We start from the raw sequence: 144,179 nt of genomic DNA, 5'->3' as shown, positions 1-144,179 counted from the left end.
TGTCATTGCGATTCTGTCATCTGAAGTATGGAGTTCAGAGGGGGGGAAACCCAATAGTCAGTTTGGGTTCTTTTTAGTTTACAGGGATTTGATCCAGGGTCTATAAGAACTCATGTGGTGATCTCATGAGAGTCACGTGAATGTGGCAAAGAGGTCTTTTGAAAACTTTTGTCACCCTTACAGATTGCTTTTCAGTATGTGATAAAGTGAGTTCATTTTTCCACTCACCTCATTATGCACTAAACAATGATTTTAGTAGAAAACGGAGCAATCAGTGGTGAAAGTGGCAGAAACATCCAGGTATAAAGTATTGGCAAGACATGAGAGACTTCTGGCAAAACATTCATCACTGAGCATCTGGTACAACATAATGGGACTTCCAGGAAAACATACATCTAATCCACTTTTGTCATTAGAGACAATCAAATAAATAGCTTTGTTACACAATTTAGTACAATGATCATTTACTTCCTATGAGTTTACCACATGCTGATGGACACATTTTGCTCTTCTGCACAGCCCTGAGGCTGCTAATCTTGTCACTGTTATTTTCCTCACAACTACTAAGTACCAACTTCTTAATGCGGCATTCATAGAGGGGGGGGGGAGGGATAGGGGAAGGTATTGCTGGGGCACACTGGCTGTGATCACACACACAAAAATAATGCACTTTCAATGCACTTTCCAACTGAATTTTGCCAGTTCACACAGGATAATCCAGTTGGAAAGTGTACTGGCACTAGTGGATTGAAAGTGCATTATTTAATGTGTCTGATCACAGCCACTGTTTTTCAGCCCCAGTTTCATGACGTCCAGCAACTTTACTGCAGCTTTACAACATGGAGGGTCAGCAATTGACATACCCATCAGGCTGTAGCTGCTGCTTCAAGGACACAGGAGGGGCCAGGCACCCACACAAGAGGAGAAATTTTGTTGCAGTCATTTGCCTTTACCCTGAATCTTCTAGGCACCTTTTGAAAAGAAATTGTTATGCTCAAACCTGTCTCAGACTGATCTCAGAGCACAAGGTGATTTGCAAATGGGGTATGTTTGAATGTCAGTGCTACTCAAAACTGAAGGAAAACTTTCAGCAAGGGAGCTTACAGCAATCCTTAAGGCTGACACAATTTAATACAATGAACATTTACTTCTTATGAGTTTACCATATGCTGATGAACACATTTTGCTCTTTTGCATAGCCCTGAGGCTGATAATCTTGTCACCGTTGTTTGAGTTTATTATCTTTTCCTCACAACTACCAAGTACCAGCTTCTTAATGCAACATTCATGGGTGGGGGGGGGTGGGATAGGGGAAAGTCTTGCTTGGACACACTTTTTCAGCCCCAGTTTTTCCTGGGGGGGGGGCGGGCTGTGATAATAGTGCTTTGAAAAGAGAGAAAGAGAGAGAGAGAGAGAGGCTGTAGATAGGATTTTTTGTGACTAATCTGACTGTGTTTCTAGAACTCATATGTCTGAGTTCTTCATATATCAAATGGTGGAGAAAGATGTTATCTCATCTTCATGGCTGCAATGCAGTGGTTAGTGTTGGCCTTTCTCCCTCAGTGTTGAGGGAGAAGGTACACTTCAGCAATGCAGAATAAAATGTGTCTGTGAAGCTGTGTCTGGGTTTCCATCTTGTACACTACTACAGATGAGTATCTTTCCATTGAGATGCCATGCACAGAATGACAGGTGAGAAAACATTATTTTTTTCACAGCATAGGGTCATGAAAAGAAATTGTTTCCTTAATCCTGCTTTGGTTGACCTTTTTGCACCTTTCAATGTCAGACTATACCATGACTCCTTGATATCTTGGCTCTAATTCTGCAACAACTCTAAGTAGTTGCTTAGAAGGAAAACTTTTATCTGAATTCAGCTGTACAGGTGTGTCTTAGATCTTACGCAATCTGTTTCCAAGCTCCCTGAGCAGTTGATGTCAACTCTCTGCTGCTGGAAGATTGTAATATTTTGTCTTCACCAACAGACTCTTGTCTGGTTTGGACTGTGGACATGCAGTCACAGGAGTGACTCCAGTGGCTTTGAAAAACCTCAAATGTTTTTATCAGTCATGGAGGGTCAAACAAGATGAAATGTGGAAGCTCAGTGGGTTGGATCTTGACTAGCATTTATGTGGGCACAAGGATTTCTGCTTGTGAATTGCAATTTTCCTGCATCGCCCTCCTGTCCCAACCCAAAATACCCCTTGAAATCCTGTTCTTGGGTGTCCCCCGCCCATGATTCAGGAGACATTTTGGGATGCCACAGAAAGAGGGAGACAGGACAATTGCACTTTGCAAGCCAAAGCCCTTGTGTCCATGGAAACATCTAGCTGGGATCTAGGCCTGTGATTGAATCTCTGACATAATTATAATTCACACAGAGCAGCTAGGGTTACCAATCCCTTGGTGGGGGCAGGGGATCCCCCGGTTTGGAGGCCCTCTCCCCACTTCAGGGATCAGAAAGTGTGTGGAGGGGGAGGGAACTGTCTGCTGGACACTCCATTATACCCTATGGAGACCAGTTCCCATAGGATATAATGGAGAATTGAACCATGAGTATCTGGCTCTGGGGACTGTTTTTTGAGATAGAGGCACCACAATTTCAGCATAGCATCTGGTACTTCTCCTCAATAAACCTCACATGTTTAAAAAAGATTGGACCAAGGGGTAAAATTCTATGAGCCCCAAAAGAAGGTACTCCTATCCTTCATTATTTCCAAATGGAAGAAAGGCATTTAAAAGGAGAGCTGTCCTTTGGAGTTCAATCATACTTGTCACACCCTTGAATCTGGCTCCACCCCCAAATTCCCCAGATATTTCTTGAGTCAGACCTGGCAATCTTAAAAGCAGTCCAGGGCAGAAGGACAATTCAGATTGGGATTATGGTGTGGGGGTAGGAGGTTAAAACATCTCCTTCACCTCCACTGTTTTCCTGGCTTCAAAAGGGTCTCCAGAGCCACTATTTGCTCCACTAATGGAAATAGGTTGCCTGGATGGAGCCTATCTGTTCCTCTGCATACAGCAAATAGCAGCTCTGGCAGCTGTTTGAGGCCAGGGAAATTATGTGGAAGCAAGAGAAGAACCTCCTTCTTCTGCGCGGCAGTCCCAGTCTGAGTCTTGTCTACCTTTGGCTGCTAGTTGCAAAGGAAAAATGCACTGAAGATCTGATCATAGTTCTTTTGGCATTTTGTCTAATCTTAAGCCAGAAGCAAAATTCATCCTCCATCTTAAACGATTGAGGAATATGTTTAGAAAAATAGCCTAAATTGTATCAGACAAGCGAATAGCTATATATGGAGGTTAGTGGAACAAAGAAAATCAACACTAGATGGCAAAGAGGGAAGATTTCATATTTTTCATCCTGCAAATTTCTCCCTGGATTTGGGAGATGTAAACTAACCAGTTTTGTTTTTGGAGGGGAATGCCTGCATCATCCCTTGTTCCATTTTAATTTCTGAATTTTGTACTGTGCTGAATGTGTATAGATTTCTATCTCAACAATTCATTCATATTTTCTCTCCCTTTTATCTAACCAGTGCAAACTGAAAAATATTAACTCTAATGTAACTGGTTAAGGTAACACATCAGGATTCTTTTTGTGGGGTGTTTTAGCAATACTCAGAAGAACTTTTGTGCAGAGTGTTGAATATGTACAGATTTCTATCACTATAATTCTTTTCCCCCTCTCCTCTTTATGTAACCAGTGCACATGTGTGTAATTGATAAACACTGCAAAAAATTGTATAATGTAACGATTACATCAGGATTCTTTTTGCGGCAATATTCAACCTCTTTCACACATATTGTGTGGCTTATGGAGGCTGAGGCTTTCTCTCGAATAACTGCATAGCATCAGGACCTCAGTTTCTGAGCGCTGACTCCATAGGTAGGCAACTATTTCTACCATGTGTGAAGAGGGGTCAGAGGAGGAAATAGGTAGGCTTGCAAGGTCTTCTCCACCATAGAGGACACCCAGACACTGAGAGCGGGAAAGAGAGCAGGGAAAGGGAGTGTAAGAACCCATGGAGAAAAGCAAGCATGTAGGTGAGGAGGTTGCCAGCTGTGCCACTGAGTCCAATATTAAGAGTTTTAATAAAAATTGTATGTAGTATTTGTTCATATCTTGTGGCTCTCAAACATCTGACATTTATTCTTTGCGGCTCTTACATTAAGCAAGTTTGGCCACCTCTGCTTAGGGTTGCCAATCCCCAGGTGGGGGCAGGGGATCCCCCGGTTTGGAGGCCCTCCTTCCGCTTCAGGGTCGTCAGAAAGCGGGGGGAGGGGAGGGAAATGTCTGCTGGGAACTCTATTATTCCCTATGGAGATTTATTCCCATAGAAAATCATGGAGAATTGATCCGTGAGTATCTGGGGTTCTGGGGGAGCTGTTTTTTGGGGTAGAGGCACCAAATTTTCTAGTGCCTCTCCCCAAAATACCCCCCAAGTTTCAAAAAGATTGGACCAGGGGGTCCAATTCTATGAACCCCAAAAGAAGGTGCCCCTATCCTTCATTATTTCCTATGGAAGGAAGGCATTGAAAAGGTGTGCCGTCCCTTTAAATGTGATGGCCAGAACTCCCTTTGGAGTTCAATTATGCTTGTCACAGCCTTGATCCTGGCTCCACCCCCAAAGTCTCCTGGCTCCACCCCCAAAGTTCCCAGATATTTCTTGAATTGGACTTGGCAACCCTACCTCTGCTCTAAGCTGTGGGGTCTTGTGAGCTGAGCAAAAATTCTACTTTGTGAAGTTGTGAATGAGTGATTTGGCTACTACATAAATTAGTTTGCTCTGGGGCCATGCTTTCTGAGCGAAGACAAAAATCTGTTGAGCTGGAGGCTGAAAAACTGTGAGCTAGCTCACACTAACTCAGCTTAGAGGGAACATTGCATTAGGCTGCTTTTGCCTTTATTCAACTAGAAGTGAACAGGCAGTGCTGTAGATGCGGGTAGTTCTGGTTTTATGCCCAAGGCAGGCTAATGGGCCCTTCTGTTTCTATCCAGGTAGATCATAGCTGACCACCACCTTTACTTATTGACAATACATGTAAAGTCTGCTATTTGCATGTGCCAGGCAACATATACCCAAAAACTCTTTTGTGTGCATTCTGCTGTGCATTCTAAGTTACTCTAAGTCATCTTACATCTCTTTGCTGCTCGGATAGTATCCAGACACTTTACATTGTTATCACCTAACTGTCTTAATTCAGTTGTGAAAATTCTTTATTTTTGGAACATAGAAGTTGGGCCCTAATTGTCAGGTGTTAGTTATTACTTGTAGAGCTTTGGAAAGGCTGTGAAAGCTGGCTGCTCCTCACTTTCTCTCTCCCCCTCTTCCTGGCTGGGATCGGATTTAAGGTTGACTTTCATAAGAGTGAGTCCAACAAACAGCTAAGAAAGCTTACATTGTGGCACATTTTATTTAGATTTATGAACACAGCAGCTCTATTTACATGTGAGTATGTGTCTAGAATATGCATATGACAATCAGGATTGTCCTTGTAAAGTTCTCAGTTCATATCAGTTTGCATGACACAACAGTGTTGCTACATTACAGCTTCCAGATGTGCCGAAACAATAAAATCACACGTCATGTAAGTGTATTTAGTTTCAATTTGCAAGCTGTTCAAATGCCAACCATGATTTTCAAGAAGAAGAAAAACACACACAACAATCCCAATATAGATTGACCTGATCCTTTTCACATTGTATGGCATTTTCTTGAAGACCAACAATCCTCCAAATAAACAATTTAAAGAAAACATCTCATTATCTAAGACTTTCTCCGTTGTACTTTGGCAATTAGCACATGGTGGAATCCAGCCTAGTGCCTGATCACAGCCAAGAGAAAAAAAAGATTTCTGATCCATCTGGATAGCCAGTTTTCACAGCCTTTGCTTACCAAAGTAGTAAATTATGCCTGACCATTGACTGGCAAAGAGGTGCTGTCTCTTAGAGCTTCATTAGTTTGACTGCAGTGTGCAAAGATTTAAGATCTGGATATGCTGACATTAGTTTTCTTGAGAAAGGCTACTAACTCTCTTAGTTTCGATTAGAGCTGTGATATTGCATGGGATTTTGGCACATGTGCATTGTCTTAAAATGTCACCAAAGCATTTTACTTTCACAAGATTGGGTTGGATCTCTTGGTTTGCTCTGCTGAGGCAGCAGCTCCTAGGGCCAGCTGCTGGAATTGAATGATGTCCCCAACACCAGTACAGCAGCAGATCCTGGCCGACCCATTTTGCAGTCTTAGAGTTTCTTGAGGGTTGATCCATTCAGTTTTGGCTGAAGGTTCTGTATCCCCTGTGGCAGGACAGTGCCCCCCCCGCGCCCCGCCTTCAGGATCCAGAAGAGATCACACTCTTCACTTTTTCACACTCAACTCTCTTTAAAAACAGTGCACATATCTTTGTAATGTTTCTTGAACCCTCCCAAGATGGCTTCCTGTTGTAAGAGTTTGGGCACCATTTTGGTTGTACTTGCAACAGGAAATGGTGGCTGAACTCTTGTGAGAAGAAGGAAACTTGAGATTGTTTGGAAAATGGCAAACTGGGCATGCTATGCTAATTTAAATGTGCTTAGGGAAGCAAGGATGTAATGAAGGGAGGAGGAGGATGATTTTCTCCTCCATCTTCTCCTCCAGGAGGGATAAGAAGACATCTTTGATGACTGGGAGTGATGCTTTCAGGAACAGATTACAAGGAGGCTTTAGCCAATTTTGGGTCACATAGTGAACACAAGGGCAATTGAGGCCTCTTGAGGGTAATGCTTCCTGGAGCAGGTGAATGCTTCCTTTTACACCAGTGCCTCCTAAATTGCTCATGAAAATGGTCAGTGTTGATGAAAACAGACATGAAAAGCTCCCCCTTCCCTCTGAGCTCTGCTTAAAGTCAATGAAAAAAGAAAGGATTTACTTATGTTTTTCTATTTAAGTATGGATTTAAATCATATGTGATTTTAAGACATTAAGATCTCTCCTCAGCATTTTGGGTTGGGAAAGATTTAAAATTAAAACGAATAAGCACGCAAAAGAGAACTCTCACAAATATTTCTTCATTGGCTGATTGAAGATCAAATCAGAGACGCTTGTACACATGAAGATATAGGTGAAAAGGCCAGAATCCTGATCCTTTGTGCCAGGCTAAACATGGAGGTCTTTGGATCAAAAGGAACTGGCTAACAGAGCAATGTTTATATCCCGCCTAACCTCAGATTACTCAGTTGCTGCTGTTGCCAACCACAACAGCTCAGCCTCCTCTTTCCTAAATCACCAGCTGTCACTCAACTCTGCGTTCCTAAACACATCCATGCTCAAGTCTTATTGGCTTCAGTGGGTTTTGCTCCAGAATCCATATGCATTTGTTGCAGAGGGTTGGGTGCACACAACTAACCTTATTGTTGTGGCTTGCTTGTTATGCTTGGCTCCATTCTTGGTTAACAGGCAATCATGGAGCCGGCATGGTGTAGTGGTTAGAGCGTCGGACTAGGATCTGGGAGAGCCAGGTTTGAATCCTTGCTCTGCCATGGAAGCCTGCTGGGTGGCCTTGGGTCAGTCACGCCCTCTCCGTTAATGCTGTGAGCAGGGAGAACACTGTCGTAAGCCACTCTGGGTCTCCACTGGGGAGAAAACATAGCGTAAATAAATATACTTTGCATGCCAGGTTCTCAGGGTGGGATGCAAAGTACAAATTCAGCTTCTGGCAAATAGATAGATGACCTGTTCTGCAAGAGCAGAGAGCAGCAGCCACGGGTGCCAAATAGTGAACAGCTGATGTTATTTTGCATCCCGCAGCACAGCCAAGAGACCTTTTATGGCTCCTTGTTTTGAATGGGTGGCTGTTTTCAAACTGAATAAACAGGATAATGCAGAAATGGTCTGATGAATATCTACTCGAAATGGGGTTTGGCTGGAAATCTGTAGTGTGTGTTAACTTCTTTGTGATGTACCATCTATTTCTACCTTTATACTGTTTATAAAAGGGGGAACCACAAGGGCTTGCAGGTGGGCATCTCAGTTTCCCCTCCCCCACAATTTTCTCTTTCCCTTCCCTGGCAGCTCCCATTGACTCTCCCTTCTTCCTGCTTTCTTCTGTCCTTGAGAGCCAGTTTGGTGTAGTGATTAAGTGCACAGATTTTTATCTGGGAGAACCGGGTTTGATTCCCCACTCCTCCACTTGCACCTGCTGGAATGGCCTTGGGTCAGCCATAGCTTTGGCAGAGGTTGTCCTTGAAAGGGGAGCTGCTGTGAGAGCTCTCTCAGCCCCACCCACCTCACAGGGTGTCTGTTGTGCGGGGGGGGGGGGAGTAAAGGAGATTGTGACCGCTCTGAGACTCTGAGATTCTGAGAGTATAGAGACTCTGAGAGTATAGGGTGGAATATAAATCCAATATCATCATCATCATCCTTCTCACCCACCAGCCAACCTACCTTTATCTGCCCCCGTTTTCAGCTCTCCCTCCTTTCCTCTTCATGGCAGCAAGGAAAACTCTGGCTGAGTTGTGTGGTGCCAGCCACTGCCAGACCCAGTTGTGTGGCACAAGCCCCCAGGCCTGGATGTACTGTGGTGCAGCAGCCACAAGGACTTGTGGGAGCACCTCACTTCCCCATCTTCCCCTCCCCACATTATTTCCTAAGTTCCCTCTAAACTGGAGTTTTGTGAGCTACTGGCATTAAAGTTGTGAGCTACTGCATAAACTAGCTTGCTCTGGGACCATTTTTCCTGAGCTGAGAGAAAAATGTGTGAGCCCAGGGCTAAAAAATTGTGAGCTAGCTCACACTAACTCAGCTTAGATGGAGCACTGATTATTTCGTCTTTCGTTTCTCCTGGCAACCCTCTTAATTCTCACCCTTTCCCTGATTCCTTCTTAACTTTCCATTTCAGCAATCAAACAGCCTACCTATCTTTTATTTGCTCCCCCTCTTCAGCTATATTTATTATTTATTTACTTCATTTAAACAACACCTTTCTTCACAATGGGGGACCAGAGCAGCTTACATCATTATCCTCCACTGTATCTTCACATCAACCATGTAAGGTAGGTTAGGCTGGGAGAGAGGGATTGGCCCAGCAAGCTGCCATGGCTGAGTGGGCATTTGAACTTGGTTCTCTCAGATCTTAGTCTGAAACTCTAATCTCTATACCTCACGAGCTTTCTGGTGGGGTCTACTATTGAACTGCAGTGAGCAGCAGGACAGGGTAAGTCATGTAAGTTACATGTAGCAAGTCACCTGGTGGTTGCCTGGCCACAATAAGTTCTTCTTCAAAGGCCCAAACAGGCTTTGAAAACGCCCTTTTCCTGATAAAAACTAAGGCCACAAGGCTGGTAATATCGTTGTGGGAAGGTAGGGGTGACGTCACTTCTGGTGACATCACTTCCGGTGACGTCATACCACCGCCGGAAACAGGAAGTGACATCACTTCCTGTGACATCATTTTCCCCACGCCACCTGCCGAAAACAGGAAGTGACATCACTTCCTGTGACATCATTTCCCCCAAATGACATCATTTCCCCCAAATGCCACTGCCGGAAACAGGAAGTGACTTCACAGCACTTCCTGTGACGTCCCCAAAAATCCCCCAAATATCACCGCCGGAAACACCAAGAGTATTTATAGAGAGGGAAAGGGGGAAGTAAAGTTAAATGAAACTCTTTTTTTACTTTTTTCAAAGTGAGAAGACTAGAGAGAACGGGTTCCACGCTGAGAAGCCAGTCAGATTCCAGTGAGACTGTGCTGCATAATGCAGCCTATTTATTTTGTCCTGTTTGCTCTGTTGGCTCTATCTGCGCCACCTTCATCACTTTCGGGGCGTGGATCCCCCAGTGGGGTGGTCTCCCGACTCCCTCCGCCGGCTGTTTCTGATAGCCCTGCGCCCTCTCTTTCATTTGATATGTGTCCCGTGCGGGTGCCACCCTCCCGCCGGGAGATGCCGCAAAATGAGCCCCCTTGAGGCTTATGGCGGCAGGGCTCGGGGGAAGCAAGCTAGACTGCTGTTCTTTTGAGGGGTTATAGAGTGTTTCGAGCCCGTCCCTGTGGCATCGGTCCCATCGTTGTGGGACCCAGGGGGCCGTCGCAGCGGCACGCCGAAGCAGCCTGTCACTAATAACACAGGTCAAGATGCAGGACAGGAACCCGGAAGTGACCGACAGGCTGCTTCAGTGCGCACCCCTACCTTCCCCCCCCCAAAGGTGTCCCTGGCTGGCCTTCAGACATTATGGCCACCCTAGCCTCCAGCGACCAGCGACGGGCCAGCAGAGGCCGCGGAGAGGCCGGCGCTGGTCCCTGGAGGCCCTCCAGAGTCTCTGGAGGGCCTCCAGGGACCAGCGCCGGCCTCTCCGCGGCCTCCCCGGCCTCCGCCACCGCCGCCGGGCCCCGCGCACGGGCGGGGAAGGCGGCGACTGAGGGAGGGAGCGTCCCTGCGCATGCACAGGGTCCCTGCGCACGCGCAGGGACGCTCCCTCCCTCACTCGCCGCCTTCCCCGCCGGCGCACGCGGCCCACCGCCTCCGGGGCTGGCTAAACCGGGACCTCTAATGGTCCTGGTATAGCCAGCCCGGGAGGCGGGAATAGGGGGCCAGAACCGGGACATTCCCGGGTGCCCGGGACGGTCTGGCCACCCTACGTTGTGGTTACCTAGTAAGGCATTTATTTCTTAAAGCTACAGGTGCTCATTCTATTATTTGGGGAAAAGGAAAGGTCCTCTGTGCAAGCACCAGTCATTTCCGACTCTGGGGTGATGTTGCTTTCACAACGTTTTCACAGCAGACTTTTTACGGGGTGGTTTGCCATTGCCTTCCCCAGTCATCTACACTCCCCCCCCCAGCAAACTGGGTACTCATTTTACTGACCTTGGAAGGATGGAAAGCTGAGTCAACCTCGAGCCGGCTACCTGAAAAACCAGCTACCGCCAGGGATTGAACTCAGGTCGTGAGCAGAGTTTAGGACTGCAGTACTGCAGCTCTGCACCACGGGGCTCTGATTATTTGGGAGGGTTCTTTAAAAGCTATAGGCACTCCTTCTATTATTTGGGAGGGTTCTTTAAAAGCTATAGGCACTCCTATTATTTGGGAGGGTTCTTTAAAAACTATAGGCACTCCTTCTATTATTTGGGAGGGTTTAACCCCCAAGTTAAAAAAAAAATCCAGATTTTTCTGCAAGTCTGGGGCTTTTCTCAGGCTTGTAGAAAGCTCTATCTTGTCTGTTCATAGCTTCAGTCTTCAGATTTAAGTAGCCACAAATTGCACAATGCTGATAATTAGACATTTTTTTTCTGTGTCTTTGCACATTTGTTATTTGTAAATTGAATATTGTTTACAGTTGTAAGCTTGTCACATTTTTTCATATTTTTGGGGTTTGATATACTTTGCTTTTATGCTGCCAGGCACTGAACACCATCAAGTAGAATTTACAGCCACTCTCTATATGCGTGAAGCTTTCTAGAAATAATCATACTATTCTTCCTCTTGCCTTGCCTTGCACTTTGACAGGCCTGTTCTGTCATCGAATATTTGGAATACGCCCTGCCTTTTGCAATGCCACAAAGCTACAGGCTGCAATGAAGAAAAGAGACAAGAAATAGATTGGCTGTGGAATAAAAGTGCTGTTAAGGTGTTGCTATTGAGTTTATTGACTTTTATTGAAATATTATGTGTCCTTCAATCCATGCTACAAGACGCCTTGAGAATGTAAGCAAAACTGATTGGATACCATTCTTAACAGTTGCCAGTTACCGATAACCCTATTTGATTTTTCATTGTCATTCTGTGTTTCTGTGAAATGTATCTAAAGCCCACCACCACCAACTATCTTTCCAATGTTAATAAATAGCTTATGTTCAAATAGCAAATGCTCTGCTTTTTGGAGAATGTGCAAGAATTTTTTTTAAGAAAAAATCCTGAAATCAGCAGTTGCTTAGCATGGAAACAATATAGCCCTAGTTATTACAATACAGACAAAAATATTAGTTTCACAACATCAAAATCAGCCCCAGATTGGCCCAGTGCAAAATCTCTCTGAAGCCAGCTATGTGTTATGTGTCACCTACTTGACAGAATGGTGACCAAATGAAAGGCACATTATATCCAGATTTTTTGAGTAACCACCTCCTAGACACTTCCAGCACCCAAGCATCCTTTTCTATTCATTCTCTGCACATATGATATGAAATGGATCACAGTGTGATGTTTGTTGGTACTGAACCAGGGCAGTTTTTGAATGTTGTTGACATCTTAGTAGGGTTTTACTTGTTTTAAAGAAAAACTAATGCAGTCTGGATATTGTTGTGTAGAAAATGTTGCTATGAGTTTTCTGATGGAAATTACCCAGAGATCTGTCAAGAATCACAATAGCAAGCTGTTCAGATGGATACCCATAGGCAAACAGAAAAGGAAAGTGTTAGCAGGAGGGAAGGAATAAGGCTGTATCCTTCAAAACTGCCAGCGAAATGTGCTCGAGGGCATGCATATCCCTCATGTTCCAGTTACTCCAGAAGCCCCTTTTTGACTCCCAGAAAAACAAATGCAGGAATTCATGGGATCCACAGGGACAAAAAGGCACACACTTCAGTGACTGCAGTGAAGAGGAGCCCCAGAGGCTCCATAGGCAGAACTAGGAAATGAGAGATTTCATCATCCTCAGTGCAGCCCCTGATCTTCGTGGCCTTTCCCAATCCACATCTTGTGATTTCTAGTATTTGCTATTCAGGGGGCAATACGAGCTACCGTGGGAAGGAGCATATGAGGAAGATCCATGTCTAGTGGTTGATGGGATACAACTCACTGTGAAGACACTTGATGAAGAGCCAGAATACATATTCCAAACACCTTGTACAGTTTATTAAAATAAGCCTCTGCACTTGCCCACTTGACATCACTGGTTGATGCCACATGGAGATTTTTCTCCAGTTCAGCAAGCTCTAGTTGTGTGTGCCTTTTCCACATGATATTACCCTCCATTCCCATTCAAATTGTGAGCAGCCTTAGTGGGGCTGGTGGATCCCTCCCCCTGACTTCTACTGACGACAGGAGAATTAAAAACAACAACAATGCTCTGCCTCATTACTTCCAATAAAAACAGGAAATAACATAGGGTAGTCTCTAGGAATTGATGAAAACTTTATGGCTTTAGCATTTGAAATGTTGTTGAAGTGCTCTCTTCCCTCCCCCAAGCACAAAATCTTTTCAATGAAGACGACAGCACTGGGACACTCATTACCTTCCAGATATAAGCATCACGACTCACCTACTACGTTATTCTGGAGCAGAGCTATGTGAATACGTTTTTTTAAAAAGATGTAGTATTCAGGACCACTATGAATAGTGCTTCACATGCACCAAGGATTTTTTTATTTTTAAATTTGGGCAGAGGATCACAAGGGCAGCATGACAATATCTGTTGGGGGGAAGTGAGTGATACAGTCAGCATCTGGTGTAAAATGGAGATCAGAGTTAACTAGAGTAAAAAAAAATGGATGAAGAACATAAGAGTAGCCATGTTGGATCAGGCCAATGGCCCATCCAGTCCAACACTCTGTGTCACACAATGGCCAAAAAAAAAAACCCCAGGTGCCATCAGAAGGTCCATCAGTGGGGCCAGGACACTAGAAGCCCTCACACTGTTGCCCCCCCCCCCCAAGCACCAACATTACAGAGCATCACTGCCCCAGACAGGGAGTTCCATCTATACCTTGTGGCTAATAGCCACTGATGGGCCTCTGCTTCATATGTTTATCCAATCCCCTCTTGAAGCTGCCACCACCTCCTGTGGCAGTGAATTCCATGTGCCTGAGACCTGGAGAGCCACTTTCAGTCTTCACCTTTGGGTGAAGAAGTACTTCCTTTTATCCATTCTAACCTGACTGCTCAGCAATTTCATTGATTGCCCATGCTAGTACCAGCACTTTGGGGAGGCATCTGACACAGTATCAAAACTCTTCGGGGTTTCTGAAGGATTGGATAGTTACTGCTACATGTTATGACCATGGCAAGGGTAAACATGTGAGGCCATTTCCCATAACATCCACATGATGTTGCTACTGTATGCCCTGTCTTTAAATATACATAATGATAGTAAATATGAAGATTCTACTACCTCTAGCACAAATAAGTGGATGGTTATAATTATTTTAATCTTCATTTCTTCATCTTCATTATTGTCTTTTCTCACTGGGATTACAAACTGCAAGAAGCAATTCAATCAGACAGCGAAGACCTCCAAGAAGCAATGCAGGAGAATTAGGACTACAGACCTGGAAAAGCCATACAAAGATCAGGCTAAAACAAGAGGTACCATCAGGGGTGGAATTCTAGCAGGAGCTCCTTTGCATATCAGGCCACACACCCCTGATGTAGCCAGTCCTCCAAGAGCTTACAAAAAAGAGCCCTGTAAGCTCTTGGAGGATTGGCTACATCAGGGGTGTGTGGCCTAATATGCAAAGGAGCTCCTGCTAGAATTCCACCCCAGGGTACCATAATGAAGAGAGGGGGTTTACAAAGGTTGATGACATTGCAATAAAAAGGGAGGTGATAGGTACAATAGACAGTGCAATAGACTGCATTACCCATCCTTACAGAAATGACTTCCTGTGCTGTTCCATTCTATTACTATTCTAATCCCTTTGTAAAAATGCCCTCCTGAACACACACACTATAAAAAGTTTAAAGGCTTGACTGCTCAGAAAATCTGCAGTAAACTGTGGATGCGTAATAGGCCTGTGTTGAAAACGGCAGATCCTGGGGCAATTCTTCTCTGCCTGAGACCTGGAGAGCCACTTTCAGTCTGAATAGGCAATACCGAGTTATGTGGACAAGGGCCTGACTTTCAGGAAGGCAGAAAGTCATAATTCTTATAAGCCTTCTGGCAGCCATCACACATTCCTTTTGTCCCCTACCCATCACTTAACAGGACCATTCTGCCATTAAATCTTTGGATTTTTTGTTTCATTTGACCTGGTTTGCAGCAGTGTAAGTTCCAGCGCTGCATGCCACATGAGGCAATGAGGTAAGAAATTAACCCAACACTCAGCTGGGAGGCCACCAGTGGTAAGGAGACGCTCCAATGGAGAAAAGTTGGGTGACATCTTCAAGCAACCTGCTGCAAATATGAAATCTTAAAAAAATGCAAGATATGACCAGAGGTCTGATGGCTTTCCAAAAGTTATCCTGCTTCAAATATGTGGCAGAATTCTATTGTCTTAGCTTGCATCGCTATTCATAACTTGGAAATCGAAATGAAATCCTCTTAATCCTTCCTTGGACTAAACCAAGCATCTGAGTAGCCAAACTGGTAGTCTCACAGCATCGTAATGGCGTTCAGGCTTGCAGAATTCCTACCCTTTTTTCCCCTTCTTGGATCACGGATGGCCTAAGTCAATTTCTATTAGCTCAGCAAAGCACAGAAAATCATAACAATAAAAAAAAAATGTTAAATGTACTGTGGAATTTCATTCTGCTTCTATAATGAGCTTAGCAAACCCCTAAAGCAGAAAACGCATAATCTCAACCAGATTTTAAATAGCATTTTTGCCTGCTTTCTTGGAAGAAGAGCAAGTCCGACTGACCAGACTCTTTTCTTCAGAAGCAAAAGCAGCGGTTTTATTGGGCTGATGCAACCTGACCCTGAGAGCCTCTTGATTCCCATTAAAGGTACATACAGTCAACATCATGCACAACTGTGTCCAAGAAAAGTAAAGTTAACAAACCACATGTGCACCGTTAGCCCTCAGATATAATGTAATAGTCTGGATTTGGGTGGCAGCAAATGGAGCTCTTGTTGTTCAGCTACGGAGAGGGAGAACTGGGTTTTGTAACAGTGCTGAATCCTATCTTTTTATTGGAGTTCCATAATATACAGCCCATCAGTAACTCTTAATTTTGGTAATGGCTGCACCAACTTTCTTTTGAATCCTCAGTTGATGAACACTTCTCCATTCCCCATGTTGATGGAGGCTGGAAAAAGAAGATAGGAGATTTTTCTTCTTGAGAGTGTTGGAAGTGGCACAATGGAACTACCATTAGGCAAGGATTTGTCATATTCTGCTGTCATCTCTGAGACATATTTTGGAAGTCCTTTAATATTGCAAAATCAATCTGAACAAAGATAGAAAGACAAAAGAAAACCCTGTGTTCCTCATTGATACCAATGGATCTAGCACATCAAGGCACATCATATTTAGTGTTACAGAGTTAAAGGTCAGTACTCCCCTCATTATAGAAGAGCATTTATGCTCACTTGGTTCAGTTCTTTCCCCTCGGCCATACTGGAAGGCCAATTCATAGGTATAGTGTATTTGGACAGATTTCGTAGATGTGGATCTGGTCAGCTTGAAACCTTAGAACATATTTTGTTGGAGTGAGAAATCTGGTCTGATTTGAGAGAAAGCTATTTGTCTTCCCTTGTAACAGGTTATATGAATTTATCATCTCAAACAATTGCGCAGTTTTTATTTGTAGATGACGACTGGACAACTACCTTAGCAGTTGCTAAATATTTAGCTATGGTGATTGCCTGTAAGAGAGTTGGATTTCAATTTCAATCCGTTCAAGACCTTTGAGTCAGAAGAGCAGTAAGATAAACAGAAGTAAGAAGGTCAGTACCCCCAAATAACAATGAAGGAGCTGAACTAATTTCTGAACTTTACCCATTCAAACTGCGGATGGGGAATCACATGACAGAATCATCAACACCAATGCAAGGATGTTGCTATGCTTGCATTATATTTTATGCCAGTCATGTTCTCCCAGTCCAGAAGAAGAGGAGGAGGAGATTGAATTTATACCCTGCCCTTCACTACCTGAAGGATTCTCAGAGCAGCTTACAATTTCCTTTCCCTTCCCCTCCCCACAACAGACATGCTGTGAGGTAGGTGGAGCTGAGAGAGCTCTGACAGAAACTGCTTTTGTGGGGAACAGCTTTGTGAGAACTTGTGACTGACTCAAGGTCACATCAGTAGATGCATGTGGAGGAGTGGGGAATCAAACCCGGCTCTCCCAGATAAATGTCTGTGCACTTAACCACTACACCAAACTGGCATATGGGTCTAATGATCCTGGCTAGCAGGCATAACTAGATGACAGAACCACATTTTTAGAAGATATCGCAAAGTATGAGCTGTGAGGCGACTCAGACATAGAGTTTGGCAAGTTGTTTAACAGTACAATCTGTCCCCGTTGACAGTGTTCCAGTTTCAGCCTTGGAGAATCACGTTAGCTCTCCACCACTCATCAAGTTCTATATAGATGACTATCCAAGCAGGAGAAAGTGACCTGCTGTGGTGATTGCCCATTAGTAACTATTATCCTTCCTCAGTGACCAAAGCATGCCAAGCTATCTCAGTTTTGTCCAACATCTCACCTTCCTAGACAAGCCATCTGAATCAAGTCACTTGGGTGGCCCTTCTGAGAGCTCCCTCATTGTATTTCATCAACCTTCAGTCTATTTATCTTGCCTCGCTTCGTCACTTTGATGCTCAATGTCATGGAAGGTCCTTCTGAGTCTTGGTTCTCTCTGAAAACAAGAAACAGACGGCACCAGAAATGAGTTGCTTCTTTTTTGTATGGAGTCAAGTAGTGAAAGAAACACATGAAACCAGTAGTCTGCTTTGTGTGAAAAACTTCAGTTTGAAGAGAACCTTTCCACTGCTGCTATTCTGTATAAGGCTGACAGATTAATCTCCCTCCCTCCCTTTCCCCATTCACAGTGATGCTGTGCAAATGGCATCATGTTGATGGATACAGCTATAAATATACTGTGGCTGCAGTATCAATGCATTAATCACCCAAATTTAGTAGTTTTCAGATGATCGAATGCCATGCATTAACTGCAAAGCTGACAGGTTGTAACAAACCAGAGGGCAGGTCTCATCTTTCCTCTTTTGGGCCATCTATTTCTCTCCCAGAAGAAACATCTGGTCATTTCAAAACTGTAATTTGCAAACACTTTAGATCACAGTGGAATGTAAAAAAAAAAGCTGTTCTGAAGAAAAAAACACACACCCTTAGCTCTTTTCTTGTGCCAAGCCAGTTGGCCAAGAGTGAGCAACTGTTGTTAGAAATTGGCCTGTTGCTTTTCCAGCCTTTTTACAAATGATGAAATCAAATGCTCCACAAGGCCTTGTTAGCAACTGGCACAGGGTATGAACGCAGTGGTGGCTAGAATGCTGAACCATTGCCTCATGCACAGAAAAATCAAAAGGAGGGATGACAAGATACCCATGATATTTGCTGTGATTTAAAAAAAAAGGGGGGGAGGGAGAACTAGATTTGAAGGGCTTCTGCAGTATTAAAAAATGGCTTTTGGCAACATCATTCAGATAACAAATAAGAAGAGTTAATCTTGTGAACATCTAGGGCATCATCTAGCTTGAACCAAAAGTTTTTCAACAAGGCACAAGTCTTCTTGGGGAACAAGGAACAATGTTCTTGGATCAAGCACTGCCCCTGAGGTCATGGCATTTCACTGTCTTAGCGCAAGAATTGTAGGTCAGTTTAAGCTTCTGTTTTCCCCACACAACCTCTCCTTGGATTGCAGTTTGCATGGAACAATGAATGAAGTGGACCAACTGTATTGATTGGCTAGTGGCATTCTGTGATGACCGATGTTACAGGGACTTCCTTCTTCCAGGTGCTCCTCCCCCCTGTTCTCTTATTTATTGAAACATTTATTTGTCACTTTATGCTTCAGTCCCAAAGAAACACCATTCTCCAAAGCACATATAAATTTTAAAACCTAGAGAATATATAAACAACAGAGATGGAAGGAACATTTAAAACCAGAAAGCCAACAGAGAAACATAACCACAACCAGCAGTTAATTTGCAAAACAAACGTTCTCCAGAACCATACTGACCAGCTGCCACAATAATAATAATAATAATAATCTTGCTCTGCCCGCCGAAGCAGGCTCAGTGTGGCTCACAGCATAAAAATATTTCAACAATAAAACAGTACATATAATAGGTCATACATACATGTTATAAATCAACATTAAAACCATCTAAATTGGTTTAGAGCTAGATCTTGATGTTTTACAGTTTTTCTGTACCGACGGTATTCTTTCTACAGGAGATTCCTTCTTAAGTATAGACCAGCTGGAAAAGAGTAGTCTTGCAGGCCCCACAGAACTGGGCAAGGCTCTGCAAGGCCCGCACCTCCTCTGACAATTGGCTCCACCAGTGGGGGGCTACAATCGAGAAGGCCCTTTCTCTGGTGGCTTTCAGTTTGGCCTCCCTCAGCCCGGGGGTTATCAATAGATTTTGCGAGCCAGATTGCAGTACCCTCTGGGGAATATATGGGAAGAGACGGTCCCTAAGGTAGGCAGGTCCTTGGCCATATAGAGCTTTAAAGGTAATAACCAGCACCTTGTAATGAATCGGGTACGCTATTGGCAGCCAGTGCAGTTCCCGCAGCCCCGGCTGTATGTGCTCCCATCTAGGGAGTCCCAATAACAGCCTAGCCTCTGCGTTCTGCACTAGCTGTAGTTTACGGATTCAGCACAGGGGCAGCCCCATGTAGAGGGCATTACAGTAGTCCAACCTTGAGGTGACCATTGCATGGACCACTGTTGCCAGGTCATCGCGGTCCAGGAAGGGAAGAAATGATACAGCCTATCATAGCCCTGAATGTATTAGAAAAGACTATGTGGCTCTGCGTCAGAAGATGAAGGAGCCGGGTGTACAGGTTGTGTTCTCGTCAGTGCTTCATGTTGAAGGCCGTGGCTTAGGACGAGAAAGAAGAATACTTCAAATAAATGACTGGCTACGTCGATGGTGTCGTCAGGAAAGATTCGGATTTCTGGACCATGGCTTACACTTTTGAGATGGTGGTCTTCTAATGGGAGATGGTTTGCACCTTACGGTGGTAGGGAAAAGGGTGTTTGGTAACAGCCTTGCTAACCTAATAAGGAGGGCTTTAAACTAAATTGTATGGGGGAGCTGTTACACCTCAAACAACTTTTTATTGGGGAATATTAATATTTCTTAGCTCAAAATGGTAGGCCTACGAGAGGTGAGGTGAATGGGATCTATGTCTTTGTCTACGGAGATAGACCACTGAAAATCCTTTGGTTAATAGTGGATTTTATTATAGCATAAGTTTTCAAATAGTTACATCCCAATCAAACAATTTCAAGCATACAAGAGGAATACAAGAGTTTAGCTGAATAAGCAGGATGGGGGAAGGTGATACAATACCTATATCTTGCAGGGTAGACTCAGTCAGAGGAAATGCAAGCCCTCTGGAGGGAGATTTCTCTTGAGAGGAAGGGGGGGAGGTTGCGGGTAGGAAGGGGGTGGGGGAAGGAGAGGATGAAGGGATTCCCTTTTTCCTTCTTTTTTTCTTCTTCTGCTCTCAGGACCCTCTGAACCCGCTCCCCTAACCTGACAGGTTGGGTTGTCTGTTTTCTAGGGTAAATTACGTCACATCACTCAATTAACCTACCCAATGAGGGGGCAGAGTGTCACACCAATGGAAAATTGGGGTGTCATATGTGTAATATCCAATCAGAGACCATTCGTATCATACATCCATACCCCAACATAGGAATTTTAATTACATTGACCAAATGACTTTATGGCCTTATTTTTCCCAAAACTGGTTCCTTTGAAGCTCCCCAAAAGTGATAGATTTCTCTCTTAGTGTCAAACATGGATGGGCATCCATCAAGTGGTCAGGGGGCTGGTTGACTTTGATGGCTTTAGCAATTAATTAAAGAAAAAGAAAAACTTTGTTAAAAGTCAAAATTGTGATATCAGTTTACAGGTTATACCACACATTCACAACAAGAGGAGTACTTAGCGTCTAACCTTTGTGTTCCTGCCGTCTTGCCCTGAAGAATACCAGACACAAGCCATTTATTTGTGTTGCAGGGTCCTTGGTAATATGCTTTGATAACAGGACTTTTAAAGGTTGCCAAAAGAGTGAAGGAATTTTTTTTATGGCACTGCCCACCAGTCTCTCTGGGCCTGGAACAGAAAGATGGACGCTTCTCAACCTTTCAGCTGGCCACATGTTGTTCTGGCTTGTGGACCAGAACCACATTACAGACCTGCTTTGGGTCAAGAAGGAACTGGATTTGTCTCCCTTATGTGCAAGAAAGACCATTCCAATTCAAATGGGCATTGCTGTATCCAATTAATATTCTAGGGTTACATTGCAATATCACATTCCAGGGGTGTATGGCTTGGGAATAAGTACAGGGGTGTCTTCCTGGGTGTCAGAGAGATGATAGAGATGCACCACTACAGAGATGATAGAGATGCACCACTACTATGAGGAAGTACTTATACTCCAGATATTTATTCAGGAGACGGCAGGTCTTGAAGTGTTTTGAGCCCAGGCAGTTCAGGACTTCAAAAGTCAAGAAGCAGCACTATGAATTGGGCCCAGAACCCAAGTGCTAGCCAGTCTAGATACTGTAACACTGCCATTATATGATCCAGGTAACCAATTATGATGACTGATTTGGCGGCAGCACTTTTGATTTGCCAATTCTCAACGCTTCTCAAAGTAAGCCTCATACAGAGCTCAGACAGGAATGCTGTTACTGAATTTTATGGCTATGCAGTTTTGAGCTGAAAACTCCTGTTTCTTATAATTGCTCCCTCATGGCAGCCATTTTGTAGGGGTACTTGTTACTACTTCTTAAAAGTCCAAACATGCCCACAGGGCAGGCTCAGCAAATTGGGGAATTCCTTAAAAAAAAAAAAAGAGGAGGGCTTTATTTGTGTTGGTGCTCTTGAAATGGAATTCTGTCTTCTGGAACACCCACCAAGTTTAGTTTGATCCTTTTTAGCCTTCCAGAAACTGACAAAAGATCAAATTATTTCAGAAGGCCCTGGGTCCTGGGAGTACTAAGCTGTTATGGCTGAAGCAATTTTTTACTGGGCTGCCTGTGCTTTTGCTTTGCTCTGTCTGATTGCAATAATTTTTATTTTATTTTATGTTCATTTCTCTAGTTAAAAATAACATGCATTTGTTGTAGAAACAGAACTGTAAGAAGCCCCTTCCCCAAGAACTGTCAGAGCTTAAAACTGGATTCGTAAACTGGGAAGAAACAGTTTGCTGTTTGATGTAAGAAATACAGTTCGTTTGGTTTTTCCACTGGTCATAAACAATATTTCATTTCAGGCACATCTCTGCTCTAAAAGCAGCGCACTCTGCTACTGGCTTGGAGTGAAGGGTCCTAGCCTTCATTCCACTGGAAAAATATGTAATTTTCAAAGCCAAGACATACGTTCCGCCCATCACACTGCATTACAAAAAGCCTACATGTGTTGCTAGACTTGAGAAATGAACAAATTACATTTCTGACTGTCTTAAAAGTCGGCTGCTTTATTTCACTAACAGAAAAGATACTCTGGCATGCTCCCCAGTCATTCGCAGGGCAAAACTTTATTAATCCATGCTGTGCAGACGCTTGTGTCATCCTATGAGCAAATCTCAGATATTTCACCTTTTTCAGCATGTCTCTGGATGTGCAGTCATTTCCACTGACAGACCCCAAGAAAGGCAACAGTTTTGCCATGGAATGTGACAGCATACATGTGCGCACGTGCACCCACACATGAGGAGTATGAAGAAATAAGGGCCATAGCAAAAATATCGAGTGTGCAGCTTGGGCTCTCCTCTTGGCACTAACAACAGTAAATTGTGGCCATAACAAACAGTGCTGGTGCTTGCCTTTGAAGCTTTGCATCGTCTGGAAGCAGAGTTGCGAACTGGTCTGGGGGGGAAGTCCTTCCCTTTAAGAGAGACTGAATATGATGTTATTTACCTGATGATGTTATCTAGCTATATGCCATGAAAAACTTCAGTTGCCCTTTTCCACACATTAAGCTTCCATTATTTTTCTTTCTCTAGGCAGCTGGCAACTGTGCCTGGGAAATCAATACTTTAAGGACTACCTGAGTCAAATGCCAGGATCCCTTCCAGTGATGCAGCTTAGGACTGACAGCCATCATCACAACCACCTTTGGGCTGCTGGACTTGGCACTGGATTGGGGAGAGAGCAGTCAGAAGATGGAGTAATCTGACACTACTTCTTTATTAATATATCTAATTCTCAACATGGCCAATTTTGTGATTGGAGCAATGGACAGACAAGGTAGATTGTTCTACAAATCAGGGGAGGGGGGAAAGCCACAGCTTTGCAGAAAAATCTGAAAAAGTACTTTGGTGGGTTAACATTCCCCCACACACCAATAATCAAAGCAAGGCCTGTAGCTTTAAGAAGTGAATGCTCTTAGTGGCTGTTGCACAGCTAGCCCCAGCAGCAACTGCCCGACAACATGTTGCTACCCAACTTGCATGAGTCACCCAGAGCCAGCTGCTTGCTACTGTTCAGCAGCAGCCACCTGATCAAAGCCAGTGTGGTTTCTTGGCTAGACGAGGATTTGGGAAATCCAGGTTCAAATCCCAACTCAGCCATGGAAGCCAGCTGAGGCACCCTGACCCAGCTACTCTCTCTCTTAGCCGAATCCATCTCATGGGGCTCCTATCAGGATGAAATGGAGGATAGGAGACTGATCAAGGGTGCTTTGGGTCCCAAGTGAGGAGAGAAGTGACATATATAAATAAAAGTGAAGATGAGCAGACAGATAAAAGAAAGTTTGTTTGGTGAGTAGGAAGGAAAGAAGTAAGCTGGGAAGGGGATATGAAGAAAAATGAAGTGACCCCCACTTAGGTTTACCAGGTCTCCCTGGGCCACTGGAGGGGAGTGGGGAGTAGAGTTGCGGGGAAAGTCCTGGAAGTTTGGGGATGGAGTCTGGGGAGGACAGGGACCTCAATGCCATAGAATTCACGATCCAAAGAGCTCATCTTTCTCCAGGGGAATTGACCCCTGTAGTCTGGAGATGAGCTGTAATTCCAGGGGATCCCCAGGTCCCACCTGGAGACTGGCATCCCTTTCACTCCTTCTTGTGGCCTAATCTCTACTTGGCATACCAAAGAGTGTCTAACAGACTGAACTGTGACTAGGGAAGTTTTCAGTCAGATCTCAACTCAATGAGAAATTCATTAGGTGGCCTCCAACAATACTGGAGAAACAACAGTGGTCTATAGTGTTATCAACTGGCCAGGAGAAATATGATTTGTCCCTTTAATAAATACTTATTATGAAGAAATGGGCAGCTGAAGCCTTCCATGGTGTGGAGGTAAATAACAGCTCCTAGTATTTGCCACAAACTAAAGTGGTATTAAAAGGGGCTGCTGCAGGGACTAGTTTAAAAGTTGGTAACCCTTATCTTCCAAACAAGATTGTTGTCAGGATTATTATGCTAGTGTATGTAATTGAAAACAGTACACAGATACTGGGAATCAGGGGTGGAATTCTAGCAGGAGCTCCTTTGTATTTTAGGCCACACACCCCTGATGTAGCCAATCCACCTGGAGCTTATAAGGGGTGTGTGGCCTAATATGCAAAGCAGTTCCTGCTAGAATTCCACCCCTGCTGGGAATTATTATTAGTTAGCTAGATTCTTGTCAAAGCACTGGCAATGTACTGTTGGTATAAGGGAACAAAGGCACTTGACAGAATGGCTCTTAAGTACCCCATCCCATGGACAAAAGTTTATTCATTCCTGATAGAATATGATCAGGACCTGTATGTTTGCCCTAATGGTTCATTTGGGGTTGGAGTTGGAGGAAAAGGGATACAAAAATATACCTAATTTGAGCAGAAGATTTGGTGTATTTTCAGAATTTGTGTGTGGAGTATAAGACAAATGCAAGTGTGTGTATCTTGATCCCATGGCAGTACAAGAATCTTGAGAAATTGTTGGATCTTTGCAAGTTCCCTCCCTGAAGTCATGAGATAATCGTTTTTTATGCATGTTGATGTCTTAGCTAGCTTAAGGTTAAAGACCAATAGAATAGCCTGCACATATTTGCTGCCAGAGCTAGGTGAAAATATGCATAATTAGGTTGTTGTGGGATGGTTCAATTGGGTAATCAATACATTGGGGTTGTGCTGGAGATTAAGGACTGAGTTTCATTTTATGGCCCTTTGTTTGAGAATCCCTAGTCTTTCCTCACATGAGTTTTAAAAGTCTCTGAGTAAACAGAGCAGTAGAGGAAAGCAAGATAGCTCTAAGTCTCCCTGTTGCTCTTTCTAGCCTGTGAGAATCGTGTAAGAACTTAAGAGAAGCCATGTTGGATCAGGCCAGTGGCCCATCCAGTCCAACACAGTGGCAAAACCCCCCAACAAAACTCAGGTGCCATCAAGGGGTCTTCAGAGGGGCCAGGACACTAGAAGCCCTCCCTGTTGCCCCCCAAGCACCAAGAGTACAGAGCATCACTGCCCCAGACAGAGAGTTCCGTCTACCTTGTGGCTAATAGCCACTGATGGACCTCTGCTCCATATGTTTATCCAATCCCCTCTTGAAGCTGTCTGTGCTTGCAGCTGCCACCACCTCCTGTGGCAGTGAATTCCATGTGTTAGTCACCCTTAGGATGAAGAAGTACTTCCTTTTATCCATTCTAACCCAATTGTTCAGCAATTTCATTGAGTGCCCACGAGTTCTTGTATTGTGAGAAAGGGAGAAAAGTACTTCTTTCTCTACCTTTTCTATCCCATGCATAATCATGTCACCTCTCAGCCGACGTTTCTCCAAGTGAAAGAGCCCCAAGCGTTTTAACCTTTCTTCATATGAAAAGTGTTCCAACCCTTTAAACGTTCTAGTTGTTCTTTTCTGCACTTTCTCCAGTGCTATATCTTTTTTGAGGTGCAGTGACCAGAATTGTACACAATATTCTGTCATGCTCTCACTCCAAGAGCGAAGAAGGAGCATAGCAACAAGGACACAGGGCTGATGTTTCACATGTTGGAAAAAGTATCACAGCTGACAGGACAGAACTGAGGATCAGTAAAGCAAGATAGTGGGACTAGCAGGCAGGAAACAGAAGAAAGAGGTGTAAAGAAAGATGAAAGCAGAGAGCAAATGACGGGAAGGACTGAATGCTAAAGCTTTTACTTCTTACAGATTCTGTTCTAGTCCCTATGGCCTGGCACACAGAAATTTAACAGGTGAAGTTTTTTCATCACTTTCCATGCAACCCCCGCCACCCCCTTAATTTGTATGTGTCCACCTGCTGCTAAAGACACAATAGCAGGGCCAATCCAAACAGTGACAACTTTAGTGAGCACCTACTGAATAATTATTTGCCAGGTTGAGATGGATGAAGAAATGTAGTTCATGCATCAGAGAAAGTCGCAAGCCCCTTTCATTGGCTTGACTTCAACAGCCACAAGGGTTCAGTAGCCACCACAATGGCTATTACTCTTATTTCGCAGCGACATTAATAAAAAGTGGTCTTTTCAAAAACTGCCGCTCCTCATGCAGAATTGTGGATGGGAAGCGCAAGTGCAAACAGATGTGGCCAGATGGGCAAGTGGAGAACCAGATGTGCGGATTTTCTTTCAAACAAGGGGAAAATTCACCCATCCATAAATTTTCACATAGTCATTGCAAAAGGAACAAAGTGAAAACTATCAGGTGCATTTTGTGTTGATTCAGACATGCATTTAAGCCACCAGTTAAGCTTATTTTCTCATTTTAGGCCTTACAAAGTGGAATGTAGCTTATATTAAACCCCCCTTGATCAGATCAGTTCAAAAAGTGGCCACCTGTCTAAAGAAAATGGCCTTGTGAACAGCCAAGGCAAGAAATTCCTCTGGCCAAACAAAGCAGCTTGAAATATAGAGCAAACTTTCCCCAATCTTCATCACTTTGGTAATCATATACTTTGGGATGCATCCAGCGTGCTTTAATGAAGTGAGTGAGCCAATGTAAAGTTTTCTCTTAGGTGCTTCTAATGGTGGCTTGTCCGGTTGCCAACAGGCCTGGAGAAAATGCCCCATTCCTATAATTGAGACTTAATATAGGGAAATGGGTAGCTGAAGCCACCAACTGGTCCAGGGCAGGCCAGCAGGCAGAGCCCTTTTCCAGGACCATTCCCTCCTCCCAGTCTGCCCCCAATTGGATGGAGGTGTCAGCCTAGATGGGCCCAATCGTGAGGTGGGGAATCTGTAAGGATATGCAGGGGTGTGTCATGTTCCCATGTATCCCTTCCCCATGCTACTTCCTCTTTCCCACTTTCTGGCAGCCACCATATTCTTATATTTCTCTTCTTCCTTGTCTCCTTCCCAGTCAACCTGGCTACCCTCTCCTCTCCTCACACGGTGGTGATCCTGATCAGAATTCAGCCCAGCTGAACTGCTTAAAGGAGTACAAAATAGAGGCAAGGCTCTGCAACAGACTTAGGGAAGCCATTTTGTCTAGTTTGGCCCTCAACATTTTAAGGTGTACCTGTGTGGTTTAACGATCGTGAGGTACACTTAATTATTCCTTGTCATGAGCAAACCATGTGACAATTTCTCTTTGTTTAATGTCTCAGGTGCCTGAGGTGAAGCCCTCTCTCTGGTTTAGAGTAGGGCTATCCTTGCCCCATGCTAATAGAGGCAGGTGAAGTTCCAGCCATGAATAACGCTTTTTTTTGTTTCTGTGGGGAATCCTTGCTTTTCTTAGCACCTCAGCAGTCAAAAAAGCAAACACAATGTTGACGACTGTTTGGAAAGCATTCTGATATATGGTAAATATCAAATGACTTATAATGGCTTACCATGACTCCTGTTCTAACAGAATAAAAACACAGGTTATATTATCAAGTGCAGTAAATTCATGCTTTACTGCACAGAAACTCCAGTAGCTTAGGAAAACAATTTTCCCCCCTAGATGTACTTCCTGTCATTACTAATGCTGCAGTCAGGGTCAGAGACAGGGTGGAGGGGGGGGAGGGAATTGCCACTTTCCAGATGTATAAATTAGATGAATGAGTTTAAGCAGACCCCCCTCCCCTTTTATAGTGCTGAAGCTAAATAAATCTTCCAGCTTAGCCTAATGCTTCACCAGATCAACGCTTCCCCATTTTTCAACATGACTCTGTGCTAATTATTGCCCCTGACCTGTTGGTTTGAGAGATTTGGCAAAGGCTGGCAGATTTATGTTTCCAGGGAGTAACCAATTCTGCAGAGATTCCAGAATTCATCAAAGCAAAGTTTGTGAGCTCCAAGTTATTTAAAAAAGTAACATAATGGTAATGCAACATAAATAAAGGAGAGCACCAGGTGCATTTCAACAATAGCCATATTGGGTTTCTTTCTTTTGTTTTGTCTGCATGAATTTGATAAGTTTCCAGTGGTTTGTTCTCAGTAAACGGCTGCCATTTTCAGAGACATTCTGAAGAGTTTCTTGAGCCCAAGATGGGCTTCGGTTTCAGTATTCCTATTTTTGCCCCATAAAAGACTTCATCTGTCTCCTATTTATTACATCCAAGAAGCTATACCTTAAGTTTACCAGTCTCCAGGTGCCATTTGGAGATCTCCCAGGGCTGTCCTTGCCCCTGGAGAAAATGGCTTCTTGGAGGGTGCATGCTATGACTGAAGTCCCTCTTTACCCCAAACTCCACCTCTCCTAGGCTTTACCTCCAAATCTTGAGGTACTTCCTAACCTGGAGTTGGCAACCATATACCCTACAACTGCTCCACCCCCCCTCCCCCCAGTCCTTGTTATTCTTTATTTGTTAACTCATACAGGATTTGTGAGGTTCCAGTAGCTCTCATACTTTTTGCAATTAATAGACAATGTGGCAAACCTTAAGGATTTTAGGAGGTTTCAAGCATCTGACTATTTACATGTTGAAAACACTTATACTGGGACGATACCAAAACCAAGAATGCAATCTCTACATAGTACGTTTTATTAGGATCAGCCATATGACAGAAGAGCCTGCAGGCTGCTGAATTTAGCAGAACACTTCCTTAGGCTGAATGTTTTATGCATATCATAACAGCGGCCTCAGGCCATTTTGTTCAAGCCGGCATTGTGTGTTAAATGCTGAACAGGAATTCTGATTAAAATGGCACCAGGTTGTATCCAAGCTTTCTCAGAGCAAGAGCTAATAATTAGGTATCTCTCCTTAGGGAAAACAAAGTCCAACAAATGTCCCTGTCACCTCTCTAAAACCAGACAAAGAGCACAGGAATCACTTGGCATTCATTGTATTAACTCTGGGGGACAAATTTAAGGTGTTGCACAAAGTATAAAAGGTCAAATGGTGTGATTTTCAGTGATTTCCCATTCCTCTGCAGAGCTCTTGACTCTCCCATCATGCTGTTCCTGGAGGTCCCCCATTCCCCAAGCAGCCTCATCTTATTTATTTATTTATTTCCTGCCCTTCACTAGTGGGCTCAGGGCGGCTAACAACAGTCTCAGGGTGGCTAACAACTGAGAATGTTAGTGAAATCATTCTGTCAATGGTAATTTCCAGCAGGATCCAGGCCTTTGGCTGGTAGAGGACTGCTCTATCATTGCCTGAAGTCCCTATTACCCATTACCTGTGACATGTGATTACCACAGGGAGAGACTAGCAGTCATGCAGCAGCTGTGGCTGTTTTGGATCAAAAAATACAGTGCAGGCCGGGTTCTGCCGCTCCAGGCTGACCCCTGCACCATGCACACCCCTCGATAAACTCCCTTAACAAAGGGTGACATCAGCATGCAGGGGGGGGGGAGAGTGACGGGCAGCACACAAGAGTGCTGCCATGCTGCCACTTTCCCCCTGCACTACACTCTTCAGGGGCTTCCTTGGAAGTCTCCGAAGAGCACAGGGTTTTAGTGGCGCCTGGCCACTTACGGCCCGGGTTGAAAGCGGCTGAGCAGCATCTTCATGGGAAGGCACCACTCAGCCGCTTTCAGCCCAAAAGCATCCAGGCACCACTAAAACATTGTGCTCCAAGGAAGCCTCTGAAGACTGCGGCAGTCACTTTCAGGTTGAAAGTGGCCAGGACGCACTGAAACACTGCACTCTTTGGAGGCTTCTAAGGAAGCCTCTGAAGAGCACAGCGGCCGAGCAATGCCTTCCCAGCAAGGGGAGTAAGGGGTGCCTGGTGGCACTCCTAGGTGGGGTAGCACCCTAGGCAGCCACCTACCCTGCCAAACCACAGTCCCGTTCCAAACTGGGGCCCTGTGGCACTTCAGAATCCCATGGGGGAGTTGCAGATTGCATCCTGCTGCAAGTGCTTGTCATGATTAAGTGGAACATGTTAATATTTAGTCTGGGCCTGAGATTTTGGTTTGCCTAGGAGAAGCCAGCACCTTTGACTTGAAATGCTTTTGAATGGAGTGTAAATATATGAAGATTTGCACAAACCCAGTATGAATGTCTGACGAAGCCTCTGTGTTAAACGACTGGCTCCAGCTTGCGGCCCAGTGATTAATCTAGAGAATTGGGGTTTAGCCTTGATGCCACTGACAATCTCTGAAGAAGAGCCCTGGTTTTGCTTCTGAATCACTGAAATTATTGCAGTGGAGTTGAACTTGTTATGAATTGCTGTTTTGCTGTCTCCTGGTTTCACCAGGAGTTTGTTGGTTCAAAGTGAAGACAAAAAGAACAAACATATATGAAATTGCTTTTATTGTTTATTCTGCACATTTGGAATTTCTGAATAATTACATTCACAATTTTGTAAAATTGTTTGCCAGTAATTTTCATCCGTGAATCTTTGGGTTTCTTTGCATGTGTCTTTCCCACGGCTTCCTCTTGTTGCTTGTGGTGCCTTGGAGGAGTAGCTGCATTAATTTGTTGCAGCAAAACTAAAAAGGAGGGTTGAAACACCTTAAAGAGCCATTTCCATTTATTTTGTGGACTAGAGATCATTTTATCAGATAATATAATGGGTGCTCAATAAAGGTGAAGGTAGTCCCCTGTGCAAGCACCAGTCATTTCCGACTCTAGGGTGATGTCGCATCATAACGTTTTTATGGCAGACTTTTAATGGGGTGGTTTGCCATTGCCTTCCAAAGTAATCTACACTTCCACCCCCCCCCCCCAGCAAGCTGGGTACTCATTTTACTGACCTCAGAAGGATGGAAGGCTGAGTCAACCTTGAGCCGGCTACCTGAACCCAGCTTCTTCTGGGATCGAACTCAGGTTGTGAGCAGAGCTTGGACTGCAATACTGCAGCTTACCACTCTAAGCCACGGGGCTCTTTTGGGTGCTCACATAGGCAGACATATATTCACAAGGCAAATACATGCTTTAGTCTCTATTTTTTTTATTAAATTAGAATGTTATGTTATTACAGCTCACCTTGCAGTTCCTGCATTTCCTGCCAGTCTGAGTAGACAATACTGACTTTGATGGACTGAAGGTCTGATTCAGTATAAGACAGCTTCATATGTTCATAAGGTGCCACACAACTTCTGTTTATTTTTGCTTCTTTCCCTAGCCAAGTCAGTGCCAGGTGAGTTTACGTTATTTTGCGCAGGTGCAAATGATTACCTGAGTTGCATATTACTGGAACTCCAGGTTCTGAAGTGAAGCTATATGAGCCACAGACCGCATCGTCTGGTGAAACATGAAGGATTAGGCAGTCAGTGGAATTTCCCAGTGGCAAAGAATAATGGAAAGACCATGTTAAAAGTGTGAATGTAATCCATGAGCTTTGTAAAAAGTTGGCTGTAAACTAACCAATGAGGAGATGCTTAATTTCTAAAACAGCTTTATTTGGGCAGGGGGTTATTTACAAGAAAGGGAGGGTCAATTGCACGTTGAGAAGAAGAAAGCTTGGGCGGCAGTGGAAAGGCGGGTAGGTTTGGCTTCCTCACCACATATTTTGAAAGATCAAGGAACTTAATAGTTTATAGGCTGCTAACGGCTGTGGAAACATTCAAGACGAGGGGGCTGGTTTGTCTCAAGAGTTGGGTTTCAAACAAAGATGGTGCTACCATCTTGCTTACTTTTGCAGAGGTTGATGGGAAATGGAAGTTGTGATCTTGGTCTAGACTGTACTTTTGGTGGCTTCTGTCCTGGCAACATTGGCAGGGCAATAAAGGAATTGATAGGTTAGCAAGGCAGTGTTGGGAAACACCATCGTAGTTAGCAGTTAACCTTCTGCAGTTGGGGATATGCCCACAGAAGGGAGTGTGACATTAATTCAGCACTTGTAGCATTTCTGAAGCACAGAAAGAATACCAAAACTAAGTGTGTACTGTTTTCTCTGTCCAAATTGTGTTCTTGGTGTTTGAGATTCCTGAATCCACTTTGGTAATATAAGTTGCAAGGGACATGTTTTGGGGAAGGAAGGGATCAGCAGAGCAGCGGTCAGGCCCTAGATTGTCTGGCATCCTAGGCAAGGCTAACTTCTCCCCACCCACCCCCACCCTCTGCACTGATAACGTCACTGAGTCACATGGGGTGCCCAATTTGGTGCCCCTAGAAGGTCAGCACCCTAGGCAATTGCCATGTTTGCCTAGCGGCAGGGCCAGCCCTGGTAGCAGTGCTCTAACACATGTCTGCTCCAGAATTTGGAGGTGCATGGTGGGCTCCTCCAAGCTCTTTGAAAACCATTTTGCAAATCATGCAGGGTTGGCACTAGCCTACCCTACAGAGGGGGCATCTACCAGGGCCCAGAGTTCCTTGCAGGTCCCACTGCCTGCACACCTCCTCTGCTACCTACCTGCTCACCCTTCCCTTGCCTCCTTGCTTGCAATTGCTCCCCCTGCTGTGCTCCTGGTTGCCTGGGCTGCCAGTGACCACCAAGAAAGAATATCAGGTGGTGCAGCTGATGCTCCTGATGGTTGCAGCAACAACACTTCTAGCCACCCATACCGCCCAGTGCTGTCAAGGAAAATCTGTGCAGATGGCTGAGAGTGTGGGTGTTGGGAGTGGTCATAAGTGGGCAGGCCAGGGACACAAGGGCAGGTGCAGGATACATGGGGGGGGGCAGGAAAGGAAGTATGCATAGGAACCTGGTGGTGGGCAGAGAAGGGGAGGGGTCTCTGAATACTGTGCCCAGGGCCCCTCAAAACCTGGAACTGGCCCTGCTCAGATGTACCCCAAATAGCTCTTTAACTCTGGACTTATTCATATATATATTAAAAAAATATGCACCAGTAGTTCTATATGATAATTAGCTGCTTCAAAGAAAGATATGGTTGAACAGCCAAGCACACATTTGGCATGCAGAAGGTCCCAAGTTTGATCTCAGTTATGCTGGGTAGTCAGAGTGCTGTCGCTAGTACAAAATACCAAGCAAGATGAATCAATGGCTTGACTTGTATAAAGCAGTTCCGTGTGTGGTCAGCTTTTTGTTGGCATCGGTTTTGTGATGGTCTAATGCCTATTGATATTGTTAGTATTTGGTACTGCTTTACTGAATGCAATCTACTGTTTATAAAATGGTAAGCTGCCTGGAGCCTATGAGATTTATTTTAAACAAATTAACCAAGTGTATCCTTCCCAATATGTTCAAAGAAAGGGCTCCTCTGGTATTATTAATTATTGCATTTAATGAATCGCCCTATCCTGGCTAGTGCCAGGCTCTGGGCGATGTGCAACATTAAAAAAATACACATATATAAAATCAATTAAAGATAACAAACCCTGATGGCGTCTTTAAAGTGCTCTTATTCAGCCATTGCATCACATCAGTGGTGGGGGGATCCTGCCAAGAGGGGGTGGAGAGAGAAAGGTGCCAGCACAGGAACCGTTGCTGTCCTTATGCAAAGGCTTGGTGGAACATCTCTGCCTTACAGGCTCTGCAAAACCTTAAAAGATCCCGCAGGGCCTTGATGTCTTCTGACAGAGTGTTCCTGTTGGGTTTTCTGTTGCAATTTCACTTCCTGTTGTCATGAGTTAACTAAATGAATGTATATGCATGCTGATGCTTAGCCAGTGAGAGATAGAGCCAATGAGAATGTGTGCACGTATTTCCCGCTCAGGCTAGGTGTCAAAATGTAAAGTGACCATTGAAGCAATGCCCTAATTGGTTAATCCATATATTTGGGTGGTGGTCTGGGGAAAACCATTTGGTCAGTTTTACAGCCCTTTGTGTAAGTCCTCAGATCTCCTGGCAGTTAGAGTTTGGACTCCATAGAGTCAAGACGTAGCTTAGAGACCTAGATAGGATATTGAGTCCTTCTTTGTTTTCTAGTAATCCCAGTAACCCTTTCCTCATAGTAAAAGTAAACTACTTTGTTCTTAAGCTAAACTGTGTGCCTGGCTGTTTATTATCGTGGTTCTTACCACACAACTCTGCTAAAGTGTTTCTAAACCCCAACAGTTCCACCAAGTTGGGGCCACGACTGAAAACGTCCTGGCCCTTGTTGAGGACAGCCAGACCTTTTTCGGGCCAGGGATCACCAGCAGATTTCGACCAGTGGAGGAGGTGGTTTCGTGGATACGTCAGTCCCAGACCACTCAAGGCCTTAAAGGTCATAACCAAAACTTTGAATCTAATTATTTGCCACCAGAAGCCAAACAAGGAGGAACTGGTGGAAACACAGGGCCTAGTCGCTCAAGAGCCACAGTACCCTCAGCCCCATTACCCCCAGATTATGCAGAAGAGATGAAGAAATTCAGCCATGTTGTTTCTCATCGCCATACCCATGATAATACTTCTGATAAAATAGAGAAGGTAGATGGGTAAAGCAGCTTTAGTCGAGAGATCATTTGGTACATTTAGGACCTGATGTCCCACAAATCCCTAGTTGCTTACTGTTTAAATACAAAGGTGAACAAAGAGACACCAAGCTGAATTTTGTCCTCCGCTGTAACGTTGACACAACCAGGTTATTTGCCTGGCAGGCAACCAACAAGGAGTTTCATCATGTTCCCACTGTAACCAAATCTGCCTGTTGCCATGTTTGGGAATAGACTTTTAGGAAGACAGATAATCTTCAACGTGCGAAACCAGACATGAAAAATCCAGGGAAAGCAGGCTTTTCTCTGAGGCTTTGCTTTTAAAATTAAAATGGAAAGAGCAGAGCTCATCTAACACCTTATACTTTTATATTATTCCTAATTCTTTCCCTCATAAACTGATAGAGATTAGTTTTTTATTAGTTTTATGAGTTTCTTGTGTGTGGCAGTGGTGGTGGGGAACGATAGCTATCACCCAAAATATTCCACTTCTGAGGTGCCAAGTTCATAGCAGTGAGGGGGAGAACTTTGCAGCCTAACCATATGTGATAACTACAAAAATAACTGGAAGGACATTCACCGCCATCCACCTGCAGCAGTTAATTAGGCAAAGGGTCTTCTGGGCCAATTTCTAGGATGGGAATGCTTTTCTGCTCTCTGCCAAGATTGGATTTTAATCTTCATACTGGAGTCATCTACTGCTTTGGGTGATTTGCCACAAAGGCTGCAGCCAGCTGGAGTGGCCGCTTTTCTTGCCATAGAAAAATCATCTTTCATTTATAGTTTTGAGTGAAGCAGGAGTATGTAAATGTGATGCAGATGGTCTTTTCAACTGAAGGAGAAGGTGGAATGGATGATGGCTCATGTTATCTGGACTGTGGTCCTTATGGGTGCTCTCTGAGAATGCTCAGTGTGAGTCTTGGACATGTTTGCTTTTGACGGTTAAAAAGCAAGGGAAGTTTTCCCTGTGCTGGAGTAATGATCAATTGGTAGAATTGCTGCCCATATGACCCTGAGCAAGAGCACCCTTTCAGTTCTGGTACATATGCTAGTTCGAGTTGAGTGAGAGCAACCTCTTCCTTGCTTCGTCCCATATCTATATTGGTATCATCTACTCGTGTGACTAGATATGGAGAGGGTGACTATGCAACATGAGCCTGCTTTGACAGGGAGGGCAGGATATAAATTGAAGTAAGTAAATAAATAAATAAAATGATGATGGCATTGTACCTAACCATACTGGCTACACCGGTGGTATGGGCAGAAGGTGCAGGCATTACCTGAATAGGAATAGCTACAAAGATGGAAAGAACTACAGCTCTCCAAATAATGCACAAACCAGACCTTATATCATCTTTTGTATTCGATGGGAACATGCTGCAGAGACAATATGTGAAGTACTTATGCACCTCTTTCTCATTGTTTCTGGTATAAATACAATACAACAGAAAAGGTTCTTGGGGGAATTGTTCATAGGGTAGGATTGCCAAGTCCCCTGCGGCCTCCAGTGGGGGACTTTTTTTGCAAAACGCCATAGAGTTTTCCCTCCCAAATTGGCAAAATGCCATAAAGTTTTCCCTCCCAAATTGCTAAAGCATCTGGGGAAACCATAGAGTTTTCCCAGAAACGCCTAGAGTGGCTGGCTTGCGGTGTCACCGGCACGATGACATCACTTCCAGGTGACATCATTGTGCCGGTGACATGGGGGGAGTTTCCCCCATTGGCCTAATGTGGACCAGCGGGTTGGGAACCTCCAGGGCAGGAGAATCCCCGCCCAGCCCAGGGGCTTGGCAGCTCTATCATAGGGTCAAACTAGACATGATGTAAGCTAGATCAGTTGTAAGTACAGGAGATTGCCAAGCCCCACTTGGAGGCTAACATCTCTGAGTCTCTTCCATCCACAACTCTAACTCTCCTTTTAACCTCATGGGTTAAAAATGTCATGAGGCCCTGATCCTGATTGATCCTGTAGCATTCTTGTTCTCCCTCTGCCAAAACAGCCACATGGGGGGCAGGGGGGGAATTCTAGCAGGAGCTCCTTTGCATATTAGGTCACAAGGCTCTTTTTTGTAAGCTCTTGGAGGATTGGCTGCATCAGGGGTGTGTGGCCTAATATGCAAAGGAGCTCCTGGTAGAATTCTAGCAATGGGGGGGGGGGATGGTTCACTGCCATTTTAGGACTTGATAAGGGAGTGCCTCAGACTGCCATGCTGAGGGCCAGGCACTTTGTGTAATTTTAAATTGACTTTTAAATGGCAGCGGCGGCCTTGTGGCAGCCATGAGGATGCCATCATGTCTAGTTTAGCTCTTAGTAGGGTTGCCAGTGCCCTGGTGGAGGCAGGAGATCCCTTCCTGCCAGGCCCCACTGCTGATCAGCTGGCTGGTGGAGGGACTTACCAGGAGAGGGACAGAGGCCCAGGCTATGTTGCTGGTGATGTGGCAATGTCACTTCTGGCATGCACTAAAAGGAACATCATCATATCAGCAACATCACAGCAACACTCCAGTATTTGGGCAAAAACACTATGGTAGAAGCCATTTTACCATAGAGTTTTCACACAAATATCAGAGCATCACCATGATGGTACAGCATGATGACATCACTTCCATATTGGCATTGCCTGGATCTACCTCCTGGTAAGACTCCCCATCCTCCTCCAGTTGCCAGGAGGGACCTGACAACCCTACCTTAATAAGGTCCAGATCCAAGCATGGAAGAAGAATGCCTGGCTGTTGTCTTGTCTCTTTGCGGCCTCAGGAAGACAGCTCATAGCTGTCAGAAGTATAACTCAGCTGTTTCTGGATCCAAGCACCATGATATCAGACCATTTCTTTTTCTCCCTCTGAAATGGGAAAGTGTGATCTGCTTCTTTCTTTCTGTGGTCAGCCTTATAACACTGGCAGTGATCCTATTGGCTAAATCCCCAGCACCACGAGCCTCTCTCATAGCTCTATGAATTCCATATGAAGTACATTGTTGTAACTATAATGCCACTCATTCCTCATCAAAATCCTCTTGTTTTGTGCTAGGATTCTTAGCTCCCTCTCTCTGCAATTCATTATTTTTTTGTTTAGAAGTAGAAAGGAGATCTTATACATATCCCCGCAGTTATTTGTGTTCTATATTAAAAAACAAATAGAAAGCCAGCTTCTCACCCCCAAATGATGTGTCTGGGAAGCGCATGGATGTGGCTGCCCAAAATATGCCTGGAGTCTGTGTAATAATTTCCACACAATTCATCAACACCTCTAATCTAAACTACTATGTTCAGGATTTGGTGCAACATGTGTTTTCCATGTGTCTGGTGTTCCAAACAACGTGTTTTAACTTGCCGTAATGTAATCAAAGAGTCTGCTAATTACTTCAGTGTGCAGACTACGATACCCCTGGCCTGTCATATAACCACTCTGAAATAATTTTATTAGGGAGCAAAGCAGCTCAATAACACTAATTAATTGTGTTTCTTGGACCGCTGGAAATGTGTAAGTGGAAAGGGGAGTTCTGGTACATTTCCCACCCAGCTGACTTTTGCACTTTTGAAACATGTTTCTCTGTCACGGCCGTTACAGCAGTGAGGAAAGAGCTGGAAAGGTGTGAGAGGGCAGCATTCCTGACTTATGATTGGAGACTGGAAATGGAGCTGCAATGCTGGTCAAAAAGTTACAGTCTGTCAAAATAGCTCAGCCTTTCTAGGCTGTTTGCCTGCTAGGCTCCAAGGAAAGGGAAAGCCAAGCCTTGAAAAAATAGCCAATATTTACGTACCAAGGTGCGATTCAATTGTTTCCATGGGGATGTAATGGGAGAGCTAGTGGCAAGGAGAGAAGAAAAGGAAGACCGAGAGCATATTAACCATCCCGACCTCAACTGAACATTAGGGACGCTCAAACAGTCATCAGGTCAGCCTGTGGCCTTGCTGTTGATAGCAAGCAGGGAGTTAACCCTTCAACAGGCTGTTCTGTGGCTTATGAAAGACCTGAGCCTACTTGGCAGGCCACTCTGCAGATCAGCACAGTATGGTGTGCTGCAATCAGCAGCAATTCACAGATGTCAACCATCCCTTAATGGAAGTCCTACTCCCCCCATACACAGATTAGGTGTCGTTGCTCAGACAAACACTGAATAGTCTGTTTATGTAGATAGAGGACCACCACAGCTGCTCAGCAGCCATGAAGCTTCTTGGCAGCCGCCTGATACCAGCCATGGCTAGGCAAGAAGATCTGAGGCTCAGCCTGCAGACAGCCACCACTACCGAGCACAGCACGCTTGTCTGCCAAACCTGCCCACTGCGAGGTTCACAGCATTCCAAGTGAAACCAGTTTCCAAGTGAAACCAGTGGGAAAGATCTTCTGGTGATTTGAGATGGGTTTCCAGCTCTGACCTCCAGGGTGTGAATTCATTCTCTGAGGACCAGGAGCACCTTGCACCAAGCCTTCTGTCCAGTTGGCAGATAGTTCTACATGTTACACTCAGTATAATACACTGGATAGCCCTCAACCCTCTGCTGGCATTCTACCTTTATAATTATCTTTGGTTTTAATCCCCCTTTTAAAATAAATTTCCTGTTTATGTGGATTTGTTAGCGGAAAGTCTGCTTACCCTATTAGGGATGCAAAGAGACTAGTGCTCTGGCTTTCTCACCCTGCAGCTGAACTCGCATGTCTGCTAAACTCACCTGTTTATTCCCTCATTCCAGACACTTTGGCACTGGAATCCAGACACTTTGGCACTGGAGCAGGGAGAAACCCCCACCTGTAGGCTGGCAAGTTGCAACCCTATTTGTTCAACTGCTTCTAATTGTTGCAGAATTATTTAAAATTCACTTCAGGGTCTGACAAGATTTGGGGTGGTGGTAGTATGAGCTTTCAAGAGGCAAAAGGAGAGCTTTGACTCTCAAAACCTTATACTGCCAAAATCTTGTTGGTCTCTAAGATGATACTGGTCTTGAACATAATTCTTTAATCTTCCTATCAACCATCTGTGCAGCTTCAGCACTCAAATGCGTCACAGACAAGCCTTCTAGGTTTCAAACCTGAAGCACTTGTCTGAGACATTTTTCCTTAAAAAGGCATTTATAGAGCATAACAATTGCCCAGGATGTCAAGAGCTCTGTGTTCAATGCATCCTGTGTTGTTGTTTTTTTTAAATTTTGAACATTTGACCTAGCAACATTACAAAAAGGGATCTAAGCCTGGTCTTCAGTTTTTAGTTTGGGCTTACAATCAGAAGGGACTGACAAGCTCTCTCATGAACATTGGATGGGTCACTATGATGAACTGTGGAAAGCAGAGAACCCAGGAAGTTCATTAGTATTTTATGAGCTTTCAGCAACTTATAAAACATTTTTATGAGGCTTCTTCTTGCTAACACTGTAGTCAGTAGTGAAACTCTCAATAAATAAATAAATAGAAAGAAAGCTGGAGGACAATATTGGTGAAGATTCCTAATACCTGAAAGATAATTTTTTACCCTCCCTTTTTTCCCATTGAAGAGCTGTTACATGCCCTGATGTCCTTTATAGCACTGTTGGATTTTAACCTGTGTGTGTGGGGGAAGCAAACAAGAATGCTACTCATTACAATGCATTGCAGTGAATCAGTTCACTTCTACTCTACTTTGTTTTATTGGTGTTCCACTAAAACAGGCTCAGATAGTACACTTGGACCATGTTGTCTGTGCTACCATTTTGTCGCTGCTTGGGGAAGGCAGCTAAGAGTAATTAAGTATAAGTTTACCTAATAATGTTTCCACATGCCCTTGTTTAATGTCCAGTTATAAATCCTGGTCCCACTATAGGCCATTTTCATGCTGGTACTTGTCATGATGAAACATATTCTGCAGCATATTTCATAATATAAACTGTAGATTGAATTCCCACCTCCGTTGCCTGTGAGGAAACTGTCTTTTTTCTTTAAATAACTACTGCCTGTATTTTTGTTTCTAAAGGGGCCCCAAGTAATGCGTCAGAGCACTTTCTAATGTTGTGTTTTATTTATGGCTGACTGGTAAATGCTTTACATTAAGCTGTGTCGGTTAAGATAGCATTAGCAGGGAGAAACTGTTTTTTATATAAACTGAGAACATACTGGAAAGTTTTTATTTGGAAGGTGAGATACTATGTGTAAACAATATTTCTAACAACTTTATGTGTAACACATCTCAAATGAAGTGATGAGAACTCTAAACATTTTCAGTAGAGTAGAATGTTCCAGAATGACCATGCAGGCCTTCCTGGGAGGAGTTTCCTTTTATTACTGAGGAAATCTCAGTGTCAAAATATATGTGAGGATGTAGATTGTTCTTTCCCCTTGCCCATATTTCTTTGCTTTGAGATAGATTTATATATTTATTTAAATATTTGAAGTGTGAGCTAATTTCTAATGGTTTCAGAATCTTCAAGCCATGCTGGTTTTGCTACTAATAAAATACAGCAGAAAAAGATCACCTTTGTGCACTCATCAGGGCAAGGTGGCCAGCTCTAACTCAGGAAATACCTGGGGGCTTTGGGGGTGGAGCCTGGAGACCTTCCCATGCCCTAAAAATAAATAAATAAAAATACAGCAGTATAAGACTTGAATATAGTCTTCATTTCCTCATTCTGTTTTTTGCCTTCAAATGGTTCCCCAGCAGCTGCACTTCCACTAAATGAAAGTAAAATTTGTCATACCCCCACAAGTCCCCTGCCAAGCTTTGGTAGCATTTCCAAGCATGGCTTTATTAAGGGTCTCTCTCTCTCTCTCTCTGACACAAAGCAGCCAAAATAAACACAAACAGTTTGCAAGCCCACACTTTTGTGATCTCACTGGGGCAATTTACTCACAGGAGCTGCTGAATGTAACATACTGCTATATTTCAACTAACTTCTTCAGACTAACACAGGAAAACAAAAGTAAGAAACAGAGCAGTCTAGGGAGTAGAGTTTTCATCCATCCCATAATCAGGTTCTAATTAACTTTTTACTATCCATTTTACTATACAAATGACTTCTGAAATGAATGCAAAACAAACAGAGGGACTCTGATCTCTTCCTTTCTCACATGCCACACACACTCACCAGGAAGAGCCATGTGGCTCTGCCTGCTCATCCCTGCCCCCATGCAGCTTTCCTCCTGCTGAGATTTAAAGGCACACACACATTCCCAAATACAGTTTGCAAACTTCTTCTAAACCTGCAGAGATTTAAAGGAACATCATGGCTGTTGGGGTGGTGCTTCTCCTGGTGACCAGTTGGCTGCTGGTGGGGAGGAGCCTGCAAAATTGGGGGATCCCCCACCCAGACTTGGGGACTGGCAAGCCTACCAGGGTCAGCTTCAGGATTCTATGGGCCCTAGGCCAAAGACCTACATCAGTGGACCACCATCTCCTTATGTGCAGAACCACTCATCCTTTTCCCAGCTGGTCCTACCTGAGGCCACCACCATTTGCTCTATCACTGCATACCAACATGCTTGTTCTCCCCCTCTGCATGCAAAAGCATTCACAGCATACATTAAGATCTTGGAAGCAAAGCAGGGTTGGCCCTGGTCAGTACTTAGACGGGAGACCAACAAGGAAGTCTGGGGTTGCTATGCAGAGGCAGGTAATGGAAAACGAAACTCTGAACATCTGTTGCCTTGAAAACCCTATGGAGTCACAAAAGGTTGGCTGTGACTTCAGTAAACAAACAAACAAATACAGCCCCAGCTATGTTTTGTTAAACAGCACTCTGCAAATGACTTTCTGGGTGCTCCTTACTGTCTGGCTATCCTATTGGTGTCCAGAACAGTGGCATTTTTTAAATATGTAAAAAGCCTCTGGACTCACTCTCTTCCATTTCCACTTTTTTGATGTCCATGGAAGCGAGAGATAGCAGCTTCTGTCAGTCCCATCCCATATTATTATCCTGTGGTTCCATTATGCTTTAGCTTTTGTCTTCTGGCAAGAGAGAAAAAACTGATAATAGATTTCAAGTTATTCCTTTCGGTTTATGAACATATTTTACAAATCAAAGGATAATCTTGCATGGAAAGGAAGCCACATATTTTATTTCTTTTTGCTGCTTTTCCAGATAAGTATAATAGCTCTCTTGCATACCACGAAAGCAAGATTTGGGCATTTTGTGCCAATAATATTTTTAAATTATTTTTGTGTTGCCCAGGAGCAGGACGGTACACTTGAACAAAATAACCATTTTTTTGGAAGGGGGGGGGAATAGCTGATGAATTATCTGGAATTTGGCTAATTAGCATTAATAAAAATCCAATAGTTCAGCTCAGAGAATTTAATTAAAAAGGTCCTTTCTTTTGACTGAGTTTTTTTCCTGCTGGCTGATTAAAAAATTGTGCTCAGCTTGTATTTTATACTTAGCATTTATGGCATGTTGCCTATGACAATAAAAGGAAAGAGGGAACTGGGGACTTCAAAGCCTTCTCAATAAGACTTGAATTGAACATTTCTTTCCCCCTTTCTGAGGTAGAAAAGAGTAAGAGTCCACTAGCACCTTAAAGACTAACAAAATTTGTGTTTGGCATGAACTTTCATGAGTCACATCACTTCTTCAGATAAAAGGTATCAGAAGAAGTGGGCAGTAACTCATTTAAGCTTATAGTCTTTAAGGTGCTACTGGACCCAAACTGAACTGAAGCTGCAATCCTGCATACACCCTTACTTGAAAACACTGAACAAATAGAATGGAATCCTTAGATCAAGCTGTGCCAGGTTTAGGTTGGGAGGTTTCTGGAGATTTTGGAGGTGGAGCATGGAGAGGGCGGGATTTGGGACAGGGAGGGACTTCAGTGGGGTATAATGCCATAAAGCCCACCTTCTAAAGCAGCCATTTTCTCCTGAGGAACTGATCTCTGATCTATGGTTTCTTAAAAGGTAGCACTTTTTGCTCTGGCTGCTAGTAAAATCAGGGCAAAGGTAATTTCCAGCAGACAGTAAAATGATGTTGTTAACTGAACTACTAGAGCCTGACTATGGAATCACGGGGCTGCTGTACGTAAATAAGATTTTGAATAATTCAATGTTTTCATCTTAGAGTCCTTGACTGCTTTTAACCTGTATGTTGCTGTAACTGAAATTGCAATAGCCAATGGTTTTATGCAATAATTTTTTTTTACTGTACTGTACTGTAATCAGGAGACTAGTTGTAATTCTGAGAGATCTTCAGCAACAACCTGTAGACTGGAAACCTATTAGTTCATTCTATTAGTTCATTTTTCCTCTACAACTCTTTTTTTTTTGTTTTAAACAATTTATTGGTAGCATATGGTTACAAAGCTTATCTATTTCTTAATTTTTTCTTTTTTTTCACAATAACCCATATGACATTTCCATCCCCCCTCCCTCCAATGTTGACTTCCCCGAGGTTATAAGTTCAAATCCATACTAAAGGCACTTCTGATTGCTCAAAGTTCCGTATATATATTCTTACAACTAAAAAAATGTCCAATATTTCTTTACTTTCCAAGTTTTCTCCATATATCCTTTAAATTTTCTCCACTCCCTTTTGAATATCTCTAAATCATAGTCTCTTAGTGTTCTGGTTAATTTGTCCATTTCACACCACGATAAAACTTTCATGGTCCATTCCCATTTCTCTGGTATTTTTTCTTGCTTCCAAAGCTGCGCGTACAAAGTCCTAGCAGCTGATAACAGGTACCAAATTAAAGTCCTGTCTTCTTTTGGGTATTTTTCTAATTGTAATCCAAGTAAAAACGTCTCTGCAATTTTCTTAAAATCATAGCCCAAAATTTTGGTGATTTCTTGTTGTATCATCTTCCAGAATTCTTTCGCTCTTTCACATGTCCACCACATATGGAAGAAAGAACCTTCATGTTTTTTACATTTCCAACATCTATCCGACATTTTCTTACTTATCTTAGCCAATTTTTTCGGAGTCATATACCACCTATACATCATTTTAAAACAGTTCTCCTTAATGCTTTGACAAGTTGATATCTTCATTGAGTTCTTCCAGAGGTGCTCCCATGTTTCCATTTGTATTTCTCTATTCACATTAATTGCCCATTTGACCATTTGAGACTTTACTACTTCTTCTTCTGTAGACCATTTCAATAATAACTTATATACTTTTGATATCAATTTTTCATTGTCACCTAACAGGACTCTTTCCAGTTCTGTTTGTTCTCGTCTAATCCCCTCTGATTTTATGTCATTTTCCATCAAACTTTTAATTTGTTGCATTTGAAACCAATCATAATTGTTATTTAGCTCTTCTGAGGTTTTTAATTCAATTTTGTCTCCTTGAATCTTAAGCAGTTGGTTATATGACATTTCTCTTTTTTCTTCAGAATCAGCTGTTATTTTTATTACTTCTGCTGGCACTATCCATAATGGTTTTCTCTCGTCCCCGTATTTCTTGTATTTTATCCAAGTATTTAGTAATGTATTTCTGACATAGTGGTGAGAGAAAAAACCATCCATTTTATTCTTCCCATAGTACATGTATGCATGCCAGCCGAATCTATTTCCGTGAGCTTCTAACCACAAAGGTTTTTTATCTAACAGCATTATCCAATCTTTTATCCATGTCAAACAAACTGCATCGTGGTATAGTCTTAGATCGGGAAGTTGAAAACCTCCTCTCTCTTTGGCATCCGTTAAGATCTTCATCTTTATCCTTGGTTTCTTTCCGGCCCAAATGAAATCAGAGATTTTCCTTTGCCATTTGTTGAATTGTTTTGCTTCTTTTACAATCGGGATGGTTTGAAACAAATACATTATCCTTGGCAAAATATTCATTTTGATTGCAGCTATCCTGCCCAGTAAGGACAAGTTGAGTTTATTCCATTTCATCAAATCTTTGTCCATCTTACACCACAGTTTTTCATAATTGTTTTTGTATAAATCAATGTTCTTCATTGTTATCTCTATTCCAAGGTACCTAACTTTGGTTGTGACTTCACAACCTGTCACCTTTTGTAGTTCGTTTGTTTTATTTGGTTGCATGTTTTTACAGAGGAATTTCGATTTCTCCTTATTTATGTATAATCCTGCTAGTTCTCCGTATTCTTTTATCTTAGCTAACAGCAGTGGTGACACTTGAACCGGATTCTCCATTATGAACACTATATCATCTGCAAAAGCTTTATATTTATAAGAGAATCTTCTAATTTTTAGACCTTCTATTTTTTCATCTTTTTGAATTTGTTGTAACAAAATTTCAAGAGTCATTATAAACAACAATGGTGATAGCGGGCATCCTTGCCTTGTTCCTTTACTCACTTTCAATTCTTTGGTAAGGTCTGCATTTATACACAATTTTGCATGCTGATCTGTATATATTGCTCTTGTCATTTTTATAAATTGTTCCCCTAAATTAATTTTTTCCATTACCGCAAACATAAAGTCCCAATTTAAGTTGTCGAAGGCTTTCTCTGCGTCAACAAAAAATAAGGCCACTTCTTTTTCCGGATGCTTTTCATAGTATTCCACAACATTAATAACAGCTCTTACATTGTCCCTTATTTGTCTTTTAGGAAGAAATCCCGCTTGGTCTTTGTTTATAAAGTTGGTCAGGTATTGTTTCAGTCGCTCTGCTAAAATTCTTGTATAGATCTTATAGTCATTATTCAACAATGAGATTGGTCTATAATTTTTTACGTTTGTGCTATCTTTATCTTCCTTAGGAATCAGAGAGACTACAGCTTCCCTCCAGGTCTTTGGGATTTTCCCTTCTTCTCTTATCGTGTTTAACAACTTCAACAGTTTGGGTGTTAATTCATCCTTGAGAGATTTGTAAAATTTTGACGTGAATCCATCTGGCCCTGGAGCTTTACCCTCTTGCATTGCTTTTATTGCTGCTTCTATTTCAATTTTCTCTATTGGGTCATTTAATATCTTTTTCATATGTTCCGTCAAAGGTGCCACCTGAATGTTTCGTAGATACTCTTCCACTTTTTCTTTACTTACATTCACACCCTTGAATAAATTTGCATAGTATTTAAAGAATTCTCTTTTAATTCCTTCTTGATCCACTACTGTTTTCCCATTTGCCATGATTTTATTTATAGTCTTATTTTCTTTCCTTTTTTTTAATTGCCAGGCCAGGTATTTACCAGGTTTGTTTGCACTTTCAAACGATTTCTGTTTCAAATTTTTTAAATTCCATTCTAATTCTTTATTCAGCAAATGTTTAACTTGGGATTGTAATATCGTAATTTCTTTTATTAATTTTTTCTTCCCTGGTCTTTTTTTTAAGTCCTTTTCTTTTTTATCTATTTCATTTTGCAGTGCTGACAGCCTTTCTTCTCTTGCTCTTTTGTCTTTATTATTCAATGTAATTAATATACCCCTCATTACTGCTTTATAAGTGTCCCATACTGTTGGATATTCCATATCATCCGTTTCATTTATTTGGAAGAATGCTGCAGTCTCCTTTTCTAAGAATGATACAGTGTCTTTATTTTGTAGTAAATCCTCATTAATTCTCCATCTTCTTGATTTTCTTTGCAATTTTGTTGACCAGCATATTGGATTATGGTCCGCCCAAACCTTTGGAAGAATCTCAATTTTTTTTGTTATGAGGCCCAAGCCTTGGGAACCCCACAACATGTCAATTCTGGAAAAAGAATTATGCCTTGCTGAGAAAAATGTATAGTCTCTTACCTCAGGGTTGAACTTTCTCCAAATGTCTTTTCCTCTACAACTCTTAATAAAGAACCATGCTAGTGTCTATGCAGAATGTGCAAACTGCATTTCCTTCCAATCCTTTCCCTCCCTCCCCAGCCCACCAGTGATCCTTGAGAAACTTAATCTTGTCTTGGAGGAGCAGCAGCAATTAACAATGTTCCATTGAAGCACAGGCAGCTGAGAGGCATATTTTGTTTTAATTCTTCAGGCATGATCTAAAAGACCTTTTTCCTTGATAAATCCCCCATTGTTGTTTTTCCTTTCACAGAATATTTTTTGCTATTTATACCCCACTTAGATGGAACAGGTACAAAAATGGGCATCGCTATCGAATATCAACATGTTGATGAAGAAGGATTATTTCTCCCTTCCCCTGAGTTTTGTTCCAAGGGTGGAGAGGCCATAAAAGAAATGAACACTGAAATCAAACTGGTCTCCATAAAATTAAGTAACATCTTTTAACCAGGTAGTCAACACAATGAGGTAATTTATCCCTAATACATGAGAGAAGAGCCCTGTGGCACAGAGTGGTAAAGCTGCAGTACTGCAGTCGGAGCCCTCTGCTCAGACCCGAGTTCGATCCCAGCAGAAGCTGGTTCAGGTAGCTGGCTCAGGTAGTTGACTCATCCTTCTGAGGTTGGTAATATAATACTAACATGATATCAAAAAGGAAATAGTGCTGAGGCCACCGTGACTCATGGCAGCAAAGAACTGTAGTAACTTACTAACTTCTCTTTGCAACTTGGATAAAATTGGGCCACTGCCAAATATTCTAGCATAATATGATCCCCTCAATCCTCTGTTTATTTAGGTTTGGGCATGTGTATCATGGCCAGGCCAACATCCCAGGCAGAGCTGTGAAACAAGCATAAATGGATTGTGGGAGCTGTTCTAATTACATGAGCATCCTCCATCCTGCCAATCATTGGGCTCTTTTGGAAGATCAAATTGCTAGTTTGCAAACTTCGTAATAAAATGTTGGGCATTCAGACAGTTCCTGAAGGTCACCTAAATGACAAGAGATGGGCGCTTGATCTCATTAAATGAAGATCCAGGTTTTTCTTTGTCATCCTGTTGGCAACATCTGCTGTGCATTTGAAAAAGCACCAGGGCTGCTCCATTTTCGTATGGTCTGTTTTCTGCATTACTATCCCTGGCACATTTATGAACACTGCTAATGAGAGAGATGTTGGAAAAAAGGGGAGGAATATGTGCATAGTTGAGAGCAACTCAACTCTTAGCTCTTGATGCAGTCTCCTTAGTAGGTGGCACTCATAACACTGTTGGAGAACAAGGTTGCCGTTGACAACTAATATGCACTGGTACATTTTTGTAGTGCAACAAGAAGGATCACAACTAAGATATTAATTAACATCCCCCCACTCATCAGTTATGGATGATAAAATGCAGAATGTTGCTTTTGAATTGGCAATGTATCATTGTATACCCTGAGGCAGCCATTTTGGATGGCTGTCATGGTGCCAAAGTAATTCCACAGCAGACTGAACATCATCAACATATTACTAATGGTCCCCTAAGCTTTTTGGATTCTCACATGGGTTTTTTATGGGATGGTGATCTGAAAATAATTGAATAGATTTTTATAGAGGGCTAAGAACCTGAGATTTATATTCAGTGGCCACACCAACTGTAGATTGATTGCTAAATAGTCAAATGGGATTTTTTTTTTGGGGGGGGGGGAGATTTGTCTAGCAGCAAAGGCAGCTGACAAAGCCAAAGCAGAGGCCAACATTTCAGGTTTATTAACCCAACAGCATTTCAGACTGTTTTTTGGTAGAAAAAGCCCAGCAGGAACTCATTTGCATATTAGGCCACACTCCCTGACATCACCATTATTTCACATAGGGTTTTTTGTAGAAAAAGCTCAGCAGGAACTTATTTTAATATTAAGCCACACCCCCTGATGCCAAGCCAGCCAGAACTGCATTCCTGTGTGTTCCTGCTAAGAAAAAGCCCTGCTTAGGAGCAAAAGCATATAAGGACCCCGGCTCTATTGGATACCACGAAGCCAGTTGTTCTATCTTTACAAACACTGCTTCACAGAGCCATACTTAAAACTCATAGTAGAAGTGTGAATAGACTCCAGAACCTAATGAGAAACCTGTCCTTCCACCCTCCATCAAAATAATGTAACGTTTCCTTACCATAAAGGAAAGAGATGTCCCTTATTTGTGGTTATTTACGGCATCGTAAATCAAGCATGTACCATCAAGTGCCAATGAAAATTGCTTAAAAATCAGCCTTAAATAGCAAAACTCTCAGCAGCAGCTCATAAAATGAATCTTGGCAGGTCTTAGGTAGTTATGGTTAGAATGACAGTCCTTCAGGGAGTTAAGATGGCCAAAAGCAGTAGTAGTTAAGTACAGAGTGATAGATGAGGGAGTCTGCCGGTTGAGGCAATCTCACCGTGTGCACTTGAGGTCTTAGCACCTTGAGAGTTGAGTTGCATTTGTTAAGTTCAGCAGCAAGAGCCTTGACACGGGAGCGGGGAGAAATAAAAACTGTTACCTCTTGTGACCTTCTCTTTTACTCTTAAGGAATGACAGTAGGCCCTGACCTGGGTAAAAACAAAACTCCCAAAGAAGTAACAAAGCAGTCTATTTGCAGGGATGGTGAAGCCACAGCATTTTAACAGTTACTGCAGTGAAAATCTGCAAGAGGTGTGATCCTGGCTTTGCAACTTGCTTTTCACACATGAAGATCAGCAGGGCAACTCCCAGTTCAGCAGTCAGGTATGCTTCTGGGAGGTTGTCTGCCTCGTACAAACAATATTTTAGGTGTGTAAAGTTTGTCATCTTAGGAATTATTTTGCAAAAATAGCTGCAGAACTGCACAATGGATTGGTGAGAAGCGAGTGAGTGATGGCATGGATGCTAAACAATAGGGGCTCTACACAACCCATTTCCCCTGCATTCAACTTGAACCACTGTGAAAAAGTTTCACTACTCATTTGTATGAGGTTGCTCTGAGATAAGAGAAAGCTACATTTGTACTGAATCAAGATACTTCCAAGCCAACCCCACTGTTCTTAAAAATGTATCTTCGCACTCATAGTCAAAGAAAATAATCAGCTGACAGGAGACATTAGTCATAGTGCAATCCCAAGCAGAGTTACAATATTCTATCAATGCTGATGACCTCTGTGTGCAACTATTCATAGGGCTGCACCGTTATAGTCCTATGTGGTCCTGTGATAAAGCTGGACAGAAGAATATTTGGCCTAAAGGAAACTGCATGTCATAAAATGGGGGAGGAAAATGGAAGGGAGTGCAGGAATTCCGTCCAAAAGACTCCGAATGGGAAAGTAAAAATATCTAAAGAAGGGACCAACAAGACAAATAAAAGAGAACATCCATTAAGAAACCAGATCTCAGCTGCTTAAAAAGTCAGGTGCTTGAGTTATAGCTGTCTTAAGCCAGGCCTGATATCCACTGCCAACAGTTACTTCCATTGCCAATAGCCCAAGCTGACATAACAGTTACCTGCATTAATACACTCTGGAGAGGAGAAGCTGGCTTGGTGGGGAGTCTGTGGCTAATCATGCCCCATTCCCCCCCATGTCGTTCATGTTCCCCCCTTTTTATTATTACTTCTTTGTTCTTCTTGATCAAGGCACGTTTAGTGATAGGTGCAAATTGTGTGTGTGTGTTTTGAAGTTGGGCTTATGAGCCCTGAAGTCTGGGGAAGATCAAAAGTTCACTGCGCATCTAAATTTTCCAGTTTCGTACAGCCCCCAATCTTGACAACCTTACTTGGCTCAGAGACTTGACTTTGTGAAGAAACATCTCAGGCCCAGGGTCAAACTGACTCTGGCAAGACTATTCAAGGTTGGATCTATATATCACAGCTGGTCTTTGTATTCTAGAGCTGGCCAGGAACTAATTTAGTAGGGCTGCCAACCTCCTGGTGGGGCCTGGTGATCTCCTATGACAACCAATCACCAGACTACATAAATCAGTTCCCCTGGAGAAAATGGTTGTTCTATTGATGGCCTGCCCCAAACTCCATCTTCCAGGCTTCACCCTGAAATTTTCTGGAAAATTTCCAACCTGGAGTCAGCAACTCTACAATTTAGACATGGTCACTCTCTAGATATCTTGCTTGAGTCCTCTTTAAGAAAAGTTGCTGCTTAGATGCTGATTCTACATCTGCCTTCCCTTAGGTCAGGATGGCTAGTACCTCTAGGACCAGACAAGGCCAAGAATGCATCTCGGAACCTTGTTCTAAAACTGGCTTTTGTCTCCTGCAAGAGGAGACCAGGGATTCCTTTTTTCAACCCTGGGAGTGTTTAATGCAGGTGCAGTTTCAGTGCTGGGAGTACTCTGCTGTGCTCTCCAGGTTTTTGGAACGTGATGAAATATGAACATTTGAAGATGGAGAGAATATTACCTAACTAGAACCAAATACTGGTTGGGATGCGCACAGCATATGGGTTTATGAGCAGCCAAAAGATCTGACATACTGTTCCTATACAATAACACAGACTTTGTGGTTTTTAAACCGCTAGACACTTCAGCACCAATCAGTTATGATCTTTGCTATGCTTCTGTTATCAAAGCAAAGCAATCAACTGTTGTGTGCCAGGTTCTTGCATGCAGTGAGGCCCAGCTATACAATGGTGCACTAAGTTCTGCATAAACTCCAGAATGACAGCCCAAGGCAAAGTTAGTGCACTTAAGCCCATTGAAACCAACAGGGTTAAGTGTTTTTAACACCATTTTGGATTGTAGCCCTGATATTGAGCAACACCAAATGAACAGAACATGCGACTGAAAGCTACAGCCTGAGGAATGAATTGTTATGTCCAAAATGGCAATAATATATATATATATTTAAAAATTCCAGTTACTTATTTTATTAAAATGGTTACATATGTTGATACAAAGAGCAACAATTCTAATGATGTTTGGTTTTCTACTTCATAAATAACCGAGACTCCATTAGCCTTTGGCTCAGCCGTAATCATGCTTCTTTTTACTCTTTTTGAAAACATGAAAAATCTGTGTTTCCAGAAACTATTAAAGCAGCAACAAGATAAATTAGAGAGGGGGGAAATATAATGTGAAACAATAGCAAGTGTTTGTGAAGCTTAAAACCTGATCATTTAAACTGGTTTTGCTTTTGTGTGGTGGTTGAGTTGATCATTAGTCAGAGATTCCAGGAACCTGAGATTGTGTGCTCAGACTTTCGAGCCTTCTCCAAGGCGCAGCAGGAAACAGGCGTTTGCAGCATCGCACAACAATCACAAAGGTAAGCATGCATTTGCACTGCTGCTTGCCGTAGCTGCAAGGGATAATGGGCACTACAGGCTTAGTATAGCTTACAGGAGCCTGACTTTCTGCCCTCACACTGTCATCTGAATTGTACTACGTTCTGTGTAGTGATTGTGTGTCTATACCCTCCTGGACTAGGGGAAAAAACTGAGTTGCCAAATCTCTTCCAGACTGGATCAGGTTCTCTCCTATCTCATGGTTACTGTGCTTCCCCCTTTCCTTTCTCATTGTGATGGAGAAGAGTTCATGTTGTAGGAAGAAGAGTTGTTTTTTATATCTTCACTTTTCTCTCCCTTAAGGAGTCTCAAAGCAGCTCACAATTTTCTTCCTTTCCTTTCCCCACAACAGGCACCTTGTGAGGTAGGAGGGGCTGAGAGAGTTCTGAGAAAACTGTGGCTGACCTAAAGTAACCCAGCAGGAATGGGGAATCAAGCCTAGTTTTCCAGATTAGAGTCAGCCATTCTTAACCACTATGCTATACTGGCTCTCCCTTAGGCTGTAGATACTGCTGTACAGGGCTTCAGGAACCAAAAGAAATGAACTTCCCATTGTTCTCAGAATACATGCATGCTGATGGACATTTTTCTCAGAAGTATAATGGAAGATGTTCATGTAGGGTTACCAGCTTCCAGGTGGGCCCTGGAGATATTTTGAAATTACAAGCTATCTCCAGATTACACAGCTCAATTCCATTGGAGAAAATGGCTGTTTTGGAGGGTAAATTTTATAGTATAATAAACTGCTAAGCTCCTTTTTCATCCCAAACCCCTCCCCCCTGGCTCCACCCACAAATCTCCAGGAATTTTCCCAAGCCAGAGTTGGCAACCCTACTTCCATGTTTCCTTGTCATGCTGCTGAGTCCATATACTTGTGTCAGCCTCTAGGGATCCTAGAAATCACATTTCCTGGACTCCCATTCAGCTTTCAATGCTGCTCTGTGTGCATCTTGCTCTTAACAGACAACATGGTGCCTGTTGAAAAGCACCCCCTCCCTTACAGCATCCAGCTAGGTTTAGGAAAGAAGAGAGTTTTGTGGGGGAGATCAGTTTCAGATTGGGCCTGAACTCTGGAAGAAATTTGGGCTGCCTCATATCTATTGTCTGATCATGCCGACCCACCATTTGCAGGCTGTGCCTCATCAGGATGTCTTCCCACTGCACCTCAGAGCCCAACTCCCAGGTCTAAAGACCAGAGGGACGTAAGGGTGGGAACAGTATGACTTAGATCTGTATTTGGATATGGCCATCAATGGCCTCAGGTTGGTTCTGCCTCTGGCAGGGTTGGTCCAAATATTTGCCTTCACAAGTGGCTGAGATGCATAATCCAAGAGGTGTACCTCACAGCTCCTTAGAAAAGCACACACAGGGTTCACTGAAACCCCTAAAATATTCTGAACCCCAAGAGGTTGCTTAGATTTCTTACTCCATGAGTCCATCCATCCCTGATTTTTATCATACACAGTTTTGTTATCATTTATTCAAATAAAAACATAACAGAATGCATCATACAGAAAAGTTTGGCAAGACAGTTTATTGTCACAAAATAGTTAATAACAGAATAACTTATAATAGTATGAACTAGAATGAAGTGTTTACTCTGTTTTTAATTTTTAAAAACTCACATTGTTATGACAAAATCCAGTAGCTCGAGTCTCAAAAGTAATTGATGTAGGAATGTCTTTCACATAATGATGCAAGTCAATCAAAAGTATACTTCAACTGTTCATACAGTCGTAACATATATTTCCTGCTTTTATGTCAATGCAAAACAGCCTTTAAAAAAGTAAAAATATATATATATTTATGTACAAAATATTTTTTCGTATCAAATCTTTTTAATTGTACACTTTAAAAAAGAAAACAACCACCACAAAATGCTATGTTACATCAAGACGCATCCTACAAGTTACATTAAGGTTGCTATCTGCTACGCATCTATAATATATTAGTGCAACTGGAACTGGTAATGCTTGAAGAGCTGTTTGCATATCTGAAAGTCAGCTTTGCTAAGGGTTGAGTCTTCTTTACAGGAGACAGCCATAAAATGGACCAAGAAAAAAGGATGATCAGCTTATAGATGCAAAGGGACTTATCAAAAGTAGATATTAACAAAAATCTAGTACAGTACAGGCATCATCAATGTGGCACCCATGGGCACCATGGCCCCTGTTGACACCTTTCCTAGTGGCCACAAAATGTTTTTAGAAAGTGGGCCATGTGAGGCTTTTGCATGGCAAGGCTTCTGATGGCTGCCTGGAGATTTGATTGGCTGTGCAGATTTTTTAAAAATGTTACTTCAGCTGCAGCTGCCTCCACAGTACAAGGACTTCCACTGTATAACTGAAAGTAAGCTGCAGCAGTCATTGTATGGTTGTCTCCGCCTCTTATGGCAGCCATTTTGTGCAGCCATTTTGTGGTTGCACCTGCTATGCTGTGTCAGAATCCAAAGGTGCCCACACACTCAGAAAGGCTGAGGACTGCGGATCTAGTAAGTTACCCTTCCAAAGACCACTTCATGGAAACATGCTGTATTTTAATCCAGTTGTATTTTCCTGGAGCTCAGTTTGTATAAGGCAAACATATGTGCAAGCCAGCAAATGTACAAGCCCATTAAATTCAATCTCATGCTGTTCTGAGTATAGAGGTCTCCTGCCATAAACTTTTAACTGGCAACCAACCAATGAGAAAATTCTCATGCTGACCAATGAGAAAATGTAAGGGCTTTGTATATATCCAAAGGCACGTGCAGGAATTGAGCTGCATTGAGTCCCAGGCTTTTTACTTTATGAATGAAGTTGTACCCCTTCCACAGTCATGCAGAGCTGCACTTTGCCCTTTTCAAAAAGCTCTCATTTGAGTTGAACATACAAAAAGCTGAACGCAACAAGATTAGCAGCTTTCCTGAATTTCAAACCATTTACAAATCAGACCCTTAAACCAGATTTAACCCAGATACTGTAATTTAGACATTACTGTAATTAACATTCAACCCAGTTTGACTAAAATAAACCAAGTTTCAACTTTGCCCAGAACTGAACTATGGACAATTGACTCTTTCTTTTCCCAAGTTCAGTATTAATTTCATTTGGATTTATTGCTTATTCAAGAGGTGAACTTGATTAGAATATTTTTGCATGGCTGAGGAAAAATCCTGGCTACTTCCCCCAACCTCTTGATTTTATACAATGCGCTTCTCTCCATGGCAGTCAAAGGTAAAGGTTTAAAATGATGTTTTGAATGCCTAATTTAGCATCTACTTTGACTTCAGAATCGCTCCAGTGCCACAATTGTTTAGTATTTCCAATCTGTTTCTAATTCAGGCTTTATATAATATATAGATTCCTTTCTTTTAAAGTGGGAATTGACTTCATCTGCTACATTTTGTACCAAAATAAAAAACATTTTGGATGCATTTCAGCAATAACAGTTTCTGTCATGGAAAGTTATATATTGAGATCCGATTCTAGCATAAATACTAAACTGAAGCATAGGTTGATTTGGTACCAGAAACAAAGATCTGCTTTGTTTACTTACATGACAGTTTCAAACAAATCAAAAAGAGAATTGAGAAGGAAGGAATCTTAACTGGATTTTACCAACGGCTTTGTTACAACCAAGAGTTGAACAGTTGAACTATTAAACATTTTAATTATATAACAGCTAAGAGTTGGAGCACTATTCATCTGTGAAGTTTCAGTCTCATTGGATCTGCTCTCTTGCTATTTATCAAAACCTCTGATCAGTTTAAACAAAAAAAAGTAAAGTGAATGACTATTCTGGTCAGCATAAGTTTTTACATTCAGCAGGGTAGCCGTGTTGGTCTGAAGCAGCAAAATAATGTTTTGAGTCCAGTGGCACCTTTAAGACCAACAAAGTTTTATTCAAGGTATCACCTTTCATGTGTAACCACTGCAACAAAAGTTTATACCTTAAATAAAACTGTTTTGGCCATGGACTCAAAATAAGTTGTTACAGTTTCACTTCAAAGCATTTGAAGCACGAACCACTTTGAATCTCAGGTGAAATATCCTAATAGGCTCCTTAAAATATTTGAGTTCTTTTTCTTTTTTACAGTATTGCACTTATCAAAGTCAATTATTTTGGCATTTTTTTAAAAAATATTGCAAATTCAGGCAGAAAAGCCAAAACATGCATAGCAATTTTTAAAATTCACATGGGAGGATTGTGCACAGTGTTGGGAGACAGGGGTGGACTTTTCTGTACTCAGATGTAGTGAATTCATTGCAAAGATTTACCAGTCTCTAATCTGTAGAAGGCAGGTAACAGTTTGAGGCTTGTTACTCTCTCTCCCTTTTCTGAGGTCAGCTTTCAACTGGTCAGGATGCATTTTGAATTACATGCAAAGGTGAAGCATTATGGCATTGATACTTTGAGGCACAGCTGTCTTGGGCTGAGCCCACGTTCTAACTTATTGTAAGAAAGCAAGGCACTTACGTGTTATAGCAATGCAGACGCTTAATGTGCAGTTTGATTAATACAATAAAATAAGTTAATAGTTCAATTTTTTCCAAAAAATGTGGGAAAGCCCCCCCCCCCATTATTTACATGTCCTTTATAGAACTGATTTTATTCTTAACAGAACTTGGCACCTGCGGGAGCATTTCTTTATGATCACAACTGGGCAAAATCCCTTAGGAAGCTGTCCAGCTTGAGCACTACTAAAATGAATGGAGCCATGCAGGAACATAGTTCCCATTCATATCTGTGGTGCTTGAACAGGACAGTTTCCCATTGGACTGTACTCTTTGTTACTTTTTACTGACCATGATATGAAAGGAACCAGTTTTTTTCAACACTCGCTTCAGGTCACCGAGTCTGAGTTTACGGGGAATGCTACGGCATGAACAAAAGTCCGCTTGGAGCAAAAGAAATATATCGGCTCTCTAAAACGGCGGTACTAGTGGCACTTTGACAGTCTTTACTTCTGATATATGTGATGATTTTTGAATGATGCAACTGGTCGTTCCCTGCAGTTTGTCTTTTCCTTGCGCAAGGTTTGTTAAGGCCATTGCTGCATTGATCTCCTTCCAGTACGTTTCATCTCTGTTTGATCTCTTTCTGTTAGCTGCACTAGAATCAAGCAACAAGAAACATTTATCTGTACATATTATTATCAATTATTACTATTGCTATTAAGTTATATTGAAAAGCGTTAAAAGTAATACAACACACAACACAAATGTTAAAAAGAACTGTCTCTAACAAAACCAGACACAAGAGGGCAATAGAAGGAAGAGATAAGGCAAACTGGACCTTGTAAACAATGGGGCTAAGTTAAAATATGCCTGAACCCAACAGGTTTCTGGGTTCACATGTGAGCCTCCTTCCTTTTGAATGCAGCCTTAACTCTCCAATTTTAATATTCAAGAAAGAAGCACAGAAGAGTTATTTATTATAATTTGTTGGGAGGGGGCATGCATTTCTAACATTCTGATAAAATGAGCACATTAGCCAACCAGGAAGAAGAAAGAAGAAAGAAGGAGAAGGGGAAGAAAGTGAAGAAAATGATATCGGATTTATATCCCATCCTCCACTCTGAATCTCAGAGTGGCTTACAATCCGCTTTACCTTCCTCTCCCACAACAGACACCCTGTGAGGTAGGTAAGGCTGAGAGAGCTCTCACAGAAACAGTCCTTTAAAGACAGCTCTGTGAGAGCTATGGCTGACCCAAGGCCTTTCCAGGAGCTGCAAGTGGAGGAGTGGGGAATCAAACCCGGTTCTCCCAAATAAGTGTCCACGCAGTTAACCACTACACCAAACTGGCTCCTGTAACCAACATTCTCCCACTTTTCAAAAAATAGCAAAGATGTAATTTTTCTGAAGCACCAGAGCAGCAAGAAAATGAAATATGACTGTTTGAGTACACTTCTTACCTGAGCCAGGTAAGAACCAATGACTTTACAGAACAAGTAGAACCCAAATTGGCCATATATATTCCTACTGATCCTGCTGTGTGCTCATTAAAGCTGGTTGCAAACAAAGCATCAGGTTGTACCTTCTAGCTCTTACATTCATTTTTGGGGATATGCAAACGGCAAAGGCAATATTTACTCACCTTTCACACTTGTTAGTTCCATTCTCCAAAGTTTCTGAAAGGAGAGAATAAACCTGTTAATGTTGCTTTTATTTAGGCTTTTAGACCAGAGACCTTAATAAATACCATTAACCCAGTGATCACAAATGGATCAGCCTTGGGTTTCCTGACATCCATCTGTTTCTTCAACAAAGGCAAGAAGCTATTCCTGGCCTTCCTCTACCTCATAAGGGAATAGGAGGTGCTTTAGAAGAAACCAAAAGGTATCACTTTCATGTATATAAGAAGCACCAACCAACAATAGCTACCTCTGTCATAAGAGGATACTTGGTTTACAGCTTCCCAACTTGTGACTGGCCCCAACAGCTCATGACAACCATTTTGTGGAGTCACTGGGTGAAATCTTGCAAATGACTGCTGTAGTGCAATGATACCCCAATATCTGTGGTGACCCTCTTCTGAAGATTCCACATTAGAGGTTTCAAGAATCTGTGGTCTCTGTAGCACTGGAAAGGGGGACACACTATCCCAAATTAATGTTTTCAGTAAGAAGGCAAAATCAGAGACCAAGTAAGCTTGTTGGTGAGGCTGGGGAGATAATACTGAAGAAAGGCAGCCTAGACCAAGTGAAGAGTGTAATCAAACCCAGCTAGGATGGAAGGAGCAGAGGTTTTGTTCACACATTAAGGAGGGTGTCTTGCTCAGCGCTCTAGCCCAGATTGCCAGCCTGGATGGCTGAATAGATCTGAAGAGAAAAGGCCCTTTGAAGCAACCCAGAATGAGGCAGGACTGAAGGGCATCCATTGTCCATGCATTCTGAGCAGCAGAATGTGACTGAACACCCTTCATCACCAGCGTACACTGATGTGAAACATTTTTCTTTGAAAATGCATTCTAATCCATAAATTAAATTGCTTGGGGCATCATGCAAAGTGATTGGCAAAGCAAATAGTAGATTGCAAGTGAGAGAAATGTGTCCCGTAGTTATCCCTACAGAATGCTACAGTTTAAAGCTAAGAATATCTACAGAACTTATGAAGATTCTTCCTTTAGGCATTAAAAAAATATGGTTGTGGCAGCATTTTCCAAAATTTCTGGTAGTTAAGCAGCACTTACATTTTTGTGAATTAAAATCAAACAAGGATTCCCAATTCATTTGTTTCTTTTGTACCATCTTTATACCATTTGCATATTTTACATCACATATATAACATTTGCAATCAATGCAAAATTAACATTTATTCTTAACAGAACTTGGCACCTGCGGGAGCACTGTGCAAATATAATGAGGAAAGTGGAATGAGGAAATGTAAATTATATGAAAACAAAGCCACATTGGTTCACTTGGCACAAGGGAAAAGTGCAATTTAAGATAGAAATTTATTTTTAGTTGACAGAAATCTATTTATTTTTAGTTGAAATAAAATTCACCAGCAACCATTAACTGAAGGGTGGTTGCTGCAAACAGGTTCAGGTTTACTGTTAAACCCAAAGGAGAGCTCACTGCTGTTTTCACATGTTCCATGCCTTCTATTTGGAAGGAGGCAGGGCCCAATCAGTGACTCATAAAAACAACTGAAAACCTCTTCCATGAACTGGTGCTATCCCTGCAAGGTCACAGCTCCAGGATGCATGAGCTTCAGCTGGCAACAGGAAGGCTGAAAGTGAAACTGATCTCTACTGAGAGCCAGTTTGGTGTAGTGGTTAAGTGTGCGGACTCTTATCTGGGAGAACCAGGTTTGATTCCCCACTCCTCTACTTGCACCTGCTGGAATGGCCTTGGGTCAGCCATAGCTCTGGCAGAGGCTGTCCTTGAAAGGGCAGCTGCTGTGAGAGCCCTCTCCAGCCCCACCCACCTCACAGGGTGTCTGTTGTGAGGGGAGAAGACATAGGAGATTGTAAGCCGCTCTGAGTCTCTGATTCAGGGAGAAGGACGAGATATAAATCTGCAATTCTTCTTCTACTACTACTTCATTGAAACACATTGCAGCACAGAAAGCTGCAAGGAAAACGTGGAATGGATTTTCCATTAAGGTCTCTAAGCCCTATCTATTTGGGTACAGAGACCTTAATGGAAAATCCATTCCACATTTTCCTTGCAACTTTGCTTCCTGCTGCAGCTGGCAACGACAAGACAGAAAGAGCAGAGAACTGTGTTAGCCTCAGAGCTTCAAAGGTGAGGGGAGGGGGAAGAGTGCTGTGGGCCTGATTCTGGCCTGTGGGCCAGATATTTGGCACCCCTGTACTAGACAAACTTCTAGAGAATAGATTTGCAAAAAGAAGTTTTGTTGTAAGTGAAAAATAAAGAGAAATAAGATTTTATTGAAATACAAGTGGTTCAATTTGGATGTTTTCTAAATTTTCCACTGATCCTCCCATTCCCATCTCACAGCAGACCTGCAACTCCCTCCTCACACTGTTTGTTGGTGATCTCTTATCCCCCCCCCCCCCAAGAGCAGCATTCCGGGAGGCATTTGGTCTCCATGGGGCAGGAGGGTTGAAGTTGCACTTCTATAAATGTGCAAAAATTTTAGGTAGGATCCTCATCATGAATGTTACTCAGATTTGGCTGTACATCTGAGTTATGGCACTAGACTAGAGCTGGACCGAGGCAACTGGGATTCTGAACGAATAAGTTTTATTGTACCAGATTTCCAAAACATGCTTCTCCCTGTGTGCCTGTATGTGTTAAACATATACAACAATGTGGCTTGGCATTCAGTTGTACTTATCACAAAGGTGTTAGACTACTTTTGAAGCAAGACAAATTCAGCTTGCAGCTCATCGTCATTTCAAGGAAATTAAAGGACATATTAAAGCAGGATCAGAGGGGGAAAAACAAAACCACACTAAAAATGGCAGCACTGAATGTAGTCTTCCCTTGACCAAAGAATGGTACACTCCTTCTATCTAGGATGGTCATCCTCTTCCACAGAACGTGCAGCTTTGGGAGGGTTGCACATGGAGCGAGGGAGGGGACACCTGCCTAGCCAGCCAGATTAGCTGAACCAACCCTGGCTGTCATCAACCAACATCTGTCATCAATGGGGTGACAGATGTTACAGCCAGATCACCCTCACATCCAGACGTGGTCTTCTAAAGACACTGGAGGATGGGGCTGTGTGCTCTCATCAGAGTGTTATATGCACCACTGAAGTTGTGAAATTAAGCACAGAAAAATCTTATTCTCCAGATCAAGAGTGTGCAACTGGAGATGCAGCAGTGAGCTGACGGATTTTTCAAGGAGCTGGGGGCCATCGTAACTGTGCTCACTTAGCTGAAATTGTGAGTTTTCCACATCTTGCAGGATGCCGCTACTTTGAAAAGATAGAGAGGCCATTCTCTTAGAGTGATGCCATTCATCCCTGAAGGAGAAAGTGATCTCTTTCTAGATGCCTTGAGGATCAAAGAACCTGTTATGAAACAGGCGAAAAATGTTGTCGGCTGTAGCATCTTGTGCTTTCCTTGCCTCCAGGAAACCTCACTGTTTCATTAATGCCAAGGGAGTGCTATTTTTTCCTTGGTTAGGAAGGCCTCATCTTGTTTCCACCATTCACCTAATAAGACTAGAATGCCTGTTCCCTGTTGCTTCCAAGAGGATTATAAATCTCTTACTATTGGAATTCTACACACTATTAATAGAAGTTTGCAGCATACAACAATATTCAAAATGTAGAGTTCCATGCCAAGACATTAGTCATTAGTCAATGGTAGCTTAAGTCACCTCATGTCATTTTTCAGTGCCACATATTTATTATATGCCAATCTTCACTTCAAATGCTCTGCACAGGCATTAATGTTGCCATGCTCATAGCCAGTGTTTACAAACCAGGAAAATCCTACCAAGGGCATTGGAAGAGCTTAATTCCTTGTCTTTACAGAGAATGTCCAGTTTGGAAGGAATTCGACCTTCTATGTTTTTTCCTCAGGTGTCTCAAAATAGTCTTGTAAATTCAGATTATTTCTGAATCAGGGCCGAACCACCTTAGGCCCATGTTGAGACTTAACACTTGGATATAGCCTGGCCTGTTATTTTTGGGTAAGGGGTTAGTTTAGCCTTGCTTGCTCCTTTTTGAAATCCTTAAGCCCCCTGAAAAGCTTGCCCAGCTTTGTGGTGGGGGATTCTAGAATCAGCTTCTAGAATTTACATTGTTCCGGATTTGAGTAGCATCCATATTTATGTGCAACATTGTAAGTGGGCAAAACTGAAGCACCTCTCTGTCATTCTTTATGTCTTGTGGTTTCATGTTTCACATTTAAAAACATCTTCCTCTTCCTGGTTATGGTGAGAAGATTCTCCCAAAGAGAGGGAAATGATCAGCTCAGCTGCACGCATAATAGCCTCTTTGTGTGCTCTGTGTACAAAATACAGCATAAAGGGACAGAGAGTGTAGTCTTTTTTCCCCCCTGATGACTTTCCAGTGTATTTCCTTGAATAAATAGCACCTTGCAGACTTATCATTCACACTGCCTCCTGAGGAAGCAGCAAAACTCTTCTTCCATGTGTATATGCCTTCTGGACCACTCCAAGGAACATTAACTGTGTACAAAGAAACAGCGGGATTTAGGCAAATAAATTAAACAATGGGATACTGCTGCCTTGAATTATACCACAGTTGGTTTAAATAATGTATGTGTTAAATAAGCCATTCAGCCACCAGTTGTACATCCCTGTGTTAGGCTCACCGGACATGCCTGATTGTTTCTTGCTGTGAAGGACAATCTTTTGTAACAAAGTGGGACACCACTTGTTGGGATGCCCCTGTCAGGCTCATCGAAGGAGCAGTGCAACTCTACAGGAGCAGTTTCACTTATTTCAAAACACTGACCTGCCAATTTGAAGACTGGACAGAGCTTTTAAAACAGACAGAAAAAACATATTCAGGATACCCACAATCTGTGGACACCTAAGCCTTTTCCATACGTGTGTTCAGCAGATGGCATACTAAAACCAAACCTTCACAGAGCTCTTTCCACCTGTAAAGCTAATGCTTGAAAATCCAGTATAAAAGCTTTAAAAAGGGGAGAGGAGTAAGAGACTTGTTTTGTTTATGTTCTGGCATTAAAGATGCAATCCTATACACGCTTAGCTGAAAGTAAGCTTCACTGAATATAATGGGTTGCATTTATGGATGTGCATATGGATATTTCTGGGAGAGGGAAAGAGAGAGAGAGAATCTATTTGGATGACAAGATGGTATTTGGAATTTTTCAGAATACCAATAAAGGGATCCTGAAAAAAATTCAGGGAATATACAGGAAAATTTGAGGCCAGCATTTAAAAAAAAACCCAGGACTGTTTTTCTTCAATTGAACAATGTCTCTGTGTCAGCCTCCTTGTCAGGTCTTTGCTTGCCAGGTTGCTTTGGCTTGGATTCTCTCATTTGAAATTGATTCTGTTGGGCTTGCCCCACTGGTCTATGGTTCTGGTGAGAGACTCTAGTTTGATGTTGGTTCTGTTGGTCTTGTTGATTCAGTTTGAAGAGTTTGGCCTACTGGTTGCTCTTATAAGTTTGGCTATTGGCTTGTTTGCCCTGCAGAAAGAATGGAATTTTCCCACCTATAGGAAACAATGATGTCCGGGGGTACCTTTTTCAGGGGCCCATGGAACTGGATCTCTTGATCTAGTTAAAACTTGGCAAGTCTTCATTAGACAAGCAGGACTAGTTTCTCTGCAATTTCAGTATCATGCGCTTGAAAAACAACCACCCCAGCCCCCACAGACAGATTCTATCATATGGAATAACATCTCAAAATGCTAGCATTTGGGGGTAGGGGAGAACCCATATCTGAATACTGATAATCAAATTACCTGGGATACTAGTATTTATCCCTTCCTGAAATTCAGTTTTTTAAAAGCACTGATTTGTTTTCAGATGCACATTCCTAAATGTATGCTAAATATGGAGGATGAGCCTCTTCTGCTGGAGAAAGTGGAGTCGTAGGATACAACCCAATAAATCTTACTTCTGAGTAACATACTGAGGATTGGGCTTCATATCAAGCCAGGGAGCACAGAATATGGCATGCAATGCAGATTCTTGTGAAAAAGCTTTTACAAAAATGGTTGATAATCAGAAGGGAATGCTGACAATACTACATGTTCAACATTATGGAATGGTCAGGAGACCCAGTGGCCAGCAGATACTCAGTTTTATAGACATAGATGCACACACATGTAGAGGGAGTTATGGCTTCTCTAGAGAGTTGGAAGCTGGGTGTTTAGTAAGTCAATCACGTATAGCACTTCTCAGCTCTCCATTCCAACACCTTTCAAGACTGGAAAGAAAGTATTCTTTCCCCTTAGCTCCTTTGTCAGGATTCCCCCAGCCTCTTTCATATGTTCACCATATTTTCAACAATGGGCAAGAACAAACGCTATTGCTAGGGCAGGGGCAGAATCATGACCGATTCCCCACTAGCCTTGTCCTGGTCTCTTGCTCCTCTTCTCTGTGGGGCTTCCATCTGATTTCACACAAGCTGCTCCAGGGCTACAACTCGCTCTGCCTCTTTTGCATGGCAAGCAAGATCCTCTAAAAACTGGTTTTTAAAAACTGATAGAGGCGGAGCGAGTTGTAGCCCTGGGGCAGATTGTGTGAAATCGGATGGAAGCCCCGCGGAGAAGAGGAGTGTGAGACTGGGACAAGGCTAAATCAGTCCATGCTTTCACCTGGTTCTTCCAGGTCCTCCTGCCATTCTTTGCTCCAGCCTTCTTCAGCTCCACAAAAGTGTCACATCATCAACAATAGCCATGGAGCTATACACATTCACTATGTCTCTCTCTCTTCATGAGTGTCAACAATTCCTCTACAACATACCCATTTACAGTTTTAGAAGCAATTACTTCCTAGGTAATTCCTCTGCATGCATTTCATGAGAGAGGCTTACAAAGGCAGGAAGTGGAGAACTAGAATGTTGTGATCCATCCTGAGCCTGTTTTGGGAAAGGGCAGAATAGAAATTGCCTAAATAAATATATAAAAATGGATAGAGGACCAACCCCAGAGTGGATGGTATTTTATAAGCCTCCTGCACAGATGAGCTACCTTTTGGCATTAGTTGATCTAGCTAAGCATTGCTCAATGGACCATTGGCATAAGGCAGTTTCATATGTTCAAGGACAGGGCAGTCTTAGTGATTCTGGAGCCCTAGGCAAAAAATCCAAGTAGGGTCATGTGAAAACGCCACCCTACCCCATAATCTGGGCCACCCCAGGCTCAAGGTGCATCCCTTGCTGTGTGCAAGCCAGGGGTGTTGTGTCACCAAGTTGGCTACCCAAGCCTTAGAGGGTGCAGGGCCATGACTACTCCAGATTGGGGTAATAGGTCATAGGCAGTTGGGGGCATCTATTAGGGGAGCAGGTCATAGGTAGTTGGGGGCCCACACAGAGCCAGGGACCCTTGGCAGCTGCCTCAAATGCCCTGTGGCTAATATTGCCCCTGTTCATGTAATTTACAGAATGCCACCACAACTGAAGTTCCTCTTTTATCCACTTTTAGATGCTCCACCCCTGCCCACACTGAGTGGGAGCAGCTGTTCAGGGTCTCAGGCAGGAGAAAGTTTTACCCAAACCTGCTACTCAAACTGGAGATATCAGAGATGGGCCATGGGATCTTCTACAAGCAAAGCATGTGTTCTGCTACTGAGCAGTGTACTCATCCTTCAGAGCAGTAGTAGTTCATACAATTTTTTTCCACTGGCTTCTTCAAGAAGAAAGAGCCTAAAAGGGGGACTGTAGCTCAGAAGACAGAGAATGTAAAGTACATATTGTGTCAGATGTTTGGCAGCTCACTGAGTGGTTCTGATTTTCATATCAAATCTGGCACACGGCCTCTCAACTGTTTCTCTTCCCATCTCGTGTGAACTGACTTTTGTTGCTTTTGGAAATAACTATGTTGATCCAAAGTTTCTAAATAATCTAAAGGAGGAAAAAGAGTGGGAAGAAGAAAACAGTAGGACGCGGCTGGATGACACACAGAATTTACATTGATGATTTAGTGGCGATGTAGTGCAATTTGCTGGGTTATTCACAGTTCTTCCAAACCACAGTATAAAGGCATACATAAGATACGCAATACAGAACTTTGTAGAAAGACAGTGAAAGGCAACATTGAGTTAACTTTGAGTTCATGCAGTCTTATTGTTTAAACAGAAATGACTTGAATGTACACAAGGAAAATATGTGTCTGCGGCTACAAAATACATAGCCCATAGAAAAGGTACAAAAAAGGGCTTTAAAAATAAAACATTTGAATGAACGATACACATTCATTTTTTATTTAGTTTTTTTCCCTACTCCCCAGCTGTCCGACTCTGGCCACCAAAAGCCATCCAAAACTTCTAAAATATACTTGGAATCTCCAAGTGCACAGTGTTCTACATTTCAAGTGCAGCTCTTGAGAATTTTCCGCAACACACCATTTTTGTGGCCCTAATCTGGTGATGAATTTAAGAGCATGTTTTTAGAGACTGGGATGAGAGAGCCATTCAGAATAGAAACCCTCAGAAATGAACGAGAGCATTTCAGCCTCCCTGGAATTCAGTAATAAAACCCACAGTACTTCAGCTGAAGAGTTTCAAAACAGAGGGTGCTGAAGGAAGGTGCTGAACTGGAATTAATAAATAACTGAACTTGGACTCAACAGAGATTGGGGTTGGATAGTTTACTATTGAACCAAACAGTTCCTTCTTATGCAAACTGTTCAGATCATATTTTGCTAATTTGTCAACAGCTGGGAGTGGTCCTCAAACATTCGGATTGATCATGTATTCCTTTGACTGGATCTTGTTCCCCTCTGTGCCCTGCAACATCATGCAACACAACTATGTCCCATGGAATTTCTAAGGGAAACAGACAAATCACAATTCAAGGCCAAAACCTCCTGTATAGGATGAAGAAAAATGAGTCCCCATAATAATTTAATCAAAGCTTAGATAATCAATGATATAAATTTAGCACCAAATTTGCAACTGTATCAAACTCAACTACCACAGATCAGACCATGAAGTAAATCATTCTCTTTCTGTACACAGTATGTAGCAGGTTTCGTATCTTTCTATTACCTGCAATGCAGGCAAGACATGCTACGCATTAATACATTTGCTCCTCCCATGCAAACTATACATACAGTAACATGCTGAGGGAAAGGGCTGCAGCCAATGTGTCCCAAACTCCCAAATGCATTTGCTGCTTACAGTGAAATGCCTTCAACACAACAGAAACATATACAAAAAATACAAATGACCAAGAGTCATACTTTTACTCTGATTCCAAATAATCCAGGCAAGGGTAATGTTCTGTCTTCTCTCATTTTAGAAAATGGTAAGAGAGAGCTTCTAAACTCTGAAACAGGCTCTTAGGTTAAAATTAAATGCAGCCAGGATAAGAAGGATTATAGATTCCAATTGTGCTGAGTTTTTTTAAAGAATGAGGAGGGAAGGGAGTAGATTTCTGAGCCATATTTTATTGCTAATGCTGACATTATAGCCGTAAAACGTGATTTACTTCTATTAGCAGGATGTGGGAGCAGACCTTACATTCACACAGAACCAAAAGGTTTTAAAACTTCACACAAAATGTTTCAGAACAAGAGAACCACTCCAGTCCTTTTGTCTCCCCCTCCTCAGCATACACCAATAAAAACAAAAACTTGCCCTTGGATCTTGAGATGGAGAAAAATGGGGTATAAAAAGCAGGGTACAAAAACAAAACAGAATGAAAGGCAATTTGCAAAGCACTGTGCCTATTTAGAGTGTCCATTAAAAACACAATATGATAATTGCAGATGGGGTGGGGGCAGGAAGGCAGAGAGCAGGACAGTGGAAGGCAGAGAAGGGAAAGAGATGGTGACACATTTTCTTCCTAAATGTTGCTTTAGAAGTCAGGCTGCTACCAAGTATCTTTGTAACTCCATTAAAAAAATGCAACATTTTGCTGTCTAGACAAGCTCCCCTAGCAAGCACCTGTTTCAATTCAAGTACTGTCTGTAATTTTTTTTTAATGATCTACTTATCTGGCGCTGGGTGAGTAATTAAACAGCACAGATGTCAGAGAAATGTAGTACATGGTATTTGTTCTCACCAGGAATCAGTACGCTGCAAATGGTAAATAAGTGGGTTTGTGTGCTGCCTTGGAATCAGTTTCTCGTAAGAGATAAAAATGCTCATTTTAGATGTGAGATTCTCTTGAATGGTAGTAAATAGGCAAAAGCTCCTAACAAAGTGGAATTCAAGGATTTCTCCTTTGGCAAAACATGTGAAACTGGACACAAATATAATGCAAATAAGAATCAGGATCACTGAACAAATATTTGCACTGAATGCCTTGTCAGAACTGGGAAACCGCTTTAGACTTGATCTTTGTGTTTAATGTTAGCCTTTCTGACAGGCACACAGACTTTGCAGATGTCAGTCGGCTACTAAATCATTCTTTAACAATGTTGGCACAAGTCCACATGCCTGAAGAGACTAATGGAAATGGGCTTTCCTCCCTGTTATATAGTACTGCTTGGAGAGAAACTTGTTTCTGAAGTGGCATTGCATTAGATGAAATAAGTGTTGTAAAACTGAGCAGCAGTGGCAGAAGGAAAAGGAACTGGGACGCATCTCTGAAATGTATGTACGGAAAAGCTAATATTGTGTGATAAGAGTGAAACACTTCTTGTGTCCTTTGTAGAAACATTTAGAATTCTGAGGGCAAAATAGTGCCAGGGTTGTTTTATGAACCATGGAACCTCTTCTTGCAAAGTTATATTCAACCAGTGGAGGACCTACAAGGATTTGTGAGAAGCAGTACATTTCCTCCTCTTTCTATTTCTTCTTTCCCTTCCTCTCAAACCACCAAAGCGTACTCTACCCCTTTTCTGCTTCTTTCTCTCCTCCCCACCTACTCACCACCAACCTATCATTTATCTGCTCCCCATCTTCTGCTATATTCATTATTTCATTTATATCCTGCCTGTCTGTACAATGTAGACCCAAAGGGAATGTAGATCATTCTCTTATCCTTCATTTTATCCTCACAACAACCCTGCGAATAGGTTATACTGAGGGCGGATGAAGGCAAGGTAGGGATTTGAACCTGGGGTCTCCCATATCCTAACCTGAAACTCTAACCACTACACCATGCTGGCTTTTGTTGAATGAATGCTTGTTGAACAGTAGCAAGCAGCCAGGCCTGAGTGAGTCATGCTAGTCACATGATAGCAAGTCATCCATTGGTTGCTGGAGGACCTGACCCCGATAAGACCTCCCTCAAAGCCCAAAACAACCCAGGAAAGGGCCCTGCCCTCTCTTTCCTGTCTTTTACTGACAGAAACCAAGGCTTGAAGGTTAGTAATACTGTGTGATTGCCTAATAATGGCCACTGAGAGCATTGCGTCTATTTTTTTTTGGGGGGGGGGTTGGTTTACATTTCAAACATGGGGTATCTATCAGGTTTGTAGAAATATACTTCTTGTCTGTTCAGGGCACCAGTCTCTGGATTTAAGTATCCACAGATCTGGCCATGTTGAGAATTAGATATATTGATAGTACTGATACTGGGACCCTACATAAAATAGCTACAAATGTTTCAAAACAGGCTATCACCAATTTGGAATTAAAAACACAGCTGTTTCAGGACTTCCTCAGTCATTCCTGCTATCGATGTGCAAGTTTTGTATTTCTAATGTGCTCAGTAGATGTTTTCAATATAGGTTAATCATCAAAATTATGAAATCCAGTTTTTTTTAAAAGTCCCAAACACTGGGTGTGTGTGTGTGTGTGTGTGGAATTTGTGTACCCTTTACAAAGCCTAAGCAATCTATTGTCATAATATGGATTACATTTCAGAAATAAAATTCTTTTTGTTGTTGTTTGTCATGGTTCACAGAATAGTATTATGGGATGGGATTTTGTGTGCATATGGAGTGGCACCTTACATGTCTGTATTGGGGTCACAGTAATAATATTTGGGTCTCTGGATGGAAAAAGCAGCCCAGGTTCCTGTCACATGAGCAGCCATACAAGAAACAGCAAGGGCAGGCTTCCGGTTTGGATTTCATGGAGAATTGATGAGCTTTCCAGTGGGAGAGCTCACCAGACCCTCTGTTCTGGACAGAGAAGGTGTTTTAATACCTGCTGTCTACATCATCTAGGCAAGATGATTGGCCAAGATATGCTTAAAGTTCTGAGGAGAGGTACTTTGGCTAATGAGAAATCCCAAGGGGGGTTTCTTTTTGGCTTTGAAGGGTCTCCGGAGAAGGACCACTTCCAACATCTATAGAGGGTATCTGGGGTCATTAAATCGACATAAATTCAATGTGTGCCAAGCTTCTTAAGGGCTAATTAATCGGATGAGAAACAGACCAGTGTGTTTGATGTCGGGACTTCAAAGGTAAAGAGATTTTTATCTGTTGCTCCGGGACTAAATTGGGAAATATTTGGAAGGCAAACGAAGTTCTGGACACATAAACAACTTGTAATAATAAAGAAGGAGGAGGGAGAAATCTTGGACTGAGTTAAACAGATATAAGGCTTAAAAAAGGAAAAAAGCTGATATTGTTTGGAATTTTTGTGGTCACTCCGCCCGAGAGTGGAAGAACTGCAGATCAACAAGTCATTACAGGAAATGACGTCTGGGAACATTGTGAGACTTCACAACCGTAGATAACAAGACTTTGTGGCAAGTGTGGGTGGAAGAAGCCATCAAGGGAAGGGAAAACTACAGGTTTTTTAAGCCTCTCTAGGACTAAACCATAGAGAAACATCGAGCACCATTTTGGGAAATTATAATTTTTAAAAAATTAATATCTGGACCCAGGGGCATAGGAGGACGGCGATTTGGGGCTTTTCTGAAAGGGCATGCCCTAATCCATAAGACTAGACCATTTAAAAAGAACTTGGTGACTTCAATTGTAAAACCTATATTTATAATGGGAAGGCAGTAATGTCAGCCCAAAAACCATTACAGACAAGATCCAAGACACTAGAAGAGGGCAAAAAGGCTGATAAAAAAAGAACAGATGGATGCCATGGAAGCTAGATTGTCTAAACTGATTAAAGATTCTATAAGTGATTGTAAGAAGGAATTAAAAAAAGATATAGAAGTTCTCAGTAAAGAGTTTAAATCAGTATCCAAAAAAATCCAAGAGGTGGAAGAGAAAGTGAAAGACCATGATGAAAGAATTAATACAGTGGATTCCACTATTAAAAAATTGCAGGACAAAGCAGTACTGCAGGACTGCAAATCAATGGAAAATCAGATATGTTTGAGAGGTGTGCCTGAAAAGGATGGTGATTTAAGGAAATACATAATAAGGATTATTGCTGAATATGTTGGAGATGATCCTGAGGAGACTAATTACTTTTATGACTATATTTACAGGGTCAATTCAGAATATGCAAGGAAAAATAAACTACTAAGAGATGTGGTAGTGAGATGTGTAACAAGAGACGTGGTGGGAAGGATTCTAAGTAAACAGTATGAAGGCATAAAGAAGTATAAGTTCCTTTTTTCTTTTTAAACAGTTTTTTTTTAAATGTTAAATTACCTTTATTGCTTTTATATTGTAAGTAACACTGGGGAAGTCTTGAAAGGGAGGAGGGGAGGTGGAAATGTGATGCAACACATTGACTTTTATTTGAGAGAAGTAAATGAAATAGTGATATAATATGTTGTAGAATAATAATAATTGTTTTTACACACACACACAAAAAGAAACAGCAAGGGCACATCTTATGATGCCAAGAGTGATCTTAGAAATATTTTAAAGAACAAACCAAAACAAGTGGAGGGGAGCACTCTGAATTCATAGGTTAAACTTAAAATATATGGTGGACAAACTCATACAGTGCAGTCCTAAGCAAAGTTACATCCTTTTAAGCACACTGACTTTGATGGACGTTAAAAGGTGCAACTCTACTTAGAATTGCCTTGCTAATACGGTTGCCAACTTTGGGTAGAGAAATACCTGGAGATTTTTTGGGGGGGACCCTGGGGAAGATGGGATTTGGAGAGAAGATGGGATTTGGAGAAGAGAAGCCATTTTCTCCAGGAGAACTGAACTCAATTGTCTGGGTGGCAAAACCACGTACTGACTGTATGGTGACTTGCCTGCCTGGTGCGAAGGTAGCGGACATTACGCGTGTAGTAGACAGGCTGAGACAGTGCTGGGGAGGAGCCAGTGATCGTGGTGCATGTTGGCACCTATGATGTGGGGAAATGCAGTTGTGAGGTCCTGGAGGAAAAATTTAGGCTGCTAGGCAGGAGACTTAAGGCCAGGACCTCCAAGGTAGCCTTCTCAGGGCTGGAGAGACAAGCACAAATTAGAAGTCTCAATGTGTGGATGAGACGATGGTGTAGGGAGCCAGGGTTTAAGTTTGTTAGGCACTGGGATGCTTTCTGGAACAAGTGGGAGCCGTACAAAAGAGACGGTCTCCACTTATCCCCAGATGGAACCAAGCTGCTGGCGCTTAAAATCAAAAAGGTGGCAGAGCAGTTTTTAAACTAAATCTTGGGGGAAAGCCGACAGGAGATGAAATGTCTCTGGTTCGGGAGGACTCATCTCAAAGAGATGAAGGGTTAGCTGCTACTTTTCTACCGGGTAATGGATCAGAGTTGTCCACTGAGATGATGACAAACAGTATGGAGTGTCTGCCAAAGTCTCGAGGCAGCAGGAGGAAGATTGCGGGCCTAACTTGCCTGGGAAATTATAGATGTTTGTATACAAATGCTAGAAGTGTTTGAAGTAAAATTGGTGAGTTGGAATGTTTAGTGTTGGGGAAAAACATAGACATTGTGGGAATTTCAGAAACTTGGTGGAATGAGGAGACATGGAATGAGGAGACATTGGGACATGGTGATTCCTGGATATAAGTTATATCGGAAGGATAGGGAGGGAAGGGTTGGAGGTGGGGTGGCTCTGTATGTCAGAGAGGACTTGGCAGCAGTGACCATAAAGTTATTGATTTCACCATTTGTATAAATAGGGAGTTGCCCCAAAAGACCAGCACAACCATGTTTAACATTAAAAGGGGTAAATTCTCTGAGATGAGGAGGCATGTGAAGAGGAAACTGAAAGGAAAGGTAAATACAGTCAAAACCCTTGGGGAAGCTTGGAGGCTATATAAAACTACAATCCTAGAAGCTCAGATTAAATATATACCACAAGTTAGGAAAGGCACAAACAGGTATAAGAAAAGGCCTGCATGGTTAACAAACAAAGTAATGGAAGCTGTAAAAGGTAAGAAGGACTCCTTTAAGCGGTGGAAAGCTAATCCAAATGAGATTAATAAAAGGGAACGCAGGCTGTGGCAAATCAAATGCAAGACTGTGATCAGGCAGGCAAAAAGGGACTATGAAGAGTATATTGCAAAAAACATAAAGACCAACAATAAAAATTTCTTCAAATATATTAGAAGCAGAAAACCAGCCAGGGAGGCAGTGGGGCCCTTGATTGACCAAGGGGTAAAACGATTACTGAAGGAGGATAGGGAAATGGCTGAGAAGCTGAATGCATTTTTTTGCTTTCGTCTTCACTGTGGAAGATGAGAAGTGTTTACCCGCTCCAGAACCACTAATTTTGGAAGGGGTGTTGAAAGACCTGAGTCAAATTGAGGTGAGAAGAGAAGAGGTCCTACAACTGATTGACGAATTAAAAACTAATAAGTCACCAGGTCTGGATGGCATACATGCAAGAGTTCTGAAAGAACTCAAAGTTGAACTTGTGGATCTCCTGACAAAAATATGTAATCTTTCATTGAAATCTGCCTCCATTCCTGAGGACTGGAAGGTAGCAAATGTCACCCCCATCTTTAAAAAGGGTTCCAGAGGAGATCCGGGAAATTACAGGCCAGTCAGCCTGATTTCAGTACTGGGAAAGTTGATAGAAAGCATTATCAATGACAGAATGAGCAGGCACATTGATGAACACAAGTTATTGAGGAATACTCAGCATGGGTTCTGTAAGGGAAGATCTTGCCTCACTAACCTGTTACATTTCTTTGAGGGGGTGAACAAACATGTGGACAAAGGGGACCCAATAGATGTTGTTTACCTTGACTTCCAGAAAGCTTTTGATAAAGTTTCTCATCAAAGGCTCCTTAGTAAGCTCAAGAGTCATGGACAGGTCCTCTTGTGGATCAAAAACTGGCTAATTAATAGGAAGCAAAGAATGAGTATAAATGGGCAGTCTTCGCAGTGGAGGACGGTAAGCAGTGGGGTGCCGCAGGGCTCAGCACTGGGTCCCATGCTCTTTAACTTGTTCATTAATGATCTGGAGTTGGGAATATGCAGTGAAGTGGCCAAGTCTGCAGATGACACTAAATTGTCCAGGGTGGTGAGAACCAGAGAGGATTGTGAGGCACACCAAAGGGATCTGTTGAGGCTGGGTGAGTGGGCGTCAATGTGGCAGATGAGGTTCAATGTAACCAAGTACAAAGTAATGCATACTGTGGCCAAGAATCCCAGCTACAAATACAAGTTGATGGGTTGTGGACTGGCAGAGACTGACCAAGAGAGAGATCTTTGGGTCGTAGTAGATAACTCACTGAAAATGTCAAGACAGTGTGCAATTGCAATAAAAAAGGCCAACGCCATGCTGGGAATTATTAGGAAGGAAATTGAAAACAAATCAGCCAGTATCATAATGCCCCTGTATAAATCGATGGTGCGGTCTCATTTGGAATACTGTGTACAATTCTGGTCACTGCACCTCAAAAAGGATATTATAGCATTGGAAAAAGTGCAGAAAAGGGCAACTAGAATGATTAAAGGTTTGGAACACTTTCCCTATGAAGAAAGGTTAAAACGCTTGGGGCTCTTTAAGTTGGAGAAACGTCGACTGCGGGGTGACATGACAGAGGTTTACAAGATTATGCATGCGATGGAGAAAGTAGAGAAAGAAGTACTTTTCTCCCTTTCTCACAATAGAAGAACTCGTGGGCATTCAATGAAATTGCTGAGCAGTCAGGTTAAAACAGATAAAAGGAAGTACTTCTTCACTCAAAGGGTGATTAACATGTGGAATTCACTGCCACAGGAAGTGGTGGCGGCTACAAGCATAGCCAACTTTAAGAGGGGATTGGATAAAATTATGGAGCAGAGGTCCATCAGTGGCTATTAGCCACAGTATATATATAAAAATATGTGTGTGTATACATATATACATACATATATTGGCCACTGTGTGACATAGAGTGTTGGATTGGATGGGCCATTGGCCTGATCCAACATGGCTTCTCTTATGTTCTTATGTCTGGAGATCAATTGGAATAGGAGGAGATCCCCAGGCCCCTCCTGAACATTGGCAACCCTACCTGCTAACTATGAAGTTAAGCCAAGGAAAAGAGGTCAGAGAGACTCTTAACAATTGCTTGGTTGGCCCTCCATAAAAGAGTGTCTCAATCTAAAATCCCTGTGACTTAGAGGGCCACTGGATGTAATCAATATAAGGGAGCTTTTAAAATGCTTTTGGTACAGCTGAAAAAAAAAATACTCCAAGATCTTCCAGCATGCTTCTATTTAACTTTGTTGACGTAGCTGTAACTTGACGAAGTCTGCCTCTAATTATACATAGCAGTCATCTGACCACAGATAAATAGATATTACACAAACCTTTGGAGGGAATAATATTTGGCTACTATAACTTTTGGAATTATTCACTCCACATCCTGACCTTAGAACACCAAAAATGATTCATAATGTTTTTGGGATCTGAGCATAAATATTTTTACTGAACAAAGAGATTGCCATCGCTGACCTCTGTGGATTTTCATGCTACATGCATTACTTGTGAATAAGAATGTCTTTGTTTCAGGGACATTATATATTTGTGAAAGATGATGGTAGAAAAATTTGAACCTCAGATTAACAAATATCAATGGCTGTTTTTCTGCTGGTGTTCATGGGTTCACGCCCAGAATTTTACAAAGCAAACAAAATGGAATGTCAGAAGGGTGACTTGTTAGAAGAAAGTTTCTATATTGTAAGGGCCCTTGTGCAATTCAAAATTACTTGGCTATCTCTAGAGAACAGAACCTAAAATCTGTGTCCATGGTAAGAACTGCAGCAAATGTACCATGCCTCAGATGTATATTTTAAGTACTTATTTACTCTGCTCGCTAACAGTGGAAAAAATGCTATTTCTCTTGAGCCCGCTACCTGAACCCAAATGAGTTCCTGCTACAAAATGAGCCCTGGAGAAGCATACTAACCTCTCTAAATGGGGAGTACATTATGGCATTTTTTCCACTGTTAGCCAGCAGAGTAAATAAGCAAATGTTGGTTTGAAGACACATGCATGCACGGCATGCATTACCAGATACTTCATCAATGAAAACTGGTCACTGTTAATTCTTCATATCTTGATTCACAGCAAATATTTATGAAATGGTGAAGTATTCTATTGCTGTAGCTCTCTGAATTTTCAAACCCAGTAGGAAAAGGTGGGGGCAGCAACCAGATAGGGAAAATCCACATATACTGACTGTCACTGAATATAATGGTTCTAGAGGGTAAAGAGGTAAAGGTAATCCTCTGTGCAACCACCAGTCATTTCCGACTCTGGGGCGACATCGCATCATGATGTTTTCATGGCAGACTTTTTATGGGGTGGTTTGCCATTGCCTTCCCCAGTCATCTGCACTTTCCCCCCAGCAAGCTGGGTACTCATTTTACTGACCTCAGAAGGATGGAAGGCTGAGTCAGCCTTGAGCCCACTACCTGAACCCAGCTTCCTCCAGGATTGTACTCAAGTCGTGAGCAGAGCCTGGACTGCAGTATTGCAGCTCCGTGCCATGGGTACCCAAAGCTCTTTTTCACCTTTTTTCGAGCATCAGTGAAACACACATATATCTAAAGGCGAGATGACTTCAGTCTTGCAAAATTTGTTTTTTATTAATAACTTCCTGACCCACCAATGTGCTTTAAACTCAGCAAGCGTTTATACTCAGGAACTCTTTAAAGGTCTTAAGAAAATACAAAGTGCCTTTCTGGCTAAGACCAAGGCAAGTCAAATTCAACTGTCTGAGCGAGAATCCCAGCAACCAGAACGGTCTACCAGAAATAAGGCAGTGGTTCAATAGCAGATCACAGTCTACATCACTGAGCATAGCAACCACCATAAGAAATGCCAGTGCTCACTAGACTCTCAAAGGCTTGTCATGATGAGAGATGGCCAACACCCTTCAGTCTGCAGGGCTCATTTTGTAGCAGGAGCTCTTTTGCATATTAAGCCACACCCCCTGTAGCCAATTCTCCAAGAATTTACAGTAGACCCTGTAATAAGAGCCCTGGAAGCTCTTGGAGGATTGGCTACATCAGGGGTGTGTGGCTTTATATGCAAAGGAGTTCCTGCTACAAAATGAGCCCTGGAGAAGCATACTACCTCTCTAAATGGGGAGTTCATTCTTCATTATTATGGCTAGTAGATGTACTCTCCATTAATCTGCTGGATTTTTGCAACCAGAATATCCCTTGGAAATTAATTCCAAAAGCTGCTGTTATTAGTCCTTTCCTTGTTCCAGAACCTATTGTCAGTCAGTTTTACAGGATGATGTCAGGTTCTAGAGGTTTGCCAAAGGGAGAACATTTTTGTTCTTTCTGTTCACTCTTTACCCTGTTTATAAATATACACATTTCTGTCCTCTCCCTACCCAAGTCACATTTTCTTCAGGATCTTTAAACAACAACAGTCTCCCACATACGTTTGTCAGTTCCACTGCGTGCCAGACAGGGATGATGTCAGCATACCCTGAGGTGGAGCAGCTTCCAAGACCCTGGGTTTCTGGCAGCCACTGGTAGAAATACCAGTCTCCAGGTGGGACCTGAGGATACCTGGAATTTCAACTAATCTCCAGACAACAGAGATCAGTTCCTCTGGAGAAAATGGATGTTTTGAAGGGTGGACTCTATGGCATTGTACCCTGTCCTCCCCAGGCTCCACCCCCAAATCTCCAGGAGTTTCCCAACCTGGATCTGGTAACCCTTGCCCCCCCCAACCCCCTGACAATGGCAAGGGAGGACCTGGCAACCCCACTGGCAGGACCACTGTTGCTGAAGCCCCTTGCACACTCACTTGTGAGCACTCCACTACCCATGCTCCCTGCTTCATCCACTGCCTAGTGCCATTGGGAAGAGGCCTGCAGGCAGCTGTGAGGCAGGGTGGTGGGAGGGCTCTTGTTTAGATAAGGAAAGATCACACAAGCATGTGTGAGGCTTGCAGAGGTTGGGAGAGAAAGAAGAAAGACAAAGGCTGGGAGCCTAATAGTAGGTAAAGAATGGAAAGGAAGGGAGAGAGAAGGGAGTCCACCCCAAACCTGGAACCACCTGGAGCAAGATCACTTTAGAATTAGAAGTCTGTGAATTTCAACATGAATGATCTCCCTAGAGAAGCAATCCAGTGGAAATGGTTCAAGTCTCCTGTTTTAGAGTGGTCCCAGAGCAACCGCTTCGACTTAAACAGAAATGAACTCTAACTTGGTGGCCCAGGCTAGCCTGAGCTCATCAGATCTCAGTAGATAAGCAGGGCTGACTACAGCTAGTATTGGGATGAGAGACTCCATGGAATATCAGGACTGCAACACAGAGGAAAGCAAAGCAAACACCTCTGAATGTCTCTTGCCTTGAAAACTCTACAGGGTCACCGTAAGTCAGCACCAAACAGAAATGAAATGGGCTGTACAGGGCAGTGCAATAAAAATTAAACTAAGAAACAGTCTAGTTTAAAACAATTTAAATAATACAGAAATGAAAAACAAACAAGACAGTAATTTAAGACAAGACGCATATTATATGCAGAGCTAAGCCTTCCAGATGCACAAGAATGGGATCCACCCTTTGCTACCCAGTTCTGCTAAACATTCCTTCAAACCTTGCAAACCTCCTTCCAATCGCTTAGTGTATCTAGAGCTACTGATGTCTCCACTTGACAGGGATCAGTATCTAATATTCAGTCACTATGCAAACTAGAGTTAAATGCTGATCAGTGGTTTTTACCCCTTTAAATCCTTTGGTCTATTCATTTATCAAGTCTATGGGGCTCAATTGCCATTCAATTCAGTAACACCAGAGCAGCAAGCATGTCCCACAAATGATAAAAAACAGGATTATTAAATCATTACAGCCCCATATTTATGTATGGAAAGAATACCCTATGTCTATGTCATGAGTCAATACACAGTACTTGATACAACAAAAGGCCCTAAAATGAAAGCAAATCCTTGTTTTTGCCAATCTATTAAAGCTCAACACATCAGATGGCCCGACCAAAACACACACTGAAATGCCATCTAATTCAGGCAGCTGGTTTTGAAATGAATGGACTTGTCCAGAAAGACAGTGAATTAAATTGCTTGGCTATATCCCTGTCCTTTATGGCTATAATTAGATTCTGTTCCATTAGGAAATGCTAAGCATTTACAGCAGTGGCCAGTGTTATTGCAGTACATCACGAATACATACTACATTATGGCAGGGATTTTTCTATCAACACTTGGCCATCAGGGGACTGGATATTCTTCAATGGGCAACAATTAACAAGAAGAACAGAAGATATCAAATATGGTTTCAATACTTTATCAAAAATAATAGGCTTAGAATTGTTTTGAAAGTATGTTTGTATATACTTAAAAATTTTAATTACATTTTAAAAAGAAAAAATAATAGGTTAAATTCTCATTAAATCCAGTTCTCGGCCCATTTTTTACAGCATTTGGTTAAGGGAAGAAAGCCACTGGGGGGGGGGGGCTGTTTGCACAGTATTACTCCTTCGTTTTTGCTCAGGTTTGATTCTTAAATGCCAAGATCTTCATGAGCAAGAAAATATTTATAGCCAGGCTTAGACCATGAAATATTTAAGTTTTCACTTTTCTTTGCATCTCCAACAAATGGCAAGATAGAAAATAAGCTGGGGTGATGAACTGAAAAATGGTTGAAATTTGGTTAGAAAGTATTTAGTTTAGAAAATTTTTAGAAAAGGTTTAGAAAAGGGGGGGGGGGGAATTCTACTGCATCTTCTTACTATTATTGCAAAATATGAGTACATATTATAATTTTATATTAATAATGCATTTAGGCACATTACTAGATATGCATCGTAAACAGAGATCTTAGCAGTGCAATCCGAAGTGGAGTGACATCCTTTTGAGTCATTGACTTCAGCAGATTTAGAAGAGTCTTCTTGGGATTGTACTTCAAGGAAGCAAATAGAGCACAGTTTGAATACAACCATGAGCTAAAGGAGGAGGTAAGAAAGAGGTAAATATTAGGAGTATCCCATTCCTTGCTTCCCTTCCACATCCATTCCACCTGACTGAGGAAAGTTTTATTTGTCCAGAGATTCCTCCAAATTATGCACTCCTTTTAAAAGACTTCTTTGGGGTTTTGTTTTATTTCTATACTCTATTTTTGTCCTCTCCATTTCCATCTACACCTGACACATTCCTTTCACATGTTAATTGTTATTCATTGCCTCTCAAAAGCAAACCTAACAGAGAGAACCTCTGCATAATTATTTTATGTGCTCAACATTTGATCATACGCAGGGTTTAAGTAATTCACGAATAGGACCCAAGGGAAGAAACAACTCCAGACAAACAGCCTTGCTTGTTTGGTTGACTGGCATTCAGAAACAGTCAACTTTTGCCCACAGTAACAATTTGCAGCCTGTCTGGCAGAGCAAAGAATCTAACTGCATGCTCTATGGTTTAAAGAAAATGTAACTGCAGCAGCTTGGATCGGAGTTTGAAAATAAGTCCCACGTTATTTTAGTCTAAATCAAGCACTCTAAAATTAAAAGAAAACTTTGGATTTAATTACAGATTAAGAAATAAAAATGTCTTTTTAAGAAAAAAAGAACGTGTCATTCTCACAAAGCTGAACAGAAACATTTTGAAATTTAAAATCCATTCTTGTCTCGGCAGGGACAGACATCTTCCACTCCCTTGCTTCTCTCTCTCTCTCTCTGAATGCTTTCAAGAAGAATATGTGAAAATCATTCATTTGTGGAACAATATTTTGGATGCTTTTGCCATTGCCATTGTGGATTCTTGGCACCACCAGACATTTTCCAATATTTTAGCAGCAAGGCTGGAATGAAAAGGTGGGGCATCGGCACATATTTATGCTCCGCTAAGCGCAAGCCCCAGCCGGAAAATTTACTCCATTTGCTGGAGTCAAATGATTCCCCGTAAAGTATGTGCAACGTAGCACATTTTGCCACTATGCAAATGAAAATATGGGGCTTGCTCCAGACCCCCACTTTGGCAAGGTGGTGAGGTGCTACAGTAGAAGAAGCGGCTGCTCGTGGGACAATTTTCAGCCGCAGTAGGGCCATCTGAAAACCATTACTGCATAGCAGTGGATTTTCCACATGTTCATGTGCTGGACAAGCAGGTTGCCCTTGAAGAATTGCTCCCAAGGGGCTGGTGGAGAAGGAAAACCCAGAAGAGAAGTATTCTAATGTCAGATCACTATTTAGCTTGAGCCAGACAAAAATATGGCCAAGCAGACTTTTGGCTGGATTTTGCTCAGAAGAACTATACAGTAAAAGGAATGGAGGTAACCTCCAAAGCTCTGAGATCCTCAATGAAGGCAGAGGGAAAGAAGGGGAGAGTCTTTTTTTCCTTTCTTTCTGTATTTTACTGCTACAGAGAGAAGTAACCACAGACATCTCATCTTTTACAGATCCTCACAATCCAGATGTCTCTTTTTATAATGCCAACGGAGTCATGCCTGTCTCTTACTTCTTTAACCTCTCATTTAACATTTGACACAGTTATTTTGGAAGAAATTATTGGGGAAAGGGAACCCTAGTTTGAAAAAAGAAAATGTATGCATGACATTTACTGATTTGTGCATTGACTGACAATTTGGTTAAATGAAGGAAGATGAAAAATTGTCAGAAGTTAAAAACAGTGCTATGGCTTTTTCCCAGGTAAATAAAAAGGAAAATAGAGGGATTCTTTACACTAATCACTTAGACAGAACTGCTTTGATTTCTACGACCAAACAGAAAAATTTGGTACTACCAAACAGCAAAATACCACATTTAGTATATTTCTACACATTTTGAGAGTGGAGAATTTGCTAGCTACCCAACTGCCAACCAAGCTATGTTGTCATATTATTATTATTATTATTATTATTTCTTACTAAGAGGTAAGAGTTCTTTTCACAAAAGTGAAATTTTCTGCTTTAAACTAGGCTTTGTAGTCCTCAGGATGCTGTGACTCTGTTATGCATCACAGAAATCTGATTACAGTGGTTTCTTTTTCCTTGAGCTGAGAGAATGTAGTTCTCCAGCAACTGACAATGTTCCAGATGTTTGCCACTTGTGAACAACAGCAGGAATAGATCACAAAGCCAACCTTGCCCTTTTGGAAGGACAGAAATCAGACAGTTACAGGGAAGTAGAACCTTTTTGTCATGCTAAAATAAACAAGGACATCAGCCTTTAAATTAAAATAAAATGCTTTTTAAAAAGAATTACCAATTTCCAAAAAGTCTTTGTGAAACTCAACACACAAATGAATGCTCTGCACTATGGGATGTATCCCTGACTGAAATGTCTCATCTGCATGAATTTATATGCACAGTGGCTTGGACCTTAGCACTCCCTTCAGCCAATGAAGAAGTTCTTAATCTCTCTTTACTATGATGATGTAGCATCTGAGCACTTGTTTTATCATGGAATCACAGAAGCATAGGTGGTGGAGGTCCTTCACAAGATGTAAAGCCACACTACCAGTCTGCTCTAATCTAGAGAATCCACTAATTCCCCACTCTCTACATGGAGCCTGCTGGGTGACCTTGGGTCAGTCACAGTCTCTCAGAATGAACTCAGCCCCACCTACCTCACAAAGTGCCTGTTGAGGGGAGAGGAAGGGAAGATGATTGATACATTATGTGATTGTAAACTGCTTTGAGACTCCTTAAGGTAGAGAAAAGTGGAATACTAAAACCTACTCTTCTTCTACCATAGTACAACTTACCTATATATCAAAACACATCCTTCCAGAGAAGTAAGAGGGAGCCAGTTGCCCTGGGGAATAGATGGGAACCCTGCAGGGGCTGGATACGGCCTATGGGCCACATGTTTGACACCCCTGCCACATCTGATCTTTCTTTTGGTGTGGGTGGGGTAACTTCTCAGTTAGCTCAGGGGGGGGGGGGAAGAATCTTATAATGAATAAAATAATGGGATCCAGTAAAGCAATATACTTCAAAACGCAATCTGGGAAATCCTAGACCGATTTCCCACTAGCCTTATGCCACTCTCACTCTCCTCTTCTCTGTGGGGCTTCCGTTGGATTTCACACTGCCCCAGGGCTGTAACTCACTTCGCCTCTTTCACACAGCAAACAAGATTCTCTAAAAACCAGTTTCTGTTTGCCATGCAAAAAAGGCGAAGCTAGTTGCAGCCCCAGGGCAGATAGTGTGTAATCTGACAGAAGCCCCGAGAAGAGGAGCATGAGAGTGGCAAAAGGCTAGTGGGAAATCGGTCCTAGAGTTCTTCAGAAGAATATGAAGATTGCAAACAGATTCTCTGAAAGACATTTCTTCCAACCATTACTAAGCTTGCTCTGCAGTGAACAATTGGTGATGTTCCAAAAAAGGTACATAATTAGTTGATATGAAGCAAGCTATTCAATGAGCATTTCTTATGAATAGATGCTAGGCCAAAAGCATGGCGCCAAATCCTCTGTACCCTTTGAAGATGCAATGGGTTTTAGACAATGTCTATTGAACACAGGAGCCCACACAGCTGCCTTATGCTGAATCAGATCACTGGCATGTTAAATTCTGTAGTGTCTACTCTGACTGGCTACAGCTCTCCAGGGTTGAGGGTCTTTCACATTGTTGGAGATGTCAGAAACCGAACTTCAGACCTTCTGCAAACAAAGCAAATACCCTGCCACTGAGCCACGGCCTCTCCCTTGAAGGAAGCAAGCTTGAAAACCACAACAGTACTGCTATGTGGAGCAAAACAAGAATACTTAACTCCTGGCTCAGTAGACAACAACTGACAAAAACCTGTCAATAACTACCAGTCCATATGAGCTAATCTATGGGCAAATTCACATATTTTGTTTAAGCCATTAGTTGGTGGTTGATATCCAGTGGTGATAAACTTATCACCTCTCAGCTTGGCTCCTGTTCTTGGATAATTCTCTGAAGCATTAAGAGGCAATCATTTGGAATGGTTCATCATATGATAATGGAGAGCAGTTTTGTGTGTTCAGGTTATTCAGTGATAGGTGTATTGCTGATAGATGTATTGTGTGAAAAATACATTTGGCCTTTTCTCCCTGAAATGCTGTTAAGATTCTTGGCATGGTACCTGCACATTTCTTACCGCAAAACACTGTAACAGGGAAGAATTATGGGCTATTGCCAATTTAAAATAAACTGTATTTTTAATTTGTACACTCCTTCTGCAGCTACACAGTCACATAATCCACTCAGCACCTGACCAGTAGCTGGCCTTGGTGAATACTGAAAATCACTATAGTGTATGATTTACATGGAACATTGTGCATTGCTTAGGGAATAGAATATCTGCCCTTGCACAAAGTGAAGTGTAAGAAAACACACCTGCAAAATATCTACACTCTTAATCAGGACACTCAATAAAAGTGAGTAGGATGGGTTTTTGTAAGTGTTCAAGGATGTTACTTCTAGTTTGTGATCAACAAGCCAAGCAGAAAAGAGTTTGCACATGTATAATTCTCTATAAATACTAACAGAAAAGCATACTATAATATATAAAGCCTCCAACCATCTCCAATTAGAGGGCCAGTGTGGAATAGTGGTTAAAGCGTCAGACTAGGATTTGGAAAACCAAGGTTCAAATCCTCACTATGCCATGGAAATTCACTAACCTTGGGCCAGTTAATCTTTCTCACACACCCTAACCTACATCACAGGGCTGAAAAGAACCTACATCACAGGGTGAAGAGAAAAGGAGAGCGATGTTGTAAGCTACTTTGTATTCCCATTGAGGAGAAGAACGGGATAAATAAATAGAAATACATTTGAAAATTGGTTGTTAATCTGCACAACTGGGCAGCCAAATGAGTTAAAGAACAGTGTACATTTATCATACATACAAGAAAGCAGGAATCATTTTTACATCAGACTGGATATAAGGAAAGTGTGAAATGTCGGCCATTATTTCTGGTTTGGTACCAGCTGAAAATTTGTTCCTAGTTGAGCACTTCTAATATCCCTCGTGACTGCTTTTGAGATTGATCTGGGTGATCCACTTGTCTGTCATTCTCTGGCTTCATAACAGGCAGATTTATCAAAGAATGACAGGTTTATTGATTGATATTAACTGTGGGGGGGGGGGAGTGGTTCCATTTTACCATCTTCTGTAAGGACAGAATTCTGTTGAGAGCCCTCACAGCCTAGATGGAAGAGAGCATGTTTTATGGCTTTGGCATAACGCCAGTTAGAACATGAAGCAGAAGGTAAATATGGCTGGAACTGCAGGCTTATACAGTGCTACCCAGATGTATTAAAACCAATGCTAATTTGATGTTGGCTTCAATGGAATGCAGATTCTGCTAAGAACTCTCCTCTAAAGATTTACTGATGCATTGCAATTAAAGTTTCAGCCAAATACTTCCATCACCATGTTTTTCTGCTGTTCAAATTATGGACAAGTGGCCAGTTTCAAAACGACAAACCTATAAAAAGAAATGGGATTTGCTGAAACAGATAGCTACTGGGTCATCTGTTCTGACACCGCAACTGCTCTGACACCTTCAGTTTCAAAGGAAAAGTACGAAGAATCCAAAACAGACATAGTAATGCAACTGCCACAAGGATGAACAAAATATAATTTCTGAGTCACTGGGAGAACTTTTCAAAACCAGCTTGGAAGGATATTTCTCAGGAAAGCCTTACACTGTGACAGATATTTTAACCAATCAAAACCTCTTTTCTTTAAAAAAGTGAAATGTGACAAAATGTTTCTTAGGATAAACTACAAAAGTTCAGGACAGTGACTAAATCTTATTATAGCACATGCTTCAACAGCCCACACTTCTGATCTTGGAGGGTAGATCTACCACATAGTGGAAATGAGACTGTTAAGTGTTTTAAATACAGGCTCCATTTTCAATCTTTAGTATCTCCATTTAAAAAAAGACCTCACTGATTTTTATCCCACTCTTCTTCAAGGACCTCACAGCAGCATTGCTTGTTGTGCCCTCCATTTTACTCTCATAACAATTGCGTAAAGCACGTTAGGCTCTAGGTCAAGGTCACCCTAAAAGGTCACGGCTGAAGAGATGACTTCAACCTGGGTCTCCTCAGTCCTGCTTTGGTGAGATAACTGCCACAACATTCTGACTTTCTCTCAAGAAGTTCAGGTACCAGGTGTGGAGAAAAACCTCAGAAAACCTCTGCTGAGGTTAAGCACAGACAGAAAACAAAAAAGAACCAATGGATTTGGTATAAGATATGTATCTACAGAGCTACAGTGTGGCTTCAGCAGTTGGCAGGGTGGATCCCATGTGTTTTTTTTTTTATCAAAATGACCACTTTATTATTTTATTGTGATAAATGTGAAGACCTCACTAAGGCACCAGTGGACAATTTGCCCTCTCTACTCACATGCCCTAAGCCTGCCTTGGCGGCGAGGGTGGGATATAAATAAAAATAAATAAATTCTCGTTAATAGTATGTCAGAAGTCATAAAAGAGATTTATTTTAAATTTTGTCATGTCACAGATACAATGGGATAAAAGTTTTGCCAGTACTGTGTTAGGGTTAGGCAGGGTGACAGAAAAGTACGGATTGTTGGAGGTCTAATATTTGTGCCCAATGTTATTATAATGGTGCCAAAGAAGTGCAAGCCACAGTTCTAGGAAAAAATCCCACACAAAGGAATGTTTTGGAATATTACATCAAACTTATTTTTTCTGGAGCAACAAAACACTGGAAAGTGTCCTTATAGCAGTTGCTACAACTGACCCTGAAAGCTATCTCAGACACACTGGAGTGCTCGCCTAGATACTGTAAAATCTGTTTTGCCACAGTTGCCACAACTAGCTGATGTATTAGAAGCACACTTCTTGATCATGGTGGATACAGACAAGGAAAAAATCTATACTTTTTCTGTAGAAAAAGCCCAACAGGAACTCATTTGCATATTAGGCCACTCCCCCTGACCCCGCCGTTGTTTTACACAGAAAAGCCCAGCAGGAACTCATTTGCATATTAGGCCACACCCCTGATGCCAAGCCAGCTGGAATTGCATTCCTGTGCATTCCAGTTTTTTTTTTTTTTTAAAGCTCTATACTTAGCCATCTTTGCATCCAGCTAGGCAAAAAATACTGATCAGTTTCTAAAAACAGTACAAATGTATAAAGCAAGCATTAAACAGCTGGATTGTGATATCTGTTGGATCAAATTCACGGCATCAAAGATGTAACTCTTTAAGAAACTGAGTAATGCATTTCTTAGTATTATACATAGGTGTTTTTAAAAATATATTAGCTAAGTTTTATGGCTCCTTTGATTCAGAATTGAATGATATAATTCTCTTTTCTCTACTGAATTGTTCCAAATGAAAAACTTCAATATGCTGAGACTGTTGAACTGCTTAAGCATTTTGGATGGATGTGGATTGGCCTCCTCACTTCACATGATGAGACTGGAGAAACCCTTTTGTACACACTGAGACTGACACTCCTCCAGAACAATATTTGTATTGTTTTTACACAATGATGCCAATTATATTAAATAGCACTCCAAATAAAATAGTGGAAGGCAATTTCTCTCTCTGGTTTTATATAAAGTAATAAAAGGTAATCAAGAAAGCAAAACTTTGTATAGTCTCTCTTTACTAGAATCAGAAAATCAAAATGAAAAATGGAGTGGTTAAAGAAAAAAGGAGAAGGACCAAATGGATGGGCATGGTTAGAGAGGGATGGGACAGTAAGAAAAGTGAAAGGGGCCAAGTTACAGTCCAGGGCATACAGAAATCTGGAACTGGCTTTCTCTGCCACAGAGAAAAGATACCTGAAATGAACTCTGATGGAAGAGCCAGGATTTCATTTTCATTGAGGTTTGCAGAAAAAAACCTGAATTGTTTTACTTTATCTAGGAAAGCAGAAGATGTCACTGGTTGGAAAAGGCTGCACTTTTTGAAAAATAAACATTTTTTTTAAAAAAAATCAATTTTATAGCAAGCTTGCGAGGAAGCAATTATTTTTCCACACAGCTTTACCCCTTATAAAGTACCTCAAGCTTTATTTTCCCTTCAAAGACAGGAAATTTGCAAGTACATTAATGCACAGACTGATAGCATTGAGATGTACCTGCTTAAATCCATTAAGTGCAGGCAGGAGAGTAAGCACGTTTCTTTGCCAAGTTTCAACCCAGACTGAATTTTTACAGCTGGGTTATAAAAGCTTGATTTTATTTTTTTTTTAAAGGATTTAGTAGAAATAGTGATATTATTTTAAATGCAGTGGTATGAACAGCACTGTGATAGTGTAATATTACACTAGGGATGCAGGTTGATTCAACAGACAGTGATACAGGCAAAAAAAATACCAGATTGTTAGCTGAAGTTGTTTTATTTACATCAAGCTGTGGAAACTGACTGGAACACACAAGAACACCATCCCAGGTATGAGGTTTCAAGTCAGACATTTTTTTTCCAGAAAGAAATGAAGTTTTTATGGGCTCCCCATTACTTTAGGTTTGCTGCCAAGAAACACAGTCCCCCCACATTCCCCTCCTTGCTACTGTAAAATTGACATTCTGGACCCTCCGTTAATCATATTCATGCTTCCTCTTGCACATGGGTGTACTCGACTTCAGTTTAACTAAGCACCAATATCAAAGAGTTAACATATGGCTCATGCCGTGTTGGCTGGTTCTTGACTAGAGGACAAAGATCTCTCGTGCAAAATTCTTTGGTTAAAAAGAGTCCTGCTAATGAAAACGATATTAGCTTTGTGCAAAGCCATTAGAGAGCTGAAGCTCATGTATCAAGTCATGCCTATGCAGAAGGCGTGATCAAAATTACAGCAATTTTTTAAAAAGTGTAATTTATTAACAAATAAATAAGAGTTTAAATTGAAAAAAGTTTTAATATTTTCTATACATTTGGTCTGGATACACAAAGTTAGAAATGCAGGGATTTTTATGTGGGCAGTTTCAAGGTTTCTCAAAAGGTCAGACATAAGAAACTACCTTACCCTGAGTCTGACAAACACATTGTTATCTGAGGGACAGGCTGTGACTCAATGCTTTACATACAGAAGGTTTTGGGTTCAATCACTGGTATGAAATGGTATCACTTAATTGATTGGTATTAATTAATAAAAATGAACTGGTAGCAGATCACGTAAAAGACCTCTACCCGAGCCAGATGATACCAACCTTGATAGACCAGCAGTATGATTCAGGATAAGGCCATGTCATGTGTTTGCTGTGACTGGCAGCAACTCATCAGAACTCAGGCTAATAACGGCCTTTCCTGCTATCCAAGATGGTGGGAGCTTCTGCAGTCACAGCTTATAATCCTGCCATCGAACCACAGCGGCTCTTCACTCATTTCTATTGGCCTACTTCTGAACATACTCAGTGCTACTACATGTTTTATGCCCATTGTTGCAATAATTGCATTGGAGAATTATGAGCCTCCAACTGTGGACTTATTAGGGGCAAGGGCATAGTAATGCATTCAGTGGAGTTTATTGTACAGGGATACAGTTAGCATTCTTCACCCCCTGTGTATCCATTTTTGTCCTATTGGAGCAGATATCTGTATAAATCCAAGGATTTGAGCTACCACATCTACTTCTGCTTTCAGCAGTGTCCTGTGACTTTAACTGGGACTTATGAGGTGATGTGTATATAGCAGAGGTTGCCCTGTGGCACAGAATGGTAAAGCTGCAGTACTGCAGTCCAAGCTCTGCTCACAACCTGACTTCGATCCCAGTGGAAGCTGGGTTCAGGTAGCTGGCTCATGGCTGACTCAGGCTTCCATCCTTCGAAGGTTAGTAAAATGAGTACCCGGCTTGCTGGGGGTAAAGTGTAGACTGGGGAAGGCAATGGCAAACCACCCCATAAAAAGTCTGCCATGAAAACACTGTGAAAGCAACGTCACCCCAGAGCCAGAAACGACTAGTGCTTGCACAGGGATTACCTTTACCTTTATACATAGCAGAGGCAGATCTGCCTCTTTTGAGTAGTCACCAAACAGCAATAAAATAATGTAGTGAGAAGGCTATTTCCTACAGAGAAACCACTCAATATAGGGAAGTGCTGACATTCATGATTCAGAACTGTCCAGCTTCTGATTCGGGGGTGGCAGGGGTGAGCAGGAAAAGGGTTCAGCACTTTTCCTCCTTGTGCTACGTGGGAGGGTGAGATTCCCTATTTTACTCTCATTGCCATTGCAAATGCCTCTGCATTCACAGCAGCAGCAGAGCTTCCTCACAGGGTTTTGCCATCATTTCCTGGAAGCCTTCACTTCCGCCTGATTTTTGGTTTTTTAAAAAAATCAGAAGTAGGAATATTGTTATAGTATTAAGACACCATAGCAATATATCCATAACATTTTTTAAAATACTGCAGACGTACCAGAGAAGAGAAACAGCCATGAATGGCCTAGGAAGGTAGTTAGTTCCCTTTCATTGGCAGTCTTCAGAACGCGGATGGATGATTATTTGTCGGAGATGCTTTAGGCTGATCCTGCATGGAACAGGGGGTTGGACTAGACAGTCTGTATGGCCCCTTCCAACTCTATGATTCTATGAATAGGGTGGCAGATGTGATTGAGGAAGCGCAGATATCCTCACATATACGCCCCAGAGGTCACTTCGTTCATCCTCCCAAGATCTTCTGAGAGTCCCTGGCCCAAGAGATGCCCATCTTGCCTCTACCAGGGCCAGGACTTTCTCGGTCCTGGCCCTGACCTGGTGGAATCAGCTCCCTATGGAGATCTGGGCCCTACCTGGCTTGCTGGCCTTTCGTAGGGCCTGCAAAATGGAGCTGTTCCACCAGGTCTTTGGATGAGGCAGCGGGCATCTATTTATCAATCGGTTGGCCTCCCCCCCTACTGGGACAGTTTCAGGTATTCATATCACTTTCTTATTTTGCTGCTATATACACAACCAAGCAATAGTTCACATTTTAAATTGAAAGGTGTTAATTCTGCTGTTTTAATAATATGCAACATTTGGTTCAGCTGAGGTATTTGATTATGCCATTTGTCTGAGAGCAATAATTAACTTCTCATAAACTGCCACCTATCAAGAGACTTTAAGATTTTATAGCCTAGCATGACAGCTATTTGTCAGTTTTCATTACCACCCTTTTATTTAAAAAGGAACACTTAAAATATCTTTTAATCAGCTGACATTGCAATCTTTTTAATGTGTCCTAAAAATACCAGGGACACACACTTGTATGCCTTGTTTTGCATTCCAATTCCCATTTTCATCTAGTAGAAATTTGGCATTGCACTTTAAAGTAGCAGTGGCAGAAATATGCCTTCATTACCCACCTACTTTACAACAATCTGCAACACATCTTGCATGCATTCACATGCACACGCTTACACACAGATTGCAATTCAAATGTTGCTGAAAGGTTTTACAAAAGATTTTTGAATGGTTTCAGAAGACAAATACATTTTAAAGTGGAGCTTAACACTACATGTTACATTTTGTTTTTAAAGTTAACTGGGAAAAGGTTAGCAAGACCAGATCACACACCTATATCTGGCTTCCATCAAAATAGAATTCAGAAGCGTGGAGCATCCTCTGGTTAGAAGCAGATTTCTCCAGCCTTTACCCACGACCACAGGGAATTGTGGTGCTTATAATGTCAGTACTGAAAATATCCAAGGTCAGACCCCATAAATTTAGAAGCATCCCAAGACCACAGGGGAGGAAAAATGAGTGTAAAGAAGTAAGTGAGAACGATACCAGAAGCCACAAGGCTCTTTAGAGTTATAAGCAACTAAAATAAATCAAATATCTTCAAGGTATGCTTAGAAGTCTTTTTGAGAACTAGGGTTTTAAGCGTCAGAGAAGCCAGGCTCAAGTCAACTAGAGCCAGGGCCTTTTCCGTCGCTGCACGTAGCTGGTGGAATGAGTTGCCAGAGGAGGTTAGGGACCTGCGAGAGCTCCTACAGGGCCTGTAAAACAGAACTCTTCCACCATACTTTCCCATAATGGTAACATCTATAGCAACGGATTAGGCCCATAAACCTAAATATCACTCTAAATTTATCTTACCACGCTGTGGCGACCCTGGGTCCTCTCTGGAACATCTATTACCGACCAACTAGTTATCTGCCATTATTGAAATTGAAATTTGTTGTATGAATTATTGCATTAGCACCTACTGATACTGATGTTTTAATAATTGTTTTTATGCCTTATGTTTTATTGCTGTTTTTTTTTGTTTGGTCATTGTTTGACCCTAACCTGTGAGCTGCCCTGAGCCTGCCTTCAGCAGGGAGGGCGGGATATAAAATAAATAAATCTCTAGGTGGGGCCTGGAGATCTCCCAGTTTTACAACTGATCTCCAGCTGGCAGAGATCAGCTACCCTGGAGAAAATGGCTGCTTTGAAGGGTGGACTCTATGGCATTGTGCCATGCTGAGGCCCCTCCCCTCCCCAAACCCCACCCTCTCCTGGTTCCACCCGCAAAGTCTCCAGGTATTTTCCAACACAGACCTGGCTGGCAAACCTGTGTGAGAGCTTCTCCTTCCAGGGCTTGCAATCAAAAGCTACAGTCTTCAAAAGCAAGTTCCACTAAATAAAACGGGACTAACTTCTAAATTACACAAACTAGGATGGACGGAAACCTCTCAGCACCACAGAGATTTTATGCCTTTCTGGCTCACCGTTGCGTCTCTAAATGTGAATCAAACCCTGGCTTTCACAAGTACCTTGAAAAGGAATAAATGTATTTCAGTGCTCCATTTCCAGTAAAAAAAAAAAAAGAAAGATGTTGGAGCTCAGTTGAATCAGGAACTAGCATCTTCTGGACAAGGAATGCTTCCCAGAGTCTCTGAAGAAAGAGAACCCTCTGCAGCAACTGAGAGAATGCACCTGCACAGGGGGTCGTATAGTTATTCTTCCATTATGCATTTCCTGGAACAAATCATATTTCAACTACATGGAAATAAATGTCATTGAAACTGATGGGACTTCCAGACAATGTGGGCATGGATGGTACCTATGAGGCAAGAGCCTGAAGGGAAAACCATCCACACTAAATATTTGAGAAGGCCAAATTCTCAGGGGAGTGTACTCTAACAGCTGCCCCTCCAAAAGTTTTATAGCATTTCAAGGATGCAAGCAAAATTCCCCATATTTCCAAGAGGCCACAAGATGAAACAAGTCCAAATGACAACCTAGGTCCCAATCCAGTAAACGACATTTGCACAGAAGTCTGCTTGCCTGCACAGATCTTCAAGGATGGATCAGGACACTAATAATTAAAGAACATAGTTTACAGGTTCTGTAATTAACCCAAGAATCACACACACACAAAAAACTCCAATCCATTCAGTTGTCCCGACAAAACTGAAGGGTGTTATTTTCATCACCAGAAATGTGTCCAAGCTGTCTAATCCAAACTCCAAGTAAAATGCTAGAAGAACAATCCATTTTATATTAATGCTGAACAGCACTGAGTGTCTTTTTGGAGAGCTACAGCCATTTGAGATCCAAATTACTTTCCACGCAAGTACAGTTTATAGCTAGAGTGAATCATTATTCTATCAATATAATACAATCGACACAATTCACTTATTCTTGGTTGAGATGCCATAGCCACTGTGATTCAAAATAGCTTGGAAATGCAACTTTTACCATTTATGTGCATTTGTTTTGTAACTTAAGCTATAAAGAAAAATTCAGGGAACAAATTAATAACCTCATTTTTGAAGTTACACTCCAGCTTTCTCATAGCCAAAAGTTCTGAAAAATTCTAACATGCCAAAAAATGTCTGCAGAGGATTTTAAGAAGACAAACATAGTTTTCATGATGCACTATGGAACAAAATAACCTAAATTGTCCAACAAATTTATGAAGCTAGTGGTAATAACACTTCTACAATCCAGTCTGCTTGGGGAAGGTTTTTAACTTAATAGATCATCAAATGTATATAAAATGGATTTTGCTCTTGCTATTTAAATTACACTTTAAATTCCTGGGTTATTTATAGCCACAAGCCCTTTCTCCCCCTCCTACCTGTGTGCTAGTCAAGTGCCCCTTTTCATTTGGCAAGAGCACATTGACTAAAAAAGTAGCTTCATTTGAAGAAATGAGCTTGTTATATCCAAAGATAAACTTCACCGCATGCTAAATAGGAGGCGTTCTCAGCACATAAAAACAGGGAGATTAGAACGATCATGTAACAATTTGCTGCTTGTTTTTCCAAAAGCTCAGCCCGTTAGTGCTACAGTGGTTATCGTTCAGCTTCCTTGGCCTAATAAAAATTCCCTTTCCCCCCACTTAGATTTAAAATGTTGGCAGGCAAGGGACAGAGTTCACTAACAATTGTATTACTCAAGATTATGCCCCATTTCTGAATTCCAATTGTATTAGTACAGAAAACCAGAAGTTTACATGTCTTCAGTTACTCACTTGAACAACGCTCATTTTAAAAACTAGAATTTGGCAGGCGATTATCACATAATGTAGACCAAATGCACTTGGAATGTTGAAAAATAGTATTCAAAAACCAAGAGATTTCACTTGAAAAAACATTAACTGTGCAACCACAGCTCCTACTCTACGCAATGCTTTAATTTTTTTTTTTTAAAAAAAACACACAATACCTAGAATCGGCTCAAGCCTCTTATGAAAGGTGCAGCAATTTTGTCTCCAAATGGAATACCCTCTCTAGGCCTGAATTTTTGGAGGTTAGATCAAACACAGCATTCCTTGTTCTTCCTTTAACCTATCAACCTGAAAACCTCCACAAAATCCTAGAGCTTCAACTCAGCACTTTGAAATCCCTTTTCATGACTTTAAAAACAAATGAGATTGAGCTCTACTTGGAGATAACGACTTTGAGAATATATACCTGAGGAGGATTTATAGCCAATGCAGATTTATGACATGGATATTTCCTTTGCATGAAAAATCTACAGAATTGAGGGAAAGTAGTAAGAAAGCTTCTGTTTCACAAGGGCAAAGAAAGGAGGATGATCTGCTCTCATTCTAGTCTGACAGATTCCTATAAGGCAACTCCAGAGTCATGCAGATGTCACAAAACCTTTGTGAAAGACTTGTGAAGTGAATGATGGACTGACATGGTAGCCAGAGCAATGGCTAGAATGACAGACTAGTATGGAGAGGCACAGGTTCAAATCCCTCCTCAGGCATGAAACACACTGGGTGACCTTGGCCCACATATATGCAAATTCTGTCTCTCTTTTTGAGCCTAATCCACCTCACAGAATTACTAAGATTAAAATGGAAGAAAGAACTAGCCCCCTTCATGGAAGAGCAGAACAACAGGTTACAACATGCTAAACTGGCAACTTAGAGTTAGCAACTAAACCAAAGCAAAATTCTTTAGAAAGTCTGAGAACCACTTGTCTAGGAATTCACTACTTCACACACTATTAAACATGTAATAAAGACTAGTCCTGTATGAGGCAGTCAGAAGTAGACAGGCAGGTATTACAAAACACAATAAAGTGAAATAGCCAATGGACTCTGAACAATATCTGGAATCTGGTTTCCTGACATGGCTCATTATATACACAAGGCAAGGCCAACAGCTGTACTTGGCCCACAAAGCATTTTTGTTTGTTTGTTTCCAATGCTTCCCTCGATGGCTAGTGTACCTGTGAAACATTATGAGAGTCTTTGTGGGCCTGTAGGAACTGGTAACCTTGTGCTGATAACCATCACTGAATGCTTGAATAATCGGCATGAAATCTGGAGTTGGAGTATGAGAGAAAAGTTTACCAAGGAAAACTACAGAGGAAAGAGGGTGAAAAAAAGACACCAAGGTTTAGAATATATACAGCACAAGGACTATGAAGAAACAGATCTTTCTTTGGTTAGTAATCCCAGCCCTGGCTCTAAACATATATGAATAATTACTATATGGATTGCCAGTTCTACTCTGAACTCACATTCCTGGAGGCTACTGGAACAGGTGAACATTCCACAATGTGATAGTGGCATTCCATGTGATAAGTACTTTCCCCCATTATGGCCAGGACAGAAAGTATCTGCTATGGATAATTTTTGATAGCCTCCTTGTTCCATATGGTAGTGGTTGACTGTGTGGTTAATGACCCAACAAGGCAGCCATAAAAGGCAGAAGCTGCCTTTAAAAAATGGAAGCTTTTCCCAAGTGAGGGGTGAACAGAATAGAGCACAGGTTTCGGCAAAACAACTGTAAGTTAACAATAAGGCAGGCAAAAGAGAATTTGAGGAGCAGATTGCTAAGAACATTTTTGAAGAAAAGTTTGTCAATAACAGCTAGCTGGATGACAAAATAATGAAAAGATTGCTTAAGGAAGATAAGAAAGATAGTGGAGAAATGACTTTGTGTCTGCTTTCAGAGTGGAAAATAGAGACCATGTACCATGTAGGAGCTGATGTGTTCTGGAAATGTGTCTGAAGAACCGAATCAAACTGAGATGAGAAGGATAGATCAGATGGGCAGCCATGTTGGTCTGAAGCAACAGAACAAAGTCCAGTGCACCTTTAAGAACAACAAAGTTTAATTCTGGGTATAAGCTTTTGTGTGTGTGCACATTTGAAGTGTGCATACATACAAAAGCTTATACCCAGAATAAAATTTGTTGGTCCTTAAAGGTACTACTGGATTCAAACTTTGAGGTGATGAGAGGTAAAGTACTAGGGCCACTAGGCAAACTGAAAACTAACAAGTCTCCAGGTACAGACAACATACATCCAAGGGTTCTTAAGGAAATCAAATGTGAAACTGTTTACCTACTAAATCAGTATATACAAGTTGTCCCTATGATCAGCCCTTTAGGTCTGATTACATCAACAGAAGTATAGTGTCCAGATCACGTGATGTGATAGTATCGCTTTATTCTGCTCTGGTAAGACCTAACCTGGAATATTGTTTTCAGTTTTGGGCACCACATTTTAAGAAGGATATAAATAAGCTGGAACGGGTCCAAAGGAGGGCGACGAAGATGGTGAGGGGTCTGGAGACCAAGTTCTATGAGGAAAGGTTGAAGGAACTGGGCATGTTTAGCCTGGAGAGGAGGCGGCTGAGAGGTGATGTGATCACCATCTTCAAGTACTTGAAGGGCTGTCATATGGAGGATGGTGTGGAATTGTTTTCTGTGGCCCCAGAAGGTAGGACCAGAACCAGTGGGTTGAAATTAAATCAAAAGAGTTTCCGGCTCAACATTAGGAAGAACTTCCTGACCATTAGAGCGATTCCTCAGTGGAACAGGCTTCCTCGGGAGATAATGGGCTCTCCTTCCTTGGAGGTTTTTACACAGAAGCTAGATGGCCATCTGAACGTAATGAAGATCCTGTGAATTTGGGGTAGGTATTTGTGGGTTTCCTGCATTGTGCAGGGGGTTGGACTAGATGACCCTGGAGGTCCCTTCCAACTCTTATGATTCTACTGGAAATGTCACATAGATTTTTTTTCAATAAGGATCCAGAGGGGATCCTGGATATTACCAGCCAGTTAGTCTACCATCTATTCTATGTTGATTAGTAGAAACTGTATTAAATAAAGAATTATTAGGGAACATTGAGAAACAAAGCCTTCTGAGAAATAATCAGCATGGCTCTTGAAAGGGGAAGATCTTTTTAGAGTTTTTTGAGCAGGTTAACAAACAAGTGGATAAGGGTGATCCATTGGACATTATATACTTCAAGCTTTCAAATAGTTTTTGACAAGGAACATTGTCAAAGACTCCTTAAAAAACTAGCAGGGATGGGCTAAAGAAGATAGGTCCTCGTATGCAGGGGTGGAATTCCAGCAGGAGCTCTTTTGCATATTAGGCCACACACCCCTGATGTAGCCAATTCTTCAAGAGCTTATAAGGCTCTTTTTTGTAAGCTCTTGGAGGATTGGCTACATCAGGGGTATGTGTCCTAATATGCAAAGGAGCTCCTGCTAGAATTTCACCCCTGTTCTTATGGATTAAAAGCTGGTTAACCCTTCTAAGCAATCATGTTTTTGTTTTTTTACCCAGGAAGTCATGGGAAAAAATTGGTTTACCCATTTAAGCGTTCTACAGGCACCAAACTCCTGTTGAGTCTTCTCCTCAATGAAATGCCCTGCCCTGAATCTCTTTCGCTTCCCCACTGCCTTTCTTTTGTTATTTTCAGTTTCATTAAAATTGGAATTGGGGTCCATCTGCCCCCAATAGACTTGGCTTGAAAATGAAAGTCACTATGCATAATCATTACTGGGATTTTTACAAATACTGCAAAAAATGTTCCCATGTTTAAATAGATGGACCCACAGCTGTTATCTCCATTTTATGGAAAGGTGGAATAAGCAAGGAAAACAAAACAAAAATTCTCATATAGACATTTTTTGGCCTTGAGGTTTTACATCACTTTTGGAATTTGGGGTTGCAGCCACCCCAAGGGAAACCAGTCTTTGCAACCTGAATTGTTGATTATATAGTAGGAGCAAGTAAAAGCCCTGTGTTTGTGCTCTGTCAAAGCTTCCCTCATGCCCATAGCCACATGGAAAAGCTCAAATTGAACTGTACTGCAGTTTTGGAAATGGGGTCATTCTATCATCCAGCATGATAAGCCTGGACATGTTTGGAAGCATTCTCTGAACCTCACATTTTCCAAACTTGAAGGAGCCATGAAGCCTGGAACTCTAGATGATCCCTGGCCACTTGTTTTCTGAGCTAACTGCTTCCCCTTGTCCTTCAAGTTTTGCAAGCTTCAGAGTGATCTTCTCAACTTTACATATTGCGGATGAGGGAAGTTCTTTAGATAACTCCAGCCACCTGTCCACTGAGCTGACCTTTGCACTGAACTGTTCACCTTCAAATTTTTCAGACCTCTGATTTGAACATCTCAACTTTGCGGGTGGAAGTTACTCTAGATGACTCAGTGACCCTGTGCACTGAACTATTCACCTGTGACCCCCCAGCCACGTTTTCTTAGCTAATTGCTTCCTTTTGTCATTTGTTGTTCCACTATTGTCACATTAAGTTTCAATGTTGTAACAGTTAAGAATAATAGTTTTCTTGAAAATAAATAGATACCCAACTGTGTCTTCTGCTTTAAAAATTGTAGGATCAATTTGACCCCATTTATGTTTTTCTGGAGTTTTAACATTTTCAATGAGGGGTACTTTTGACCCCAATTCCAAATTTTATTCTCCTTTGTCCTGCATTTCTGAAGGAAATTATTCTTGAATCCTGATTTATTTTTTCTTAGTAGCTAATGCTATGACTGAGAGAGTGATTATGTTTCCATTGCTTTTTGCTGTGATGTGGGGTAATTTTGACTCCTATGCCTAGGGCTTGTTTTGCAGAAAAAGCCCAGCAGGAACTCATTTGCATATTAGGTTACACCCCCTGACATCAAGCCAGCCAGAACTGCGTTCCTGTGTGTTCCTGCTCAAAAAAGCCCTGCCTATGCCAAAGTAGTATAGTTGGGTTTTTTCCTTGGGAGGGTTAAATGACAGAAAGCTGAGAATAAGAATAAATGGACAGTTCTCGTGATGGAGGGAAGTGAACATTCGTATTAAAGCTATTTACTTTGTCCATAAATTATTTGGAATTGGGAGTGAGCAGTGGTGCAGTTGATACTGAATTAGTCAGGATGGTTTTTTTTAAAAAAGCCAGAGTATGAAGAGTTACAGGAAGGTATCTCTAAACTGGGTGAGTGGCAAAAACATGGCAAATGAAGTTTTCATGTTGGTAACTGTGAAGTGATTCATACCGGAACAAACAATCCTAAATTCAAATATATAAAATGTGTTCTGAACTGGCTGAGACTGAGAAGGAAAAAGATCTTGGGGTTGTATTAGACAGCTCAATGAAAATGTCAACCCCATGTGCCGCAATAGTGAAAAAGGCAACTTCTATGTTAGGGATTATTAGGAAAGGAATGGAAAACAAAACAGCCAATATCATAATGCCCTTGTATAGATCTATGGTGTAGCCTCATTTGGAATACTGGGTGCAGTTCTGGTCACTTAACTCAAAAAAGGGGGCAACCAACATGCTTAGGGGGTAGGAACACCTTCCCTATGAGGAAAGGCTGAAGAGTCTGGAACCTTCCCATTTTGAAAAGAGACAACTAAGGAGGTGGGGACATGACAGAGGTGTATAAAATTATGCATGGGGTGGAGAGAGTTGAAAAAGAACTTTTTCTCCCTCTTCCAAAGTTCTAGAACTTCATGGTGTCCAATAAAGCTGATGGGCAGTAAATTAGATTGGCAAAAGAAAATACTTCTTTACACAGTGAGTGATTAAATGTGGAATTTGCTGCCAGAGGATATAGGGATGGTCATAGGCACGGGCAGCTTTAAAGGGGATTAAACAGATTCATGAAGGATAGGTATATTTGGGGCTACTAGTCATGGTGACTCAAGGGAACCTAACGTTCAGAGACAGTAAACCTCTGAATACAAGTGCCAGGAGGCAAAATCAGGGAAAGGCCTTGGCCTTTGTGCTTTGCTGATGGCCCTCTAGAGGAACTGGTAGGCTACTGTATGTGACAGGATTGTGGACTAGATGGACCACTGGTCTGATCCAGCAAGGCTCTTCTTATGTTCTTATAGATGGCTTTACGAGAGAATCAGACAGGTTCATGGAGGAGAAACCCATCAGTGGCTACTAGTGAGGCAGCAAACCTCAGAATAACAGTGTTAGGAAGGAGCAATGGGGAAAGCCTTGACCTCTATGACCTATTTTTGACCCTCCAGGCAACTGTCTTGGGTGTAATGTGAAGCAAGATGCTTGACTAGATGGACCTCTAGTCTGATCCAACAAGGCCCATCTTATGTTCATATGACTTTAATGTAAAAAGAGACAATGTAAAGTGTCCCAACTCAGTGTTGCTAAAAGAATGGGCTACATAAAGAGATGGAAACATTAAGCAATTTTGGAAATTATGCTTCCTATACCCTCAAAAGTTTTTCATTTTGGGATGGTTGATGCAGGAAGACTAAGAGTTATTCTGCTGTAACTCTTATCTCACAATATTTGGAATTACGGTTAGTGGCCTGTTCCAAGAGAGATGGGAGTGGTGGATCATACATGTAATTTTTTGCCTCTGTGGTTACAACTGGGGAGAACTGGTAATACCATTCAGGTGGTTGCATTTGGTCCAGGTCTACAACACCTAATTTCAAGCTTTCATCAACCTGGCTAAAACTACGCTAGATTAAATGTTGAATAAAACTGATATTGCTCCAGAAATTGGAGATCTTGTGGGCAAACCTCCAACCACCAGCATAGTGTACTAAGGCCATATTTAGTGCTGTATTTCATTAACTCATGTAAACTGTATATATCATAGGTTAAACAAAAACATGCCCTAAAACACAATATCCAGTGCAATTCTATGCAGAGTTATTCTAGTCTAAATGCACAGAAATCAACAGGCTTAGGCTCGAATGACTCTGTATGGGATTGCACTAATCATCTACTAACTTCACGTCTCCCACAAAGCCTGTAATTCTGTGTCCCACCGTCATCTTCCCTTCTATGGCTAAGATGCATGAATGCCATAGGATATTTTCTAGTCCAACACTGCCACCAACACCTACATGGTTCCACCTAAAAATAGATGTACTGACTCATTTCAGTATCTGCAGTGTCCGCTATAATCCCATATACAAACCTGTAGCACCTTAGAGACCAACAAGATTTTGGGGGTATGTGCTTTCGAGAGTCAAAGCTCCCTCTCTGGTCTCCCAAATTCTGCAGCATCTACCAGCTACAATGAATTTTGGTTATACATACACTTTTGTGCCTTCCTTGAAGGAAGAAACAGCTGTGAAAGATAGTTACTCTAGTCCTGATGAGAGACTTTCCTTCTCCATGTGTCAATCACAAAATCCGACAGTGATCTGCAGCATGCAAGAACAGCTTCTCCAAGCATGAGCCTTGGTCATCCACCAAATCATTATATTTCAACCACACTAGTGAAGTTCAGTAAATAACATTCTCCGTTTTAGAATCTAGGACAATAGTTTTCATACCTGTTTTATGACAGGAGATCTTTGGGGAAATCACTCATTCTCATTTCCAGTTTACAAATAGGTGTTTTGGGGTAATAATGAACTACCTCATTGGGTTGCTGATCTTGCGAATGCATTTTCAATCACTTGGCTTGCTTAGAAGTGTCACATAACAACTGTGAACAGCCAAACTGGCGCTACTGGGAGCCATAACGTTCACTTCCAAATTTGATGAATATACAAAAAGCGACTGCTTTTTAAATGATATCCTACCTGTTCGGTAGACAAAATTGCCTTCAGTCTCAGAGGATGATGGAGACACCAGTTCCTCTTCAAATTCGTTGGAGCTAAATGAACCCGAGTGGTTCCTCTGCCTTGTTTTTTCCATCATGGCTGCATTTGTGGCCATGACATGCCTCAACGAGTCATTCAGGTAGCGATTCAACAAGCTGCTTTTGTATTTGGGGGGCGATACATAATCCTCATTGGCGCTCCCTTCTGGTCTAACTCCAGATTTTATTACTGAGCTTTCAGTTTTAATTACAGTGTGATGAACCGGTGTGTTGTATCCCCCTTCGTTCATATGGCTTCTTGGAGGATTTTCACCATCTGAAGAAAGAAGAGCCATCAATAGGAAGCATTAGCTAGGCATCTTTTTTTTTAATTTAAAAGGTATTCATAATTAAACCTTTGTAGGAAATATTAGATCATATTATCATAATGGCCTTTTCTAAAATATATTTAGCTTGTTTGCTAATGGTGTATTTTTTCCTGTTCAAAAAATAGTTTGCAAACCCATAATTTTTCCCCTTCAAATACAGAGAGGGAGAATTATTCTTAGTCTCTTTTCGGGTTCTTTAATATGAAGCGGACAAAATTATTTACAGGCAGCATATGTTTGGGATGCTGAACTGTTCTAGCAGATAAGTCTGCCATTTCATAAACAGTTTACTCAAATATACAGTGTGGTGTGCAGTTTGATTTCAGTGGCTGAAGTCCAAAGAACAGCACAACTGGTTCCACATGCTCAAGGGTGTTGGAGCTTATATTTCTCCAACAGCAGCCCTCAATTCCACACCATGCCACATGGCAACCCACATTTGAAACTAGGGGAATTTTTTAAAGGCACTTTCTCAGCTGGCATGAAGTCTGCTATTCAAAGACAAAAATCCCCCTGGACAAACCGAAGACCTTGGGCATGTTCAGAGTAGCTTGTTGGAATCACAACCAGTGATTCTCAAAGTGTTGGTTGGAACCCACCAATTCAAGGCAGCCGTCAGCAGTGTCAGAATGACTGCCATCTATGCTGAAAAATAACCTAGTACAAGGAACTAAATGGACCCAGTTCCTGAGTGAGTGGACAATATGACACCTTGAGTGTTACAGATGATAAATCTGTGGTGACCCTGCTGTGATTTTTATCTATATGTGCAGAATGATGAATTCTTAGAACAGGACCTCTTGTGAACTACAGTTGTACACAAGCATACATCTAATGCTTGTCAAAAGCCCTCAAGTGAATGCATCTAGAATTTTTGCTGAAGTATGTGAATGAGTGTAAGAGAATTACACTGTAGTCATAAGAGTTACATCTCTGTCCTAAACCTACTGATTACAATGGACTAAAAATCATGTAATTCCATTTAGGACTGCAGCTTGGTATAAAACTCAGCATGTATTAGTGACAATTTCCGCAGATTAGCCATTTGCAATAACTGGAAATTCAACTGACTTTGTATGGACAACATTACAAAAATATTAAACAAACCTTCTGAACATGAATCATCGCTGCTTACACTAAGTCTTTCAGCATTTCCTTGAACATACTTGTTGTATAGCTTTATCCGTAAAGCCCAGCTGAGGTCTGGCTGCCGGACAGTATTTTTAAGTCGACGCCTTGCATTGGCAAACCAGTTTGATACCTAAACAAAAACAAATGCATCAGTTTTCCTTACTTTCCACACAAAGGAGAAAAGGCACTCAAAACTTTCAGGGGACACAGAACAGAACCAAGCAACTTGTTCATTTTTTTTTGCATTTATTATACTTGCAATCATAAATAAATAAATTGGGAAAGACAAATACCGAAGGGAAGGGCCGTGGCTCAGTGGCAGAGCATCTGCTTTTGGTATGCAGAAAGCCCCAGGTTCAATCCCCAGTATGTCCAGTTAAAAGATCTGGCAGTAGGTGATTGGAAAGACCTCCACTTGAGACCCTGGAGAGAGACTACCAGTCTGAGTAGACAATACTGACTTTGATGGACCAAGGGTCTGATTCAGTATAAGACAACTTAATGTTTTCATGTGTTCTAGATTCATTTTATAGAAACTTGGAGACAGAGTAAGAGGATCGAGCTTGAGGGGAAATAAGCAGAAATTATTCCTCCCCTCCCATGCATCAGATGAAGAGGCTATTTCTTGCAGTCTCCCCCTTCTTGATACAACCCAGCATATAACTTCCTCTTTCTGAGGCTCCACGAGTTTTCTGGAGTGAGAAGTGAAAGGCCCCAGACACCTGGGAATCACATTCCCAGCAAGGAACAAATATACACATGTGGATCAGGCAAACACAGGAAGGACTAGGAGAAAAATTAAACTTGTTAGCTGCCATTTTAGGGCTTTGGTGTGCTAGTTCAGCATTGATCCCAGTGACCACCGAGGAAGACCAGAGGCAACAATGGGAAACCATCTCTGCTCATCTCTTGTCTTGAAAACCCCGTATGGGGTTTGTCATATATACACACACATCTGCTGTCAGAGGGGACTGAACACATGAAGTTGCCTTATGGTCAATCTATTAAGGTCAGTATTGTATACTTAAGACTGGCAGTGGCTCTGCAGGTTCTTTGGTTAGGAAAAGTCTTTTACATCATTTGCTACTTGATTCTTTTAACTGGAGACACCAGGCACTGAAGCTGGGGCCTCTTGTATGCAAAGCAGACACTCTGCTGAGCCACAGCCCCTCTCCAATAGTACACAAACATAAGTGCCTTATGACACACCTTTGGTCTGTAAAAGTCAGTAGTACCTGTTCAGACTGGGAACAGTTTTCCAGAGTCAGGAACTGAATCTAGGCCTTCTGCATGCAATGCAGATGCTCTATACAGGGGTGGCCAAACTTGCTTAATGTAAGAACCACATAGAATAAATGTCAGATGTTTGAGGGAGGGAGGGAGGGAGGGAAGGAAGGAAGGAAGGAAGGAAGGAAGGAAGGAAGGAAGGAAGGAAGGAAGGAAGGAAGGAAGGAAGGAAGGAAGGAGATTGATGTGGAAAGAAAGCAACTTCAACTATAAATGCATTCTCCAAGCTGCCAGCTGGCTTGGCGAAATTATTTAAAGAGACAAATACCTTCTCCAAGCAGGCCAGAGGGGCGGGGAGGCTTTCAGAGCCACACAATATGAGTGAAAGAGTCACATGTGGCTCCTGAGCCACAGTTTGGCCACCCCTGTTCTACTACTAAGCTACAGCCCCTTCCCTGTGTTTGCTCAGACTTATGAGACAAGAGAACAGAAAAGTAATGCAGCTTTTCTAGTCCTTGGTGTTGGTGGTGTTTTTGTTTCTGACTCTGTACAAGTCAGCTTCGTCCATTCAGCTTCCCAGCTGAATATTTTGACAGGTTTCACTAAGTTGCCAAAGAGCAGCACGGAAGCATACCTTGGCATTATTAGACTGCATTGTGTAACACCAGAATGTGGGGTTTTAGCCATATAATACTTTATATGAGCAATAAAACTCGTATGATTTATATGTATGTGCTACTATTTTGATGAAAAGGCCAGTAGCAAACATTATTTATTCAACTTTTCCATGTCAACCACAAACATTATTCATCTTATTATGACTTATCCCTATTTAAAGTAATCCAGAAGGTAGAGAAAATCCAGTTCTTAATGATGAAATAAGATTGTTATAACAAAGGAATGTATCCCCCAAATACTTGTATTCTGGGTGCTCCTTTGCCCTCACGGAAACAAATACAGAATCTTTATATATAAATATAGAATTCTGGCAGTTTGGGGAGCGGAATTTTTCCTTTGGGTTCACCACAAAGTTCATCATAGTTCAGCACAAGACTTTTTTTGTGAGGGGAAGAAAAGGAACATTCGTTCAACCCACCACTACCACCTGTGGAGAGGACAAGGAAGAATGATTTTAAATTATGGGAAGAAATTACATTTAGGCATAACAATAGGAAAAGTTCCCCAACCATAAAAAGTACTGAAAGGAAGGAGCAGATTCATCTATTATGAGATGATGAAGCAACAAGAGGGTGGGATCTATGCTGTAGGGTTCCACATGATTCAACCTTTATGTTAATGCTGCTTTACTAGTATGTAAACCTTCTGAAAGAGCTTGTCCAAATATGTCAAGCTGGGTGTCATCTTTGCTTGATGAATGATGATAGCTAACTCTATTGCCCTAACAATTTTGGATGGGGAGGGACTGAATTGGACCACCTCTGTAAAGAGCTTAAGGGTATTATTACACCAAGTACCAGCTTGGGGTTGGGTATCTCAGCCCCCACCACTATGTGCCACTGAGGAGAAGAAGAGGAGAAAGTGACCTTTTTGAGCAGCAACAAGGAACTGATGGGACCACAGCTACAGCATCATGCAGACATGTAGCTACTGAGGACCTCAGCTCATGTTACAAAATCCTGGTATCCCTCACATGTCTGTCTTGGCCCTGTGAGCAGCAGCAGCAGACGACGACTGCGGATTTATACCCCATCTTTCTCTCTGAATCACTCCGAGGGGCTTACAATCTCCTTTATCTCCTTCCCCCACAACAGACACCCTGTGAGGTGGGTGGAGCTGAGAGAGCTCTCACAGCAGCTGCCCTTTCAATGACAACTCCTATAAGAGCTACGGCTGACCCAAGGCCATTCCAGCAGCTGCAAGTGGAGGAGTGAGGAATCAAACCCGGTTCTCCCAGATAAGAGTCCACGCACTTAACCACTACACCAAACTGGCTCAGTGTGCTTCCTGCTTAGAACTTCATTCCAAGGAACACACAAGCTCAATTCAGATTGGGGTCAAGACACAAAGAGAGACAGGGTTTAGGTCTTCCCCTATCAGATCAGTTCACTAACTTGAAGGAACCACTATTTTTCCCCTTGGAGAAACTTACATATAGCCCGTCAGTGCATATCAATTTTTCTAGCAGGGCCAAGAGCAGCTCTCTAGGGCCATTTTAGATCATGAAAGTGACATGTAGGACACCATGGTCCCAATTCATATTGCACCGGTGTGCACCTGGAAGTTAAACTCTGGACCCAGAACCCTCAGACCATGTTGGTCAACAGAACTGGGGTGGACCTGCAGAAAATATAAAGAACTTGTAACATACAATTAGGGAGTAGATTTGAATGGTTAGAGCCCCCAGGTCCCAGCAAGTAACCCCAAGCTCACACTAGTTTCCAGTAGCCACTCAGAAGCTGCACATCTGAACTTTCAAATGTGGTTCCCTGTGCAGCTTGGGATAGAAACACACAAATCAATGTGTCCCTGTGCATATAGTTGTAGGTAGATTGGAGAAAGACTGTCTAAGCCAAGAAAATGCCTGAGAGTCACAGATGCTTTTCTCAGTTTATGTCTCTTGCTACCTAGCTGTTATGATTGTTATTTAAAGTTCCTATTCTAGAATGGTCCTTCCACCACTGCACTTCTGCAGGTTTTTGCTTTACAGCTGCTTTGCCATTTCTCCAAACATAAGTATTACAAATTAAACTGATCAGAAAAACAACATCATAAACAACTGCATGTGTCCAATGAGCCACGGATAGAACATGTCCATAGAATGGACTTCCTATCTCCTCCTCCTGCATCCATTCCCCAAAATGACTCCTGAAATTCAGAGGACTCTCAGGAACAAAATGGGACGTTATGGGGGGGGGGGCTGCAACTTGAGTGTAAAATTGGAAGGACCCCCCCCCCCCCCCCCCCAGTTCTGCATGAACTCATCAGGGGCAATTTCTGACATCTCCTTTCTCACTGAAGCTCCTTCATGATACATCCCAATGTGTTTCTGAGGGGACCCGGATTCCCAGGAGCACAAGGAGAGCATAAGAGGAAGGGAAGAAATTAGTTCCATGAACTTATTTTACTCACAGCTCATTGGACCTAATCCAAAATTTTCACTTTGTCTTTGGGGGCAAGGTACTCAAGGTAGCTAACATCTACCAGTTTTAAAGTAAAGGTAAAGGCAGTCCCCTGTGCAAGCACCCGTCGTTTCCAGCTCTGGGGTGACGTCCCATCACAATGTTTTCATGACAGACTTTTTACAGGGTGGTTTGCCATTGCCTTCCCCAATCATCTACACTTTCCCCCAAGCAAGCTGGGTACTCATTTTACCGACCTTGGAAGGATGGAAGGCTGAGTCAACCTTGAGCTGGCTACCTGAACCCAGCTTCCAGCAGGATCGAACTCAGGTTGTAAGCAGAGATCTCGGACTGCAGTACTGCAGCTTTACCACTCTGCTCCATGGGGCTACCTACCAGTTTTAAAACAAGCACCCAAATTCATATTAAGACATTTCTGGCTTAAAAAAAATAAGAATAATTAATAAAAGTATACTTATTCCTCTCTTGGCTAGTAGGAAACAGCTTTTGTGCCGTTTCACAAAGGAAAGGCAAAAGTCAATAAGGGAGCCCTTCATTATCACCCCTTCCCCAGTCAGCTGCAGTCTACATCTGCCTGTGAACTTCAGTATGCAAGATCCTCAGCAGCCCAGAACCAGTAGATTAGTCATACCATGGCAAATAACTTCATGTTCAACAATAAAGCCATTCATATTTCCCCTTCTGGAAAGAATGTACAGCCTTTTTTTTCTCTTCATTTCACAGGAATAGTTAAACCTAAATTTAAAATAAAATAAATCCACCCCTACGGGAATACTGCAAATGAAAACATGACATGTTCATTGCAAATTAGCAGGACAAATTGCTAGCCTCCAAATTGGAGACTAATTGGCGAGATAAATATAGGCTGTGGCTTTCAGACAGAGAAGGCTTCCTGTTCTAGTTCTGTAGTTTCAGGAGTATAAAGTTTCCGAGTCCAGAGCAAAAAGGCCTCATTGGCTGTTCCTTTGGCTTTATGAGGACTGTATGGATATAATCAAGTACAGAATTCAGCCTACAAGTTGAGGCTAAGTTCTCCTGTTCTCAAGCCTTCTTTAGAGGTCCACAGGCCTTCAAAAATTAACTTCATCTTGGTCAACAATCCTCATTCACTGGAAAGACGACATTTATGCTCTACAAGAAACATCCAACCAGCCCTTACCATGATGCTACCAGACAGTGTCATGTAGTGATCACCAGGCCTTGTTTTCTGCCAGAGCCCACAGGAGTGGAGCTCCGCCTGGACTGGCCAGGGCTCCAACTGGCCCAACCTGCCATGTGGCAGTCATGTGTTCCCAGGCCAGATGGTGTGGCCTAATATGAAAATGCATTCCTGCTGGGGATTTTCTACAAAAAAAAGCACTGGTGTTTACAGTCTTGCACTGGGATCCAAGGAAGCCAGGGTTCAAGTCCCCACTTTTCTATGGAGTCTGTTGGGTGATTTCAGGCCTGTCACTCTCTCAGCCTAACTTTTATATCATGGGGTTGTTGTGAGAAGAAAATGAGGAAGAGAGAACCATGGATATTTTCTGACCTCTTTGGGTGAAAACATCTCAGGGTTCCTTATGACACTGTCTCTCCAAAGAGCTAAAACTTCTGGCTACCAGACAATCCTAGGATCTCTACACACACTGCCATGCAATAATTATAATTAGTATTCCAAAGAGCTGCCAATCTAACACCTCTTTGTCTTCCATCTTGATGTTATCGTTCCCCCGTCTGCTAATATTCTGCCGTCTTTTGTGATTCTGCAGGAAAACCATGCCTTTGCCTGTTCTCCCCCCATAACCAAGGCCATGCCGTTTTTCTTCAGCAAACATCCACTCCTAAATGAAGCAGGGCTGGTCTCGGATGGCTGGTGGCTACTGGGTGTGCTCCAACAGCTTGAATGGGCATCAACAGAAATGGTCTGGGGTATAGCCAGAGACTTTCCCAACTGTCTGGCAACAAGAAACCCTGTGGGGCGGGGGCACAAAAGCTGTCTCATTAATGTTGCAGTACTGATGCTGTTTTTCACACTGTCCCAAATAGGGACGGCATGATGATGCAACAAGGATATAATTGAATGGTTATTACAAATATACCTGCCATGCTCTCTCCTTGTAATGAAAATGTAGAAGGCCGCGGCTGACCACTCCAGGAATGGGAAATGCACAGCATTTTAAGTTTCCATAGGACTCTGACTAAGGCAATAAGAGCTGGTCTCGTATGTGCTTGCATGAATGGAATTAAACTGAAGGACTAAAGTAGATGTGAAATGTTCAGGGACAAACTGGATCTGGTTCTGCCAGATAAGGGTGGGAATCCCTCCAAGTGGGGCCTGGAGAGCTCCCAGATTATAACTGATCTCCAGGCTACCAAGATCAATTCCCCCAAAAGAAAACAGCTGCTTGGAAGGCGGACTCTATGTTGGCATTATACCCTGCTGAGTTCCTTCACCAAACCCTTTCTCTACCTAGGCTCTACCTCCACAATCTCCAGAAATTTCCCAACCTGGAGTTGGCAACCCTCGAATCCCTGTGTATTCATAATTATGTCTCTATCTAAAGCAGGGCTTCTATTTTGAAAAAAAAAAAACAACCCCAAACACATAGTGTTCGTGGATAAGGGATGCTAAATTCTACCCCCACATGTGACCTCACTGTTCCCCTTGCTTTCAGCACTTTTATTCCATTCTGCCTAAATTACATTAGAATGGGACTAGAAGAAAAGTGCTGAAAAGCTATTGAGTACTGTAAGGTAAGTAACGTGGGGGAAGAATCAAGGAGTTAACTCCCCTTGCCCATATGACTTTGTGCTTGTTTTAAAAACCTACACCACCTACCCACCCTTAGTTTGGAAGTGGAAAGGGAACTCGCATATAAATCCATAAGCATTCCCCCCACCCACCAGCAGGACATATCTAGATTGGTCCTCTAGTTTTGGTGATGCAGGGAAGACTACAGACAGAGCTAATTACCAGGAACCATCCCAGTGTAACAAAGAGAAGAGCAGAAGAAGCAAACACAGCTACCCTAAGAACAAAACAAAACACCTTTGCTACCTCTGCCAAAACAAGGCACGCAAGGCCACTTACATAAATTCATGAACAATGAAAAACAAAACAGCTGCCGATAAAACCAGTTTTACAGAAGCATAACTGTCCAAAGGAAACATTCAGAACCAAAAGCAGCTGCTGAAACATAACACAATCTAAGTAGCAGAGCAATTTCTCAGGTCAAAGGGGCTGCCTAACACACATACACAAAGAGGCTGTGCCTTCTATAACCCCAGAGTAACTGTTAATTGTTAGCAAACACCTCTTGAAACGGTATGTGCTAAATGTACGCGTCAGCTGTAACAGAACATTTTTGACAGAGAACAAATTGAAAGGAGACAAGTGATTCAAATGCAATGACAGTAACAGCACAAGAACAACATTGCCAGGCATAAAAGGACTTGGACAGATGGATAGGAAGAGAAAGAGGCCAATCTAGGCTTCAGGAATGTAATGGCTTAGGAAATACAAAATCAGGAAAACACATTTTTATTTTGGTCTCCTCCAGAAAATGTCCTGGCGCTTTGCGATGCTAGATTAAAGCCAGTCATGCAACACTGTTTGATGATTTGGGAACAAAAAGCTTTGGAATGAGAAATATTTTCAAATCAATGAGAAAACATGACCCAGTTCTCACAGTTCCATCAATGTCAGTTTGAATCAGTTGGGCTTGGGTGAATTATTCTATGGTTGGGCAGGTGCAATTGGAGGGGAAACCCTATATATGTGATACTCAGGATCAGTTTGTTGGATGCTAGCATCATTCTTTCCTTCCCAATGAAGGATATGTTTTCAGCATTTCTGGGCAAAGGGAAAGGAGCATCTGGATTGGGGGACGTGGGGGAAATTGCATGCTTCTGTCAATTAAGATAGATTTGCAGATAAAAAGGATACATTCTCTTACCAAACATCCACTTTTGTTTATTTCCATGTGAGATCAAGAAGATGTCTGAGTTTTACAAGTGGGATAAAGCCCTGTAGGCCAGGTGGCCATTATCTACTGAGACAAAACTATCCTGGAAGGTAACTTTAGGTCTCCTTCAGCTTCAAGAAGCTGCTTTGGAGATAAGAAGAGCATTCCACTTCTTCTTTGTGACTTCTTATAGGCTTAACAGCATCCTGTATTTGCAGTCACTGAAGGCAAGCTACTGGACTAGTTAAACTCTTGGTATGAATCTTTACATTGGCACTCAAAAGCACAGAGGCAGCCCAGTTGTTAATTAGTGGAGCTGGAATTCTTCAATTTAGCCAAACTAGGATCAGTTTCTTAAGAAAAGAAAACTCCTTCTCTGGCTCTTAACACGATACACATGCCCTTCATTTTGATGGGAGAAGGGCAGATTCAGTTTTAAATGCAGAATTTGCAGTGCAATCCTATATATGGAATATATATGGAGTATATGGAATAGACCTGAATAGGATTCTGAGTAGATTTGCTTAGAGTTGCTTTCTCACTTCATTGCACAAACCATACAAGCAAGTCCTGAGGCACTCAGCTCATTCTTACCTGCACTAGAGTCATTTGGGACCCAAGAGCCAGCAAGATCTTCTCTGTCTTCGTGGGATACGGATTGTCTCGGTGCTTGTACAGCCACTGCTTCAACGGCCGTGCCATATCCTGCAAAGCCTGGCGCTTATGCCTCACCTTTCCACTGTTCTGCCGGGTGCTGTAGATCAAAGAAGGGAAGATCAACAAGAGGGTAGGTTGAGATGACTGGCTGGTCAGGCTGGAGAGGGACTTCCTTCCTATCACCAAAATCCACAGGGCAAAAACCTTGTGTGCTCAAAATAAAGTCTCAGTCTGGGCCAGGTGTTACAGAATCCACCCAAGGAATGGTGAAACATGACTACAGAAACTCATAATAGAGATTACCATGGTGTGGCTTTATATTTCCTGTGTTGAACAGCAGGTATACATCTCTACAGAGAAAAACAGAACAGGTTTCTTTCATGCCCCAAAATTAAAGGTATTTGCACTGCAACAGAGCACCCATACAGAAGCATCCACCATTTCCCCTGCACAACACAAGAGGGCTTTATTTAAAAAAAAAATCAGTATGCTAGATGGTTATAGTGCAGCAATGTTATGATCAACTGCTGTAATATATTAGCTCCTCTTCCTCCAGTTTATACTTCAGCTCTTTTCATTGTGGAGATATGCTTTCCCTTTGTATCTCCACAACAAAGAAGTCTAAAGACTTCGTTTTTAAAAACAGGAATGCAAGGAATTCAGAGGACCTAGTCAATTGTGGAAATAGATCACTGTAACGCTACTGCCCTACTGGATTTATACTCTGCCCTATACTCTGACTCTCAGAGTGGTTTACAATCTCCTTTACCTTCCTCCCTCACAACAGACACCCTGTGAGGTGGGTGGGGCTGAGAGAGCTCTCCCAGAAGCTGCCATTTCAAGGACAACTCTGCAAGAGCTATGGCTGGCCCAAGGCCATTCTAGCAGATGCGAGTGGAGGAGTTGGGAATAAAACCCAGTTCTTCCAGATAAGAGTCCTCACACTTAACCACTACACCAAACTGGCTCTCTAGCAATATAGGAATTACTACATTTTAAACACCTGGAAATTAGGCAAAGGTTGGCCATAGGGGGTGAGGGCAAGGAAAATGGCATCAATGTGGGTAGGACCTTTTTAAAAAAACTAGGATCTTTCTGCCCATAGAGTGTGCAAATGCACTTTGGATGTGACCTCTCAAAAAAGACTGTCTCAAACCAGAGAATCCTGTAAAGTGGACAATGTCACATAGATGCTCCAAAAACAAAATTAGTCTGAATTCCGAATCAGAGCAAAACCTCCATATGGAAGTCAGATCATTGTATCTTTGGCCTCCATGCAGTCTACTCCAGTTGTCAGTAGCTTTCATCCGTGCTCGGCAGATCCCAGGGATTAAACCTAGGACCATTTTCTGTAAACCAATAGCTTCAAAGAACAAAAAGTCTAAAGACTTTGTGTAAGAAATGCAATGTTCCTAAAATAGTGTCTTTTCATTCTCTCTTGCTCTCTGGAGTTCAATCCAATCTCATCTTCATTCAGTTGCAAATATGAAAACACAGATATGTATATTTAATGTAATAGTAATGTGTCAGAAAATTGTAATAAATTGTAATAAATATCATTATGGATATCTATATGGTTTCTAGTATATGTTCATGAACTTTCTGTGAATTAGGAAAGCTGTAAGTCATGATGTAAATGTGTGCATATGTATCATGCATACATGCTAAGGTGATTTCATTTTTAGTTTAACACATCTGCCATTGAGACAAATGAGAGAGCCAACTCAATGATGTGATTAAATTGTTGGACTAGGATCTGGGAAATTCAGGTTCAGGCCACATTCTGCCATGGAAGTTTGCTGGGCAGTCACTATGCACATGAGAGAGAACATGATTTTGTTGGGTGCTAAGCCCTACTGAAGAAATAAGTTTGACCAATCAGTCCTGTTGTTTAGTCTTGTCTAGAATGATCAACTAGAGCAGGGATGGCCAAACTTGCTTAACGTAAGAGCCAAACAGAATAAACATCAGATGTTTGAGAGCCGCAAGACATGAACATCATGAGAGCAGGCAAGGCAGGAAGACATGAGAGCAGACAAGGCAGGCAGGCAGGCAGGAAGAAAAATAGATGGGGGAAGGAGGAGGGAGGTGGAAAGAAAGCAACGTTAAATGCATGCTCCAAGCCACCGGCTGGCTTGGCTTGGAAAAGTGATTTTAAGAGAGAAATGCCTTCTCCAAGCCATCCAATGGGGCAGTGGGGGCTTCGAGAACCGCACAATGTGTGTGAAAGAGCCTCATATGGCGCCCGAGCCACAGTTTGGCCACCTCTGAACTAGAACCCAGAGCCCTAATCCAAATGTAGTTAGTAATGGTTATTATTCAGGAGGATTTTTCTACACAGAGGATGTGGCAGTACTGTAACAAAACGGTTCAGAAAGATACTTTCTGGTTAAATAGATGGTTAAATAGTTAGAGACTGTGGTCTATACTATGGAGTATATAGTGCCTACTGTCTGTTGTTTGTAAGTAGGACCTTATCATATAATTTTAGCATCCTTTAACACATCATATTAATACTTATGTTTTGCTTCAGTTCTGTTTGTATTTCTGGTTCATTCCAGATTCCTATAGTCCAAATCCTATTGCACTACAGTCCAAATCCTATGTTCCATCCTTTTGATTGTATTGACTTTGTGTAATCCACCTTGAGTCCTGGTAAGAAAGGCAGACTACAGAAAATGTAAATAAAATTTTAAAATAATTTCCAATCAATGCCTTAATATATTGGTAATGCTGTACAGTAACACCAACAAGTTCTTTCTAAACAATATGGAAAGGAATAGTTCAAAAGCCTCTATATGTATCCTTTCCAATGAGGTTTGTGAGTTGCAGACTGTCGGGAGGTGCGCATACGGGAGCACAATCTACTTTTTCAGATTCTGCGGCAAACTATAACTCATTCCATCTCTCTCTAGGCTGCATGCAATTCACTCCAACTAACCATTCCAGCATCAGGGAACATCTACGGAACATCAAAACAACACTGCCAGATAGCAAACAAACAAACAAAACTCTTGCCCGAAGCTTAAGGACACAAGACAAAGAGAAAGCCTACGAGTACTGTGTACTTGAGAGCTTGAGTTACACAGCCGTTTGGAAGATTGTACATAGCCTTTCCATTTCTTCTGAAAATAAAGAGCTTTCTCTGAACAAGGGAGCTGCTGAAACACAGCCTGACCTTGGAATGGAGATTTTTTTTTTTGAAAGAGCAGACAAAACAGCATTTGCTAACAGAAAACAGTTGGTGCTCAACATAACTCTTCAGCCTCTGTTCATGTCAGACAGGCCTACCGACATGCAGCGCTATTCTCTAGGGAGCCATTCTGATTCTGAAAAGCTGTTCAGGTAGGTCCTGCAAACAGAGCAAAGGCATACAGGACAGCTGCTGAACGCCACACACGGAGGCTCTTCTACTCTGCCATTTTAAAAGATGTTTTAATTTAACATCCTGAGGTATATGACCACCTGTATTATTCCTGTCAGGAGTCCCTTGGTACACAAGAAACTAGTTACATGGTTACACTTCTGTCACATTACCAGAGGTAAGGGAAAAGAACAAGACGCACAGAGATAGTTACCTCCCAGAATTAGATTATCCTTGGTATTAATTGAATTTACCCCCTGCTAGTCTGTCAAGAACCTCAGAGCAGCTGTGGCTTAAGTATGGTTCTCAGGCAATTTCCCATGTAGCCAATTTCCCATCTAGACAAATCCTCTCAACTTTAGCTGTTCAATTAAATCACGTACCATTCAACCAGTGTTCCCTCTAATTCCCCCCCCACACACACACACTGAGCAGAACAGTTCCCGTCCTGAGCAGAATATAACTGCTGTAATCTTAAAATGGGCAATGGACAGTGCAAGACCCTGTGCAACTCAAGATTACTGCTGAGTTGGGCTTCCTGGGTTAATACGCAATCTACACCCATGCACAACGTAGAGGGAACAGTGCATTCAACCACTCTTTAGGGCAGAGTTATTCACAGGCTATTGCATCACTAGTAAAATTCCTATTGTTCTGTGCTTGAAGGAATATAAGCAATATTTCAGGTATTTATATATGGTAGACCCAGCAATGCAGTAGACACAAGCTGGGATCCTACAGAGCTTTGGGACTGAGGGAGCAAGGCTGCCGTAAGATCAGATTTAACATAGAACTATTGCAGACATGATCCAGATAAAAGAAATATTGTTCTGTGTTCATAGAAGGCCTTGATGGGTACCCTGCAATTCATCTGCTCACATAGAGATTCAGACTTCCCAAGCGATTGCAGCAGTGCTTGCAAATTGCAGAAGAAAAGTTCCAAATAGTTGCTCTGCCACAAACTGTCCCTGTGATGATTTCCCCCTCTCCCCTAGCGGTGTTCCCTCTAAGCTGAGTTAATGTGAGCTAGCTCACAGTTTGTTAATCTCTGGCTCACACAGTTTTGTCTTAACTTGGGAAAAATGGCCCCAGAGCAAACTAACTTATGCAGTTGCTTACAACTTTAATGTCAGTAGCTCACAAAGTACAATTTTTGCTCACAAGCTTAGAGGGAGCACTGTCCCGTAGGCATCTGCAAATAATATCAGACCAATTGTTTGAGCAAGACTTTTTAGACAGGATAGGAGGATCCAACATCTTGTTTTGTGTCAAGCAGTCTGAACACTTGACTATTCAAAATGCTTCAGCCAATCACATTCCACTCCTCCTCGCCAGCATTCCAAGACTCACATCTGCTTATGGTCTGGTGGCCCCGAGAGCACCACCCTTCTGCATGTGTCAGGAATTTATGCATCAGAATTCAAGCCACCTTCTGAAATGGAGTTAATTTGGCACTACACACTATTAATATTTTAGCTGTCCGCTAAGACTCACAAAATAGGTGCTGCAATTTTGTTTGGGGTTGTTTTGCCAGATAGTGTGTGCTAATATAAAACTTTTCACCTCACGGAGTAAACCTCTTCCACACTTGATGAAGAACTCTGAAAATATAGAATGATTTCACATTTTTATACCCACTGAAGTCTGCCCAATTAATTACAAGTAAATAGTCTACTTGTGTCTTTAGGTGTGTACTGGTTCATCATAAAAAGGTAAAGGTAGTCTCCTGTGCAAGCCTCAGTCGTTTCTAACTCTGGGGTGATGTCACATCATGATGTTTTCACGGCAAACTTTTTTACGGGGTGGTTTGCCATTGCTTTCCCCAATCATCTACACTTTTCCCCTCAGCAAGCTGGGTACTAATTTTACTGATCTTGGAAGGATGGAAGACTGAGTCAACATTGAGCCGGCTACCTGAGCCCAGCTTCTGCTGAGATCAAACTCAGGTCGTGAGCAGAGAGCTCGGACTGCAGTACTGAAGCTTTACCACTCTGCACCACGGGGTTCTTTGGTTAATCATACACGACCTGTTTTGTAGATATGCACAACTACCTAGTTCTATTAACATTTTGCTTAGAAGCCACACCATGTTAACTGGCACTTGCTTCCATGTATGCGTGTGTAACAGAGGAGCTGTGGTTCCCTGAATAGCTACGAGCACAAGAATGCCATGCAATCCAATTAAAAGCCGAGGAAAGCCCATGCAAAACAAGCTCCATCTCAGTGGCTAAGGTGGAAAATCTAGACAGATACTCTGCTCACACAGTAACACAGGGTCCAGTCCACCAGGAAGTCTGACTGCAATCAAATGAAAATGCCTGCTATGAAAGCAGTTTGAGACCTTAGGTCTTGCACATAGCTTATTTCAGTGGGGTTTGCACACAAAAGCTTTCAGGTGACAGGCATCCCGTGCATCAGTTCCCCCAGTCTCTCTTGCCTAGTGGCCTACAACAGGGGTGGCCAATGGTAGCTCTCCAGATGTTTTTTGCCTACAACTCCACCAACCCCAGCTAGTATGGCCAATGGCTGGGGCTGATGGGAGTTGTAGGCAAAAAACATCTGGAGAGCTACCGTTGGCCACCCCTGGCCTACAAAATTCATCTCACCCTCCCTTGGGTTGGGAAGGACCAGCTCTGTCCTGGCATTATAATGCTCTGCTATAAAAGAATATGAGTTGGAATTGTAATACCACATTTTTGCAGAAGGTGCTGCTCTCGGGCTGCCATCTGCTGGTGCTTCTATTTCCCCCCCCCCTTCCCTTCTTGCCTTTATTCTAGCTTCTTGGGCTTTTTGCGGTCTAGTATTTTATTTGAAATCTGAATCTGCCTGAATCAGCTGGTAATAACATCTTGATGAAACACAATCACTGTCTTGCCAACCAGAGATGCTATTATAAGTATGAGATGATGCTATTTTTTAAATTGGCAATTGAACAATTATATATATATATTCAGATTTTTGCATCTGGGGCATCTCTGAAGCACCTTGCCATGGTCCCATCAATCAAGAAGACAGATGTCCTGCTTAGTTCTGTGCATGATTCTTTCGTCCAAGTTTGTTCAATAGGAGTTACTTCCAAATAGGCGTATACAAATCTGTAGTTTTAACTGCTGAATGAGATATGTGTACTGCCACTCCTTCCTGCCTAGTTCCAACTATGTTGGGTAAAACCAATTTCTTTTGAGTATATAATTTAGCAAAAGAGCTATAAAGTATTTTAATATGCAATTAACAGAGAGCCAATTTTAACTGACTTGCAATCACACTGAATAATTTAGACACACAGTGACATTTTAAAAGATCTGAAATATCACTTCCTGATTTCAGATTGTCAGCATGTTGGTAATCCAAGGGATTCTTTACTGTTTACATGGCCAATTCTCATATATTGTCTCCATATCTCTTGGTCTTTCTCACACGTAAGTATCTGGCAGTACATTTAAGTATCATTTAGTTCTTGCAGATCAGTTTTTAATTAATCTACTGTTGTTTCTAGATAGCTGTCCATCTTTCACACACATACGCTTCCTCTACAGTAAGGGGCAGGTTTTAGATCTATCAGCAAACTGTGCCACAGTATTTGATTGAAATTAGCTTCACTACTGGCAACAGCGAAATCTGCTGCTTGAAGCACAGGGGAGTTTGCTTGTTGAGTATTTCATGTTTAAGGCAGAAAAGCTAAAGTAGCTAAACCTGCAACTTCTTTATTTTGAAGCTACTGAGTTTGGCAAGAGCAGGGACCCACCTAGTGCCCACAGCTCTAAGGATCTCCCCCCCCCCCAACACACACACACAAGCACATTTGATGGAGACTCCTACCCGGTCCTCCTGTGCCGCAGGCTGAGGTTGTCCTTCATGGAGGGGCTGTCGGGCATGAGCACCTCCGGGTGGGGCGAGACCTCGAGGACCCCGCCATAGGGCCGGCTGCCGCTGCGCTCCCTCTCCTTGGCGCCGTCCTCGAAGAGCACTTGGCCGCTGAGCTTGTTGAAGACGATGGTGTTCATGGTGGGGCCGGCCGGCCGGGAGGGAGCTTCAGGCGAGGGCTGGCGAGGGAGCGCGCTTCAGGGCCGCCCCGGCGGTGGCTGGAAAGGAAAGGCAAGCGGCAGGTTGGTGACCCCTCGGAGCTGCCCAGCCCAGGCGCGGGCCGCGGCGGCGGCTGCTGCTCTCCGCGCTCCTGCTACGGCTGAACTGAGGCAGGGCGAGCGGCCGGCCAGGGGGGTGGAGCGGGAGGGGGGAGCACAGGCGCGCCAGCAGCAGCAGCAGCAGCAGCGGGTCTTCCGGGCATGGGAAGGCGGCCCCGATCCCGCGCCAGTAAGACACCGCCACCGCCGAGCTGCAAGCGCTTGACTAGGGATGCCGCTTCGCTAAGGGCTTGGAGATCCCCAGGGGCGCTGACATTTGGACTGGGCGCGGGCGGGGCTGCCTATTTGTCTCCTGCTGATCCAAGAAAGGCTCGGGGCACCCACCGCCTCGAATGCACTGCGGAGTGCGCCTGGCTGGAAGCTGAATGCCCCTCAGACCCGGGAGACCTACATCACTTTTCGGGGATGGAGCGCAAAGGATCCAAAGGTGTGTGGGGGGGGGGGGGAGGGCTGCAGCCCGTTGGAAGAGGCCTCCCCACCCCCCGCAAGGTCTGCTTAGGCTCGACTGCAGAGGGGTGGAATTTCCTCCATCACTCCTCCCCCTGCAGCAATTAATTCCTTGCCTGCCCAAGGGGGGGGGCTCCCTTCGTCCTGGATTTACCCCCCCCCCCCGCAAGCACCACACAGGAGCCTGAGCGTCCCCTTGGAGCCCCTCCGGTCTCTGCTCCTCTTAAATAAGGCGCCCTCCCATCAACGAAGCTGACTCACAGCGCCGGCTGTGAGCTTGCCTTGAAAACCAGGAGCGCCTCGATTCAGACAGGCATCCTTTGCAGGTGTGGGGGAGGTCGTGGTCCCCCCCTCCCCCGGGTACTAGAAGAAGGGGAACTCTTAAAAGTTACCTAAACGTTCTGCTATTTATATCCCGTTTAAACTTTTTTTTTCTTTACGCGTCATACATTCACAGGCAGGCAGGCTGAACCCATAGCAATAAAGTACGGGCCGGATTCGGTAAATCAGTTTTCCCTCTGGCATGGCAGCGGCGGGATAAAAGAAAGGGGAGCGGTTTGGGGGTCCTCTCTTAGGTTAGCTTGGGCCTTAAAGACCCAGGGGAAGGGGAACGATTACCCGCAGGCTTGCGTCTTGGGCGAAAACGCTTCGCGTCTGCGCACCCGAGCTTAAATGGGCTCTCCCCCCACCCCCGAAGCACTATCTCTAGGGCGCATGCTGCAGCTTTTCTCTTGCTGTCCAAAGTTTAAACCGGAGACACGAGCGACGACCAGACACGTGTAAAAGCCCGCTGTCCGTTTAAACCAGAGTCAGATCTCACATCCGCGTTAAAAGTATCTTCCGCATTGTATTAACATTCATAGCTGGCCCGAAGATTCAGAGGAGGATTTAAAGTCTGGAAAGTGAAAACATGTTTAGCGTCATTTGGTCGCTTAACCACACCGGCTCGGGCTATGGCTAGGAGACATTTAGAGGCACTCATGTTCTATTCTCCTTTGGTTCCGGCCCTGTTTCGATTCAAACGGAAGTAAGAAGTGTGTGGCAACGTCATATCGAGTTTTGTGCTTGTGCTGGCCGCAAAGGCCGTCCAAACCGGGGTGTAAGAGAGACAGAGAGAGAATGTGACAACAGACCTAAAGAGCACGCCGTCGCCTGTGCGGTTTGCATGATCCTTTGCCTCTCTAAAAATGGGCACAAAAAGCAAAGTGAGAAGACCTGTTAGGGGGCTACCACGACCAAAGAGCGGGAAACAGAGCAAGGCGGGTGCTTTTCAGGGAGCGACAATGGCGCTGGAAAGCAGTTACAGGGGAGAGGGGGAGTGTGTGTGTGTGTCAAAAATGCGGGATGCATTGCTGGGCAGCAGGGAGACTCCCGACCAATGTTCCCTCTCGGCTGAGTTAGTGTGAGCTAGCTCACAATTTTTTTGCCTCCAGCTCACACATTTTTGTCTCAGCTCAGGAAAAATGGCCCTAGAGGCAAACTAAGTTTTGCTCACAAGACTCCGCAGCTTAGAGGGAATGTCGGGCATCGCGTCGTTCTTAACTATTTTTGCGAAGGCCAGGAAAGTCCCAGGGGCCGATCGCCATTTCCCCACCCGGCTTAAGGGCAGCGGCAGGAAAGCGCTCCAGAAGAGTCAAAGGAGGTCTCGGTGTCCACTTCCCAGAGTGGCCCACCAGACGCATCGGAAGGCCAGCGCCGGGCGCAAAAGCACGCGGCCCCCAGCAGCTGCCCTCCAATAGGCCGCAGTCTCTCTAGAAGCCCGCCTGCCAGAGGCCTCCACGACACCCGGCGGCGGCAGCAGCTAGTTGGTCCCGCCAAACGCCCGGGCGCTGCCAGCACCACTTGTTCAAAACCTTCTTCGCTTTCGCCCTCTCTGCTGTTCCGCGGAGATTTCTTGAAGGGGGATTTTCTTCCTCCCTTCATATAGTCCCCCCCCCCCCCCCAGCACCTCCTACCACACCAGCCCCACAGGAGAAGCCTCCCCCCCCCAACCACACACACATGACGTGTGGAGGCCGTTTGGTCCTGGCAACCTTCCAGCCTCCCCATCGAAGGAGGGTCCCTTCCGCGAGACTTTATGGTGCTCGGCTGGGACCCACCCAACCAGCCAGTCCAGAGCCCGGTCCGCTTTCATTCAGCACCGCCGCGCTGTCTTCCTTCGGCAGCTCCCTCCCTTGCCCTGCCCCAGATGCTGAGCTCAAGGCAACCGGCCTGCTGCTCCTACTCCGGCTTTCCCTTGCACGAGGGGAAATAATAATAATAATAAAAAGTTTTCCAGTAACTAAAGCAGAGGAACGAGCCGATGTGGCCACTGTCAATATTTGCACGGATGTAGCGGAGCCACCATTTGACTGGTCCGTATGACAAACGAGCAGGGCCGAGATCCCAAGCAAGCGCACACACTTACTGGGGAAGGAAGTGCCGCTGGAGTCTCTGCCGGGCCTCTGCCTTCCTTCCAAGAGGGTCTGTTTCGGGCTGAGCGATGAGGCTGCTGAGGATGCCACTCGCTGAATGGCCGGGCCCGGGACATGTGGTGCGCGCGTGTGTACACATCCATGCGTACACTCGACAATAGCCTCTTTATGCTTCCTCGCAAAGGTGGTTCCCCCCCCCCCCCGCTCACTCTCGAACTGTCAGTTTTTGGATTCCATCCCACTAAACACTTTGAAGGGATCTGTTCATTGCTACGTTGCAGAAGACGGGCTTTGCAGCCTTCCTTTTGCAACAAGTCCTCCGTCCCCTCCCCGGTTTGGGCGCCCCCCTCCACTCGCTTGGCTCCTGTATCCACCACAGCAGCGGTGCCTGCACCGACGGCAAGAACGGTTTTGTTTAATCCGAACTATCTCAGCTCTAATTCTTCTTTGCCCGTAAAAAGTGGGGAAATTCCGCCTTTCCAATTTTTAATAAAACAATGTGCAAGATTTTAAGCCCAAAAGAGAGAAATCAAAAGCCAGGGGGGGGGGGGAGGGAGGAGAGGGGATCGAAAACATAACATCTGGCGTCTGCGACACCCAGACTTTCAAAACACACAACACGTCCGTGCTCCCAACACGTGTCCAAGCTGCAGAAGCTGTTCCAGCTTCCAAATATAAAATTGCAGGGACCGGGTATAATAAGCAGGCCAGAGCCCCGCGGGAAGGCCTGGTTTCGGCTAAGGTGCCAGAAGAATCCCACCGGGTCGCACCCAGACTCAAAGCGCAGCAGGAGAGGAGGGGAGGGGACGCTCTGGCCGCAGCACGCGCCTCAATGCCAGCCCGCCAAGTGACGCAGCGCCAGGCTCGCCTCCGACCCGGCAGCGCCCTTTGCAGCCCCGAGAGCCGCGCGCCGAATTGCGCTCTTGCCGCCGGGGCGCCTCAGAAGCGAAGGCAAACGCGCAGAAAGGCAGCTGCAGCCACAGGCTCGCGCAGACAGCGCGTCCATAAAAGCCACTCGCCCGGGTTGTCCAGGAAACACCCCCCCCCCGCGCCTGTTTTCTAAATACTTTGTTGTTGTTGTTGAAAACGTGTATGTTAATTTTTATACATAATTTTTAAACTGTCAGTTACGCCATTGTCATTTTATTCTAAACATTTTATGCACACACAAATGTGCGCGCGTTACATGGGCAAGAGATCGCCGCGCATAGGAAGAGGGCTGGCGGACGGGGCCAAGCGAACATTCTTCTGCTTTCCAGCGTGCCTAACCTGGACCCCCCCCCCCCAAAAGAAAAATCCCGCCAGGTGGCCCGGCGTTGGAGGCCGCCCACCCACCACCACAGCACTCTCGTCCCTTCTCGGGCGAAGCCTGCCTTCTGCACTTGTAGCGGCGCTTGCGAGAGCGTGCCAGAACCTCTGCCCTGTGCAAAGCCGGGCGGGGGGGGGGAGAGCCCAGAATAGGGCGGGAAGCAGAGAGGCGCGCCTTTGCGCCACGTCTTGCCAGGGCGGCTTGTGCGGGCGCGAAAAGGTCGAGAGGTCACCCCCCTCCCCCGTCCCATACCTGGGGCCTCGAGCGAGTTCCTGCCGCCGCCTCTGCGCTCTTCTCCCGCTTCGCTGCCTCCGCCGCTCCTACTCCCATCCCAGCTGCAACCACATGGTCGCCTGGCTTCCCCCTCCGCCCGCGCGCGCCGCTTCCCCAGAGCTCGTCGCCACCACCGCTCTGCCCGCGGCCGCTGCCTCTCGCCTTTATTGCCCGGGCTGCAGCTGCCGGGCCCGGGAACGTGAATAGCCGCACCTTCTCATGTTTCCCAGCTGGCGCGGTCAGCCTGCGAACATCCTCCGCTTGCCATATCCAGCTTCCCGGGTCCCGCTCTGCTCTGGAAAGCCGCGGTGCTGCTGCCTGCCGGGACGCCGAGCGAGGAAGGAGGGGGGCACGGGGCGGGATCGGGGCCAGGCGGAGGGAGGGAGGGCGAGGGAAGCGGGACGCCCGGGGTGCCTTGGCCCCAAGGCACTGCAGAGCAACCCCTGACCTGACCCGCCCGAAAGAGCTACCCCAAGAGCATCTAGTCAGTATTGCCGCTCTGCTGCAGACCGAGGCAAGGCAAGGCCCCGTGGGAGTCTGGCAGGTTTCCTTCAGAGCAAACACACCTGGGTTGAGACAGGGCCCTGTGGAGGCCCAAAGGCAGTCAAAATCTTGGGGGGCCCCTTGCAAATTAGCTCAGAGTTAGAGTGCCGGCACAGCTGCCTGCAGCCCCTGCTACAGCCTGCAGGCACTTTCCCTAATTATTAATTTGGCCCTGGGTGGAGAAGGAGGCTGCCTGCCCAGACCGTCAAGGATTCCATGATGCCCTAACCCACCCATTATGCAACCTCCTTCCTGGCTTGCTTCGCCACATGCTCTAGAGGTAGGTACCTACACATTGCATTTCGAGCAAAGGTTGTGCTAGGTGCCCCCTCTCATGACATTTCTCTTAGAGATGCTACACATATTCTGTGGGTGATGCTGTGCACCAAAACATGCCTCTGCACCTGACACTCTGGCTTAACATCGCACCTGGGATAACTTGAAAGCACTTGGGGCTGCCTCGGAACTATAGGTCTTGATATGAATGTCTGGAAATTGCTGCTACCCAAAGCTGCTTGAGACCCAAAACATTATTATCGCCTCTCTTGCGATGATTTATTGTCATTCCTATTGTCATAATTATCAAAATCATTATCATTATCCTCCCATAAGGTTTACTCAAGTACTCGCTGAACTGATGGATCCACCTAAGTGACTTCTGCCTCAGTGATCTTCGCCTTTATGCTAACTGACAGAATAGCACCAGGAATACCACTGTCACTGTTAAATTATGTTAAATGTGAATTAGAATGGTTTTAAGATAATGTTGATTTTAAAAGTTTTTGTATAACTATTGTATGAATATGTTGTTAGCCGCCCTGAGCCTGCCTAGGTGGGGAGGGCGGGATATAAATAAAATTTTATTATTATTATTATTATTACTCTGAAGGGGTGTTTCAATTTGACTGTATCTGAAGAAATTACCTTTTTTAAAAAAAATTATAACCTTCTGTCAGATTTCTTGAGAATAGGACCCAACGTTTCCCCCTAAATATTGCACCATAGTGGCATGATCAAGATGGATCTGTGAGAGCTGTGTAAACATTCTATGGAAACCTAGAACAAATTTCTCTTCAGCAGATCTTTTCACCACAGTTACACAGCAAGAGGAGGCAGCAGGCAGATTGCGGGAAGGGACTGCAGTCTCATACTCAGCTCCTTGGGAGGAAGCCTTATGGAAATGATAACTACTTCTGAAGAAACAGGAATAGGTCCAAGCTGCAGATCAATTTGCTGAGTTCTCCCATGGAATAAAAATATGTGTTCTTCCAAAGGGTCCCGTTCAGAGTTGCTTCTTACTGGTACTGAAACACTTGAGACCTTTGTGGTGTTTAGTTGTTGCCAAGAGAAACAGGGGAAGGTAAAATGGGTTTGGGATGGAATTAATTGGCATTTGGGTGTTAGGTGATGGATGTACACATTACCTGCATGCAGGGAAATCCTCCTTATGGGAGGAGAAAAACCCTGAGCGTTATTCAGAAGAGTTTTCCCAATAGTTATAAAGGTTAGCAAAATAGTGCAATAGCTTTGTAATAGTTAAATAGCTTAACTGCGTTACATTTACATTGTGGCTGTTTGGAGAACAGTTTTACATTTAGCTGCCTTATACTGAATCAGACTCTCGGTCCATCAAAGTCAGTATTGTCTACTCAGACTGGCAGTGGCTCTCCAGGGTCCACGTTGAGATTTTTCACGCCTATTTGCCTGGAGATGGAGATGTTGGGGATTGAACCTGGGACCTTCTGCTTGCCAAACAGATGCTCTACCACCGAGCCACCATCCCTTCCCTATAATAATAAATCATTATTTACCCTATTCAACCAATTTTCTCATCTGTGTCCAGTTTCATGGAACAAGAAAATCACAGCCAGCTAGAGATAGCCTAATTTAATATGAACATGTGTGCCTGTGATAAGGTTGTTAGGAATATTTGAGCTAGCTCACAATGTAATCCCATGCAGTTACTTCGCTGTATATCCATTGGTTTCAGTGAGCTTATTTATTTATTTATTTATTTATATTAAGATTTATACCCCGCCCTTCTCACCTAGGTGTCTCAGGGCGGCTTACAACACAATAATTAAAACAATTTCAGTTTAAACAATTAAAATACCATTAAACCATAATTTAGTAAAAACAAGATAGAATAAAACCGGCGGCCTATAGATACATTTTTTCATCCAGGATATTTTACATTGTCAGTTAATATCATAGGCCCGCCGGAAGCTTAGACAGGTGTAATGCTGCAGAGAATTGTAATGCCAATGGGGGAAGGTGAAGAGAGAGAGAGGAGTTCCCGTGTTAATGTTACAAATAGCTGGATATATACAGTAAACCACCCTTTCTGCCTGAATGCAAAACAGAGGGACAGAAAAAGGAGGGGGGGGGGTCAAAACCGGAACTGAAAGTACAGTATTCTGAGATATTGTTAATATTTTTATTTGTATTATGACAGAACAATCAGTGTTAAGTTTTCTTTAAAAAGAAAAATAATAAAAACTACTTTTAAAAACATCAGCAGTAATGCTGGAATGAGAGGTGGGGGGAATTGTGTCACTGCTTAGTAGTAGTGGCAGGGACACTAACCAGCAGGTGCATGTGTAGTCACACAGCCACTTTCTACATTGAGTGGCATTGCTCCCTGGAAAGAAGAAGATAACAGTTGGATTTTTCCAGTGGGATTGATATTCATTCATAAACAAATGTAAGATTGCAACACTCAAGATCTGAGAATTTGGAAAATATGATTCCCTAACAACAGAAGTACTTTCTGGGAGAACATCACCTGGATTGCACCCAACAACTTAGTGACCATTCTCCATTCCTTGCAGGGGGAAAAAACACATCTTTGCCTGTTTTTCTTAGATGACAGGAATTTCTATAATTCTGAATATATAAATGTTCAGAACAGTTACATATTTGTTATATTAAACAATCATTAGAACTACTTTTGTCTTATCCAAAACAAATAAAGCCTTTTTTTTAGGTTTAAGAGGGCTTCTGACTACAATAATATTTTTAACAAGGTACACTAAGTACCATGGCCCCTTCCTTCCACACAGTGTTTCCCTGCCAGTATCTTAGTTATTGGACAGTTATTGCTTTCAGTCCTAATTAATACCTTAGAGCCTATTGGCAGCAGTCAGGTATTTCAGCATTACATATAGCCTATGACCTTAAGCTTTGCTACAGTAAGCATAAATGAAGACCAAGATGGAAGATGGAAGATGAGAAAGTGAGTGGTTAAAGATGAGCTCCTGCTCAATAAAAACTGCCCATGGAACAGGGTATGATCTGAGTAGATATCTGGCTAGCTTTTAACCAGCTACTGGATCTGACCACTCCGCCCAGAAAGATTTAAAGTCTCCTTCCAGCCAGAGGAGCCTTCCTCAAAATTAACTGCCTCTTCTGTCAGAGAAAGAGCCACTTCAATTGAAAATTGTTCTTTTGGACAAAGAAAGGCCTCAGACTTTAGTAGATTGAATGGTAGAACATGGGCCCAGTTGTCAGCATTTGTCTTCTGCAGATCAGCTGGCCTCATTTTCGAAGTAAATAAAGTAAGCAGTAATACTTTGTGGCATCTGAGTAATGGCCTTGGGAAAGGGTCACATCCTCCTTATGTATAATGGAGAACCACATTCATGTCCAAATCATTTGCACTTTGCTGGGTGCCTTTTCTAAGCTCTCTTGCTCTCCCACAACATGGACTGGCCACTCATTGAACAGGAATTTTGTTCACTTGTCCTGTTTTTCACTTCTATGATTTAGGGCTTGATCAATAACCACAGCACACTGAACAGCAGAACGCTGTCTGTACTGAACCCCACAGCTACACAAACACCATCCTTCTAAACCAGGAGTTAAGTTTTTGGTGTCAGGGACAAGTTATTCTGCCCACTGCAACCTTGATGGCCACCATCAGAGAGCCAGTGTGATATAGGGGTTAAGAGCAGTGGACTCTAATCTGGAGAATCAGGTTTGATTCTGCACTCCTCCACATGAAGCCTGCTGGGTGACTTTAGGCCAGCTATCATTCTCTCAGAACTTTCTTACACACACCCCTCCTCAAAGATGCCTGTTGTGAGGAGAGGAAGGGAAAGTTGATTGTAAGGCACTTTGAGACTCCATTGGGTAGAGAAAAGCAGGGTATGAACACCTACTGTTCTTCATTGGGCTCCTAGTGATAATAAATAGAATAGTGTCCCATATAGGTCACTTACCTATTGCTATCTTTATGAGAAAGCAGATTTTGGGGGGGGGGCGTGGAATCCTTTGGAAGCATTATCAGATTCTGCCTGTTTCCTAATCTTTCCTTTCTCCTCTGCCGCATTCTCATTTCGTGCTCTCTCCCTTGCTCTTTCTGCTTGCTTCCCACTCTGATCTACTGCCTACCTTACCATCTTTCCATCTGTGTCCCCATCTTTGCTGCACTTCTTTGCTTTCCCTACTCTTAAACTGTAAAACCCCCAAAGCCTTTGCATAGCCCAAATCTTCCATCACTTCCTAGCCCAGTGGTGTTGCTGGCCTAATCCAAACTGAGCCCCTGAGGCAGTAGCGATCTATTGAGGGTCAGCATGTTCCTGGCCAACAGCAGAGTGGCAGGAACTGGAGGTGTTTGCCTCCTGGATGGATGCTGCTGCCATCAGACCACAGTTAAGAACCACTGTTCTTGAGACAATAGTTTACCTTGAACGTGCATCTCCTGGATTTAGGAGAAGTTTATGAGGCAACATCAAGGAAAGGCCTCAACTTCTATGTCTTGTTTGATGGACTTCCAAGGCAATTAGTTGGCCACTGTATGAAATAGGAAGTTGGACTAGATAGACCACTGATCGGATCTAGTAACGTTCTTATGTTCTTAAGGACTTTTGTCGAAATTGATTCTCCCAGACACAGCAACATTGCTAGAAACCGCACAACGGATAGATAATCTCAAATGGCCTTTCATAACCCACCTCAGTAATAAGATGGACTGAACATGTGCAACATATGTTTTTAAAAGGATTCATTGAATTTATTTATTATTATTTATTATTACTTTAAATTTCTATCCTGCCCTCTCCGCAAGCAGACTCAGGGCGGCCAACAACATTCCTTTTTACAGATTAAAAACCAATAAAAATAGTTACAATTTAAAATTATTATGAAGAACAGGTCTGATGTGCTGAGGCTCATAGCAGGTGCAAGATACTTCATCTGACCAGATGCAAAAGACAAGGAAAGAGCCCACATGGTGTAGCAGTTGGAGTGTTCTTAACCCAGTTTCTCCACTCAGCCATGAGAATGACTGGGTAATCTTAGGCCATCCACTTTCTCTCAGCCTAGCCTATCTCACAGGATTGGCATGAAGGTAAAATGAGAAGGAAAGAACCATGTAAGTCACCCTTGATATAAAAAAAAATGTGATAGAATGGAATGACTAACCACAGGCTGCAATAACTGTTAGCACATTGGCACAACTGGCCGTTGTTGAAGACTGGGTGATGGGCTAGACTGGTCTTTGGTCTAAGCCAGGGGTTCCCAGCATGGTGCCCATGAGTGCCATGGTTTCTTCCAGCACCTTCCCTGGCACACAACAAGTGTTTTCAGGAAGTGGGTGTGGCCATCTGAGACTTTTCCCCCACATGGCTTCTGAATGGCCATTGGAAATCTGACTAAAATAATGTTGCTTCTGTGGTAGTGTTGGTTTTATTCTCTCTCATTCCTCTTTCCCAGTATATTTTTTAAATTACCCCTTTACTCCCCTTCTCTCAGACTTCCTTCAGGTGTAGGTGTGGCTCTTCCTCCTGCAGCGGCCATCTTGTGACTGTATCTACTGCTCTTTGTCAGAATTCCAAAGATGCCCATGGGATCATCATGGTTGAGGACATCTGGTCTAAGCCAGTGTGATAATTAATATGAACTATGTCAACCCTCCAAGGCAGAGAGTTGGATCCAGTCAACTTTTTTATTCAATCTCATCTGGTTCTACTCATTATTACAGCGCCCTTCACACACGGCTTTTGTCTTTGCAGGTCCCTTTTTTGTGGTCCAAGGCGAACTCCCTCATCTCATTTTCATCAACGGGAATGTTGGTTGGATCCAACTCAGAGTTCTGCCTTGTGACTTTTATTCTATTAGTGTGTCTAACAGAGACAACCTTGAGAGTCTAACAGAGTCATTGAGAGTGCCTTTCCGCTCCTCAGGAGACATATTCCTGCCACCACAATTGGTGGAAAAATTCTGTGGATGAGGAACAGGTTAAACTGTAAAACCATACTCCCTGCCTGGCTGCAAAACTGAGAGGAAGAAGAAGGAAGGCGGGGGGGGGGGATCAGTATTTGGAAACCACTGCTGGGGGGGGGCAGAAACAAAAAAGCAGTGTAAAGAATGCCCTGCCAAGTACTGGGAAGGAACAGCAGAAGCTTTTGGCACCAATGCAGTGGCCCCATACTTGCCTTCACTATAGTGAGATGAGAGCCACCAAATAATCACATGTCAATTTCTCTCACACATACATACATACAAACTCTACTCTCTTTCATCATTTGCTCTTCAGATCACAATTGTGTTTGCGTATAGAGGGGTAGAGCTGTTAATGAAAACAAGGTTAACTCCTGTTTCTATTTTCAGAGCTTGTTTAACATTTGGAATAGGATAGAAAAGGCAGGCGTTGTGTTTTTAATTAAAGGTTCCTTACCCAAAACTGTGCAGAAAAGTAAATCAATTGCTCTTAGCCAGAGAGCCAGCTCTAAATTCTGGTCCAGTCACACCTCATCCTCTCTCCAAGGGGGGAAAAGATGACAACAGACAGCCCTGGTGTCCAAATCTAGAAGAGGTTACTAGAAAGTAAAGCCTTATTCAAATATCAGCTGAGTTGAGATCATGTGAAATGGGAAGGATTTGTTAGCTGAAATTTTGGAGTGGAAACTAAATCCCATTAGAACAAGCCAAAAGTAAAGAGGCACTGAGCTGTCAAGAGGTGGAGAGGAACAGGGGACACAAAGTCCCAGGTGCCCATGTGTATTATGTTCTCTGAATTCCCAGATTTCATTTTTTAAGTGTCTACTCCTTTACATTGTAGAGATATGTCTTTCCCCTTGCATCTCTGCAATGGAGAGCTAGACACTTTAAAAAAAAGCTGAGTATTCAAAGAACCTTGCACACATATTTGTTACAATATTATATTGATATAATGCTATTATATTGATATAATGTTATTCTAGTGCCAAGTAAAATTTAAAGCCTGTGGCAGGGAAGGAAATGATGGCTGCAGGGAAAACGGCTACCATGTAAATGGGGGAAATCCACCTTTTCCCACCCACACACCAGCGATCCAGGTCTCACCGTGATCTTCTCTAAGACTTCAGAGGAAAGCGGGTTTGAGAAAGAGCAGAGAAAAATCAGTGAAACCCCAGGAGGTGCACATATACACTATGATGTCAGGAAGCAGGGGGGGAAACCTGATTCCCAACAACATTGAATCTGAGGCAGGTAGCCCATGTGGAAGTCATCAGAGGCTGAATACTTTACTAAAGTGAGGCTGAGGCAAATACTTGCCCTTCCTGACATGCCCCCTCAACCAAGCCAACATTTGGTCTCTTTCCTTCGCTTCATTACCCTAGCTAGGAAGTTAAAAAGATACTGAACAGAACAGCAAGCCTCTGTTAATATCAAGTTAATATTTCCCAACAATCTAGCAAAGTAATGAAATGATTTTTACCTCCACCCTCCCTCTACATGTATGGTGATGTGTTAATCTGTATTAGTGGTTCTAAATGAGGAATAGGGAAACAGAATACCTCTCTGCATTAAATAACACAAACGAACAATACTGTAGCTTTTGTGTGGCTGTAATTTGTGCTTGTGGTTTTTAACGGATCCTGTTTTAGACTTAGTTAAAGCATGTGCAGCATCTGCGATTAGTCATTAGAACTATTCCCTCCCCAATAATTAGAAGAGATTCAATTACATTTTATACACCATTTGATCAATCAGTTTTCATTATTATTGTGTTGGCAAGACATCTGATATTTGGCCTATTGTAAATGCAACTTTGCTACTGGAGGCATTGAGCTTCATGTTCTATGACAGACAGCTTTTAAAAGATGTGTCAGTAAAATCAATCCAGTTGATCCCAGTGCTTCTCATTCAGCACCATTATATAAGCAGAACTCTTATCTTCCCCCTGATTTTGTGCTGCATAGAGTAGCCTGAGATAGATTTCTTACTGCTTTACTTCCTAAATGTAATTGTGACATTAAGTTTTTGTGAACTAGAGCCTACTTCCTCAGATATAAGACATGTTGGTAAAATGTGGTTTGGATTCTGTTACTGTTAGGTGGATCTGTAACTGGTTGACAAATCACATTCCAAGAGTCCTTGTGAATGGTTCTTCATCCTCTTGGAGAGGAGAGACAAGTGGAGTGCCTCAAGGATCTGTTCTGGGTCCTGTTTTGTTCAACATTTTCATAAATGATTTGGATGAAGGAATAGAGGGAATGCTTATTATATTTACAGATGATACAAAATTGGGAGGAGTTGCAAATACAATAGAAGACAGAGACAGGATACAGGATGATCTTGACAGGCTGGAAAACTGGGCTAAAAGAAATAAAATGAATTGTTACAGGTATAAATGTAAAGTTCTGCATTTAGGTAGGAAAAATCCAATGTGCAATTACAGGATGAGGGAGACTTGTCTTGGCAGTGGTATGTATAAAAGGGATCTAGGGGTCTAAGTGGACTGTGCACTGAACATGAATCAGCAGTGTCTTGGCAGTGGTATGTATGAAAGGGATCTAGGGGTCTAAGTGGACTGTGCACTGAACATGAATCAGCAGTGTGATACAGTGCCTAAAAAAGGCAAACTCAATTTTGGGTTGTATCGACAGAAGTGTAGTTTCCAGATCACGTATCCAGATGGTATCACTTTACTCTGCTCTGGTTAGACCTCACCTAGAGTACTGTGTTCAATTTTGGGCATCACAATTTAAGAAGAATATAGACAAGCTGGAAATTTTTTCCCCCCATATTTATTTATTTATTTTACACTATATTAAGACATACAACATATAACACCCAGTGTCACTTTTCTCCACACCTCGTGCATTTCGCCATTCGTAGACCTTTAGTTGTCCTTCTCATATCCTAAATGCTATTAACAAAAACTGACCACATTCACTCGAATTTCGCCCCCTGTCCTTGTCGTACACAAAATACTTTTTCATGACATGCCAGTTGTAACATTTCATCTTTCCATTGTAACAGAGAGCCAGAAAAAGGACCTTTCCATTGTCTTAAAATGATTCTTTTAGCTGTTATCATTGCCCGACATAACAACATTTTCTGTTCCCTTGTTAACCCCCACAGTGCCGGAACATAATTTAAAATATATAATGTCAAAGGAAACCGACACTGTAGGTTCAACACACGTTTCACATATCGAGTAATCTGATACCAAAATTCTGATAATATTGGGCATTCATATAACATGTGTTTTATGTCTGCCTCTAAGTTATTACAGCGCCAGCATCTCGAATTCGGTTTCATACCACGTTTATAAAGCCGCATCGGCGTCCAATAAGTTCTAAAAATAATCTTTTGATGTATTAATATTAATCTTAGTTCAAATGCCGTTTTCTTTACATTTTGACAAATCGCTTTCCATTGCTGTGGCAATAAGGCGCTATTCAGCTCCACATTCCATTTATGTCTTAATTCAACCAGCTCATGTACATTTTTTAAGACAAGCTGGAAAATGTCCACAGGAGGTCAACAAAGATGGTGAGGGGTCTGGAGACCAAATCCTATGAGGAAAGGTTGAAGGAAGTGGGTATGTTTAGCCTGGAGAGGAGATGACTGAGGGGTGATATGATTGCCATCTTCAAGTACTTGAAGGGCTGTCATATAAAGGATAGAAGGGAGTTGTTTTCCATTGCCCCACAAGGTCGGACCAGAACCAACGGGTTGAAATTAAATCAAAAGTTTCCAGCTAAACCTTAGGAAGAACTTCCTGACACACTCTTTGAGTGTGATGTTAACCAGTTACAGATCCACCTAACAGTAACAGAATCCAAACCACATTTTACTAACTTGTCCTTAGAGTGGTACCTCAGTGGAACAGGCTTCCTTGGGCGGTGGTGGGCTCTCCTTCTTTGTAGCTTTTTAAACAGAGGCTAGATGGCCATCTGACAGCCAGGGCTTTTTTTCTTCAGAAGCCCACAGGAGCGAAGCTGGCCCAACCTGCCATGTGGCAGCCATGTGCTACCAGGCCAGGTGGTGTGGCCTAATATGCAAATGAGCTCCTGCTGAACTTTTTCTACCAAAAAAAAGCACTGCTGACAGCAATGCTGATTCTATGAATTAGGAAGACTGTGCCCCTTTTTTAAATGCCCAGGGAAATGCTGATTACCACATTGGGGTCAGTCAGAAATTTTTATCCAGGCCAGATTGACAAGGGATCCTGGAAGTTGTTGCCATATTCTGGGCATGGAACAGGGGTCGCTGGGGATGTATGTGTGTGGGGGAGGTATTTGTGAGGTATTTCCAGGAAGGTATTTCTGAGAAGGCGAGAGTGGTGATGCATGTGCTTGGAGGCTGTCCTCCCTTGCTGCACCATCTTGCTGCTGCCACACTCGCTCTCACTGACACAGGGGTGGGAGCAGGAGGGCATAGGGTGCCAGAGACCCTGGCACCAGGCCTGCAGAAGGATGGCCTCAGAGCAAACTAATTTATCCAGTTGTCAAATCGCTTGCTCACAACTTTAATGCCAGTAGCTCATGAAGTAGAATTTTTGCTCACAAGGCTCCACATCTTAAAGGGAGCATTGTTTTGAGGGAACCTGTGTTTGGTAACCAGGTACAGTAAACCTCTTAACGTGAAGTAAATGTTTTGAGGAAAGAGAGCAAACTTCATTATTTTATATTTGGTCCAGAACAAAGTATTCAGTCTCTTAGGGAAAATATCATAATTACTGGGTTGTAGTTGAAAGTCATCTTACCCATTTAAGCTTAAACATTCCACATTCACCTTTTCCTCCCTGTTAATTAAATTTATTGTTTTTGCCTTCACCTATGTATAGTCTGTCCAGTTGACTATTTAGCAAATGTGGAACTAAATTTACCTCATAAATTTATCCAGTATTGTTACAAGAGTGTCTGAAGAAGAGATCGGAGTGGATGAGCAGGGACTTTATGTGCTACCAATACTTCCTCATAAACTCATGTCACCTATTTGCATGAATGTGGGCAGTTGGTGATTCAAAGACAAAGAGAGGGTAGTGTGAAGGAGGGGCCATTTTAGAAAGGTCCCAGACAACTACAGACCCCTCTGCTTGAGGTATTCAATACAACATAATATAACCAGGACAAAGCCTCAGAGCTCTATCCTGCTCTATCTAGTCTGCTTCCCTCATAGCCACACCTGGGTTCAAATGTGAATTCATCTATGAAATTGTCAGGTAATCTTGGGTCCACTACAGTCTCTCAACCTCAGCTTGCCCAGCTTTATAGGGAACAGTGATATTGCCATGAAGATAGTTTCAAGAGTCAGCCATGTTGGTCTGAAGCAGAACAGCTGGATTTGAGACCAGTAGCATCTTAGAGATAGACAAGATGTTCAGGGTATGTAAGCTTTGGAGAGTTGCATTTGACAAGGGAAGCGTTAACTCTCAAAAGCTTATAGCCCCAAAATCTTGTTGGTCTCCAAAGGGCTACTGGACTCCAATAGAGCAGTAATACTGCCTTATCTTACAAGACTGTTATTGAGATAGTGCCTGCAAAGCACAATATAAATGCTAAGTGTTTTTGTTTTTGTTGTAATGCAGTCAGTATAGAGGAAGGAGCAGCAATGCCACTGTGCAAAATCATTCAACATGAATCATGTCTGTTTTTCTCCCTTCCAGTTGTCCACTCCTGCCAGATTGGGGAAGGAAGGAAGCTTCTATGTCTCATATATCTTCAACAGGAACCATAAGTCCCAGTTACTGAGATGCAAATACCTATTAAAAAGCCACATTTCCTTCAATATACTCCAACTTTTGTTGTGATGGGGTCGTGAGCAAACTCGCTGGTCTCTACAAAGAACAGAGGAGTCTTATGAAGGCCTCCATGGAGCTTGTGATGCTGAGGACTGTTGCTGACTGATGTCATTTGATGTATCGCACCAGCTTCCTGGTGTTGCCTGGCATTCCATCTCTTTCATGTGCTCAGTTCTCCCTCATTTCCTGTGGTTTGTTTGACTTTCCTCTTTGCTTTGCTTTTCATTTCAACTCCTTTCCCCCAGTATAAAATATATTAATGAGCATTATATTGTCTAGAGGTGGCCAGTTCAGGTCAAGTCCAAAAGGATGACGGTGTGTCACACTCAGGGCTTTCTTTGAGCAGGAATGCTGTTCCAACTGGCTTGGCAGCAGGGTGTGTGGCCTAATATGCAAATGAATTCCTGCTGGGCTTGTCCAACAAAACAGCCCTGTGTGAAACAATGGTGATGTCAGGGGTGTGGCCTAATATGCAAATGAGTTCCTCCTGGGCTTTTTCTACAAAAAGAGCTCTGGTCACATTAGTAAACATCACTGCATATGTGCGCTCCCCCTCCACCCTGTCTTGTATCCAAACCTGAAGAAAAATTAACACACAAACCCCCTTTCAGATGTTATGTTTGGGAGTATCCAACCCACCTGTACTGCAAATGGGAGCTACCTGCAAGCCTCCTGATGCGCATGCTCATTTCACCTGTAACAGGCACCATACTTATTTTCTGCTTCATTCTATGCTACTCTAAAGCTTGGGCATAATGAAGAAGAAAATATGTATGATGCCTACTTCAGATGAAATGGTGACCCTTAATATCAAGGAGATTGCAGGTTGCACATATTCCTGATTTGCAGTTGGTGGGTTCCCAGTACACCATTATGAAAGGGGCTTCAGACTCAACTAAATATTTCATCTTTTCTTTTCCAGCATTTCTGTAGAGGTGTTTCAGTGTCAGTTAATGATTCAGAGTTTTGGATACTGTAATCCAGGAGAACCCTCTAGCAGGGTTCTGTGATTGTACCTTGTACACATACACAGTCACACAGGGTCAGGGTGGGGAGAAAGGGAATCCAGGATGTGAACATGCAGCCATATAAATGGATTTGCTTGATTCCGATGTCAATTTTGAATGACTTTGAGCCAGAATGTGAGAGCGGTGGAGTGGTTTGAGTACTAGATGAAGAATGGGGGAGGCCTGAGTTTTTACCTCCTGCAGCCATGAAGTTTACTGGGTAGCTCTGGGCTAGTTACTCCTTACCTCACAGGTCCTTGTGAGGATAAAATGGGGGCAGGAAGAGTCATGTCTGCCATCCTGAGTTCCTCAGAAGAAGGGCAGGATAAAAATGGGATAAGAAAGTAGAAGCATGTGATGCTGTGTGGAAGATATCCTGATGTTTTCTACATTAAAAGATAGCTGCTGAGGGTGGCAATTTGAACTGGTGTCATGCTGTTAGCAGAGAAGGTATTAATCTGACCCTGTGCCATTTTTTGTGATGCTTCCAGGCTGCTATTGGTCACATTAGAGGGAAAAGGACAGATGCAGTAGAAGTATCTGTCTTTCTTACCTCCACGGTGACTAATAGAAACTTCAGCATAATTTTATTGAAGAAGTGGTGTGTATGTGGACAGTTAAATTTTCTCCTGCAGTGCTGCAGCCTGATCTGTCTCCCATGTGGCTCCTTTCTGGTGCAAAATAAAGCTTCAGGAGATTCAGTCTGAGATCCCCAGTGTAGTGTGTGGTGTGGCTTCCCAGTACCACAAGGATTTTTGGGATCTGGCTTCCTTTCAGTTCTCCAAGTTGTGCAAGTGAAGAAACTACCCCTTCCAATGGAGGAGAGTGTAGAAGGTTGGGACAGATTTTCAAAAATATCAGACTTCTTTTGAAAATATAGAACTGCATAAACTTTGGTTGCAGTGAGATGTATCCAACCATGCAGTTCCTCTGATGGAATGGCATTTCCATTTGTAAAAGGCAGGGCAGAGATTTCCACCAATTCCCCATCCCCGTTGCAGACCCCCACTTTGCCCCTTCTGCTGACCCCAGGAATAAAATGGGAGGGCTCAGCAGGAGGGGGAAGCAGGAAACTCATGCTCTGCAAAGTCCACGGATGTTTGGATACGTGCCAGTATCTACTAAATCATTCTGGTTAATAAAATGGGCCCACTTCAACTTCTGAAGCCCTAATTAAAGGCTTTGTTAATCGTTTGCTGGACATCAGTACATAATGTTTGAGTTGAGGGGGGGGGGAAGTGCTGAGCTATTAGCAGGCAGTTCTTCAGATTACACACCACAGATTCCTAAAGCAGTACCTTTCCACTGATGTGCTCTACATTCCTTTTGAACATTGCTCTTTCTGTACGTATTGGTAAAGGTAACCTGAGAAGCATCACTTAGAAACTGTGAGCACCACCTATTGATAACAGTGGAGAACTGCACTGTCAAGGCAGGAAACAGGTGACTAATCTGTCCCTTCTGTGCTCCTAGACATTTTTAGGGCAGCAGTTCTTGCAACTTGCTTTGAAATGAAACAGAACCACAATGCTATGATGTCTCAGCAAAGGATACTCATTAAATAAGAGCATCACACTTAGTCACAGATTGCATTAATTCTATTAGGGGAACTGTATACTGCATCCAAGCAGGTGGGTTAAATTCCAGTGTGGTTATTTATCTAGTGATGTAGCTCCTCATTAAAATATGTCTGATCTGGGAAATTAGTTTGAAAATATGTTTGAAGCACCACCTCAATTTCATGGTGTTGGGGAAAGTGCCGTCGAGTCACAGCTGACTTATGGCGACTCTACAGGATTTTCAAGGCAAAAGATGTTCAGAGGTGGTTTGCCATTTATGACTCCATGTCATGACTCTGGTATTCCTTAGAGGTCTCCCATCCAAACACTGGCCAGGGTCAACCCTGCTTAGATTCTGAGATCTGATGAGATCAGGCTAGCCTGGACTATCCAAGTCAGGGACCCTCAATATTACACCCCAGAATTATCTTACAAGATCACCCTTCTGGATCAGATCAGTGGTCCGTCTATACCAGTATCCTGTCTCACCTATAGGACAACCAGTTGCCCTGAAGGATCAACAACAGGGCACAGAGGCCAAGACCTTCGCCTCAGGCTGTCTTCTAGCATTCACAGATTTGCAGCCTCTGAATACAGAGGTACTTTTACTCACCTATCTTTCATGAATTTGTCTAATCCTCTTCTAAGGCTGTCTATGCTTGAGGCCATTACTATATCATCTGGCAGTGGATTCCACATTTTAGTCACCCACAGAGTAATGAAGTCCTGCCTTTTTTCTGTCCTGAATCTATTGTCCATCAACTTCAATGGTTCCTTAAGTGCTAGTACTGAGAGGAGGAGAAAAGGCTCCCTCTATTCACTCTCTCCATCTCCATGCATAATTTCATAAACCTCTGTCATGCCTCTCTCTAGATAAAATATTCCAGTATACTGGGGTGCTTAACCGGCCTCACACAGGGTTGTGGCAGGAATAGAATGGTTGGGATAAAGACTATGGAAGTTGCCCTAAGCTCCCTGGAGCAAGGTGGGAGAAAAGTGTAAGATAGGTGGATGTCGCTTTGGCCTGAAGCAAAATGTGTACACAGTGTTGTCCCCCAATAACACCCTGTGAATCCAACTAAACCCAAATGAGGCTGGGGCGATTAATTCTCCCCCCCTTATCAGTTTCAGTGCGCACGCCTCTAGCTTCAGACTGTTTGCCCCCGAGCAGAAGAAAGGCATCAATGCAACCTAACATCGAAATTGCTTCCAAAACTCTCAGCATGACTATTTGTACCAAGATGACTGATCCACTCATCCTATTTCCTCAAAGCTCCCTTATGAGGTCTGAGGCCAGGTTCCTATGTAAATACCAAAAAAATATACACAAACAACATTGTTTCCTTCCACCCTCTCCCACATTTGTGTTTCCAAACACTGTGAGAGTAACACAAAAGTGAATTGTTCTTTGAAGGATCAAATGGAAATGATGCCATATAGGAACTTAGAGAACTCATAAGGAAGGGGGATATTGGACTGATTGTGCCAGACAATGAACCCATTCTCTGTGACTTTTCTATTACTGGCAAAAAGAGCAGTGGCAGCCCAAGGGTCCATTCATTATGTATATAACACTTCTGCAGTCCAATCATGTTCACTCATGCAAAAGAATACTGCAGAGCTAGTATTTGATTACTAGGAACCTGTTTTTAATGTTCGTTTTAGGAACAGGATGGGCAATTAGCTGACAAGCAGCCAGTTCTAGACCTGTGCTCCACATTTTATAGAATACAACATTAGAGAAAATACAATGAATGCCCATGATCACAGGTAGGTAACCAGGATACAGACCAAACTACCACTGCTACCATGGATTTGGGGCCTTCATAAAGTTTGACAGCTGCTGCTGCTGCTCTAGGAAGGTGCATCGTCGGATGTGGACTAGAACAACAGTGTGATCCCAAACAGAGGTAGTCTGTGGAAGTCACTGGGCTTAGGAGGGTGTAAACCTTCTTAGGGTTCCACTGTTAGAATCCCAGACCCTGAGCAGAGGGGCCTGGGGGTGGCTGCCCTGCATAATGGTTCATATTGTGATTTTAGATTGCCAGCACCACTGGACCAAATCACAGGGGAAAGAGAATCCACCCTGTATGACAGAACCATCAGCACACAGGGCACACACAGATATTTAATGACCTGCCTGGTTGCTACCACGAGTCACCAGGTGGGGCCTGGCAATCTCCAGGAATTACAACTGATCTCCAGACTGCAGGAATCAGTTCCCCTGGAGCAAATGGCTGCTTTGCAGGGTGGACTCTATGGTATCATACCCTGTCAAGGTCCTTCCCCTCTTCAAATCCTGCCCTTCCAAGGCGCCATTCTCAAATCTCCAGGAATTTGCCAACCTGGAGTTGGCAACCCTATATACTATGCTAGGTACAACTTTCATCCTTGTGTTAATGAAATTCTGCAGTGGCTTCCCAATTACTGTTGTGGCCAAACATGACAGTGTGTATCGTTACACAGGGTGGCACCAGGTCTAGAAAATTCTTACCAGCAACTCTGACTGCAGTAGGATGAAACTGTTAAATATAACCCACCCCTCAAGTGGCCAAGGGACTGGCACTTAAAATCTAATATATCTTTGTTATAATTTTGGAAGATCACAAGGTGCTGGCCCTGTAGATACAATCTGCTAGCTTGGTGGGATTTCTACATTTTACCTAAAACACCCTTTCCCCCCTGATATTACCCACTCATAGCTACTTCTCTCTGGGTTAAATTCATGAGACGATGTTATTATTTCACACTCCATGGATTACTAGTGACTCCATATTTGTTTGGATTGGTTTTTTAAAAAGATGCCTTTAGGAACGATATGATGATGTGGGGCTAACAGAACTGAGATCAGTTGTGACCTTCCTTGCCTAGAAAGAGAAAACTCAAATGAGCGATACAAGTTTATTGGCTAAGGGATTTGACAGTGGTAGGGAAACATGAACACCCTCCCTCTCTAGTGAGTTTTGACACACTGAAAATAAAATGCTTTACCTTGCCAGACAGTGTGACTTTCTCCAGGCCGCTGACCATTAACAGGTGGGAAGGCAGGACCTGTTTACCATTCTTGTATGAAAAGACCCCTGTGTAAAAAAGCCAGTCCTGATTTTCATGATGGCTTTGAAAGACACTGAAGGACACAGGCAGAAAAGAGCTTGAGACAAAAAGAGTGAGCAACTGTGGAATTGTGGAGAGTTTCTGGCTGTTTAAGATCTAGACCGACCTTTTGCCTTCTGTTGCGATTACTTAAAGCCTGGAGTGTGGCCAAAGGCAGGAGCCTTTCAGCAACAGTGAAAAGGACTGAGACCCATGACAGCCCCAATGGATCCCAGGCCAGACAAGGATTGTTTTAGCGTACCTTTTGGGTTCCTCCCCCTGCCAGGATCCAACCAACTTTAGGCAATGTGATAGCTGATGCAGACTCTCATATGTGGGATTTATGAGCCCTTTGGAAGAGAAGCAGATTTGTAGCTCTAACACAATTGACTACAGTCTTGGGTTTTTGTTTTTGTTTTAAAAAAGATGAAACACATGGGCTACTTGTATTCCATGTAAATTTGGATAAAACATCAGAGTTGCCAAATGAAACAGCAGGAACTGGCAAGGAACTGACCAGCAAGGAAGGGGGTGTCTGGCACAAAGCAACGAAACAAAATGAGAAGAAATAGTAACACAAAGCCATCTCATCCCCTAAAACTCCCCTCTTACATAAAATAGGCACTTTTTCCTGATCTGTCAGCATGGAGTTAGGGGCTTGAATGTCAAATGAAGGTGA

General features: G+C 42.8%; 1 protein-coding gene across 2 annotated transcripts; it reads right to left on the bottom strand.

Moving 5' to 3' along the window:
- Positions 1-56,680: 56,680 nt before the first annotated feature.
- Positions 56,681-120,732, bottom strand: MKX (mohawk homeobox). Of its 2 annotated transcripts, none has more exons than XM_060247920.1 (6): positions 120,514-120,732; positions 113,268-113,427; positions 104,375-104,528; positions 102,880-103,215; positions 58,476-58,509; positions 56,681-57,489 (listed from the first exon to the last, which is right to left on the bottom strand). In XM_060247920.1, the coding sequence occupies exons 1-6, from the start codon at positions 120,696-120,698 to the stop codon at positions 57,303-57,305; spliced, it is 1,056 nt and encodes a 351-aa protein (XP_060103903.1). In that variant the 5' UTR covers positions 120,699-120,732; the 3' UTR covers positions 56,681-57,302. The 2 variants fall into 2 exon arrangements, with proteins under 2 accessions (XP_060103903.1, XP_060103904.1); XM_060247921.1 differs by having other exon boundaries at positions 57,355-57,484.
- Between the last annotated feature and the right edge of the window lie 23,447 nt (positions 120,733-144,179).

The sequence above is a fragment of the Heteronotia binoei genome, chromosome 10 (assembly GCF_032191835.1).
Source record: "Heteronotia binoei isolate CCM8104 ecotype False Entrance Well chromosome 10, APGP_CSIRO_Hbin_v1, whole genome shotgun sequence".
NCBI classification, from domain to species: Eukaryota; Metazoa; Chordata; class Lepidosauria; order Squamata; family Gekkonidae; genus Heteronotia; species Heteronotia binoei.
The sequence above is the reverse complement of the archived record's forward strand: the minus strand, read 5'-3'. Positions and strand labels throughout refer to the sequence as shown.

Coding starts and splice junctions, on each gene's coding strand:
- MKX (XM_060247920.1), bottom strand. CDS start 120,698: ATGAACACCATCGTCTTCAACAAGCTCAGCGGCCAAGTGCTCTTCGAG. Junction 103,216..104,374: donor CGATGATTCATGTTCAGAAG/GTTTGTTTAATA, acceptor TTCTTTCTTCAG/ATGGTGAAAATCCTCCAAGA. Junction 58,510..102,879: donor CAATTTTGTCTACCGAACAG/GTAGGATATCAT, acceptor CTCTCCTTTCAG/AAACTTTGGAGAATGGAACT.